The sequence below is a fragment of the Solanum lycopersicum genome, chromosome 2 (genome assembly GCF_036512215.1).
Source record: "Solanum lycopersicum chromosome 2, SLM_r2.1".
Taxonomy (NCBI): domain Eukaryota; kingdom Viridiplantae; phylum Streptophyta; class Magnoliopsida; order Solanales; family Solanaceae; genus Solanum; species Solanum lycopersicum.
Genome location: NC_090801.1, coordinates 71,474,246 through 71,602,031, shown reverse-complemented (window position 1 = coordinate 71,602,031; position 127,786 = coordinate 71,474,246). Strand labels below are relative to the sequence as shown.

Genomic DNA, 127,786 nt, shown 5'->3' with positions numbered 1-127,786 from the left:
TATATGCATTATATTGTATGCAGGTTAAATTGACTAATCTTAGTAGAGAAGTCAATTATAACCAACAAAATTTAGAAGGTAAGGTTTATGTCCCCCTTCATGTAAATTTGATTTTATAAATGTTAAGGCCTGGGGGTGATGCTAAGCCCCTGACCCACTTCAAGGGCCGTTCAAACTAAAAAAATCCTAAACCCTAAACCCTAAACCCTAAACCCTAAACCCTAAACCCTAGGGTTTAGGGTTTAGGGTTTAGGGTTTAGGGGTTTAAGGTTTAGGGTTTAGGGTTTAGGGCTTAAGGTTCAGGGTTTAGGATTTAGGGTTTAGGGTTTTTTTTTTAGTTGAACGACCCTTGAGGTGGGTCAGGGGCTTAGCATCACCTCAGGCCTTAACATTGATAAAGCAAAAATTACAAGAAGGGGGGCAGAAACCTTACCTTCTACTAATTGGGAGGTGTGTAATTGACTTATCTACTAAGATTAGTCAATTCAACCTTTTACAATAAGATGCACATCTATGGGAATAAAATACTTAGAGAGGACTTCTCTCATAATACACATTCCTAAGAAAGCATAAACTAGGGAGACTCTCCCTTTACAATGATGAATTTGAAAGTAAACCTATTCTACTAACTAAGAGAAGTCACAGAATAAGCTTAATGACATTTGGATTACAAAACCATTATAAAATTGAAGTATAACTAAGGAGGATTTTTTTTCTCTTGAGCTTCCTTCTTCTAAAGTTTTGTGTACCCATCTTCTCCAATAAGTAACTCCCTCTAGTGGCTCCTTGAAGTTGTCTTGTAGTATAAAAGTTTTGAGGTATGTCCATCTTGTGACTCCATTTGGATAACAGATCTACAGTACAGTTTGCTTCTCTATATATGTGACAGCATTGAAAGTAATCCATTTTCCTAGTTATGTGTTGAATTTGTTGGATAATATCTACACATCTCCAAGGTATGTTGATTGTATTGTTGATCCATTTGCACAACAACTCTGAATCAACTTCCAGTTCAATACTTTTGTACCCATGTTGTTCACACCACTCCAAACCATATAATGCTACCTTTATCTCTTCAATATTGTTAGTACCAAAACCAAAAGGTAAAGAGAAAGCATATACCATTTTACCTTGATGATCCCTAAGGATTCCACCTCCTCCAATTCTACCTGAATCTTGTAAAGAACTCCCATCTGTGTTGAGTTTATAATTGCCTAGACTAGGTTTGTTCCAGCTTACCATAAATATTTTATATTGTTGATGACACTGATTTACTATGTTGATCAAGTTGCCCCAACTCGACTGCCATGGTATGCTAGGGAACACTAACTTGATAACTTGCATAATCTTGTGGTCTTAAACATGCAACGTGAAAAGTTAAAGTTAAAGTGTTGCCAAAAAAAGAAAAGGGTCATTCTTTTTTAAACAGACTAAAAAGAAAATGGGGTAATTCTTTGAAATGGAAGGAGTATATATTTGTATAACATTTCTATAGCTAGTGAGGAGGAAGATATTGTTAGACGAAAATAAAAATAAGATATATTGGCGTTTTTTCGTTTAACTATTTAAGCTTATAAGGAACCAATCAGCTCCTATTGCATTGGAGGTTTAACCGGAGAACTATAAACATCCTTAAAATAATAACAACAAAAAGACATAAAATTATAGTTAACTAATCAAGCAAAAATATTTAATATATTTAGTTATATATAATTTGAAGAGGAAAGAAGTATCGTGTTCTCAACATAACATAATTTAATTCTTCAAAATTTAAAAAGTGAATAAAAACAATCAGTGTCTTTAGAAACTACAAAAATAAGAAAAATAATCTCAAAAAACTACAAAAAGAAGCAAAAGAGAAAATGAACAAATTATTTTTTTTATAAAGAAAAGCGTAACTTACATAAATAGCTATAATTTTTGGGTTATTAGATTGAAATAACTATAAGTATCAAATTTAAAAATAATAGCTACACTTTGTGTTATAAAATGGCTATATCCATATATGTGCTGTTTTTTATAATACAAAAATATATTCTAATTAATTTTCCACTAAGTAAGGTAAATTAGTTAAAGTAACTGACAAGGCTTTTTTACATACCTTAAACCCACTAATTTGGCACTTTAAGTATATAATGACCACTACGTGTTAGGATTTTTATCAGTTTAAAAATAATAATTATGTACGTTCTTTCTTATTCAATTGACGCCTATGAAAAATACAATTCAATGGTTACCATCACAGTTTTGATCCAGCATTTCAGAAAATGGAGTAAAGATTGGCATGTAGAATATAGCATTGACAGAATAGTGTTGAAGGAATACGCTTTGTATTTTTATTTATGACGGTATGTACATTAATGAAGCTTATTTTTTTGTGAGAAAAATAATATTTCTCGTATTCAATTGATTATGTATTCATTCATTTAAGTATTTGATGTATGCATACTTTCGTATAGAATGTATAAATGAAATAAAATTTTGACTCTAGGTTGTCCCGCCAAGTGATTATAGTTATTTCGTAAGCGATGAAGGAAAGTCCTATATCATATGTTTGGGAAAGAAGACTTGCAGTTGCAACAGGTTTCAAGTTGACGGAATATTGTGCGCACATGCGTTAGGAGGGTGTTGAACAAAAAAAAACATTCTTCCACATGAATATTGTTCAGACTTCTACAAGCCAGAAATAATATTATAAACATATGAAGTGTCTGTATATCCTCTTTCAAAGTGAATGAAATATATATACCTGAACAGATTGCTACTGAAGTTGTGTTGCCATCAAAATATAAGCGACCTCCGGGAAGGCAAAAGAAGCAACGGAGAAGTCATTTCGTCAATTAAGTTAAAGGAAGAGTATGAGTTCTTGTGGTACATGTGGACAACGTGGTCACAATAGGCAGTTCATATCAAACTCCAACACGGAATACATAGAACCTGATACATCTCACTATTAAAGCGTTCTTTTACTTAATTATCATTATGCCGAATAAATGAATAAAAATTTCTTATTTGCCTTTTAAAATATGTGTTTCTCTGTTTTCTTGCTTAAATTATAAATTAACTTGAATGTTATCTACTCAATTTAATACTATTAATATGTATTGACACACTAAAACTAGTAATAATATGTGAATATAGTTATACTTGATAATATGTAGAGGAATATATAAAACATGTACTTTGATTAATATAACACACAACCTATAAAAATACGTATACACTTACATATTACTTTGGTGTATAATAAAGACCACTTTAAAAACAAATAATAATATAATTACTATCAACATTTACCGTATGTTTATCATTATTAAAAATGTAAGTATTCAAATTTCTTTAAGTAATAATTGACAACATATGAATATGATAATACTTTCGTATATTTTGATATGAAAAAAACTCTAGCATACATTCATACTATTGAATATGTTGATAAGAAAATACATACAGCTAAACAAATTAATTACCAAAAATAGATATCCAAGTGTATATGTTCTCATATTAACTGTACATTTATACATACATGCATCCATCTCTTCCTACCATTATATGCAATATTCCCAACAAAAAATTTAACAAAGTAGCTATCAAAACAGTAAAGCAAACATGATCATATATAAATAGAACATAGCACTTGTTTTCTTATTGATTCACGGGGTGGTGGCATTCTTGAATGAAGTCTATCCAAACCGAATTAGCACTTCTCAGATCAGTCTAGGCCTCTCCAGCTGAGCTGATAAAATTTGACAAAAAAATAATAATATTAGTTTTAACCATAAGATAAAAGTTCAAAACTAAATAGGTCAAGAAACTAATCGATCCTAACAAGTTGACTATTATCGATTCTTGTGGGTGGCCTGATTATTGTGGTGTCTCATTCTTGCTAACAACCCTTTTTTTCATCCTCTTCGTTGCATATTCTCATAATAGTGTGTCGTATCTGATGTAGTGTAACTTAGAATCAAGGTATTGAGCTGGAATACCTTCACCCTAACTTAGGTACTCTACAAATGCTAGCAAATATATCCCACAATCCCTGATAGGAAAATACATTACTTAGTAAATAGGATACTATTTTTTTAAAAAGTATATTAAGAGAACGACAACATTTGCACCAGTCATCTTCAGAAAACAAAGTGACAACATAACTCTAAATACATTAGAAAGTATTCAAAAATGTAAAGATATTCAGATACAGTAAAAGGTATTCAAAGTGTAACGGTATGTCACGCTGTAAATATTCAGTGGTTATTCATATGCCACGTTATATTAATTTTGAAGGTACATCCTCCACAGTCCACATAAACTTACTTGTTTAACTTACACTACATTCATATGACTACACCTTACTACAATCATCTTCAGAAAATAGAATGACAATATAACTCTAAATATACTAGAAGGTATTTAGTGGTTACACATATGCCACGTTATATTAATTTTGAAGGTATATCCTCCACATAAACTTACTTGTTCAACTTACACTACATTCATATGACTACACCTTACTACAATCATCTTCAGAAAACAAAATGACAACATAACTCCAAATACACTAGAAAGTATTCAAAAATGTAAAGGTATTCAAATGCAATAGAAGTTATTCAAAGTGTAATTGTACGCCACACTATAAATATTCAATGGTTATATGTATGACACAATATACTAATTTGGAAGGTATATCCTTCACATTCTAATTTGGAAAGTGTAAAGGTATTCAAATACAATAGAAGGTATTGATTCCGACATAGCAATATTGAATACAACCTCCAACTTCAACCTTATTACCTTTAAGAGAAATGAAGGCAAAATTAGAAGAGAGGGAAAAAAATAATATGTCATACCGTAAAATTATTTAAAACCTTCAAAGAAAAAAATGAAAAAAATGGGGATTAGAAGATACTTGTTAAAACTCAACAATAATTAATCATCGAAAATTGAGCAAATTCATTGATTGTGAGGATTTGATAGGTAAAAAATCTGTGATTTTGTGGACCATACTAAGAGATGAAATTGATTTACGAGTATCAGAATTGATTTGAAGATAAAGATTTGAATTAGAGATAATGAAAGAAGGTCGAAATAGTGGAAATAGTAAGAGAACGCGTGAAAAGTGGGAAACAGAAAATTTTATGGGTGTGAATTGTATTTTGCTATTTATTAATTAAATACACCCATAAAATATAAATAAAGTATAGTGTAGCTATATTATTTTAATATAATATGTAAATTGACATTTTTGGTACTATTTCCTAAAAAAAATCATGATTTGTATCATCAACAATCCAAACTAATAATATCAAATGTATAATTACAATAGAAGAAAAGTGATAATGATAATTAGACATGTCAAATTATTAAACTATGCAACATATCTAAAAAAATTCATTATACATTCCTCTCCTACAAAAATCATATCAAAAAAGACCCAAAAAAAATAACAAATCAAAGAAACAAAAAATGAAGAATAAGGAATATCGTATTTAAAGGATCAAAATAAACCTAATTTCATTTTTTTTTAAAAAGATAATTCTTAACCCAAAACTCTTACATCTGTGTACACATTTTTCTCCGTGTACAAAAGGTACTACATTTGTAGTTTACCCTTTTTATCTGTGGACTCCTTCCAACTTTCAATTTACACATAATTGGCAACATACCAAGGCATATAACAACCTTCGATGTTATCATGATCATGTGGGCTCCATAGGAATCTACGTGCCCAACTCTTTGTTATCAAATATTTGAAACTGACTAAAAAGAAAAATTAAGCAAATACATACGTTAAAATGAAGGAAGTAATTTTTTATCTAGATTCTAGAGCTCTAATGAAAATAAATAATCTTTCAAAGAAAGTGATGAGAAGTGGCACAAGTAAACCAAAATTACATTGAAAAGAAAATTCACATCTTGATTTTTTATTTCTTGATTTTAAATGTAACCTGATCTTCAAAAGTGTGTTAACCATAAGTTGTTTCAAATTTGGAGGAAAAAGGTACTCACAGTAAAACAGAAACAAAATACCAATCTCTACCAGCACAGTCAGCTTAACCTCTAACTTCACTATATTTAGAAGTTGTTACTTTAGCAATCAGCAAGTGCAATAAGCTGATCAACCACAGTTGGGTCTGCAAGTGTACTAGTGTCCCCAAGCTCATCTAACTGCCTGGAAGCAATTTTCCTCAGAATTCTTCTCATTATTTTCCCACTTCTCGTCTTTGGAAGACCTGGTGCCCAATGTATCTTGTCTGGCGCTGCAAAAGCCCCAATCTGACATGTAAAATGGGAAACTTCAAGCAGTGGTAACAACTTCATGCAGTCTCAAAAATATAAGGAGAATGCTAGTGTAGATTATGCAGTAAAAAATTGTATATTCATAATTATTAGATTAAAAAATTGACCATCTAGCTTAGTTGGCAAAGCGTAAGGCTCTTAACCTTGTGGTCGTGGGTAGGGTCGGGGACGGGTATGGGTTAGGGTTAGGGTTTTTTTCTTCTTCCATATGTGGAGTTGGATGGAAATATATGTTCATAATCATTTTTGGTCTTGTCTGTGCATATAATTAGTGCAGAATTTGTTTTTTTTGTTACAAATATAACAGTTAACAATGTTAGTTAAAAGATGTTAGTGCTTTTAATGATTTTTTAGTCAATTTGGTGATATTTTAATCTTCCAAGTGCCGGCATTAAATAGTTCATGTTATTCAAATAGGTACAAAAGAACATTAAAGCTATGCGGGATGGGACAGGTTTATGTGGAGCGGGAGGGGGTGGGGCAAGAAAAAATAATCTATGCAAGGCTGAGCGGGCTAAGACTTTACGGGTTTAACCCATACCCGCCCCTCCCATTTGCCATCCCTAGTCATGGGTTGAAGCCTCATGGTGGTCATGATAGGTTTACCCTTTGTCTTTCGAAAACCAGGACTCATTAGTAGTGCTCTCTTTTTCTCTTTTTTTTCTACCTTGGTGTTTGTACAAGTGCATGTATGTTTAAATAAGGTAACTCCCCAAAGGAACAAAACTAATAATTCCTTTGGTTTTCATTTTATCTTCTCCAAAAATCCAACGTAACCCTTTTTTCAAATATCCTATCCAATACCACGGGTTTTAGTGTCAGACCCGTCAAGGAGATGATTACTTATGCCAACTACTCTTTCGGTACTGAAACTCCAGAAGAGAAAAGCAACACAAAAAAAACTCGTCTTTCCATTGCATGGTCCCAACAACATTGCAATGGAAAGACGGAACTCTTAAAGCTTGAAGATTGGCACAAACACTCTTTGTAAAAGTCATAGCTTCAGTCCCATGGCTAGATTTTCTCTTCTTATTGTTTTCATTTTCAATTAAGTTTGGAGGGTTTATTAGCAATTTTTGCCCCGTTAGTAGATAGTATTCAAGTAGCTTATGCATAAAAAAAGGGAAACACACACAATAAGCACATGTTGAATTGCCAGAGAGAATGGAATAAATATACCTGATTCCTAACAACCATCACAAGACTTTTTCGCAGGTCATCGCTGTATGGAACACCTTCGACTATAGTAACAAATGCATATATTCCCTGTCCTTTAACCTTTTATGCAAACTCCAAAAGAACAGATTAGAGCAGAAAAGGGAAAATTCCATTTGAACTCGGAAGAGAACTAGACCATGAAAGTACCTCATGCTCCACACCAACCACAGCAGCTTCAGCACACTGAGGATGTGAAACTAGAGCAGATTCCACTTCGGCTGTGCCAATACGATGTCCACTGCATGTGTTAAAAATACTTCATAAAAAAAACAAGTACAACTACCAGTTAAACTAGCTATAAGAAATAGTACCTGCAAACTACTCACTTCCAATTGAATTAGCACTATTAAAGATTACTTCCAGCATAAATGACATTTCAAATTTTCAAAATTGAAAGTTATCCATGCAGTTTCCCAAAGGAATTTCCTTTGTTCCTCTTATTCTTTCGAACTCTAATTAGGCTCTGAGAATACGAAAATTCATATGCAAACTATACCTCACATTAATCACATCATCTACTCTTCCAGTGAGCCAGTAGTAACCATCTTTGTCCCTGAAACAAAAGTTTGAACATGAAAAAGGAAAAATCAGTCAGAAAAGCTTCAAGTAATCAGAAGGAAAACCAATTATGCTTATACGTCCCTTATGACAACATATATAGACAACAAGGAGTGTACTTCAGTAGAAAATACCTGCTGCAGCCATCACCACTGAAATAATATCCAGGGAAGGTACTAAAATATGTGGTTTCATATCTCTCATGATCCCCATGAAGTGTTCGGAATGCCCCAGGCCACGAGCTTTTCACACACAGATACCCACTGCACTCACCTTCAATCTCAACACCTTTCTCATCCACTATTACTGGCTGCATGATTTTAGACATCCTGATCAAATGTTGCATGACTCCAGTTTTACACATAACAACCCCACCCTAAGCTTGGCAGCACAACTTACTTTAGCACTTGAACTATACGGGCGTTTAAATACCTCCTAACATCTTTCAACTGATTTAAACACACCCTTAAGGGATGACTGGAAGAGAGAGCGAGTGTACTCTACTAAAAGCGCGCGAAAATGAAAAGGCTGAATTTTGTAAGCTCCCACGCAGGCCTTTTTTATTGGTCAATATATAACAAATAGTTTAAATAGTTTTTCTTGATATATTAACTCTTTAAAAAATAGGTAAGTTTTGTTATTTAGAGGTAAATGAAATTTGTGGGTTCCCTTTTTACTTTCTTTGAAAAAAAGTTCTTTTTATTTTGTTGTCTTCCTCAATACACATCTTTCTCCATTGAAACACCTCCTCCTCCATCTTCATCCCCACCTCTGTCCACAATTTTCATTTCACTAGTCCTTAATAATTTGTAAAATTCAATACCAATGTCAATTTATTGACGTCAATTTCAGTCTATATTAGTGATGTCGATTTTGCAAATGTAAACTTCCTTGAATTTTGAGTGAACCATTTTGATCCATTTAAATATTTCTCATAGTTCGATGAAGATAATGTGAATATTATAGTGAATTTTCTTCTTTAAAGTTATTTTTAAAAAATGTTGAATAGTGAAGAAGAAAAGAAAGTATTGAAGGTTGTGAACAACAAAAAAGAAGAAAGAGAGGAGGGGTATGTATTTATAAATTAATTAATTAGTGTAATTAATTTTAAAAAGTGTTTGAGAAATCATCGTGAATAAGTAAAAAAGAAAAAAAATTTAATGTCGTGGTGTCTACATGGTTATGATGCGACGCTTACGTGGCTATGATGTGGCTGGTGAGAGCGGTGTTATGATCTCAGGGTGGAAAAAATCACTTCAAAGTTGTTAAGGGGGTATTTTTAACTGCTAAAGTAAGTTAAATGAAAATTACCATTAACAAACAAAAAACTACAAACTAAGAGCATCCCGACCTCACTGCTTAGAGGAGTGATCTCATCAACTCAAACTATTTACATAATTTCTGCCAAAAACTCCTACATCTATATGCTCTTTTAGTATTCTTATACATGTCTATCCTCACTGTAATATCTCGAATTATTCCCTCCACTGTCTCAAAATACTGTATTTGTACTCCTTTGAAATGCTTCCAGTTCCTTGCCTTCCAAATGAGATACACTATTGCTCCCCAAATAGCAGTCACCACCTCTTACTTATACTTCTTCCAATGCTTCAACTTTATCATCTCCAATGAAGGTTTTAACTCTCTTGCAGGGATATAGATATTGGCCCATTGTAATAATTCAGCGCTAACCTTTGCAACATAATCACACTCCACAAATAGGTGTTTATGTGACTCTATCATTCCATTTTGACACAGGCAGCATCTACTGTATTCTATAGCTACTCCCATATTTATCAGCCTATCCTTTGTGAGCAATCTATTTTGCATTGCTAGCCACAAAAAAAGTCTCTGCTTATGTAGTACTATAGAGTTCCAAACTAATTTAGCCACCTCAAGTTTCTCTTGTTTGCCTATCAGAGCATTATATCCACTTGTTATTGAATACTTCCCGTTTGCTGTAAGGTTGAACTGCCCTTGCGTATACCAGTATTGCATCATATTTTTCAGGGAGTTGATTTTCCTCCAGTACCAACTACTATCAACTGGTGTTTTGTGAGTCCAGATTGTATCAGTTTTTATATAAATCTCATGCACCCATTTCACCCATAATGATTCTTACTCATAACCAATTGCCGTATAAGCTCTCCATCAGAGGCTACATTCCATTTACCACATCCTTTTATATTAAGTCCACCCTGATTCTTTGGATAACATATTTTCTCCCAGGAAACCAACGACACTTCCCTTTTTTCTTGTTACCTCCCCATAAATACTCTCTGCATTTCTTATCCACCTCCTTCACTACACTCTGAGGTAGGATAAACACTGATCCCCAAAAATTGTATATGGAGAACAAGACTGCCAAGATTACTTGAAGTCTGCCTGCATAGGAAAGTTGTTTTGCATAGGTGTATTTGATCCTGCTCGTTATTTTATCAACTAGCTGATGGCATTCCATTTTCCCCCACCTTTTTGATGTGAGAGGGAGTCCCAAACATCTAATGGGAAAAACTCCTTGTGTGAATCTAGTAATTTCCAGGAGCTGCTCTTTCACATTGTCATTCGCACCTGCTAAGAATAGACTAGACTTCTCCATATTGGCCACAAGCCCAGTGGTAGCACTAAAATGTAGCAAAGCTTCCATGACTCTTGTAGATTTAGTATTTCCTTTACAGAATATCATTAAGTCGCCTTGCAAACACCAAGTGGTTTAACCTGATATCTTTGCACATAGGATGAAATCTAAAATCTGGCAGATATAACATACTCTTCAGCAGCCTTGAGAGGTACTCCATAACTAGTACAAATAGTAAAGGAGATACAGGGTCCCCTTGTCTCAGTCCTCTTTTCCCCTCAAAATATCCATAGCCTTCCCCATTAATCTTGACAGTTATTTGGGAGTTGACACACATATCATGATCCATCTGATGAATTTTTTGAGGAAATCCATACCCTTCCAATGCTTCCTCTAGGAATTCCCAGCTCATCATATCATATGCCTTTTTTAGATCAATCTTCATCAAACATCTAGGAGTAGTCTTCCTGTTATAATGTCTTAACAAGTCATGACAAATCAATATATTATGGATCATTGATCTTCCTTGCACAAAGGCTGGTTGATTATCAGCTACTAAATGATTTAAGGCTCCTTTCAGTCTTGTACAAATCGTTTTTGAGATGCATTTGTAGATTACATTACAACATGCAATTGTTCTAAACTGACTTGCCTGCTCTGGTGCCTCCACTTTTGGAATGAGTATAATGTTAGTGGCATTCACTTGTTTCAGTAGGTGTCCAGTCTGGAAGAACTCCAAGACTGCTGTTGTTATATCTCCTCCTACTATTCCCCATGCCTCTTTAAAGAAGCCACTACCATAGCCATCAGGACCAGGGCTTTTTGTATTGTCTATCTTAAACATGACTTGCTTGACATCATCTTCAGTGAATGGCTCAATTAGCTGCATTTGATGATTTATTCTAAGGACAAGTCCACCCACTCTCATCTTTCAATTGAGTAGTTGCCAGTTTTAATCTTCTACGCTTTAACACTAAGAGGAAATATCCCGTGTTGTCATCCCCTAACTTCAACCATGTAGCTTTACTTTGTTGCTGCAAATACACCTCTTCTAGGTATGAGATATGTTTAAATTGTGCATAACTGTCCCTTTCCATTTTCTGAAACTCCTGATTAAGAGGTTTCTCATTAACAACTTTTGAGCCTTCTTTACATCTCCCTATCCTGGTCTACTCTCTTTATTATGCCATTAAATTGGAGATTCAACTTCTTTAGACTTTTTTTCAATAGTTTCAATTTCCTCACTACCTGGAACAATTTACACCCTTGAATAGTCACTCCCCAACCATCTTTCACCAGACTTTGGAATTGTGGTGCTTGCCCCCATGCATTACAATATAAAAAGATCTTTGCATCCTTAACCTTTCCTCAATTAGAGTTATCTTTATTAGGCAGTGGTCACTAATGCCTTCAGGCAAGTAAGACGCCATACTTGAGGGCACACTTATCAACCATTCATCATTTATTAGAACCCAATCTATTTTTGAATATATTCTTCCCTCACTACCCTTATCACTCCAAGAATATTGATTACCTTGATGAGGCAATTCTAAAGTAAGTTGTGCTGCCAAGTTTAGAGGTTTTTCTTATGTGTTTTCTCTTCCTACAATACAAAATAAAAGATTGGATGCTAATCATACTTGGTGATCTATTTATTACTTTATTGTCTCAAGTAGGTACCTGGACTCCAAAGAAAGGAAGAGTAGCAGAACCAGGTTTCTGCGGCCACGCTCCTGGTAAAGGAGTAATCTAGAAGGAAATAATTAAGATTGAAGTAAGATATTAATTCTTCAGTGAGTGATAACAATGATGAAATAAGCAGTAACTGAGATACCATGAAACCACCGGTTTCTGTTTGCCACCATGTATCAGATATGGGGCACCTTGCATCACCTATCACATTGAAAAACCACCTGCTCAAAGACAAACAGAAACTTGAAGAAGGCAACTCGTGGATGTCTTATTTTTGAGGAAAAAGAACACACAAAAGATATATATGTATAGTTGACACCTCCATGCACTTGGATTGATAGGCTCACCCACACTTCCAAGCACCCGTAAAGATTTGCGTGAATATCGAGAGACATGCTGAAAAGTCAAATAAACAAATATATATATATATATATATAATATATATAAAAGCTATGACACTTGTATTTGTTGATATTAAGTTATAATCAATGATTTCAAAAGCAAAAGCATGGATTTTTTTTCTATTTGATAAAGTAAGTATATTATTATATGAACGGAACACCTCACAGACAAGGTGCATGTATAAAGCATAAAATTTTCATACCAAAGCATGAATTAATATGAATAACACCCAATCATCTGTAGTCTATGTTGCTCGAACTCTTCAAAAATACAAACGGATGCATGTTGGACCCTTTAGTACATTTTCAGAGGATCCAACGCAGGACATACAATTAAACGAGGGATACACAAGGATTAATAAGGTAAATTATCTTTCCACTCTTATAGAAACATTACATTGACATTTCCTTGTTTTGTTCATTTCCAAGTATCTTTCTTAATAGATGAAATCTTTTACCTTTTCTTTTTAGATAAAGTCATAAATTTCATTAAAAGAAGGACAAAACATGCCCATATACAAGTATACCAAAAAGATAACCTTTAGAAAAGATATGGTTCAAAAAAGACACCCAATATTCTATACATCCTCATGGGAGCACCATGAAGAAATAAGGGATAAGGGGCTATTCCTCAAGTGTACGAAATCCTTACTCCCACAAAGCTCTCCAACTTCTCTCTCCGCATAGTCCATATAAGTTCCAGCGGAGCAACATCCCATGTCAAACATTGTTTCTTTCACAGTGTTCTCATCACTCGCTCGAGTTCGAACTATCTCAGAATTTCCCACCATAAACGAGATGTTATCCAATATAAAGAGGAGGTGATTCACATCTTTAGTTGATTCTTCACACATGATGCACCAACATAAGTAACCTTCCTCTTCCTCAAGTTGTCTACTATCAAGATCACTCCTTGCACAACTAACCAAGTTAGAAAACAGGCTTTCACGGTGCCCTAAGGATCCATATCAAGATATGTCAAAAAGTTGAATCCTTAATCAAAAGCTTCTCGTACTTGACAAAAAATTCTTCACTTCCACGCCCCTAACTCCATACATCTTGAATATCCAATGAATTTCTTTGTTGGTGAAGCAAATCGACAAAAATATGAAACTCTTCAACATCCCAATTTTGCAAGTTTCTCCTAAACCTCAAAAATCTTAAATCACTTCTATCCATTGTGGACTCAATAATTGTACGATTAATGTGTTTCTTGTGCATGAAATTCTTAGATGTTTGGAATTGTAATTCTCAAAATGTTGTTCCACCACCATCCATGTCTTCAAAAACTCATCCTATTCCCATCACTTATCTTCAATGAAATATTCGCATAGAACTCATTTCTCATGTAAGAGTTAAAGTAGTTTGTTAAGATCTCTATTACCCAATATTGCAAATTTCTCGTGAACTCGTACGAAAGCACAAAAGTGCCACAGATACAAGAAACTGTATGTCATGGACAAATATAAAATACCTTTCCAACAAATCAATTCTTCAAGTATATAGATAATCATGAATGCCAAGCCAATCAATCTTTTCTTTTTCTAAATTTAATTATAAAAAGAACACCCGATAAATAGATTTATCCATTTCCTTGAGATATATTTTCAGGCTTTTCATGCATGCTACAGCCTACATGATACCTCAATAGGACTTAAGCTCTTGTACAAAGCCAATGAGTGCTTGTTGTTTGCGGAACCACTAGACCAGCTCTATAATTGCCCTTTAAACGATGGTAATTCTAACTACATACAACGAAAAAAGTACATTCGCAGTACCGAAAACAACTATCTAGATATCAATGAAAATAAGTAGACATATACTTGCCTCATCTCCCTCACGCATCAGAGATCTCACCAGTGTTGGAGCTGTATAAAATATTGAAACCTTATACTTATCAACAATATCCCAACAACGCCCGACATCAGGATAGTTTGGGGCCTACAAATAAAAATAACCAAATGTTAGAAAGAAGATGCTAGGCAAGCGGAAGCCTGCCTTCACAAGGTTACACATTTTTATCAAACCGTATGTCGTTCCCAATTTGTATTAAAGATTGTGAGTATTTCATGGAAAATCATATTATGTATTAGAATTTCTACCATTTGGCGATCTGCTCGCATACGAGATATTTCTCATTATTAATAAAATTATTTAATTTATAGAAAAAATGGAAATACAAGAGAAAGAAAACTGAAATTAAATTATTCAAACTTGTTTTTTATTTAAACTACTCTTGCTAAATGCTTTCACTTAATCAAGATATATTGGGACAAACGGGTTATGTTTGGTAATAATAAAATAAATACCCCTTCAAAAACAACAACGGTTGCTCCATTTAGCAAAGGTCCATAGGTTACATAACTATGCCCAGTAATCCAACCACAGTCAGCTGTACACCTACAAATATTGAAAATATCCAAGGAAAATGCATTTCAAGAATTCTGACCTAGTTTTAGAATAATGAACTAAAGTATAGAAGAAAGAGTAGTTCTTGGAATTACCAATATATGTCTGTCGGCTTGTAGTCAAATGCATACTTGAATGTAGTAGCAGTGTACACCATATATCCTCCCGTTGTATGCAAGACACCCTTTAAATAAAATGAAAAATATAAGACATTAAACATGTGAAAACAAAGAGTGCAACTCCAAGAAGCATAAAACCTTAGGCTTTCCGGTACTCCCACTAGTGTAGAGCAGAAAAAGGGGATCTTCCGCATCAACCCACTCCACATCACATGTTACTGGATATTTCAAAATAACATCCTGGAATTACGCAAGAAAATTGGACTCAACTGATCAATTAGAAGTGAAATCCAGAAGGAATAAAAGAGATCAGCAGCCTAATATCGACTGTATGGTCCAGATATACAATTGTTATGTACATTGGACTATAAAAATAAGGTCAAGACACATGGAAGGAAAAGAGTTGTCATCCAAAAAAATAAGGAGAGACAGCAATGAAAAACATAAAAAATGTTTGCAGTTGTGACACCCAACATAACTATGTGCTCATTAACAGAATCCACAATTACTTAATATATCTGCCAGACAACCATGCTCATTAAAAAAATTTGTACATATATCTTGCAAGCAGTAACTCTGCTGAACATCTACAGAAATCGACATTACAATTAGAAAATGAAAAATATTTACATGAATCCTAACTATGAGGAACAACAGAATATAAGAAAGGTATGTCTGAGAGAGATCTCTGCAACTACAGAAGCTTCAAAATTAAAGGGGTATCAATTCTCTAATTAAGCTAGGTATTGCTAACCTGCCACCAAATGTCTCGCCCCTTGGTCCATTTAGTCATTTCCTTTTTCATTGCTGATTCATTTTCATATGTCAAACACACATCTGCAAGGTGAAATAAGAAATGGAGATGGAAACCTATAAACCCTTGTAATGTAAACATTGTTTTAAAAATAGATTTCCACTTAATGAAAAAGAGAAAATATTGGGTGCATAGTACAGAGTTTCAAACTGTGCTCTAGCTGGCCCTCGGTGATTTCTTAGTTATACAACCAAAAAAAAAAAGATGTATAATCAGCTAAGTTTCTACACCGGCCTCCTTCACCCTCAACGATATCAATTACTATTGTGGACAAAAAACCTATCTCTAAAGTGGAGCCTAGTTTAAGCTGCCAAACAAGTGATGATTGAATGATAGAGAAATCACTAGTAGGGATATGGATGGAATCTCTCTCAGTAAAGAGAGTTGTAGGCCAGAAGCAATTCCCTATCTTGGCCGCGGGCAAGCTTCCTTAGAAGACTCTGAAGCTTTGTCCTTTTTTGGAGGGTTGGTCTGTTTTTCAATAAAGTGAATGCTCAAATAAATAATCCTACACACATACATGGTTTTCTACAAAAAAAAAAAGGAATCCATTAATAGCATGCACGCAATCAGGCAAGTAAGCAACACATTGTTAACATTCTCTCCCGTTTTCTAGTATATGACGTACCAACTAATGCAAATTGTCCTTGTCACTTTGTTCTCCACTCTTCTCACCTCTTGGGAAAGACAAGCTACCTTTAGCTAGGAGCCTCTTTTCCTTCTGCCCAGCTCCCCGAAAACAACAATCGATTTGCATGTGTTAAGCATATAGCTAGTGTTCCTTCTGAGCCAGGATCAAACTCTCCTTTTGAGTATGATTGGGTTTCTATGCTTTTCTTAGATAATGCGGGTTAAGAGTGAAGCTATCGCACCTAAGGCGAAAGGCTCTGTTTGGCTCGATAGGTGGCAGGCTCAGAACAAGAGGATAAAGACAATGGGGAAGTTTAGTTATTAAGTTCCTTTATTAAGATAAGGATAAGATAAAGAGAGGAAGTGTATATATATATAACTATTATTTAGTTAGACGAAAGTGAAAGAAGTAGAATCAAGCCATTCATCTGAAAAAAGCTTTTTGCCTTATTTGCCCAATGGGCTGAATGGAGGAAGGAATGTGTTTTTGAGTTTGATTGGTGGAGATGGATCCAGCGACTGCTGAAAGACTCAAAAGAAATGAAACACATCGAAGAAAGTAGCCGACTATCATCAACCAGAAGATACTCTCAGGGGAACTCACTATGGACTACTTATTCCGATTGAGTGTTATATACTCCTCTATGTCTTGTATATTCAGGAGCACTTTAGCATATTCAAAGTCAACATTCCTTTTGTTTATCCATAGTTTTTCAATAGGCTTCTGTACTTTCTAGAAGCAGCAGATGATCAGGCAGCCTTCAAAGTAGATAGCATCACCCAGTGATTCCAAAGAGATTCATGAGCATATATTCCAGAGTTTGTTACCGCATAAGAGATGTTTATATTCTGCTTCATGCTTATTAAAGCAGTTTAAACCACTTGTGATGCTCTCTTTATTTGTATGTTGATGTTCAATAATTTGGTCTCAATTCATTCATGAGACTTAACCTAAAGCAAAATATGTATACCTCTTAATGAAGAATCATTTACTGCCATTGCCAGTTATTAGCTCTCCGTTCTTCTTTATTAAGTCTTCCCATCCAATATTTGCATCATCCCCAATGATAAACCAAGAGAAATGAGCAACGTCAGGCCAAATGGGTAATGTCACATCTTGGACAGGGGCTAATATTGTTTGCTACTCTAAATTACCATCAGTGTGTCAGATATGACCAAGTATCTGTGCAAATAACATTCTAATTGGTCTTCAACTTGAAGAGTAAATGTTGTCCAACCAATCAACATAAGTTCAATTAGGCTGAAATATCATAACTCCTTGGACTTATGTTGTGAATGTAGACTCTACACATCTCCCTTTTGTTGATGGTGTAAAGCACAACTAGTAAATTACAAACAATATATGACATTATTATGACCTGTACAAGTATGACGATCAGACTGATCAAGTTGGACAGTCCAAGATCCTATCTTGTTCTCTTAAACCCTCCACTTTGCGAAATGATATTTTACATGGATTAATATTTTTGAAATTGATAACATGATTTTTTACATGGATTAATTTGCCCGTTTAATCAGGAAATGGAAATCACAATGCATCGCTTGACATCCAATAAATAATCTACTAAGATGCCACTGTCCCAAAACTTCACCACTGTATGAAAAACTATGATACTTATTTGTAATGAGGTAGATGATTTTATTGTTAATTTGAAAATCTCCTCTATACAAGTAACAAAAACATACCCAGTGAATCCTACAGGCCAGAAGTGAGGGGAGGGTAGAATATACACAGACCTTTCCAGCAGCTCGTAGAGGTAAAGAAACTGTTTCCAAAAAACCATCAGCTCAGATGTTCTCTATACGAGCAGTATATGAAAAAATAGAGAATCTACCATAATATGGATCTCCACAAGCAACACCCAATCTTCTGTACACATTGCAATTTAGTGGGTGCACCAAAAAGAAATTAGGAATGAAAGGTTATTCCTGAAATGTGCATAGTCATTATTTACCCATCAAAATCTCTCCTATTTCTTTACATCCACAAAACCCACGTAAGTGCTAGTAGGAAATACTCCACTTTTTGGTACGACAATTTGATTTACGAGTAGACACTAACCAATATACAAGAAATTTGACTGGTGCAAATTACTTCCTGCACCATGAAAGTTCACTTTTTCATTTGTGAAATAAATTTTGGAAAGATATGGTTTATGGTAAGCAATCATATTCTAGTTAATTTGTTAGCGATAATCCCAATTGACAGCAACGAAAATTGAAGTTGTCAACAAAAGATAATGACAATGAACATATAATGATGGGTTTGACAAGCGCACAAAAATTGGCTCATCAAATTATAATAAGTATTTGCTACAAATTGCAATATAAAAATATGGAGAAAATTAAATGAATCGAATAGAGATTCGATTATCTTCTCACCTGTAACGATGCCCTTTTGAGCAGATTCTAGAAGGGCACTATCAACAATTTCTTTGAGATAAATAATCTTGGACCCCCTCCTAACAGCATTGCATGTTATGACAACCTTTGGTCTGCAATCTATGATCCTTTGAGCAAGAGATTCAGCTGAGAAACCAGCAAACACAACCTGAAGCATAAAACAGCTGGATTATGATGTTTCCTACCCTATGTATCTAGTGATTAAAAGGAGGAAGATATGAAATGTTGTTTGTTCTAATTAAAGGTCATTGTTCACTTAGTAAGAATCAATTTGACAATTTTATGGAGTGAAATTGGACGATAACTTATGTGTGTTTTTAAAGACAAATATAGGCATTGGAATGCAATGCTAAGAAGAAAGCTTTAAAAAAATCCAAATTTAAATGAAAAAACAAGTCCAAAGATGATGAAGATTTAATCAAAAAGGGGAGCGAACATTCAATTTGAAACAAAAGAGAATATAAATTAGACTAGCTATTACCGAGTGAATGGCACCAATACGAGCACAAGCAAGCATTGCAATTGGTAGCTCCATAAGCATGGGTAAGTAGATGACAACTGCATCACCCTTGTGAACTCCAACATCTTTCAAATAATTTGCTAGCTGGTAAAAAATAATATTAGAAACTTCTACTATATTTTTGCACATTGTTTTACAAGAGGAAAAATAAAAATATATAAGTTTGTATGTGGAACATGACGTAGAATGCAAAAGAAAACCTGGCAAACTCTAGCCAAGAGTTGATTGTACGTCATAGAACTATCAAGACCAGGTTCGTTTCCTTCCCAGTAAATTGCTGTTTTGTCACCCTTTCCAGACTCGATGTTTCTATCCAAGCAGTTGTAGCAGATATTTGTCATTCCACCCTTGAACCACTGTTAAGAAACAATGACAGACACTAAGAAAAACAAAAGTTGGTAACAAGTTTATGAGAAATAAAATGGATAGGTCACTGACCTCGATCTTGATTTTCCCCTTTCGAACATCAAAATTCTCACAGTAAACCTGCTGGCCCCATTTCTCTCTCCAGTAAAATTCTGATGCAATATCAGACCAGAATCCTGAGGGATCGTGGACCGACCTTTGATACATCTCCAAATACTGAACAGAAGATTGAAGGGTCTAATTGGAAGCAAGTATTAAATAGATAGATTGAAGAAAAGATGATGAGTATGGAAGGAACCTTCTGAGAAGAAGAAACATGAGCCTGGCTAGAGAAAACTTCGCTGGGAAAGATGAGATCATCCTCCTCGGAAGCAAGTGCATCACCTAAGATAAGAGCATTCAATCTGGTTATCCTGTCGGCTCCGGAAGGCAAGTGGGCCATGGATTCCACATGGCGCAAGTGATTGCATGTCGTCAAGTTCTTCCTTGGACTAACAGACGACAAGGAAGCAGTGAACGGGTCTTCCATCCTCACCAAGGGACTGCCCCCGAATTCAGACGGCAAGCGAGTAAGGAACGTGAAGGAAGGCCTCTTGAAACTGATTGACGGTCTGCTCAGCGGGGACTTCGCAGTGGGAGAGATAGGAAACAGAGATTTTGAAGTGTAAATACAGCTAGTGCTGTTAATAATAGTGGTATTGTTGCTATGATGGGTCATCCTTCCTTCCATAACTATTTTTATGGTGCTTCCCTATTTAGCAGGGAATACTAGTTTTCTACTGGAAAAAATGATGAAGCTGAAAAAATGGATAAGGAGAGGATAATAAATTGAAAGAAAAAGATAAAAAATAATAATAATAATAATAATAATAACAACAATAAAAATGGAATAAGGAAAAGAGGTAGAATACGTGAATAAGAAAAGAAAGAAAAGTAGTGAAGAAGGAATGTTCGAATTAGAAAAAGAATAATAATAATAATAATATATATATATATATATATATATGATAAAAAGAATGTAAAAATGTACACGAAACAGTAAAAAAAATACTTTAAAAATGAAAAATACAAAAAGTATAGTGTTTAAAATATTTAAGATATTTTATTATTATCATTAAAAAACAAAACTATTAAAAAGGGTAAGAAAAGAAAAAGAAGAAAATCAATGTAAAAAAAAATAAAAAAAAGGAAAGTTAAACAATAAAAAAAAACAAATAAAAATAAATAAAATAAAATAAAAGAGAGAATTAAGAAGCATGCAAATGTTGAAAGCAAAAAAAAATTAATAAAAATGTGTAAAAACTTCACATGTCTACAAAATAGTGCAGTTTTAATTATGTTAATACAAATCAAAGAATGAGGGTAAATACATTTGTCTTAATAATACAATATTCATAAATTAGTTTAAGTCATAAATGTCCATAAAGCGACCGTGCTAGAACCACGGGACTCGAGGGATGCCTAATACCTTCCCCTTGGTCAATAGAATTCCTTACCCGAACTCGTTCGCAGACCAAACAAAGAGTCATTTCTTTTTTATTAGGGATTAAACAAAAAAGGTGACTTGGAACATCGTAACTCAATTCCAAGTGGCGACTCTGAAAAAATCAAAATAATCCCCTAATTAATTACGTCACTTAAATTGGAAAAACCCTTACGCCGCCGCGCGAAAAAGGGGTGTGACACATTTTTACCCTTGGTCGTCCTCTCACTTCACTCTTCTATATAATAAGATAATAGAAATAATATGTGAAGAGGTTTATTTTCTATCAAATATTTTCACGTAGTTTATATGAATCTATTTATCTTTATATTTCATATAAAAGATATAGATCAAATATAATAAACGAGTTAATAATTTTAAAAAAACATACTCATTTGAGATTGAATATATTGAAACTTAATAATCAGTAGCGTAACATTTCGGATAACTTTATGGAAAAACATATTTGACGAGTGATAACAATTATCTTTTGATATAAATGCAACTAAAGAATCTAAATACCGATGTGATTCATGCAAAAATCACACAAATTTAAATTGTATAACTGAAAAAGAAACAAGAACGATTGATAAACGAAATATTTAAAGGAGTTTTATCATATCAATATGAAAAAGAATAATAAGTCGTGTAGATGTATTTCATTAGTATTTTTCAGTTACTTTATAGTGAAATTCTTAAATACTCAAGGAAAAAAGGTACACCGGAGTATATGTTGTACTATAAAAATTCAAACTCATTGATATTCCAATAAAATGTACAAAGTGACATCAAATACCTGTCCAAACAAAAAAATTACTAAGAAAATATATCTTGACATATTGATTAATAATGTACTATCCCTCATTTAGTAGATTATATATGTTAAATTTGTTAAGTTTCATTTCAATCGTCATCTCAAAACGATCTTCATAATTAATATATAATAAAAAAAAATAAAGTGATAATATTATGTTTGGAAATAAATATAACTATATAATTGATTGAAAAAAAAGTAATCCTTTAATATTTATTTTAATGACCACGCGAAGCGCGGCCAAGATCTCTAGTTATCTAGTATAAAAGGAGAAGTAAAAACGCCTATTTGTCAGCACCACGAAAAAGAGAATTTAAGAATTATTAAATTAATTTAAATATAAAATTAAAAAATTAAAAATTGTAAACAATACAAAAATAACTAAAAATTCAAAAATCAGTTTTTACAATTTTTTAAAAAAAATTCAAAAATTTAAAGTTATCTTAACTTTTTACGTTTTTTAAAAATATTTTTTATTCTTTTGATTTTGAGTAAAAAATGTGAGAAATAAAATAATATTATAATAATTAGTATCATCTTTACTAAAATTTTAAAGAATTAAATTAAATTTATAATTAATTAACTAAATCTTCTATATATAATAGGAGAAGCAAAAAGTAAAAAGGAAAAAGATAAAATCTATAAACTTCATGTTTATCTAACTTTCTATTCAAATTTGAAAATTTACTTAAAGAATAATCAAATACGGTTTAATTTAAATCTGAAAAATAAATAAATATGTAAAATACGATTTGTTTCAAATATGTAACCATTTTTTATTTTTGAATTCCTATAATAAAGGCAATCACCACCCATTATCCATTTGCTTCATTCATTCTATATGTCTTCTTTTTTAGAAAACTTTTATTCATTTTTGTTACTATTATCCTTTAGAACAATCATTTTTCAGAGTGAGAAATTCATCTTTAGTGCACAGATATATTGCTTCAACCAGTGAATTATCATATGCATTAATTTAAAATTAGATATGAAAAACTATTCAAGAATTGTTTAAATCACATATTAAAAGATGATTAACTTATTTAAGAGTCGTTTGATAGGATGTATTATTTGAAATAGTCCTTGGATTAAAATTTAATTCACCTAATACAATGTTTGGTGACACAATTCATCTCAATCACACCTAATACATGGATAACATAATACACCATATGTGGTCTTATCTAATACTAAGAATATCTTGAGATTGCTAATCCCATAGTAATACTTGGATAAGGAAACAAAATGCCTGAATTGCCCTTCAATTTCATTATACAAATTTTACAATTGGTAGAGAAATTCACGTTCTGCTCTTCGGATACTTCACTGGTTTTATTAAAGTGATAAAATTTCTTTTGGACAAGAAAAAAATGTATGGATTTTTCAGTTACAAAATCTGATCTTCTAAAGCTTTTTCTTGCTTGATGGGAAAACCGTACAATCCACTAGCCATTTTCTCGTCCTCAGTACTCCCTCTCATCAATACCAGAGCACAACATTTTGTAACTGTGAAACAAACTAAAAATATTTTTCTCCTCTCTCGTCTTATAACACTACTACCTGATCTGTTATTTCCTCACACATTGAGTCAATAAAATCAATAAAGTTTTGATTTTTGTGAAAATTCTTTAATTGTATTTTATTTAACGGAAAAGGACCTAAAATACCCTTGAAGTATTAAAAACCTCTGGACCTTCATCAGGCTTGACCGAGACCTGCTCTGGTTAAGCCCACCCTGCCCATTGGATGCCCCTGAAGTTAGGCTGGTAATAGCCTAGCTCCAACCTTATGGTGTCCAGTGCTTTCCCCATTGGGTGAGCAGCAGCATATAAATAACAGGTACTGTATTCAGAGGCGAATCAAGAATTTAAAGTCAAAGACGGCGTGCAAAAGTTTTTTCATATATACACATACTTTGAGCTCTAAAACCGGTTCGTTTTGCATTTTCAAGTCAGTACAGCAGATCACATGATAGAAAAGAAGAAGTCATTTAAAGTTACAAACTTTTTACTAACCTTGAAACTGGTTTCCAATATCAGCTGCAATCTTTTTAGCAAGCCAAGAAGCTTCATCCAGTGAAGCTCGCGCTAATGGATGGATGAGAATGTCATCCACAAAAATGGGTGGATTTAGTTAAAACGGGTGGTAATGGATGGGTTTAAAATTATTTTAAATAATTAAATTACAACCAATGGTTGAGTGCCACGTCATTAAAAATTATTATTTAATTATTTTTAATTTTAGTCTGTTAATGAAGGGGTAAATTTGGACCCAAAGGTGGATGTGAAGGGTATTTGGAGGCCAATAGGTGGATGGATGGTAATTGTGTACCATTTTCAATACTTCAACGGTATTTTAGGCCATTTTCCGTTTATTTAATATAAGTAGGCATATAAATATGGTAATTACGTGAAATAGAAAACATAATAATTCAAGGATAAAATTGGAAAAGAATTTTTATAAAATTTTAAACCAAACATAAGATTATTTGAGAAACGATAAACCAAACATTTTATTAATAATAATCTCTACATTGTTAATTTCTGCATTGCTAATCTCTTCATTACTAATTCTTGTGTTACTGCTTTTTGTACCAAACAACCGCTTATAGTCTATTTTTCTTCTTTCTAATAAAGATATAATTTAAAGGAAAAATTATTATTTAATAAAATATGGATAGTCGTTGATTATTTATATTATAATGAATATAATTCTTTATTATACATGCACTAATATTATTTTATATCTTGCAGTTTGAGTTGACGTGATCCCACAATATGAAAACATAAAGTTGAAAATGGTATTTAGTTTCTATATATAACTTAAAATAAGAGTATAGATTTAAATAATAGTAAATAATAATAGAACTAAAAAGAGAAATAATAATAACAATAGTACTAATAATAACAATACAATATAATCTATATATAATATAAAGCTGAATAAAATCACGCTGATATGGCATGCTTCATTGATCAGTATACTATTTCATTTTAATTTTTAGAATTTTAATTTTTTCTCTCATTTTCTGTTCAATAACCTTTAAAAACAATTATTCACTTTCCTTATTATTAGCCTTTAGTACATTTAACTCTTTCTTCCAAAAGGAAATATGTAACATCTAAATACATAATAGTGTAATTAATGTGCATTATCACACATTTTTTCCAACAACCCATGTATTGTCAGCTTTTTTTTTTAAATTCTTAATCACATGTAATCAATTAGACAATTCATTTCCCTATTTATTCATACCTTCTTAGACATTTTCCTTGGAGTTTCATGTAAGTTTTTTTTTTTCATATCTTCTTATACCTTTTTGGAGGGTTTCATGTAATTTTTTCTCTCTCTCTTTCATCTTCTTCCTATTATTTTATCCATCCATGATCTTTATTTTTGATATATATATGTTAGCATCCTTTTAAACATGATAATTATTATGAAGCTATTTATATGAAGAGCAAAAAAGGTAAGCTAAGAGTTTATTTTATCCATTCTTGATTAATTTTTAACGTATGTATATATGTTAAGGATATTACCATGAAGCTTTTTGATATAAGCCAATAGAATTTTTTTATTATTATAATAATAATAATAATAATTATTATTATTATTTTATTATTATCAATGTTATTTAATTTTTTAAAAGATTTTATTTTTGTTTTAGTAAGTTAAGTTCTAATTCTATTCAATATGTCTCTCCCTAAATCTAAATCTGTATAGTATAATATTAAGGTGGGTTATATATATATATTATAAAGGAGGTTCTTCATCATGTTAATGTAAGGCATGCCTCATGATCACAAAAGGTATTTGTCTATTTACTTGAGATTTATGCATTTTTTTCTATTTTTACACAATTGTATTATTAATAATTATTAATTAATGATCAATTATATCTTGCTATATATAAAAAATTTCAAAGACTATCATTTTGGCATTTTAAAATTATACTCATTTCATTCTTCTTAATCAATATTTACTTTCCCATAATTAGTGTGCTTAATTATGGAAAAAATGGTTATGGTTACAAAATTTCAATAAAAAAAATGCATCCACTTAATTGCAACTCTTTGATGAAAAAGATAATGTAACGTTTCGGAATTTTACTATATAATGAACTATTTCAAAATTCTAACACAATTTCTCTATTTTTCTTTCTGCGCTATTTTATTTTTACCCTTATTTGTTCATTTTATATCTCTTCCTTTATTCTCTCTCAATTTAGTATTACAATATCTTAATTTTTGTCTTTATTTTTATTTACCTCAATAAATTTTAATTTGTATATCTTATGAAGATAATACTCTAATTAGACGTTAATTGTTTGCAAGTTATATAGATATTATCTCTTTATTGTTTACCATTCTTTTGGTTGGTGTACAAATTTTACCAAAAAAATTAATACTTTAACTTTTCAACACAAATATTTCTAAAAGTTATATAGTGAGTTTTCATTATTGATTGTACATAATGTTTATAAATTGTAATTACGTAATAATTAGTTCTCTGTGAATAAAGGAAATGTGATTGTCATTTAAATTTCTTATTGTAGATCACATAAGTATATGATGTTACTAAGAATACGAAGTTACTGACTTTTCGTTATTGATTGAAATTATTACTCATTTAACTGGTTTATTATAAATTAAAATTTTCTTCTAATGGTCAATTTATTCTTTTCACTACAAATTATATAAAAATGTAATATTGTCTCGACAACATATTTAAAAACAGAAGATTTATCAACTAAGCAAGATAAGCTTCATTCAGGTGTGATTTTCTTTTTGCAAATCAGTATATACACTCATGCTCATCTCTTTTTGTATTTTATTTTTTATAAAACACAATAGTGAAAAAATAATATGAGAGATGGAGCAATATCGTGGTGGAAGACTAAAAATTCTATTCTGAAATTGCTTACGAAAATATTTGTGAAATTTTCTTATTTACTTGTATTTATTTATGCATTGAAGCAACAAATGGATACTAGGTTGTTATAATTATAGAGAAATATAATAATTAAACAAGCAACTATATAAAATTAAGTAAATTTGAAATTTTATTTGATACAACTAAAAATAAAATGTCCATTTATTCTTTTTGTTTATATCACAAAAACTTATAAAAATTATATTTTTTTAATATTTGACATTCACCTTTTCTATGTTTGCGGATGAAATATTCATGACCTTTTAAAATAGAAAAAATTATAAAAAATAAAAATAAGAAAAGTTATGTATGTGAATATGTATATACTGAGAAAATTTTATAGTTATAATTCAAATAATAAGTGCATGAGAGATAACAATATGGTCAAATATTTAAAAGATAAAACAAAAGTTACCAAGATTATCTAAAGCTAGAAAAATAAAAGAAATAATGGTTTGTAAATTTGTAGAAATAAAAAAATAGTTGTAATGATAAATTTTGCTAAATAAAGTAAAATTTTATCAAAAATATTAAACCCGCGCGTAGCGCGGTCAAATTCACTAGTATAATAATAATGTGGATAACAATGAATTTAAATTGCTAATCAGTTTTTCACGAAAACTCTTTTTTTATTTGAATTTTAAAATTTAGTATTTTGGGATAAATTTAAAACTATAAATCAAATTGTTAAAAAATAATAAAAATAATAATAATCTATATATCTATATATAAAATAGGAGAAGTAAAACGTGTCAAAATCAAAACACAAATTATTTCTTAAATTAACATGTATAAACTTACGAGAATTGAAAAAGAGAAAAAAACACTGCCATTTTGATAGGCCTCTAAAGGATTTTTCAAAAAAATAATAGTATTTCTTTATAACTTAAACAGGTAAAAAAAATGGGCAACTTTCACATATAACAAATAAAAAATTCATATTTGTATGCTATAACAAAGTTTGCATGATTGCGCTCCATAGCAAATATAGAAACTGTATAATTCGCTATACATTTACAATTGTATAATTTACTGGCCTAAATTGTATAATTCGTTGGCCTATTTCGCTACAATTGTATAATTCACTATCCTATTTCAATGCAATTGTATAATTCACAATTGTATAATTCACTGCCTATTTCACTGCATATTTGTATAAAATTTGCTTTGCATATAATTGAAACGAAGTAAAATGTATGTATATTGCATAATTATAAGTGTATAGGAAGAAAATATATGTTTTTCTCTCGCTTTAAACAAAAACAAAAACACAATTTATATACTTCTGTTGTATAAAGTGAGAGAAAATTGTATTTCATTGCAATTGTATAATTCGCAATTGTATAATTTGTTGGCCTTTTTCGCTGCAATATTTGTATAAAATTTGCATTTGTCTACAATTGAATTGAAGTAAAATGTCTGTAAATTGTATAATTAAGTGTATAACACGAAGATATATGTTTTTGCTGTGCATATACAATTTTCTTTCGCTTTATACAAAACAGAAATACAATTTATACACTTCTGTGTATAAAGCGAGAGAAGCGAGCAGAGGGAGAGTGACGAACAAAAATGGGAGAGTGGCGAGCGAGATTTTTAGGAGAGAGGCGATTGACAAACTTTGGCTAACGTTTGCTATGGAGCACAATTAAATCAAACCGTAACTACTCCAGTTTGCTATTATATATAATTATTTCAAAAAAAATATAAGCCTTGTGCATCAAACATTTTAAATAAATGGGCAAACTACCTACACATTAAAGAAAAATTATTAAATGACTATATATTTTTAGTTTTAGAAAGTAAAATGATTTTAAATGTGATTTTTTAAAAATTAATTAACCAACCACGTAATGATATTTTAAAGAATAACAAACTAGTTACTTTTTGAATTTGAATTTAAAGCGTTATCTAAAACTGCTCTACCCATTATCTTTATTCTCTATACATACATAAATAAAGTTAACTAAAAAATAATAATTAATTTATTCTTCTTCAAATGTATAATGTTATTGTTGAGTTACTTTTATTTTCTTATAATCATATTTTAGAGGGAAATAGATAAATTATTTGATGACTAACCGAAGAAAAGTTGATTATATTTATAAATAAAAAAGTGAAAGTTCAAGAAGAAAAAGAATAACGTTTATTAAAGTGAAAATCTTCGGCAAATGTGATTCTTAGATCAATGATATCATATTCTGATTTTTTAGTTTATTTTATGTACTTATAATCTTATATTCATTGGATCAAATGAGTTTTCTATGTGCTTTTTTTTTCTAAATGGTTTTGCTATCATTTTCTGTTAATTTTTGCAATATATATAATACTTATTTGTATTATTATAAATTATATTATATTCACTCTATTTTAAATCATTTTTTAATTATGTTTTACATGAATTTAAGAATATTAAGAATAAATTGAACTTTTTGAATTCGAAACTACCTAACATTAATTACTATTTTGTTTTAATGTAAATAAAAAGATTAAATTTTTTATAATAATTTTAAATCAGTTTTTATAATTAGACATTAATTATTTGCCTTTCTAAAATATACTAAAATTATCAATTATATATAATAGATATAAATAATTATTTACATTCTATTTTATTTTTAAAAATGATTGTAAAGTGATTTCTATAATTAATAAGAAATAATGTTAAAACAGTTCTAAAAGATAGGGTAATATAAATGTAAATATGTACTTTTACATAAATTTGAATTAAATTAACGTGAACTCAAAACAAGCCATTATATATATAACTTTTTTCAAAAAAATATATTTACTAAGCATGTTTTTCTTTTTTAAAAGTGGTTACCACTTCCCTTAAAATAATTGAATTGTGATCTTTTACAATTAAATTTCTTTTGCACCTTAAAATCAGTTTTCTATCATATTGTTGTAAAAATTTAATACAGGAATTTTTTTTTTGTAAAATCTTCTGATTTTAAATAAAATATATATAAAAAATGCATTAACATATCATCTAATCTTATGATATTAAATATTTCTTATAGAATGTTAAAATTAATAGATTACTAACATAATTTTTTATTCAAATGATATGAAAAAAATAAAGTACTCACAGTAAAAATATTTAAATTATTTGATATTTAATCAAAGATAAGATGATCACAAAATTAATACTATCCTTAGAAAAAATAAATAAATTTATCATTTGTATTATATTATTATTGTATAACAACTTAAATATATTATTAATTGCTAATATATTTTATAAATTATTTTTAATAATAAAATTGTTATATTTTATTCATCGTATAACAATGAACACTAAAACTAAAGCACAGAAATAACAATTGTAGGAAGTAGGTGGGGTGGGCTACAGGGACATCCGAATAGCGTAATACTTTTTCCACTTAAGGGCTTTGGGCTTCCGCCTGTCAGGTATCGCTCTCTCGCCGTTGGTTTTTGATGATCGAGTCATGTCCGTTGCTTTCTTAGAGTTGAAGACGAAAAAAAATGGAGCTGCAAACGAAGGTCGCGCAAGCTGTTCACGTGCTAAATCACGATAGCCAATCGTGCAACCGTGTTGCTGCTAATCAATGGTTAGTACAGTTTCAACAGACAGATGTTGCTTGGGAAGTAGCCACGTCCATCCTGACATCCAATTATCACCAGCAATTTGCTTGTGACTTTGAAGTCGAATTTTTTGCCGCTCAGATTCTCAAGCGAAAGGTCAGAGCCCAATAAATCATCTTTCACCCCGTTCACTTTTTTTTTTCATATGAAAGGTCCCAACCCTTCTCTTCAGTTACATGTTTGGGGCTCGTCAAATCCTCAGCCTGATGGGGTAAAGAAACATCTAAAAGGGGGCACAACTAATTGTTTAAAATGCTGTAATAGGGTGGCTACCCAGCACACTCGATAGTAATCACTGGTCCTTAAATTTGATGACAGCAAAGAGGAATGTAATGGTACTGAACTGATTGCATCATCATTTTGGATAAATTGGGACGGACTGAGTTACCAATTTTTCCTTGTTTTTCTTCCTTTTATTTGTGGAGAGAAAATGAGTTCACAATTATCTCAAACTTGCAGATTATTGGTGTCTCTCATAGTGTTATTGGATGCGTTTTGATTATTGTCTTTGAATTCTATGCGAACTATACTGAAAGACTTGGGTTTATCCATCATTTTTCCGTACATTGTGAGGTCATGATGTGAGACTATATTAGTTTATTGAGATTATTCCATGATTTACAGTACTTAGGTTTGATTTAGTTTTATTCAATTAATATATTTTACCGATCAGATCTAAAATTGCCTAGAGTCAGTAGTTTACCAAAGTTATACCACTTGCAATAAATATTTCCAACCAAGCTTAAGAGAATAATCAAGCTTATGATTATTCACCTATTCTCTTCAAGTACTCAGTATTTGTAGACTCTGGCATCCTTCACCTAAGTTTCAATTTTTTTGATGAATTTATGAGAAGTTTTGCAGCTAAGCTGCTTCTACCAATCCATCGGAAAATAACCCCTGTTGATATCCATTTTGATTTCTCCTAGTACTATCAATGTAAAATTACAGGTAGTAATCATTATATATCACTGATCCGCTTCAGGTGAACTATGGTTTGACGCCCAGGGTTCTCTTAGTTAAGAATGTAAGTTATTGCTGAGAGGTTAGTCAAAGAATAATTGATGCTCAATATTCTTAAGGAAGTAAACTGTATGTAATTTTTGACATAATCTTTGTGCTTCATTTATACAACCTTCCCATTCTTTTTTTAATAAGGTAATAATTTCAGTAAAAAGTGGAAAAATCCGTATACAAGAGGTATCTGATGGGTACACCAAAAGTAAACTAGAAACAACAAACTAGTTTGCAACTTTACAAAATCTATTTCAACCCTTTCAAATGCTCTCCTATTTCTCTGTTCCCAAATAATCCACATAATTGCTGAACTGGCAACATTCCATGCCCTTGGACTGCTCTTCCCGCTCCTATAAGTTCATTATGCAGCGCCTCAGCACCTGATTATACTTCCATTAAATTGTATTGTGCTGTATTTAGGGAAGGAGAAATCATATCTCTTATTTCTACTTTTTGAGGTTGCTTATATCTTATTGATAGTGTGAGGTTATTGTCTAATTTGCAGATACAAAATGAAGGAAGCTACTTGCAAATGGGAGCAAAAGATGCTCTGCTAAATGCTCTTCTGTTGGCTGCTAAGAGATTTAGTTTAGGCCCTCCACTGGTGATTCAACATTCTGCTTGCAAATTTTTTTATGATTGTTAAAAATGTTATTTATATTTGCTGAGATCTTATTTTGTTGGAAACAGCTGTTGACTCAAATTTGTCTTGCTCTCTCTGCACTCATGCTTCATGCTGTAGAGCATGGAAAACCAATTGAGAAGCTCTTTTGCAGTCTCCAAAGTTTGGAAAACCATGATGAAGGCAACATCGCTGTCTTGGAAATGCTCACAGTCCTTCCAGAAGTTGTGGAGGATGAGAATACTGAGTACAGAGCTAGTTCGGCTCAGCGACGCGAGTATGGTCGAGAGGTTTAGAACTCCTTTTTGATTGTTTTAAAAGCTGCAGTTTTTTTTTTCTTTTGGATAAGTTGATGCTTTATAATGCATGGCTTCCCTTTATCCAGCTTCTATATCTTACATGTATATTTTCCTGCAAGGAACAGCTTCTCTCACATACTTCAGTGGTTCTTGAGTTCCTTCATCGTCAGAGTGATATGAGTTTTAACAGTAGCATTCAACTCCAGGGCAGGCACAGAAAAATTTTGCGTTGTTTGTTAAGTTGGGTAAGTTCATCTTGACTAAATACATTAACCCAGATCTTTTGAGGGTCAATCGAAAACTAGAAGAAAATAAGCAGATTCCCCTGATTCATTTCTGAACTTTGCCAGCTCCCTGACTCTTAACTAACAATGTAAAGGAGAGCCAACTTTTTGCTGCTTTGCTTTTGTAACTATTATGCATCTATTTGATGCCTGCAATAGAACTAATTACTTCAATTAGAAATAAAGGAAAAAATAAGCAGAGACTGTTTCAAAGGAAAAAATTAAGATATGAGGACTGATATAATGCTAATATTATGATGATAAACACTGGTATGTGGCTCTATTAATCAATAATTGTCATCAACTCTTTGCTGGCAACTAGATTCTGCAAATCTTATTTGTTCTCGAGTATTCCTTTTTTTCCCACTTTAAAAGGAATTGGAGTCTCATATATCTGATAAGAGACAGAAAAAGAATCTAATCATCGATCCTCCCCCTCTCTATTTGCACTGACCAAGATTTAGGTGTAGTCTAACTTCCTTGGGTGCAGAGAAACCCAATATTCTAACTTCCTAGCAAAAAGGAACTCTCACAACTATATATAACCCGATCTTCACCCTAGGTGTGTATACCTGGTGCAGAAAATCCTAGCCCTAGCTGGGTCTTTCAGTTCATTGAATTACTGGATCACCAAGAGAGTTATCAGATTCTGAATGAATCACAGTACTGGTTTTCCATCTTTGGTTTGATGGTCATGCTTACTCATGCCTGTTCTGAGTTATTTTGGTCTCATAAGAAGATTTTTTATGCTTTTGACATAAATATTTTTTCTTGTAAAATAATGGGGAATCTTCTGGAGTAATAAAATTTGTGGGTGTCCAATATTAGCCTTATGCATTGGAATGTCTGTGACTGAGGCCACTCAGAGTCTATATGGTATGAGCTAAAGGATTTTATTTGTTGATTGCTGCCTTCTGATATGCAAAGTGAATATAAGAGGACTTCTTTTTGATAAGAGGGTGGCATCTTGTCTTACTTCTATTTTGTTGGAAACACAATTTTTGTTGATAGTAAAATAGGAAAGACCAGAGAAGTTGGAGGAAATCACTTTGAGCAGTAGTCCTGCAAAAAGTCCAGGAGAAGCAAATTGTAACATTCTGTGTACCAGCAACAAACGGCTGTTTGAAATGAAAAGTTAATTGAATATTCATGAAAAAGTATTCCCCGGTTAATGGATTTTCATTTCTTTATGTAAAAGAGAGTTGGATCAAAGGCCTCATGTCTGTACCCTTCCGGAGAACTACTCTTGAAACAAAGAATTAAGTATTATTGTTGCTAAGCTGTTATTAATCCAACTCTGATGGGTCTGTTAACATTTAAGAATGTTTTGCATCACACAAGTGGGAGTATAATATTTTGCAGCCCATTGAAGGCCCTAAATTCTTTAATTTCTTTTAAATCTCAACCATCCATGATTAAAGTATGTACACGCTTCAACTATTTTTGACTAGTTTTTATTTATATTTGTAATCTCTGAAAAAAACTAGATTATTTAACGAAAACCCAACTTTGTCCTGAATGAAAACTGTTATTGGAAAATATGCTTTATTTAATTATTATATGCATCTTGTCGTTGAGTGGGAGTGGTGCCAGAATTAGGTACATGGGTCATTTCTTGTTTTTGTCTTAAATGTCTAGGTTCGAGCTGGTTGTTTCTCGGAGATTCCACCTAACTCTTTGGCTGGACATCCACTTCTGAGTTTCGTTTTTAACTCGTTGCAGGTAATATGTATTGCAAAATATTCTTAAAACCTAACATGCATTGGTAATATTCTAATGATGTCTTCAAGTTGCTTCAAGTTCTGAAGTTGTTAATACCCAGTTACCTACTGAAATGGTTAACAGGTTTCGTCTTCCTTTGATCTAGCCATTGAAGTTCTCACTGAACTTGTGAGTCGACATGAGGTATAATATTCATTTCTTGTAAGTGACTTATGTGAACTGGTTTCTTTATTTATATTAAGGAAAAACAGAGAAAAAGGATGGAAAAGTAAGTATACTATCCCCACAAATTGGACATTTGGAGCGTGAAGTAACATAACATGGGTGGTCCTACATTGGATAGACCAATTTTGAAGATGAGTCTGGCTCTGACCATGTTAAATATCTGAGCATCCAACCCAAAACCTTAAGGGGTCTCGTTTGGTTGGAAACAAGTTATCCCAGGATAAGTTATCCTGGGATAACTTATCCCACCATGTATATGGGATTACTTATTCCATCACTATGATATAAATGGTGGGATAAGTTATCCCAAACATGGCAACCAAACAAGATAACTTTTTTTATCCCATCAATATTATTTTAAATCCCTCACACTAAACGAGCCCTAAGTCCTTAGAAGCTTTATAACTCATCTCAGACGTATATAAGCTAGCACTCTCACATTGTGATCCAATTTTTAGGTTCCACACATATGTAGTTGCAAGTTTACTATTTTGAGAATAGGACAGTGTTAACAAAAACATAAAGCACGAAAAAGCTTTGAGGTTCTTTGGGGCTTTTTGCGCAAAGAAAGCATGAGCTTCAATGTAAAAAGACACAAAGGGATAAAAAAATACAAATATATATGTTTAGTCCAAGATTAATAATTATAAGCATGGATGACAAATATATGAAGGAAGAAATTAAGAACAAAATTCACGATAAAATGAAATTTCAATTGTTTAGTGTAGCCTCTTTATAGAGGCTCCATTGATGAGAAAAAATATGCTTTAAAACCTTGATGACGATACCAAACCGCACATTAAGGGTGTGCTTGATATGTTTTCTTTTTCATGTTTGGTGGCTTATTAAATGTTTGGGAAGTGTTTTCCAAAACTCTACTTCATCCTTTAATTGTTGCATCTTACCCTACCCATACTCCATACATGACCTCCTCGCACCCCCCATTCAAAAAAAATAATTAATATTTTTTTAAAATTTTTAAATTTCAAATATATTTTTATCCTTTACCAAATAAAAAATCTAGAAGTTATTTTTGAAAAATATTTCAAATTTTAAGAATTTTTAACCTCACCATACCCCTACTTCTTACCCCCCTCACAAAAATTGCTTTTTAAGAATATTTTATTTTTTTTAAAAAAACTTTTATGCCGCTCCCCCCTCCACCCCCATCAAATTTTTTTCTAATTTTTCTTTTGGGAAATATTTCAAGTTTTAAATTTTTTTAACGCGAATCCCGCCCTGGCCGTCCCCACCAAATTGTTTTTGGAAACTATTTCAATTTTTTTATTTTTATTTTTATGCCCCTCCCTCACCCAGGCGATTCCCGTCAAATTTGTAGGTATTATATTGATGTAAAATTACTGAAGTTAAAGTACTTATATCCAAAGAAAATCAAACTTAACAGGTAGTTTAAAGAGATAAGAAAATTTATCAACGTGATTGGCTCTAAAACATTGCCCGTGGACAAGTTGCATCAAAGAAAAAGATTACATTAGTGTTTGAGAAAAATGATGTTTGCTCCTCTTGCCTCCAAAGTTTCTTGTATTTCTCACCCTCCAAATGATCCACCAAATAACTGGAAATATGGTATTACAAACTTTTTGTAGAGGTTTTAGGTGCTATCCTCTATTGCCAAGCAAAAGAAAGATAAGGATCGTCTCAGGAGAGAACCAATTGCATTAATGTTTCGGTTGGATGCTCATACTTCATAACACTGTTTCAAAGGTAGACACATCGTGATATCCATGTTATCTTATATCACCTTCCAGATGTCTTAACTCTTAGGAGTCGTTTGATTTGAATATAAATTATGATAGGATAAATTATGATGGAATAAGTTATGATGAGATTAGTTATGATGTGATAAGTTAAACTGAGATTATTTTATATTTAGTGTTTGGTTTGTTGTACTAAAAATAATATGTTTTTAATAATTTTAAGAACTTATTTGTTTACAAAAATACCCTTCATGAATGTGAAAAGTGTTGTATGAAAAGAATTTAAAGGGTTATCTTTGTCATTTATGTATTTTATCTTGGATATCTTATCCCGAAATTACTATACACCTAAAGGGAGGGATAACTTATCGTGATACTATTTATTAATTTCGGGATTAGCTATCCCAGACTTGCCTACCAAACAAAAAATTAAGTGTCACTATGATTTAATGCTACTACTATTGGGTGTTATCCTTCACACCAAACGACCACTTAGGGGTCATTTGGTAGAGTGTATTAGGAAAAATGATGCATGTATTACTAGTACCTTGTTTGGTACTCTTTTTCAACCTATGTATAACTAATGCTTGCGCATTAGTTATACTACTAATACATGCATTACTAATGCATTCTATTTATTATTATTCCTATAGACTCTACCAAACGACCCCATAGTGTTTGGGGGTACTAAAATTTTTTAAGTGTATTAGCTTTGGTCTCCTTATATAACTTGGGGCTTAGCCCAAAATTTTTACCTCAAGTAGTAACTATTTTTTAAGGTTGTGTAAGGATACTCTTAACTCATACACTTATTGATCTTGGATTCTAGCATTTTCTTCTCTCCTACTTGCCCAAAGTTGAACATTAGGAGTGTGAATACATGACACATGTGGCTAAGCATTTGGTAGTACAACATTGAAGATGAGTTTGACTCTAATACTTTGTTGTGAAAATTGACCTTGACCTTGACCTTACGCAACTTTGAAAAGTTAGCCAATTCTTGAAAAATCCAATATCCATTTTATCAACATAGTTGCGGAGCCAACTTTTGGTATTGCTGAGATGGTTTGGTATTGAGTGAGTAATGCTGAGAACTATGAAAGAAACTTTGCATAGCTGGGCTCATAGAAGACGGACGGGGAGATGCAGGGCATGTGAAGTTGCCCCTTTAGCATTGTCATGGACCGTAGAGAGAGGAATAGAAGAGCTTATGATGGAATAGAGAAAGATTTTGTACACTTGAGGAAAAGCCTCTTTCCCCTTATTTCTTTTTGGTGCAGCCATGAGGTTATTGTGTATGGATTGATTAGGTGGCATTCATAGAAATCATATATTTGTGTGAGATTTTCAACATTTTGTATATGGGCTAGTTAGTGCCCTCTCATTAATGATATTCTTACTTCATTAAAAAAGAAGTGTAGATCGTGACAAGAACATGCATATGAAGAGAAGTCACAACCGAGAAATATACAACCCATTTGGATTAGCTGATAAGAAGTACGTTATGATAAGCCTTTTAAGTGTTGTCATCAATTTTTTTTTTTATAAATAAACATTTACATGTTTGGATAGAAGTGTTGAAATTGATGATAAAGAGTTGCCATGTTTGGTAAAAATGTGCAGTAAGTTGTTCTTTTTGTAAAATGACTAAAGTACAGTTAATTATATTTACGAAGGATCGTAAATTTAAGAGGATCTTTGCAATGAAAATGATGAATGCAGATGTGGGACAGAGAGGAAGTTAGAGCTATTGTTTTGAAAATGTATTTTAAGTATTAACTCGAGGGTGCGACCTAGTGGTCAATGAAGTGGGGTGAAAAGCTAGTGGGAGGTGATAACTAATAGGTATCACGTGGAATTAGTCGAGGTGTGGGAAAGCTTGTTCGGACACCATGATTATAAAAAAAGATTATTTTTAAAGAATAAACATTTGGGCCAAACTAAAAGTGCGTATAAATTGAAAAAAACATATGTTCGGGGTGACCAACTTGCAACTTTTGGCTTATAAGCCAGTTTGACTTCGCTTAAAAGTCTGGCTAAACACCCTCACAGTGTGCGGCCAGGGAAATTGAGGGCATAACAATGCCACAGGGAATTCCCTATGGGAACATACAACAAAGGGCAGAGAAGATATCTAGAAAGATATCCAGATTGATTCTGGAAATGTTGCAAGGTATCAACTTTTGAGAGAAAGACGGTGTGGATACTTTGTTTTATTTGAGGCTTTCCCGACAATTTTGAACATTTCGTGTCCCCACTATTTTTTTCTGTATTTACTGGTTCAAGGAGACGAACATTGTGAGACCTAAGATTTAGAAGAATTTGCAAGATTGGGAGATGATTACTCAAACTTTATACAAACAAAGAATTTCACATGTGCAAAGAGACACTTGGAGATGGAGTGGACTGAGAAAGGGTAAATTTAGAGTGAAATTGTGTTACCATATGCTGCTGAAGATGGATAAAGTGAAACTTAGTTGTATGAACTTTAATTAAAAAAATAGATAAGTTGGTAAAATATGTGTATGGATGCAGAGAAGATGTGAATCATTTGCTACGCCATTGCTCAGTAGCCTACTCGTTGTGGTGTACCATATGAGACATGTTTGCGGTGGGACATATAATACCAAAAACTATTAGATAAATGTTAGCAGGACGGAAGTCTTGAGAGATGGAGCAACGAAAAGAGCACGGGAGTTTGTTCTGTTGGCAATCATGTGAACTAGATGAAAGGAAAGAGAAGCACAATTGAAAGAATTGGAAATATATTCGTATTAGTATGATGATTGGGTGCTATTACAGGCGAATCATACTTAAAATGCTTCGACTCCAAAGAATTTGAAGTGCAATTTGTGTTCTTAAAAGCTAACATAAATACAATGAAAGAATCCACCACTCCCAAATTTGTATCACCGGAATCCGAGTACCACCACTGTGGCAACTAATGAGCAATAACAACATTTGCTTCCAGGATCCAAACAAAGAGTAGTATTGTTTTTCATTATTGAAAATTCATGAGATGATGACGATGTAAATATTAGATAAATTTCCAGTTTAGAGAGTAAAAGAGAGTTGTTTGTGAGATATTAAGGAAGTTACGATGTAAAAAGGAGTTTTCTAAAGAAAAATAACAAAAAAAAATGATTTTGAAGGTAATTTAATCATTTAGGAGTTGGAGTCTAGTGGCTGGGGTGGCTAACTAATCATCTTATTTCATCTTTTATGATGTCAAATTACCGAAAATAGAAGAAAAATCTACACCCACTTAAGCATATTTGAGAAATTTAGACGAGGAGGCTAGGGTTTTGAAGGAGGAAATTAATCTGAGAGAAAAATGGGGTTGGTATCAGATGAAGAGACGGGGCGGACAAATTAATACTGAAATTAGTGTTTAAGTATTTTCTGTTTGCTTTCGTTTCATTTAATTTTTGGTCCATTTCACTGACTACAAGGGCATAAATGGAAAAGTATAAACAAAGGACATTTTTGATCATTTCACATAAGGGCATTTTTTATCCTTCCCCGAAAAATAATTAATATGAGATCCATCTGGAAGATTTACACCAAAGAAAATTGGCCCAAATTAATTCTCTTTGGATTTTAAACCAACCTTTTCTACTTTTCCTTTTGCAGTGTATACCACAAGTTTTGCTATGCAAGGTTGGATTTCTTAGGGATGTACTTCTTCTCCCAGCTCTTAATAGTGGAGACGAGACTGTGATAAGTGGTCTTGCTTGTTTTTTGTCAGAAATTGGTCATGCTGTAAGTATTTTAAACTCCGAGCTAGAATTGATTTTTGCAGTTAAATAGAGTAGATGGGTCGTATGCTATTGTTTTCTTGTATCAAGGATCTCTGAAACTAATTAACTATTGTTTTCTTGTATAATAGGCTCCGTCTTTGATTACTGAAGCAAGTCCTGAAGCATTTGTACTGACAGATGCACTCTTGAGGTCAGATGCCATTTCTTATATTTCTTTTTATGCGTTGCAAGAATTTCTTTTATTTGATATGGTAAATAATTTTATTAACAATATGGGGGAAACCCCATATACAAGCCGTATACCATCAAGATATGGTTGTCAACAAAGAAACCAAATGCCAACCCCTTCAAATGCTCTCCCATTGCTCTCTTTCCAAATAATCCATGTAATTGCTAAGAGGCAACATTCCATGCCCTTGAATTTCTCTTTCCCCTTCTGCAAAACCAACTGGGCATTACCTTCATCATTGTGCTCAACATCATCAGCCATTGCAACAAAACGGTCAAAGCCAATAAAGAACCACCTTCCCAGCCGGTTAGTCACTTGACAATGCAATATAACTTATCTTCACCCAAACAATTTACACATGAAACACCAACTAAAATAGGCGATTTCCCTTTCTCAGGTTTCCCGTTGTCAAGATTATTCCCCTTGCTGCTAACTACGTAAAGAAACATACCTTCCTCGGTACTGTGAGTTTCTATATAAGCAATGACGGAAGATACATTCCCCTTTCCTAATAATCTTTCGTTAACAAATTAATAGTTACAAAACAATTTCTACCCTCTCGCCATTCCATCCATCCGATCTATCAATGTATCTTCTGCCCATACAATAACTCAACCATAATATGAAACTCTTTCATCTTCCAACCTGTAGGTTCCTTCTAAATCTCAAATCCCAATGAACTTCCCTCATGCGACCTACAAATTTGATGACTATGATATCTTTTTGGCAAGAAACTTAAATGTTTGGAAATACTTCCTTCAACTCGTTCTCTCCGCACCACTTATATGCCCAAAAACTTATCCTGCTTTTATTCTCCACCATAACAGTGATATGTCCACTAAACTCTTCCCACCTCTATAAATACTCTTCCATAAGCCAAATCTAAACGATATTCCATCGTTTCTAGTCATCGATCCTCCTTCGATGATACCATATTTCTGTTGCGCCCCTCTCAAAAATGCCTTCTCTCCACCTCAAATCTCCATATCCAATTCCTTAACAACGCTTTGTTGAATACCATGTGATATTTCACACGAGTCCTCCCAATTCCTTTAGAGATGTGACGTCTCTCCCATTCACTAAATGTAACTTTTTTTAATAGAAACATAAAATCCTTGGTTCTAACTTCTATCATCATTTTGTTGGCTCCATCGTAAGCATAGTTTTTTGTAATCTGAAGCTTTCTTTATACTGCCCCTACTTCTTTCCTCTTTTACAAATAGATGCACTTGTATTGACTAGGGGGAATTACCCGTACCAGCACGGGCGCAATATAATATAATATTAAAAGTATTAATCTTGGTGAAAGCAACAAATATCAAGATAACTATGCATAGTTTATTTTTGAATCAAATAAATGCATAGTCTCTTAATGTTCTAATTAAATTCTAAGCACTTAATTATATTAGGTATAACATTGATAAACTACTGATTGATGGAATAGAAGCTGAGTATCCAGATACAATAAAAGGGAAAATCTTGAATTATTACAAAAATATGCGCCATGAAGCAGAAAGTTGGAGCCTAGATTGGATGGACAAGTTTAGGGAAAACTTTCAGAATCAGACAGGGAATGGTTGCAGAGATGCTTTATAGACGAAGAAGTTCTCCTGACTTTAAAAAAGTGCAGGAGATTAAGTTTGTGCGATCTGGTGGCGACTTTTGATATTTACACATGGAGGTGGTTTTTTCCTCAGAGTCTAGATGCAACCTTCATTGCATTAACTCCAAAAAGAAAGAGGCAACCTAGCTTAAGGATCTTAGACGATATGCCTTTTAGGCAGTGTCTACAAGATCATAGCTAGAGTCCTCATTTAGAGGCTGAAAAGTACAGATTGATCTCAGGCACATAGAACACATTCATCCATGGAAAAAAAATTACGGATGCAATTTTAGTTGCCAATGAGAGTTTGGACTCAAGAATGGGGTTAGGAGAAGTTAGAAACAGTTTACTGTAATCTGAAGCTTTCTTTATACTGTCCCTGCTTCTTTTCTCTTTTGCTAAGATAGACACTTGTATTAAGGGGAATTACCCGTACCACCATGGGCCCAATATAATATAAGGAATTATTAATCTTTGTGAAACACAACAAACATCAAGATAACTATGCATGTTTACTTTTTTTTTGAGAGTGATAACTTTTTTTTCCCTATTTGTCCACAGGTATACTACATCAAAGTAGCCTCCCTTCCAAAAGTATTATAAACTAGACTGACTCCATCTGTGCTTTTTGTCACAAATAGTCTATAACGTCAAAAAGTTCTTCTGCCTGTACTAAAACTTTCTGTTTACACCAAAAATAATAAAGAGCTGTACAATTCATCTTGAAATTCTGCAAATTGTTCTTCTTGCCCTTAAAACATATTTGATTCCTTTCTTTCCACACTGTCCACCATATACTAGCTGGGATAATCCTCCTTCTCTCCTCCTTAATTGTAGTATTGCCTATATTGATCCAACAATTTAGGAGTTGTGCTATGTTTTTTTGTTTCACCCGAGTGATCTTCCTAAGGCTGCTGAATATTCTCTATAATTGATCTGTCCATTTGCAATGCAAAAATAGATGGTTGACTGTCTCTGCCTGTTCCTCACACAAATAGCATCTTGAGCACAGTTGGAACTTCTGCTTCTTTATATTTTTTTGTGTCAGCACTGCTTCCTTTGCTAGTAACCATGTGAAACAGTTTACCTTGTATGAGATTTTAGGTTTCCATATCATCTGCCATGGCCAGAGCTCCATCCTGTCATTTGAATTTGAATGATTGAGATCTTTGTTAGCTGACTTGACACTGAAAACCCCTTTGCTGCCGATCTTCCACAACCTTGTCTTCTTCCCTAGTCATATTACTAAATTGTGTCATTGTATCATGGAAGGCCATTATGTTCCCCATCTCCCAATCATTTAGATTCCTCCTAAGATGTAAGTTCCACCCCTGTCCTTTCCACATTTGAGCCACAGTTGCATTTTGTTGAAAGCTTAGTGTATATAAGTCTGGGAATAATCGTTTCAGGGTTCTTTGGGCTATCCATCTGTCCTCCCAAAATGACACCTTCATTCCATTACCCACCTGGAATCTGATTCTAGAACGAAACAGAGGCCAAAGATTTCTTACTGATCTCCAGATACCATCTTTTCATCCACCTATTCTCCATTTCATATTTTGCCCTGATCACCTCTCTCCATAGCATATTCTCTCCTGTCATAAACTTCCAAAGCCATTTCAACATTAGGCTTGTTTTTTTCTTCATGTTTCTTATCCCCAGTCCCCCCTCTTTCTTGTTTTTTATGACCTCTTCCCACTTGACTAGATGAAACTTCTTTTTATCTTCATTTCCCTGCCAAAAGAATATTTCTTCTCAAAGCATCTATCCTCTGTATGACCTTGTCTGGTGGTGCTGGGAACACAAACATCATATAAGCAGGTATTGCATCTAGCACACTATTTACCATGGTTAATCTACCTCCTCTAGACAGATATTGGCTCTTCCAGTTGGTTAGCTTTTTTTCACATTTTTCCATTACTCCATTCCAGGTCTTTATTGATTTTCTCTTTACCCCCAATCGCATACCTAGGTATACTGTTGGTAGTTCTCCTACCCTACCACCCAAAACCCCTGCCAGACTCTCCACTTGAGCCACTTCATTTATGGGATAAATGAAACTCTTCCCCCAATTGATATGTAATCTAGAGACTGCTTCAAAGATGATGAATATTACTCTTAGGATCAACATTTAACCAGTCATTGCTTCAAAAAAAAAAAGAGAGTATCATCTGCATATTGCAGATGGGTAATCTCCAAGTCATTTTGTGCACTGCTGTCCACCCTAAAGCCCCTTACCCAACGCTTTATCTTCGCTGTGTGAATTAGGCCTTCTGTATATCAAGCTTGCATATAATTATTTGTCTAGACTCAACACATTCATTTGCTATCAACACTGCATCAATTATTTGTCTACCTTTTATGAATGCCATTTGTTGGTTGTCTACAAGCCTGTGTAGCACTTTCTTTAACCTTTCTGCCAGCAGTTTGGCAATGATCTTGTAAACTCCACCTATTAGACTAATAGGTCTAAAATGTGTCAGTTCCTCAGCTCCCACTTTCTTAGGAATCAAAGCCACAAAGGTGGCATTAATACTCTACTCAAACCTCTCTGCCTTATGGAATTGCTGCACTGTAGCCACCAGATCAGGTTTAATGATGTCCCAGCATTGGCTGAAGAAGGCCATGGAATAACCATCTGGCCCTGGTGCTTTGTCCCCTGCACATGCTTTTATGCTCTCTAGAATTTCCTGCTCCTCAAAAGGTGGCAAGAGTAATTTGTTTTCTTCTTCATGAATCATAGGACAGTTTCTCATCTCCAGGTATGGTCTCCATTCTTCTGGCTCAGAGTATAGTTCCTCATAGTAAGTTACTATCTCCTTCTGTATCTCCTATGGTTCAGTCAAATATTCTCCTCACTTTCAGCTTTGAGATTGTATTCATTCTCCTGTGAGCATTTGCAGTTCTGTGGAAGAAATTAGTGTTTCTATCCCCCTGCTCCAGCCACGCTGCCCTAGATCCTTGCCTCCAAGTTATTTCCTCCCTTTTTGCTATGTGTTCAAACTCACTGATTAATGTTGTTTTAGAGATTGTGTCTTCTGGCCTCGGGGTTCTGTTCTCCTGTATCTTCTCTAACTCAGCTGGCTGTTTCAAGACATTTTGTTTTTGTGTTCTCAAGTTTTCTTGTGCAGTTTTGCTCCATTCTTTCAGCTTTTCTTTTAGTGTTTTGAGCTTTTCAACCAAGACATAGTCAGGTTTCCTGTGAAACTGAAGGAGTTCCACCATCCTTTAATTTTGTCATTGAAACCCTCTATGTCCAATCACCAGTTCTCAAATTTAAAGTATGACTTTGTGTTTTCCCAAGCGCCGCATTGTAACATAATGGGAGAGTGATTTGATGTCACTCTGTGAAGTATGTGTTGCCTTATATTTCTAAAATCTGCTTCCCACTCTTCCGAGAATAAAATTCTGTCAAGTCTGGCTGCTGTTGTATGCCTGTCTTCTTTCTTCCAGGTGTACCCCAGATAATTCAGGATCAACTAACTCCATGTCTTCTATGAAATCTGAGAAATCTGTCGTTCCTTTGTTGATTCTGTTGCAATTTTCTTCTCTGATGGGTACCTCAGAGTGTTGAAATCCCCACATAGGACCGAAGGTCCTGCAATCAAGCCACTGGCACCACCAATCTCCCACCAAGTCTCTAACCTTTCTACTCTATATGGATAGTTTAGTTTTGATTCAAATAAATGCATGGTCATACTTAATTATATAAGGTATAACAACATTGATAAACTACTAATTGATGGAATAGAGACTGAGTATCCAGATACTTCAATAAAAGGGAAAATCTTGAACTATTACGAAAAATTGCGCCATGAAGCAGAAAATTGGAGCTCAGATTTGGTAAAACTTTCAGAATCAGACTGGGTATGGCTGCAGAGATGCTTTACAGAGGAAGAAGTTCTCATGACCTTAAGAAAGTGTAGGAGATGAAGCTTGTGCGATCTGATGGTAACTTTTGAATATTTACACATGGAGGTTTTTTTCCCCTTGAGTCTAGATGCAACCTTCATCACATTTAACTCCAAAAAGAAAGAGGCAATATAGCTTAAGGATCTTAGACAATATGCCTTTTAGGCAGTGTCTACAAGATCATAGCTAGAGTCCTCACCAAGAGGCGGAAAAGTATTATGGGCAGATTGATCTCAGGCACATAGAACACGTTCATCAATGGATAAAAATTATGGATACAATTTTAGTTGCCGTTTTTTTTAATAAAGAAATTAATAAAATAACTGGGAAAAACTTTGAAAGAAAAAATATTGCAGTATTATCAAAGGGAATTATTTTATTAATAATTGGAGACATACATTCATAGATATAATTTCTAACTAAAAATAGAAAAATATGCTTCTCACTTATCAGCAAAATTTAAATAACAAATAAAAGAACTAACTCCTAAATTCAACTCACACAGGACTCCAATAAAATAATTTAAAAATCCTAAAATAGCTAATTGATATATTTTTGCAATATCCTGAGACATATTCTCTTGATTTGGGCCACAGTGAGATTATTTGGCAGCGGATTGATTTCATAATCCTCTTCCACGGCTTCCCAAAGATTAAGAACCTCTAAGTAAGTTTCCATTCTCACATCCCATAGTTGATAATTCTCACCATCAAAAATAGGAGGAACCATTAGCGAAAAACTATTTTCGGAATCTATTTTTCTACTCAAAGAAAAAATACTGCCGTATTATCAAAGGGAATTATTTTATTAATAATTCAGAGACATACCTGTCTCAAAAAAAAAATAAAAAAAATTCAGAGACATACATTTATAATAGATATAATTTCTAACTAGATATAGAAAAATATGTTACTAACGTATCAGTAAAATTTAAATAACAAATAAAAGAACTAACTCTTAAATTCAAGTCACACAGGACTTTAATAAAATAATTTTAAAATTCTAAAAATATCTAACTGATTTATTTATGATTTATCTATGCAATATCCAGGGACATTCTCAACAGCCAATGAGAATTTGGACTCAAGAAGGTAAGGAGAAGTTAGAAACAGTTTGTAAACTGAACTTTGGAAAAGCCTATGACCGTGTAAACAAGTCTTTTCTGTCAAAATTGTTGGTACACATGGAATTTTTTGACAAATGGGTGAATTGGTGAAAGATTACATTGCCTCTCTGAAGTTCTCTATCCTCATTAATGGTACAGCAGTGGGCTACTGCTGGTATTGGGAGCTTTGAGCAAGATTTTAGAAGTCGCAGGGATAGAGGGTTGGATCAAAGGGTTTAGAGTGGAAAATGGGGGTAATAATCAGCTGGAGCTTTTTTCCTGTTGAGAACCATCGGGAGCTTTCATATTTGCTGTATGCTGATGATACCTTGATATTGGCAGTTCATGTAAATCTGTCCAAGGGCTGCCGGTTTCCAGTGAACATAGTTAGCAACATTCAATCTTTGGCTGCAATACTAGTATGTAAGTGGAACATTTTCCTGTTACTTACCTTGGTCTACCACTAGCTCAACATAGACAAGGAGTAATCTTGGAAGGTGTGCTGGGGAAGACTTACCCTCACAGATAGTGTCTTAGTCGGATGCCAACATATTGCTTTTATCTACATTTATTGTCCTCAAAAATACCAAATCAGCTTGACAAGCCAAGGAGGGATTTCCTATCGTCAGGGAATTTGGAGAGCCGTAAATTTAATTTATTGGCCAGTTACAGTCACGACTCCAAAACAATGGGGTGAAATAGGGGTGAGGGACTTGAAACTACATCAGAAAAGGTCTACTTTTGAATGATTTTGGAGGTTTAGTTGCGATCAAGGTGTTTTATAGGGCAAAGTTGTCACTGCAAAATATGGAACAGTAAAATGTTGGTGTATCAAACAAGTGATATTCCTATGGGTTTGCTCTATGGAAACAATAAGAAACTTGTGGGGAGACCTTAAAAATTTGTTTGTGATATCAGTTGGCGATGGGAGGAAGACAAAAATGTGGGAGGATCCTTGCCTAGAAGAGTCCCCTTGATAATTACCGTCCCAGATTTGTACAGCTTAGTTCTGTAACTACATGCCCCACTGGCAGAATGCAGATGTATGGAATTTAATGGTCAGAAGAAATTGTTTCAACTGGGAAACAGATCAAAAAGCTGGCTCAACTTTTTCTACAACTTGGCAGCTTCCATTATTAGCAACAGAGCAGGACAGATTATTTTGGGAAGACGATAGCAAAGGAAACTATACCGTCAAATCTTGCTAAAATTTGTGCAAACCAGCAGGAGTAGATTATAGATTACAAGACATGCAAGAAAAATGTTTCATTTTCTTTAATAGGTGATCTTGAGCAGGAGTTTGAATCTATTAATCATAATCTCCTTCACTGTACATACATGTGGGAGGTATTCAGTGAGTGATGCCTCAATCTATTAAAGAAGCTCTGTTGGCATGGCAAGGATAGAATGTTAGGAAGCTACTCCGGCAGATGTGGAACACGATGTCCATTTGCATTTCTGGGATAATTTGGAGAACAAGAAACAACAAATGCTTTGAATACAATACTCAACAATTTTGTCTTAGGTCTAGATTTAACATATATCGAACACCTGGTGCGAGCTGAACCTATTAAGACAAAGTTGATGTCTTTTAAATTTATTAGAATCCCAAGTTACTGATTTCAATTTTTTTTCTCAGAATCCTTTCAATCATAGTGGATAAGAAAGTTTCTATTTTGATGTACATAATTTTTGGGACCTTTACATCTAATGAAACATCTTTTACTTATAAATATAAGTACCTGACATGCAATGTATGATGGCAGTTGTGTTTCATTTCCAAGTGAAGATTGGGAGATCGCAGACTCGACTTTGCAGTTCTGGTGCTTTTACCTTTTCATAATGAAGTTACTTTTATTCAAATTGGGGTCTAGAGCAGATTTATGAAACGAAATGTGTAGTTCAAATGGTTCCCTCAATCCAAGAACACTCTCACTTTGCAGGTGCAGTCTTGCCGGCTACATCCTAGGCCTGGATGCAGATCGTGGAGAAAATGTTAAGAGCGTCAAGATCTTATTTTTTCCTGTTTTCTCGGCGTTGTTGGATGCCCTTCTGTTGCGTTCTCAGGTCAGCTTCTGTTTTGCATGCATTTTGACTGCAGATTGTTTCTTTATTCTGCTTCTATGTATTCCCATCCACAAATTGCTCTATTGACTTACCTTTCCATTAAATAGCATGTGCATATGTTGGATTTTACAATATTGTTATATGATAAAAATTTTATGTTGCACAGAGAGTATAAGTGATAATTGAAAGAAAATTCTGTCTATGCACTTAACAAGGTTTTCTGACTCATCACATGTATACAAAATTATTGTTTCTCCTGGTTGTATCTTAAATTCGGGTGTTCTTTCACTTTGATCATCAGGAAATTGGAGGAAAAGTATGCCCCTTGGCTCTTTGTTCTGGAATTTGATGAGATATCAATAATTAATTCTAGTTGATCAAAGTTGTGTTTATATTGAGACAATCCTTTTGATATGACATCTCATCTTTTTGCAGCCACTACTCTATTTAATAAACATTGTCAATACTATTTAATAAAAAATTTAAGTACATAATTATAAATGGAATAATAAAGTATAAGTTCCTATGAATAGTGAATGTAAACTTTCTTATGATTACTACTAACATTTTCAAATCAATATCCGAAAAACACCTATAACAATTTATAATATAAAGCTAGATATAGATAAGGTGATGTCATACCTCTCTATTGCCTCCAATTAGATTCATATTTTTTCTTCTTTTTATTTTTGACTTTTTTTCTAATTTGAAAATTAATTGTGAAAGGTAAAAATAAAAATATCACTCTTATAATCTCTAATTACATCTCTTAAACATACTTTCTCCCCCTTCCCTAATAGTACATTTCTTGTTGTATTGTTGGAGTTCCTGCTTTTAACATAATATAAATAAATAAATATTGATATAAAATATAAAAGATATACGACATTGGATGTTTTTAGTTGGAGTATTATATTAATTTAACATTCAAGTTATGGAGTGTTCAAATGTCAATGAATATTGAGATTCTAAACATCTATAAATTACACTTGACTTTTTTAGAAGAGAAGAACAGTAAACTTAAAAAAACTCGTAATTTAGAAATGTGAGGATACCCCTCCATGTATAGTCAACAAATGGTAGTATGAACATGTGCTTATTGTGTTTTATGAGAAGTCACTACCCTCGGAGAAGTTTCAATCCTTTTAAAAGGTCATAACTCATCGAAAAAGTCATTAACTCTTTGGAAAAGTTTCAACCATTCAATGAAAGAAGGTGTGTGGTATATCATAGATATACTAAATTGGATGTTTTAAGAAGAAGAAGAACAATAGGGAACTAAAAGATTTGAAAAATGTGAGGTAACTCCTCTTTTTAAATAGCCAACAAAGGGTAGTATGAAAAATATTTATTGTGTCTTATAAAAACGTCACAACCCTTCAAAAAGGTCACAAATCATCAGTCAAGGCACAACTTTTTGGAAAAGTCACAACCCTTCGGAAATAGTCACAACCCATTAGAAAAGTCAAAACCTTTTCTAAAAGGTCATAACTCTTAGGAAAATCAAAACTTTTCTTGGAAAATTCAAAACCTTTCTGATAGACTAAGAGGCTCAAGTATAGCACATCAAATCATGTATGAAAAGAAAATACAATAGTAAAAATTGCCACAACTAATGGCGGACCTACAGTGTAGCTAGGCGATGCTTGAGTACCTATTCAAAATTGTTAGTAACACAAAAATATTGGCTGAGCACCCATTCTCAAAGTATTGAGATTTAAAGCAGTTGAGCACCTAACATGTAATAATTCTGAGTCCGCCACTTGCCTCATCATGACATTGTTAATAAATATAGACAGATGAAAAACGTTTTATTTGGAAGCAATTCTGAATGCCTTATAAGAATGGCATACAAAAATAAGAGGTTCCAGCAGTAGCACCGTCCATCTCAAGTGAAATCTTTGAAATTGAACTCCTTTCTCCATCCAAATTGAGATGGTGAATTTGATTCTGTTTCTTTGTATTAAGATCTCGTTAGGATAATCTGCTCCGTCCCTTGCAATCTATATTCACGCCCATTTTAGATGATTGCCAGTCAGGTCATTGTGTGTCGATTTCCGATGACTTTCTAGGACTGTTTTGTGTCAACCTCATATCCATTAGTATTTGTGTAGCATCGTGCTTCTTTCTAGTGACTACTTATTTCATGTTCAATTTGTGTATCGCCGTGCCATCATTCTGGTGATTACTTTGTTATATCTACTTTGTGTTGCACCGTGCCATCATTTCTATGACTATTTTTTCATATTTAATTTGTGTAGCACTGTGTCATCCTTTCGGTGACTACCTTTTTTTTTATATTTGATTTGCGTAGCACCGTGGATTTTTCCGAACTACCTTCTCATATCTGAGTTGCATAACACCGTGTGTTTTTTGGGGGACTTCTCAGATTTGATTTGCATAGTTCCATTCTTCTTTCCGGTTACTTCTCAAATCTGATTTGCGTAGGGTTGTGCCATCATTCTAAACCTATCAATGTAATTTTTTCTTTTTCAGTGGGATCGTGCCATCATTCCGACTCTACCCATATTATTTCTCTTTTTCAATAGGGTCGTGCCATCAATTTGACCTTCCCTATATAATTTCTATTTTCTACTTGGGTCGTGCCATCATTCCGACCCTACCTATATAATTTTAGTTCCTAGATTGTGACCACTTTTAGGCTTCAGCCATCAATTCTATTACTCTGACATATGAGCATGTTTCGGCCAGTTTGTCGGTGACTTTCTTGTTTAATATTGATTCGTCTATTGATTCCAATGCGATCCATACACTTTATACTAGATTTTGAGCACTTCCGACAACCGCTGAATTGTGAATGTCTATATGGAGCAACCACCTAATTGTATTGTTCGGGGCGGGGGAGGAGTTGAGTAGTCTTGTATGTAAATTGTGTTAGTCACTCTATGGTCTGAAATAGCCTGTGCAAGCTTGGTTTGGGAAGCTCAAGACTGTGATTTATCGGCATTATGCATCAAATCCGATGTTTCATGGAAAGACTAAGCACATTGAGATTGAATGTCAGTTTTGTGAAGTCGAGTGATCAATTTGCATATATCTCACCAATCTCCTCATCAATCCTTGTATTAATTATATTTGTAACAAGCTAGATACATATAATTTGTATGCACTAGCTTGAGGGGGGTGTTAGAATAGTAATCGGTATATACAATCCTACTTAGAATAGAATTAGGAATAGTAATAGTAATAGTAATAGGAATAATATATAGTGTCCTACTTAGAAAAAGGATTGGAAACGGGGTCTATTGTAGTGCTTAATAATGTACACAACAACAATTCAATAATATTATTTTCCTATATTTCTTACAATATTCAAAAAGTAACCTATTGTTAGCGATCTTATAGACACTGATCCCAAAAATCGAATTCCATGTGACTACGACAAGAGATTTATTTCTATGGTCATCAAATATGAAATACTACAACAAGAATACAAAAGTAATTTAAAGTGATAACCAACACTAATTCAAACAATCGATGTTCAATGATTACCCATAGCCACAACCCCATAACAAGGGTCTTTAGCTACTAATGTCTAAGAAGAAAAAAAGAAAAGAACCCGTAAAAAGTATTGACAACTTTATACTTGATGTCCTCTAATTTATCTCCTCTATAATTATTTCTATGGACTATTTATAGAAGTTGAAAATCCTAAATAAAATAATTGAGTCCAAAACAAATTAGGAACCCAAAACCTTAACGGAATCGGATTCCTTTTCTTTCCACGTGAAGCTGTGCTGCCTTCAACTTTTGCCCGTGGTCTTCAATGGTTGCCACGTGTTATGCATCTTTCCTATTTGAATGTAAATTATATTAATATTATATTAAGTTATTCTCATTAAACTGTCTGCTTAATTTCCTTCTTCAACCTTTCATCTATAATTCGTTTTAGCTCTAAACTTTTTCAACTTTACATCAATTTACTCCTACAAATAAAATATACTATTTAGCACGATCCATAAAATTCATGTTCAAAAAGGGCAAATATATAATAATTGTGAGCCAAATAATAAGAAAATATACTTTTAGGCTCACATCAGACACCACGGTCATAAAAATAAAAAAATAATAAAATAATAATAAGAACCTCAACTTTGATTTAAAATAAAAATAAGAACCTCAACTTAGCATGCTTAACTGAAGGAATTACCAGCAATAATGTCATAGCTTAGCTGTCAGATAATCTTGAAGACTCTTACCTTCTTTGTCCTTCACTAAGGGATTGTCAGTTACATTTTTCTTCTCAATTTTTTATCTCTCCCTTTCTCTCAAGTCTGTGTCTACATAATTTGGTTGTTAGAGGTTGCCTCTAAAATTTGATTAGTGGACAGGTCAAATTTTTGCTCATGCTTTGATGTCATCAATATAAACATATTGTACTATAATGGTAGACTAACTTCTTTATAGTAAGCTGTAAATCATTTTGATAAACTAGTTTTAAAATGATTTCCTTGGCTAGCTATCAATGAACATCCTTGTACTTATTGTTTTGCTAGTGCATAAAAGTAAGCTCAAATTAATGCCATCTTTTCCTTACTCTTTATTTTAGGTTTTATTTATTTTGTGTTATGGATTTCGACTTAAACAGGTTGATGATTCTACATTTTATGGCGAGGGTGCAATGGTTGACCTGCCTGACACCCTTGAACAATTCAGGATGAGCCTGACGGAGCTTTTGGTGGATGTTTGTCAGCTTTTAGGTTCTGCAGCATTTATCCAGAAGGTGTCACTGGGTTGGCTAATTACTTTGTGCTGTTTTAAATAAAGATAAAGTTGATTTCATATTAGTTGCACTCGAAATTTCTAAGCCTGTTTCTCATCTGAAATAACTGAAGTTTCTTTTTTGGAAACTGGTAAGGTTGAATTCTTCAGCATTAAAGGTATGCTGGCTACCTCCAAAAAAGGAATAGTTACAGATTTCCTTTCAAATCTATAATCTGGTCTATATCATTATAAGAAGCTGTTTAAACCATAAAAGCAGAGATATTATACAATTCCATTTAACTTTGTGGATGGAATTGGATCTATCTTCAAAACATCTTCCATTTCTTTCTTTCCAGACTGACCACCATACACATGATCTGATGACTCTTACTGCCTCCCCTCCTAATCCTTCAGCTCAACGGATCTGATGTATGTGAGAAACATAAGTGGAGAATATTATTGAATTGTTGTTGTGTCTACATTATTACATTGAGACCCTATTTGTAGACCCTATAATATAATCCTTTACCAAATAAGATACTATTTAATAGTCCTATTCCTAAATTACTAGGATTGTATAAACCTATTCCTGTTCTACACTTCCCCTCAAGCTAGTGCGTACAATTAATGTACCTAGCTTGTTACAAATGTAATTAACACGGTGACTGATGAGGGGCTTGGTGAGATATTTGCGGACTTCACAAAATTGAAGGTCAATCTCAATGTGCTTGTCTTCTCATTAAATATTTGATTTGATGCATAATGCAGTAAACACAGATAAAATTCAGTGTTGAACTTCCCAAACTAAACCTGCAAAGACCAAATCCAGCTGCTGTTTGGGCTAGAACAGGTTCTTTCTGACCTTCGAATCCGATCTCCACCGTTCAAATCAACCACCAAGATGTCAGGTACATACAATCCAAATTTCAGCCCAATCCAACGGTTAGTTAATCGGGAAACACGATATGAAAGATGCTGGTCAGAGAAAAAGACTGCAGCAAAAGAACCATTTTTCTTCTCTCTTCTCTCTTGTTGAAAGCTCTCTCAGAAAGCCTCTCATATGTCTTAATGCCTTTCAAAGACAAGAACGAAAAGACTGCTTCAAACCATAGAGTGACTCACATAATCGACATACAAGGCTACTAAACTCCCCCGACCAACAAAGTGCTCAAAGCTAGTATAAAGTATATGGATCATGTTGGATTCAATAAATGAGTTGATATTAAACAAGCTACTGAAAAACTAATTGGAACATGCTCATATGCTGGAGTATTAGATTTGATGGCTAAAAGTGGTCAGAATCTAAGAAATAAAATTATATCGGTATGGTCGGAATGATGTCATGACCCAACAAGTAAATAGAAATTATATAGGATAGTACGAATTTGATGGAACGATCCCATCGAAAAAGAAATAATATGGGTAGGGTTGGAATGATGGCATAACCCTATGCAAATCAAATTTGAGGAGTCAACTGAAAGACGAATGGAACTATGCAAATCAAATTTGGGTCACTGAAAAGACACATGAAGTTATGCAACTCAGATATAAGAAAATAGTTTGGAAAAATCCACTGTACTACACAAATTAATTATGAAAAGTAGTCCGAGGAGATGCACGGTGCTACGTATATCAATTATGCAAAAAAAGGTAGTCCACAAGAAAGTTGGCACGGTACTACACAAATTATATATGAAAAAGTAGCCACTGGAATGATGGCACAGTGGTACACAAATTAAATATGAAAAAGTAGTCACCGGAATGATAGCACGGTGCTACACAAATCAAATATGAAAAAGTAGTCACTGGATTGATGACACGGTGCTACACAAATTAAATATGAAAAATTAGTCACCAGAATGATGGCGCGGTGCTACACAAATTAGATATGACAAAATAGTCACCAGAAAGATACAGAGTGACTCAACTTTTGCTAACATAATCATCGGCCAGGCGGGCAACATATATGAGTGATAGTCGCCCGTCAACAGCGGAAGCTGTTTGATTTTCTACCAAGATCGTAGAGGCTCTGATACCATGTGAGAAATATGAGGGGAGAATATTATTGAATTGTTGTTGTGTCTACATTATTACATTGAGACCCTATTTATAGAGCCGATAATACAATCCTTTACCAAATAGGGTACTATTTAGTTGTCCTATTCCTATTCTAATAGGATTGTATAAATCTATTCCTATTCTACTAGGATTATATAAACCTATTCCTATTCTACTAGGATTGTATAAACCTATTTCTATTTTACCAAATATAAATTATATTCTTGATAATAAAAAAGCAACTAAAAATATAATTAAATACTTAATTTAAGGGCTTCCAACGCATCCACAACAGCCCCTCTCCATCAAAGATACTTATGCTAGCTGGATATGTCGGAAAGTTGACAACACTATCAAAAGTACCTGGAGGATGATCCCAACAGTAATTTTTTGGGCATTTGGAAAGAGAGGAACTGTAGATGCTTTGATGGAATATCAATGCCCATGAGCACCATTAAGACTATGTTTAGTTAGTCTTCATATTTGGCACCTTCTCTCCCCTATTAATAGTATGGATAATTTTCTGGATTTTGTGAGCTCCCTAAGTCTAGCACAGTAGGATTTAAGGGGGTTTCTATTTTTGGCTGTTTTATAGGTTCTTGCACAACTTTATTTTTAGTTGTAACCATTCCATCTCCTTGATGCCTTTCTAATACAATTTAACTACTTCACCAAAAAAATTACTTGTAAAAACTACCAATGAGACTGATAAGTCTAAGTCTTTGAGTTCAATTGCACCTTTTCTTTTGGTAATAAGTGCAATATAATAAGTATTGAAAGACTTTACCATGTGACAATATCTGTGAATGTGACTGACTGAAGTTTCCCATAACATCCCTTTTGGTAATCCCCCAGGCCCCAACATCTTTGATAAGAAGTCTCTGAGAATCCGTTAGGACTGGGGCTTTATCAGGAGCACAAGAATTAATAGCATTCAAGACTTCCTCCTCATTAAAAGCATGTTCAAGGCTAAGTTGTGTAGACTCTTCATTTTCGCTGCCGCAACCGTGTCGACTAGAGACGGGTGCGGGATATGTGTGGGATTCTGTCAACCCACTTTGGATACTTTGACTACAGTACATGGACAAATTTTGGGGAAAATTGAGATTTTGATAAAAGATAATGTAGATTTAAGACATGAGAAAAGGCATACCTTAAATATTATAGTCCCTTCGTCTCTTATTTTTTAGCTTTTCCTTTTGGTCAATATTCGTTGTTTCATGTTTCAAGCCAAACGAAGAGAAACTAAGAATTCAAGTGTTCTGACTTTTGGTAGACAGTAGCAACAATGTAAGGAGAGTTGGTGGAAAGCCTTGAATGACTTTATTTTTCTTTTTTGAGGGGAACAACCAGAGAGCGTGAAAGAAAAAGTTGTGGGCCTTGGAAATGACGACGTAGAAGATCTTTCAAAATTTAAAATAACTTTATAGCTCTATTTTATAATTTTGGATTTTTAGCCGAGTTCCAACACCCGTATCCATACTAGGAACCGTACCCCCAAATCTAAAAATTTAGATTTTGCCAGATTCACCCCTTGGATTTACATCTGCGTCGGTTATCCGCACCTGAGTCCAAGCATATTAGGTTCAAAGGTCTCGTTCTCTTTAGCATTCAAGCTTCCCAAACCATCAAAAGTTGCAGAAGGCCTCCAGTTCTCATTTCAGTGTACAAATCTTGATAGAAATCAAAAACCATCTCTTTCACCTACTCTTTTGTCTTCAATGATTACATTCCCCACTTGCAACCTATCAATGTGATTGTACCCTCTGTGAGAATTAACCATTTTTTTAAAAAATATTTACTGCTTCTATCCCCTCCTTTCAGCCACAAGCACCTTGATTTTTGTCACCAAGAAGTTTCTTCATCCTTAGCTAACTTCTGGATCTCTAATTCCAGCTGCCTTATATTGTTCTTATCCTCTTGAGTGTTCACCTTGTTTGAGATTTTTCTATCGACTATTTATCTTTGTTCAAGTTGGTAAATAACAGTTTCTGATTTCACAAGTTCTTTTGAGTAGCAGCCACAGTATAATCCTGGAAATTCCTGCTCAATTTTTCCATAGTTTCCATTCTTGACTCAAAAAACTAGACCAGATAATTCCAGAAATATATACGCTGACTGTAATTTGAACCTAACCAGAGATACAACGATCTTTTTTATTGGACTGTTTTTGTTTTGTTTTGCACTTTGTATTTTCTTAGTTGCTCAAGTATGTCACCTCTCTTCCTTCTCATCCTATCAATTCCTGGCACCATCCTTTTTACCCTCTCGTCTCAAACTTCAACAGAAATATGCAAGAATTATCCATATCTAGTTTTCTACCTGGTATCTCCTTATCATATTTTGCATTTACTGCTAAATAATGATCTGATTTGGTTGTTTCCCTTGCAATTATTTTCCCTTTTCACCTCTGGAACTTATTTTCAAGTTAGCAACTTTATATATTTTTCTTCTATTAGTGAAATGACTTTTGCTTTTTATGTTTATACCAGATCTTCCTTGGAGGTTGGACCAGTAACAATGTACATATTCCTTGGAAGGAGGTGGAAGCTAAAATGTTTGCACTTAATGCGGTTAGTACTGTGAACCAAAACCTTGGCAGTAACATATGCATTGTTTTGCTCTCATCTCCTAATTTCTGCTTTCATTATACTCAATTCTTTGTGATTTTGCTAATTAGCGTTGGGACAAGGTTAATATCTGCAGCAGAAAATGAGAAGAAAAAGCATAAAGGACAAATAGAAGAGAAAATAAACCATAAATTCTTTTCTAGAAATCGCAGGAACAGCAGTATATTTTACATTTGTAACTGTCACTGCAGCAATCAACCTTGGATAGTTTAACCCATCAATTGCTTGGTAGAGTTGGAAGCATGATTTTAATGAGACGATACATGCTGGATGATTGTCTATACTCGTGTTAGTGGTATGTGTAGCATTGTGAGGTAGAAGTGTATCACAACAGTGAGAACGTTAGTACTTAAAAGCATAGAACATTGACACTGTTAGCTGCTGTATGAACTCATGCAGCTTTGTGAGAAGCAAAGTCTCAATCGTTGTAGTTAACACCTACTTTTAACTGCATCTATGCCATAGGTGAAAGCAGATCCCACTTATTTCTGGTTATAAAGCTCTTATACTCAAAACTGTCGTTGATCGAAATTATGAATCGCTTATTTTATGTGTTTGGAAGTGCTAAAATCATGCTCTTAGAATCCAAGTTCTTATAGTCCAAAGCTGAACTACGTGATAATTAGAAATTGAATACCTGGTGACATTTTTATTAAGGTATCCTCAAAGACAGATAAAAGGTCATGATCTTTGTTATGACATTTTCGACAATAAAATCCCACACACTGAATTCTCTGTCAAAACATTAACTTCATGTTAGGTTAGGTGTTTGCCTTTTTCCCTTAATAAACCCCCAAGTAAATGTGCCCCCAAGGCCTACCTCGAGAGGCAAAAGGTGGTAAAACTGAAAAATAAGTTGTTGATATGTTTCGTAAATGGTGTTAATAAGCACTTTTCTGTTAAAATGATGGAAATGTCCTTAAAGCTGTTAACAGTAAAATTTCAAACTTCCATATTGTCTTTCACCTGATATTTTGTTTCTTCCTGCTAGACCTACATAATACATCTGTACAGAAAATGTGATATCCCTTAGTACCTCAATGTCATTCTATCTGTCATCCACAATTGTGATATACCTATGTATCTTCTGTACATGCACTAGTTATCATGATCATGTCAGTTTGTGTAAACACATATTCACATCTAGTTTATAGAATATGCAATTAAAGGTGATTTTATTTCACACATTTGGTAAAATGGAAGATTATGTGTAAGCCTCTTCCTAATATATCTCTTAACTAATACGAGACCAGTCCCTGGAATCTCCAGCAATTCAAGTACCTACAATTATGCTAACTATATCAGCACTACAAAATACATATTGATTGACTCTCCACTAGAGTGTTAGGTTGGACCTTAGATGTTAATCATGTCCAACTTGTTATATACATAGTTCACTAGAGCTCCATCCAGGACTTTGTGAAGACATCACCTGACTGTTCTCCTGTCATGATATGTCTCATCGAGATAATCTTCTGTTATATCTTTTGGTAAACACCAACAACGTACCTAGTGAAATCCAACAAGTGGGGTGTGGGGAGGGTGGTGTGTATGCAGCCTTACTCCTACCTTGTGAACGGCCAAATTAGAGCAATATAGGGAGCATCACGATTATCACACTACAACTTAGCAGGTTGAGTTGTCTCAATACTAACCTCATCTATCAACTGCATATCTATATTACCTTTCAAATGGGCTATGACATAGTTCATTACTTTGATTCAACACTAGATCAGGGGACTACCACTAATTCTTACTTTCTATACTACACCGAATTATCTCCAACAAGGTCTGTATCCTCTTGTTCCCTGGAAAACTTTAGATCCCCTCTGATTTGCATCTAGAACAACACCCAAGTGGTTTCTATATAACAGATTGCGGCAGGTGTTCCTTCGAAGTGACACACGATTTGGCCCAAAGTCTCCTAATGATTACTAGTTGGAGTAGACATGAATATTCAGACCACACTGCTCTAGTAAGCAGTGTCAAATCACATTCTTTAAGATGGTTTTAACTTCTCAGCTAATCATCTATGCATCTCAAGATCTTTAAACAATGAACTTCCTCTGCCATAAGTTGTAAGTTGGTCGTCACTAGTGCATTGCGAGGCTTTCCCCTGCTTTTTCTATAGGTAAGTTTCTTGAGCCTTGTGTCTTCAATTCCCGAAGATACTTAAACAAACCTTCTTTCTTAATTATGAAACTAATTTTGTGTTCAGTACTTTGTCATAATAGGAATCACTTCAAAATGTTATTTATACTTTCTTTCATTTTGTGAAACTGATACAAAGCACACCTGGTGTGCGCAAGCTGGCTAGGACACCACCATCATGAAAATAAATTAAATATATATTTATAATTTTTTCGCAAAATGTTTCTAACTTATTAGAGATACAAAATCCATACTCTCTTCGCTCCTGCCTTGCATCAGATCTTTGTCTGCGCCAGGCTGCCAGCCATTAAATTCCCTGTTATCAACAATCTTACGATGTAATAGTAAGTGACTGTAGTCACTCCTTCCTTTGTATGCTCTTTTGTGATCACAATGCTTCCTTGAGATATCTCTGAGCAAATTCTTCTTTACATTCTTTTGTTCTGTTGGAGTACATGCATGATTTTCAGCTGTAGTTTGTGATCATGAACTTATATTTTCTGTAGAGATCATTTTCATTTTTCGAGGTCTAGCTGTTTTCAGCAATCCTTTTTAATGTGCTGCATGATTTGATTATACAAGAGCAGGTAATTTGACATTGTTGTGTCATGCTTTCTGCGCTCTTCATTGGCTTCACTTGTGATTTGCATGCTCAAATCATGTTGTTTCTCTTTTAACGGAAAAGGGTCAAAAATACCCCTGTACTATTAGAAAAGGTTTTAAAATACCCCTCATCCATCTATTGGGCCAAAAATACCCCTCAATCGATCTTTTTGATTCATTATTATCCTTTAAACTAACAACCTTGTATTCTTTCAATTGTTATTATTATTAATTATTACGTGGCGTATTTCTATTGGATGAAGTTAAATTTCAACCCACCAAACTTTCTCCACCCATATTGACATCCCTCAACCCAAATCAAATCAAAAGATCCATTAGAAATAAAAAAAGATTGGAACTTAATTAAGGTGACATTTATTATCTTGGCAAAACCTGCCAATAAGATTATTGTCCACGCCACTGAAGAAGGTTGAGGCTTGATTCATTAGTTGTTATGTGCTCTGTTGTGTTGCTCTAGTAGTTCTCTTCTCCGATACGGTAGTATTTTAAAATTTATTTTCTGTTTCTGAGGCATTAGACTTGCAAAACATAATGTTCCTTGTTTTGGTTTGGTTTCAACAATATATATGAAGTTTCTTAATTGAAAAAAAAGGAATTGGAGAGATGAAATCAGTCCATATGTCAAGGATTTGCTATCTGATTACAAAGATATAGCACACGGGTGTGAAATTCATTTTAATGGAGACTTTGGATCTGAAGTGCATGAAGGTGAAGACAAGCATAGGATATTGGGTTTAGGGGAGAAGAGATGATTCATTTTTTTAAATTTTTGATGGATCTTTAATTGGGTTTGGGTCAAAAGATGTCAATATGGGTCTGGTGGGTAAGCGAAAGTTTGGTGGGTTGAAATTTAATTTTATCCTATAAAAAGATGTCACGTAATAATTAGTGATAAATAATAATTAAAAAATATAAGGTTGTTATTTTGAAGGGTAATAGTGAACCAAAAAGGTTGACTGAGGGCTATTTTTAGTCCAATAGGTGGATGAAGGGTATTTTTAAACCTTTTCGAATAGTACAAGAGTATTTTTGACCCTTTTCTGCTCTTTTAATGATCATATTTCAGTTTTCATTTATGAAAAGGACACGAACTTGATCATGCTAGGAAGTTCACTGTGTGATTTCTTTTCTTTTTCAGATAGCTGAAGTTATTATCATGGAGACCCAAGACATTGATTTCTCATTTGTCATGCAGTTGGTCACAATTTTATCTAGTACGCCACAGGATGATGCTAAGGGCTTCATGAAACTTGTATGTGCCATCTTACTCGATTTTTCTTGTTTCGCTTATCCTTGTTGCCAAAGGGGGATGCTGGAATAGATGAAGTTGTTTGGAAGAAAGAGAAACATACTGAATTTTTTTTTGACATGATTCTGGACTAACTATTTGCTTCATTAGGTTTGAGTTATGACAATGTGTAGTACTTTTTGGTTGACCCTCTTCTCTTTAATTATGTTCCGTTTCTATTGTTGATATTCCAGGTATACAAATCAGCTGCAGAGGTTGTTGCTTCCTATTCAAAGTGGATATCTTGTCAAACTAATACCAGATCTTTGCTGTAAGAATTCTCTTTCCATATTCTTTCAAATAAAATAGAAACCGAAAATACAGTACTGAAGCAGGTCATGTCTTATCAGTTTAGGCTCTGCTTTAGTTTCTGATGTATTTTTTAAGCTGTAGGCGTTGGTTTCAAACTTTTTTGTATTGCTCTCCTGCATAGATAGACACCTTAATTTGGTCTCAATTTGACCTCAACTGTCAAGTATACACCCCAACTTTGAGAATGCACATCTAGACACCTCAACTTGCTTTAAGTTGGCCCCCGTAAACACGCGTGAAATGCCTTGTTATGGAGCCAACTTAAACCAAGTTGAGGTGTATACATTGTTTTGTTATTCTACTTTGATACTCATTTTGATTAAACTTGAGATGGTTTAGTAGAAAAATAAAAATATATCAAGCCGTCTTAGCAATTTCAAAAAGAAAAATCAATTCTAAAAAAAGTAGAAAAATAAAATCTAGGAGGTTATTCTACCTTAAATCTTGCTTAAGCCTATTACATGGGACACCTATTCCCTTGAAGATGACATCTCAAATATCCCATTAACTGATCCTTGGATATTCAGAAAGAGATCAAGACTTCAAATACAGTCTTTCTCAAAATTTACCCCTTGATCAAATATATCTTGTCCAAATCAACCTACATTTGAGAAATATGCTATTAATGGTCCTCAAATAACAGAAAAAATTTAGAGAGAAAATAATTAAGGAATTAACAGAGTTATATTCACAATATTGATGAGTAAAATTACTTTTTGTTATTTTTTGATTACATTTTATTTTGTTACTTGCTAAATATGTATTCAGTAAAATATGAATAGTATTCAAAAGTAATAATAATGAACCAAGATGATAGAATGAAAAATCAAGTCCACTAAATTCACGATGTGTCCTTCAAGGAAATTATTCCCCTCAAGTACCCGAAGTTATAGAATATGTCCTCCCAATTCCCAGGATGATTATAATAATGACACCTTTAATTCCACTGAGCTTTGAAATAACTCAACAAATGCAAATCACAATTGAGTTATATAAGAAGAGTAGAGAACTTAGAAAATTGATTGTTTGAAAATGAAAGAAAATCTTTCTATTTATAGCCAACAAATGGTAGTATTAATTAGTGTGTATGGGGCCTTATTAGAAAATCCGCAACCCTTTAGAAGTGTTAAAAGGTGTATGCTTTTAATGTAATATAAATAAATATAAATATAAAATATCAAAGATATACTAAATTGGGTGTTTTGGAATATTATGGTAATTTAACATTCAAGTTAGAAAATTCTTGTTTTTAAGGTAGTATGTTTAGTAATGAGAGAAACCCCTTTATTTATAGTTAACAAAGGATAATATGAACATGTGCTTATTGTCTTTCTTAGAGAAGTCGCAATGCTTTGTAAGAGACACAACTCATCAAAAAAAGTCACAACCCTTCAATGTGTGAAGTTGTTTGCTTTGAATATAATATAATATAAGTAAATAAATAAATATAAACATAAAGTATAGATGATATACTACATTGGATGCTTGTAGTTGGGGTATTATAATAATTTTATATTCAAGTTAGGGAGTAAATATTTTCAAGGTAGTATAGAGAGATAGGTAGATAATAGATAATAATTTTGCGATGATGCATAATGTTGATAAAACAATGAAGGATCAGTTCCTACACGAGTCATGGCAAACTTCATAATTACTGTGCTAAACCTATCAAATCCAGCTCGAGAAGATTGTTTTACACCACAAAGTGACCTACAAAATTGGCATACAAGGCTACTAAATTTCCCCTAAGCAACAAAAGTAGGTGGTTGCTTTATGGTCCTTATGTCTTAATAGTGCATGGTATGGTATAAAATATATGGATCTTGTTAGAATTAAGAGACAAGTCGAATTGGAACAGGAAAGTTGCCAAAAAACTGTTTGGACAGGTTCACGTATTTGTGTGTGATACTAACATTGTCAGTGGAACCTTAGATTTAGTCGCGCATAAGGGATCTGCGAGAGAGGTTGAGTCATAATGATGATGGTTGCAGTTTGGTTGCACGGAGACAGGAGACAGTGTACCTCTTGGTGGTATTGGTTTTCGCACTACTAACAAAAAGTGAAACTGTGTAAGTTAGATATGAGGAGTCATCCAAGTGACGCATGGAAAAACATAAATTAGATCTTAGGAGTCACTAAAATGTCACGAACCAGGGGTATCCTCTATATGTAATATGACATATAAGAACCTGAGAGGCCTCATACAAGCCGCTTAGCTTTTATAGTCAAGATAATAGGAATAGACAAGATTTTTAAAACATTTCAACACAATCAAAGTTTGCATTTCTAAAGCGGAAGTCTAATACACTTGTCTCAAAAATCATCTAATACAATCGAGTCTTAAGACACAACCCATACAACAGTGTTCACAGACTAAAATAAAAAAAATATAATAGAAATAATGGCCAAATCCTCGAAAGCTATGAAGACTCACCAATCTTCAACCTTTCCTCTACTATAGATCCTAGCCATGAGGATGAGAGTCGAGATAGCCGGACCTTACATTTGGATAAGAAATGTAGGCTAGAGCGCGTTAGTACGAACATGTACTAAATATGATAGCTTGAATAAACAACATAAACATAAGCATTAGACAACATAAGTCATAAATCATAATCAATGTACATAATAAATCATCATAACACTTCAACTTATCCTTCATCATTGGGTAATCCACCTCTAGTCTTATATATCATGGAAGACAACTCAAGCACCAATCCAAGCTAATTATTCATCTTAGCATTTCACATATTATTTTGCTTGCTTTTAAAGTCATGGGGATTCACCTTTTTGCCTAACTATAAAAGCTCATGGGTACTGGCCTCTTACCTTTCTACAAAGGATCATGGATAGTCGCCTCTTATCCTTCTTACTTTGGGATCATGGGTAGTCAACTCTAATCCATTTACTTAGGATCATGGGAATTCGCCTCTAGTCCAACATTCATGTGACATGGGCACTTGCCTCTCGTATTTTACATCATAGGAACGTGGGTAGTCACCACTTGTTCAACTTCAAGGAATAAGGGTAGTCACCTGTTATTCTATTCTAAAGGAATATGGGTAATCACCCCTCATCCTACTTTAGGGAATTGGGTAATCGCCCTCTTATCCTTCACATATGGTGGTCAAGGTTAATCACTTCTTTGCCTCGATTTTATAGCCTTTTTAACTTAGATCCATTTAGGTGAACAATCAACCTATAATCATTCAATGTGAGAAATCCTTTCACATTCATACATACATAAAAAAAATCATGTGGGAATTTCCCTTCCTTTTCCTTAATCAATCACAACAACAATTCATAATAAATGCATAGACTTCACTCTCAAAGCCCTTCGTATCATAAATCATCATATATGCTTCAATCTCAAGAATTCTAATCATAAATCATCATATATGCTTCAATCTCAAGCAATTCTAATCATAAATCGTCATATATGCTTCAATCTCAAAGCAATTCTAATGTATCTTATTAATCCTATGAGAATGCATCTAAACCCATAATTTCTCCTTATGGCGTAACACCCATCTACATCAACTTCTACTTAAAATCATGGGTTAGGCATGGGTACATGAAAATTCATCATAAAAACATGTAATCCTCTCAATTCATGCATAAACAATCCTAATTCCATCAATTTAATCAACATTCACAAAGACCCATTACTTAGAAGAAAACCCCAAGTCAAATTTGGGAATTTCTACTTTTCAATTTGGAGAACCTAGGGGCTCCATGGATGAAAAACTATCATACCTTGCTATAAAAGCCCACAAATGCTTGAGGAATGGAGACTTGACCTTGACATTGGCTTCAACCTTTTCCTCTTCTTCAAGTTTCAGAGAAAAATATTTTGGAGAGGAAGAACCCATTTCTTTTGGTGATTTTCAGAGAATGACTTGAATGGGTGAGTTTTGGGGTTAAAATCACTTATATAGGGGTCCTAGGCTTGGGTAAAACGATATGGCTTTGATTTAATTAAATTTGGAAAAGATTCATGTGCCCCTTATTAAAAAGCTGCTGACCCACCTTCACGAGTCTCTTCATGAGCCGTGGAGGCTCTCACGAGCCCTGGTCCTAGACTAGTGGCTTGGCTTGCCACCCTTAAAACTCATTTTCTCCACACGCCCACCTCCACGAGCCGTCAAGTGGCTCGTGGGAGGAGGCTGCCTAAACATGTTTACTGCCTAGCTAATGTTACTAGTATAAAAAAACCATGCTTACTACCTAGCCTTTCATGGATATCACCATGACCCGTCATGGTGGTCGTGAGAGGTGAGGCTTCCTTGGCTAGCTATTGTGAGCCACCACGAGCTACACCATGACTCGTGGTACTCTTCACGACCCGTATGGGTCCTCGTGAAGGGTGCTCATGCTCAAATCTTTGGCTTGTGACTTGACACTTAGCCCCTAGCTTAGACTACTAGATTGTGAGTTTTACATTATCTCCCTATTGGGATATTCATCCTCGAATGGAATTCTAGACACATCTTAAAGGAAAAGACTCAAAACTAGCAGCCCATCATGCATGCAACTTCATCTAAATGCACACAACCAAGGAGGAACTATCATCTCCAAGCTAAGACACTCATGTCATCATATCATAAAATTCATATGCAATTCATACTCAAATTGCATTTATCCCAGGAGGAAAATCTCAACTCCAAGCTAAACATTTTCAACACATCTCATGAAGTCTATAGGCAAGTCATACTCAATGCGCAACAATCTTGAGGAATATCAATCATGTAAACTCATTTTCTTTCAAAATAAAAATTTTCATGGACATGCATAACAAGGAAATCATGGGAATATCTAAAACACATGACATCACAACAAGGAATAAACCATGAGGAATTCTTTACCTCAAGCTAGAGTAGAAGTAGAAGAAAATGGTGAGGATATCGAGACATCATAACAACTTGGCCTCCAAGTAGCATCCTCAACTAAATGATTCGTCCACCCTTTTACGAAGCAACTTCGTTGTTTCTCAATTTCTTGTCGATCTAAAATCTCAACCAGAACTTCTTCATAAGAAAGATTCTCTTTTACTCCCAAACCTTCTATGGTGACTATAGATGTCGTCAGATCTCCAATACATTTCTTTAAAATAGAGACATGGAAAACCGGATGCACCGATGCCAACACATTTCAAAATCTGATATGGGCCTTACATAACGGGGAGTAAGTTTTCCTTTCTTACCAAATCTCATTACACCCTTCATGGATGAAATTTTCAACTAAACCCAATCACGAAGATCAAACTCAAGATCTCTTCTCCTAAGATCGGCATATGATTTTTGTTGACTTTGGGCTGTTCTCAACCTTTCTGTAATAAGTCAGACTTTCTCCATAGCCTCATGAACTAACTCGGGTCCTATCAAGGCGACTTCACCCACCTCAAACTAACCTATAGGAGATTTACACCTCCTACCATGGAGAGACTCAAATGGAACCATACTAATACTTGCGTGATAACTATTAGTATGGGCAAACTCAATCAAAGGCAAGTGGTCATCCAAATTATCCTTGAAATCAATCAAGCTCTCAACATATCCTCTAAAGTTTGGATGGTACGCTTAGCTCATCAATTTGTGGTTGAAAGGTCGTGCTAAGCTTAACATGTATACCTAGACCCTTTTGGAAAGATTTTCAAAACTGAGAAGTGAATTGAGTACCTCGATCGGAGATAATGGACAAGGGCACTCCAAGCAACCTCACTATTTCCCTCAAATACAACTTAGCATAATCCTCCGCCGAATAAGAAACTTTGACGGGAAGGAAACGTAATTCAGCCTATTATAACCCAAATCGTGTCGTGTAGTCGCCGAGTGCGAGGCAAACCAACTATAAAGTTCATATTTGAATTTTCCCGATACTAATGTCTTGAGACAAATGCTCAACTCACTTGTTGACAATTAGGGCACTTAAGCCACAAATCCCGCAATATCCTTCTTCATCCCATTCCACTAATAGACCTCTTGCAAATCACGGTACATCTTTATGTTGATCCTAAGTACGTTACTTTTTGTTGATTTTCAACAGAACTTATGAGTCGAATTCTCTAACGGAAAAGCCCCTTCTTTCTTTGTTACAATGGTAATACAAAAAGATATTGTTACTCTATCAACTTTTCAAGGAATATAAAATGAATGGAGTGAGTACTATGTAAATTTTGGTTACTCTGCTCCAACACTGTTAGGAGAAAGCTTCACCGAATGGATCTGGGAAATTATCTTCACAGCATATGTCTAGCCTGCTTCCAAACTTCCTCTTTTGATAACTCCCGTGTTCCACTTCCTCATTCCATGGCTCCTATTTGATTAAAGTTAATTCCCAACATCCTTTTTTCGCGACAGACTTTTTCTACATTTGTTTGTATAATATCATGAATTGCCCTCTTCTCTTCGTACTCTTCCTCTGACAGTCCTCGTGACCCATTTCTTCTGCGAAGTTTTTCTTTCTAGTTGTGTGGTGAAAGCATAAAAAAAGACTATCAGTATCAACCATATACCTCTCTTTTCCCCTTGTTTTTGGGTGGAATTTGTTGTACCTTGTCCATGAGCATTCTTGTTGATGTTGTAGTGATATCTTATATGTTATTTTCAGATTATTTCTTGCAAAGGGAATCTCAGAACCCTTTTGTTCAGCAGCTTGTGCTAGTGCTCTGCTCAAGTTATGTGAAGATGCCGCTACCCCTATGTATGAACATTCAAGTTTGGAGATCTTACTTTGGGTTGGAGAGGTTTGTCCTATAAACTGTATGGTGTATCAAAATATTTATACTTGAAGGTCCTTGGTCTTTGTTCAAGTAATTTTGTATTGCAGTATCATTTTCAAGTAAAAATAGTTTTTAGTTATTAAGGCATTTGTTTGAAATGAAGTTCCAATAATATTGACTAAATGTCACGCACTTGTACACGTTCATAGCTTATTGAAATTTAATGAAAATTAAAATTGGAAAGAAAAAAGCATATGATAGTTGATTTAGAGAGTGAGAGGAGTTGAAAGTATAGCTATCCATTTCAATATTATGACCTTATCGACTTTTTCTTTGTTTTGATAGTTGGGGTGATTGGAGGGGTATTTTAACTAAAAAATTGATAAACAAAATTGTTTACCTGGTAATAATTCGCATAGGTATTCTCATTTCTTGGATCTGTAAGTTTGGTTTATCATTTATTGGAGTGATAACTAAAGTGTAATTGCTATTGTTTCTCTTGTTCGTTGTGTTTGACATATTTTTTTAGAGTTTGGATGGAAGGCATTTGCCTCTAGAGGATGAAGAAAAAGTAGTCAGTGCGATTACATTGGTACTTGGTTCCCTTCCTAACAAGGAGCTGAAGAATAATTTGTTAGCTAGGTTGGTCTCACCTTGCTACGAAGCCATTGGCAAACTAGTAAGTTCATCTTCTTCTTTTCTTGTATCTCTTTCATGTCATGAACTTCTAACAGTATATAACTATATGGTGGTTCTATAAAGAGTATTGTATCTCTTTTTTCCCCATACTACTTTGAAATTCTTTCAACATTTCGTATTAAATAATCTTGTTTGAGTTGTTTCACCTAGTCTCCTTCTATGTAGCTCTGATTCTTCAAAAATATCAATGGGTGTGTGTCACATACTTCAAATAGTGTATTCAACTCAGGTGCGACAACATTATTAGAGAGTCCAAGTAACATAGGTCTCCTTGTTGGGATACCGCCTAAAGTTATGTCTTATTGTTGTTAGTGTTGTGCATGGACCAATTATCAACTTTAATATTTTTATAAAATGAAATTCATATTTTTATAAAGTACAACAAAAAACAAGATACCTAGTGTAATCCGACAAGTGGGGCTGGGGAAGGTAGTGTGTACGCCGAACCTTACCCCTATCTTGGGAGGGAGAGAGGTTGTTTTCGATAGACCCTCGTTTCATGAAAATAACAAGAGTGAAGAAACCAAGGAAAGATACTAAACACGACAAGACAAAGCAAGCTCAAAAGGAGCAGTAACTATAATAAAATAATACGATAATCGAAGTATAAAGAACAATAAATAGTAACAAAAATTAAAGAAACAAGAAACTATCACCACTCTGTAGAACTTGAAGTTTTGGTGACCCCTTGTCACACAAGACTCCGGATTTGAGCCTCTATTTTTGATCGACCATGCACCAATACAGTGTGTGACGTTATTGTGAGTGTTCTGATTACTTAGTATTATGACCTATGATACTTAAAACTTCCTTTTTTCTGGATGACCTGGGTATTAAGCCGCACTTTCACGCCAACCTCATGAGTTATGTCGCTGAACTTGAATTCCAAGCAATTTGTCTTGGTCGTGCTCAACTTGACCCCTTTAGTGGGTGTTTGGAGTTTGGACATGAAAACAAATATTTCACTTTATTTTGAATTTCTTAAGTTAGTGTTGGAGTTGTGGTTGGCCATACTTTTGCAAAGAATATTTAGAATTTGAATGTACTTTTTCTAAATATGGTTTATATTCTTGATTTCTAAGAACTAACAAAATCACCTAACTTTTCTCATTTACCGGAAACATACCATCAAATGTGCTCTAAAAGAGCTATATCTCAAAATAGATAGTAACATAATGTCATAATTTAGATCTCATATAAAATCTACTACATACTATCACAATTTCTTTTACTTAATTTGAAGTTTTTGAAGTTAGAGAAACAGTTACAATTTTTGCAAATAATATTTGGTTGTTTGAATGTACTTTACCTCAAAATATGAAATATAATTTAAAAGAGGTAATTTTATAAAAATAAAATAAGTCATGGTAAAATTGGAAAAAGAAAAATATTGTCAAAGTGAAAACAAAGTTTTTGGTGTTTTCCAAATTCCAAATACAACTTCAATTTGGAATTTTCATGGCCAAATTTGGATTTTCATATAAAGTAAAAAAACAAATCCAAAAGAATGTTAAAAGTCCTCATGGCCAAACAGGTTAGACTCTTGTGTTTGTCTCCAAATATCCAACTTAGCATATTTTTATTAAGGGAAAGGGAAAGGGAAATAATCCCTGCATAAACAAAAAGCACACAAGATCTTAGAATAACAGAAAAAAACATGATTCTACCTGAAAAACCACACTTTTATTTACTTGTATTTCATAGGTGCTTCCAATATTTGTGCCAAATAACATGAATATGATCCGCTTCTACCAAATTGTTTTTTATTGGTTCAGAATCTTTCTTTTCGAGTAGTCCTTCGTTTGTACCTTTGGTGTTATGTCTCATGCTCTTTGCTTTGTTCTCTACTTCAATATTTCTATACCCTTTTCCTCTGAATTTTCACTGCATCAGCATTCACCGGCAAACACTTAGTCGCTTAAAGTGCAAAATGAAGCGAAGCGACATGCTGTCGTTTTTATTCCTTGAAGCAATGCTATGGTGAAAAAGTGAGGGCTTCTGGGACTGAAGTGAGAAGCTCGCTTAAGCGAGGTTAGCTTTAACAAGGTTTTTTTAAAAAAATCTGTAAAGATACTTAAAGACTTCTTTCCAAACATTTCCCTCTTTTGTGCGACTGCTGCAACTTTCTTTCAACGACTTGCAAGGTGAGTTTTTCATCTCTTCTTCTTTTCTGTGCTGCAGGCCTACTGCTAGGGTTTTCTTTTTTCAACTTACTGAGTTCTTGGTTGTTTATCTATGCATACTTAATATTTTCTTATTTTTATACTAAACAACACTTTTATTTGATAAAAGTGGGTGCTTCGCTTTATGCTTTTCGCTTTGGTGAAGCGAGCCCTCGTTACTTTTTTCCGCTTCTTGCTTTCCGAAACACTGTTGAGAAGAAGAAAGAGACAATCTAGGGCATGGGATGTTACTCCGTAAGCATCATGCAGATTCTTTGGAAGGACTAAAACATGAAAGCGTTTGAAGGGATTGATAGTGATACTGTGAAATTGCAAAACAATCTGATGTTTCTAGTTTTTTTTTTTAATTTACCCATGAGACCCCAATGCGCATAGATGATTGAGTTTCTTTCCTAGAGAACCATATATATATTTATATGTATATATATATATACACACACACACAGACAACGTGATGTGACACCTCTCTATGATCTCCATTGGCATTTATCATTTTTTTCTCCTTTTTTTGGGTCTTTTCAGGTTTGTCCCATTTTTATAAAATTATTCACCTTAATCAAAAAAAAAAGTTGGATCAGTTTGAAAGCACGTGATGCAGAGTACTGTAAATTGTTTATTAACTGTCCTCTAAGCTCTTACCTTAACTGAAAATGAATTTCTCTGTTTCAGATTGATGAAAATCAAAACCACTCTTTAAGGCATAATCCTGCTTCTTATTCTCAGTTGACTAATGCTGCAAGAAGAGGTTTACATAGGTTTGAACCTATTGCTACACTATTATTTTTTGCATCTGCATTAGTTCAGATATTTTTCTTATCAAGGTTTGCATGCCATAGACACGGAGAGCAATTAAAGTGTAACATTCACAAAGACCATGTTCTATGTTATTCTGCTCTCTAGTTTGCAGTGCAAGGCTATCATTGGCACAGAAGCATACCAATTTTGAAATGTTCTGCCATCTTTCGAGCAATACACCATCTGAACATTTCCTGGTAGCATCCTATTTTTAAAAGGACTCTGATAGAATTTTACCTTCTTTTTCTTCCCAAAAGTGTGAAACCTGGTATGAGACATTTCATACAAAATTGAGTCCTTACAGAGCATTTACTTGAGAAGTGAACCAATTTCCTCCACATGACTGATGCAAAATTCTATTATTTTTTGTTAGAACTTTATCTGCAGTATGTGTATGATCACGTGTATTATTCGCTGCTATACTTTCTATCACTTTGTTCTCTAAGTCTGTCTTAATTATCAGAAAGAGTCTAAAACAAGGTATTGGACGTAGATTCTGCAAAAACACTAGTTCTATAAAGGTTGGGAAGAATCTAAACTTTTTTTCCCCATTCTGTAAAGGACTTATATGAATTACTTGCTGGTCTTTGCTTTCCATCCCTATACCTTTCTATGTAGTAAAGCCTTGGCCAATTGGTCAGGTTGGGAACTGTATTCAGCCATCTGTCAACAGAGTCTTCTGCTGGTTCGGATGTGGATGATCCTCTTGTAGCGCTGCTAGGAGTATTCTGGCAAATGTTAGAAAAACTTTTTCAGTCGATGCACATTGGAAATGCTGTTCTATCTATGGCAGCATGCAGAGCTCTTTCCCAAGCAATTCAGTCATCGGGTACTTCTTTTGTGATTTATTTTTGAAAAATCTCTAAAACCAGCTTTCAACTAATTTGATGAAGGTGAAATTTTCCCCAAGATTGACAGGCTTACCAATTACTACTTTTCCTTTTCCATATTATACAAGTAAATTCTGTCACCTTGAGGACATGCATTAAAATTGGTACCTAAAATTGTCACCTAGTAGGCCGAATTCGATAATAAACTCAAGTATATCTCAGATATAATACTAGAAGCAACTGACTATCCAAATATTTGTTATCCAACAGATGTCGCGAGATGACATGTCAAAGCCAATTGGCAATTATCAATTCAATAGTAACCCAATTCAACGTCTGTAAAATGTAAGAAGAGGGTGAGCCACATCAACAAAGTGTATTAGTAAAAAAGGCTTACTTAAGCTTATCAATGTGTACTCCTAAGCTGTGAAAGAGAGGACGGACCAGGAATAGTGAATGGTTACTCTATCCAAGGTGGGCAAGCAATATGCAAGTTCGGAATACAAAAGTACATAGTTCCACATATAAGCTAATATATTTTTGACTATGGTACTTTCAGTACACATTGCACATAACATAGCAATTGGGGATTCATTGAATGTCTTTCAACTAGTCGTTGCTCTCCTAATCCCTTGAAGCCAGGGACCCTATATGCTACCAGCCCAACATCTGGAATGGCTGGATATGGTAAGCTCCACCATATAGAGGGGCTTATGTAAGATTTCTCATAAGCGGTGTCAATATATAAGGTGTAAGTTTTGGTACCGAAATTGTACAATTTTATTCATCCATAGAGATACAAATTTATAATCTAGAAAAAGAAACTAGCTAGCAATCAGATCTTTAATTCTAGGAGATTTGAGAATTATGGGATGATTCTAATATCGTAACTTATTAAAAAATATAGCAAACATGTAATATCATAACTTATTACAAATCAGCACGCGCCCTCAAGTTGGCATGTAAATATCTTTCATGCCTAACTTGCTTATGAGATTTTAAGCTTTGGTTTAAACAAGTGTTTTGTAAAAATATCTGCAATTTGCTGATTTGTTGGGGCGAAAGGCATGCACATGTTTCCTTCTTCAATCTTACAACATGCTTTGTTATGTCATGTTGAACTGGATTGTGATTAATACTTAATGGCAGCTTTGTTGTCACAGTTCAACTTCATTAGTAACAGAAACAATTTTTTTAGTTTTCCTTCATCTTCTTGAGCCAAATCATTTCATAGATCGATATTCAGCTTCAGCACTGCTACGGGCTACAACATTCTGTTTTTTACTCCTCGAAGTCACAAGATTTCCCTAGATAAAAGTACAGTATCTTGATGTAGTCCTCTTATCAATAACAGAACCTACCCAATCTGCATTTGTTAAGCTTTCAATGCCTCTATCTTGACCTTTTCTGAAAAATAATCTTTTCCCGGTGAACTTTTCATATATATATATATTAGAATCTTGTAGACCGCTTCTTCGTGCTCTTCCTTTGGAGAGTGCATAAAAACAAATAAATGAACAATTCACTATAATTACATCATAATATACAAAAGGACTTTACCTAGGACCTGTGCTGGTGGGAGGTAGCAGGTATCCCGTGGAAGTAGTTAAGGTGTGTGATAGTTGGACTTTGTAGTGTATGAGCCTCGAAAATAACTAATACAACTTCTGAGGTGCGAAGCCTGGTATTGCTCATAATTTTCAGAAAGATGCACACAAGTAGCTCTAAGAATCGATCCCATGAGACTTCCATTGTAACAAGGGGTGCCATTTATTCCTTTTATCTAATTTTTTTTTATCTTGCTTGTTAATCATATATATATACATATGTATAGCAAAACTATCCAATGAAGCAGTGACGGATGACATCACATAAGCTAAGGTGGCTCTACCCCTAACCTATGAGCATCTAATTTGCCTGTGTATTAGTTCAAGTATATAGGTAGCCTCACTGTTTTGTGAGTACAAGCAATCCATTGCTTTTGTTTATATATATGAAGTATTAAAATTATCTAATAGAATGACGTGGCAACACCCATTTACAAGGACTACAAAAGTAGAAAACCTTACAAAAACATATGGTTTTCTACAAACAACAATTCTATATTGTAAAAACCTCATGGGTATAAGAAGTGACTTCTCAAGTTTACTAAATCCTTCTCTTCTCTATCAAAAGCTTTCCATTTTTCTCTCTCCATGTGATTCACTTAAGTGCTAGTAGAGCAAAATTTATGCTCTACGTCGTCTCTTCATCTAAAGATTAAATATTTCCTCTTTAACCGCATCTAGCACCACCCACTAAAGACCAAACCATGACAATATTTGCAACCGCAAGCGAGATGCTCTTCAGCAATGTAAAAGGAGGTGATTCATGTCTTCTTGCAAGCTTCTTACACTTCAAGCACCAACCGCCACATGTAATCTTCCTGTTCGTCAAATTCTTATTCTTAGTTGTCAGAGAAGTGGTCGGGACGTAGCCCGTACACCATGTATTCTAGTCAAGTGAAAGCCCACCTTTCTCGGTGCCCTTGGAATTCACACTGGAAGATGAAAAAATTGATATCTTACTGCCCCAAAGCTTTTCATAATTGGATTTAATAGAAAAAACTCCATTATCCCCGCCATCCCATAGCCTTATTCAATACAAGATACAAGATACTTACTGATACATTTAGGTCACGTATAGGAATGTCTTTGTTCATGTATAGAGTTTATCAAGTGCAAGTACACCATGTTTCACAATAAATAAGTGGTGATACAGTTACCACACATGTGTAGTCTCTTGTACATTTAAGACTAGTCAAATGCATATACAAGCTTGTCCAAACACAACAAATATGAACATGTTTACATGCAACACAATTAAGCCCTGAAAGCAACCATAAGAGAGGCTCCTACTCACCTTAAACCTCATTTATAGCAGCCAAGCCTCAACTATGGTCACCACGGTAATATCTTGTCAGTTTAATATCAGTATGAATAACCAATCAAATTCTAGTCAAAAAAGATAAGTTCCAACCACCAAAATCTCAAAAATCCCTTGCCCCCACTCTTCCAGACATATTCACACATATTAACAAGTATACATATAAACCATTTACAAGTCCAAGGTAGTATAGGTTTCCAAACCAATACAAGAACAGGTTATTTACTGAAAGTCTCTTGTACATAGTATCTTCCTAGAGAAAGTTGAGACCTTGATCACATAAATTACTTACTGCTTGAGTGCATTACATTTGCAGGTCAGCACTTCACGACCATTTTGCCAGGAGTGCTAAATTGTTTATCGACTAACTTTGTATCATTCCAAAGCCATGACTGCTACATAAGAACAGGTAGAGTGTTATAGATTGCTTCAAAGCTTTGATGTGTACAATTCTTCGTTCTTAGATGTGTTTTACTTCCCCTATGACCTTTTGCAAAACCAGTATCATTATTTCTCTGAACTTTTCTTAGAACAAGTCTCAGTTTAGTGCTGAAGCAAAGGCTTTAACTTTTTTTTTTTTGGCTGTGGAAATTTATACCAGAAACAGCTTTAGGTCTTTGTGTCTTTTCCTGCTTGAATCTGATCTTCTTTTGATAGTCGTAAGAGTTGGTAACTGTCAACTAAGCTGAGTTGCTTATATTTCCAGTACAACTACCTTTCTCTCAGCTAATCAGTAACTTTGCAGCTTCTGTTCTCATTGAGGAATTTGGCAGTAGAGAAGAATATGGACATCTTTTTGTCAGTATCTTTGAAAGATTTTCCAAGTCAGCATCTATTATGGCTCTTACTTCCTCATATATATGTGATCAAGAGCCTGATCTGGTGGAGGCCTTTGCTAATTTCGCATCTATTTTCATCCGCTGCTCTCCGAAGGTTTTTGGTTACCTTTTTCCTATGTTTATATAGATGTGATAAAAAAATTAATTAAAATCATAGTTGCAAGTTTTAACTTATTTTTTGTACAATAATGAATCTTAGGAAAACTGATTAAATCTGCAAGGTAATCCAAACCAGATAGGGTCTCTGAGAAGTATAGGTTTAGTTAAAAAATTTATTCTTACATGTAATAATCAAACACTGATTTTGATTATGGAACTTGAAATATGAGGAAAATAATTCCTTCAGGTGAAAAGATTCTAACCAAAATGCCAAATGCATGTTTTATTACGTATTAATATCTGATGATTTAACATTTTATGTTATAGTTTTTTATTCTTATATCACCTTATAGTTTTATCAATGCATAAAGAGTAAAATATTCCCCCAAACTATGTGAAACGGAACAAGTTTTCCCACTGTTAACTGCCCTACCCAAAGTCGTCGATTTTTCCGTTATGGGCTAACATGAGCAGCTAAAGTGCAAATTTAAACCATTTGCGAAGTTCAAGGGCAAATTCAACCAGCTTAAGCTCCTTTGCCCGTCATCTTTTCCAAACAAGTGTATTAGACCTAATTGTAGCTCTGTTTCTTGTTCTGTGCTTTGTGTTTCTCACCTCCCAAAAATGTCTTTCTTTCATCATCATTGTTTATATTTATTTTTGCTCTTTGTCTATCTTATCTGTTTTTCTTCTCATCTCATTCATGAAAATATGGCAGTGATATTTATGGTTTTTCCATTATTGTTTACCTATATGCAGATGCTTATTTTTTTTAAAAAATAGAGCATGTACGTCGTTATTATGTTTTCATAATTAGAGAAACAACTTTTAACTTTGACACCTTTTATTCTGGATGTGTCTCAGGAAGTGTTAGTAGTTTCTGGTTCCATCCTTGAATTATCATTTCAAAAGGCAGCTATATGTTGCACTGCTATGCACCGTGGCGCAGCATTGGCAGCAATGTCATTTATGTCATGTAAGTCGGGAAAATGAGTTAAAGTCCCCACACCCATCAAATATCCTGCATAAACTTTTGCTAACATTTTATTTTACTGTTTTCATTTTGTGGCACCTAATTTTCTACGGACTATTGATCTTTGTTAGAATATATAGAGAATATGTGCTTATGTTCATACATATCTAGTTTTGTTGTACTTGAATGTAGAATATTCTCTACAATTTTAGAATTATAGAATATTTGGTCGTCAAAAAGAAAATTGTAGGTTGTTTTATAGGAATTCTTGGGCAGTATTATTAAAAACATAGTATGTGAAGCAAGAGATTATTGCTTCATGGGTAAAGACATGTGATATAGAGAAGTTTGCACCTCAAACAATGGTGCACAAAGTAAGTCTAATAAGAATGACGCTTCTTTGAATCTCAACTTTGAGGGGTTGGATTAATATTGGGATTATTATGTGTCGGATGCTCCAATGGATTATTTAATTACAATTTCATTTTAATTCTGCTAAATTCATTTATGTTTAACATTTTTTAATTTCGTTATATTGTGTGCTTCACTTCTTGCCTTTTGTTTTAAGCCCTGTGTACATTGTCACCTTTTTGCACTTTTTGCTTTTCAAACACTAATCTTAGTAGCCCCTAGGGCTTTGGTCTTGTAGTAAGAGTGCAGCTTGTGATGTGGGGGTTAGGCACAACTTACAGGTTCGAATTGGTTTTTAGTGAACAAATTAGAGAGCAGACTAGTATCTGGAGTTTCGGACCGTGAACCACCGGCCCTTGAGGAATTTTATCTTAAAAAAGATTTATCTTCAAATACTTGTATTTAATTATAGCTTGGTTACTAGCGTAATATATGTTTCCATATTGCATCACAATCTTTAGGACCTGTTTGGTAGACAATATTAATTAGGATAGTCCATGGATTAAAATTTAGTCCAGCAAAAACTTTGTTTGGTTACTTTATTTATGACTTCTATTTTAACCCTACAAAAGAGAGGGAAAACTAATCTAAAGTTTTGAGAATCCTTGGATATGACTCCTAAATGACTAAACTATCCCTTTATCCCTTTGTCACGCCTAGGGTGTACAAAATCGAATCGAAAATCGAAACCTAACGGATAATTGAGAAAAATGCCCGACTAGTGGTTGGTTTGACTTGGTTTGGTATTAAAAAAAACCCGACTATATTTGGATTGGTTTGGTTTTAACTAAAAAGAACCAACCCGAGACCAAACCACCCCGACATTATACATATAATTTTGTAATTTTATTTTATACGTAAACATATTTACTTTGATATAATTTTTAAATATTTCTTATACTTTTTATAGTTTTTATCATTTAATATATTATTTCATGTTTGAAACTTAGAATTATGAATGGTTCAATAAAGATTATAGTCCACTGATGTTGGTAAGTATAATAAAGCTAAAATCAAAATCAAATTAATATTAATGCAAAAAGAAAATCAATTCAACAATAAGAATGACAATAATGTTGAATATTTGTTCTTTGGTTTTACAGCAGTTCAGGCAATTCAAATGCATAATATAATTTTGATTTTCTTTAATATTTAGTCACGTAACTAATACTTATTGAACTTATTTTAGCATAAATTTAGTACTTTTAATTTATGATCATTTTCATTATGAGTTGTTAATTTGCAATATTTGTTTTACGCGATTTCATTATTATTATTTTTTTCTTGGATATTTTAGTGTTATTACTCATATCATATTTTGTGTTATTTTCTTATGAAACACATTCGATGGTTGTATTTTTGTAGGACTTAAAGAAATATTTGAAGTTCAAGTAAATTATATGGTTGTATTAATACTTTACCGGAAAAACCCAAATAATTTGAAAATTCGAAAAACGCGAGGTTAAAAAATGCGAGTTTTATTGGTTTGGTTTGGTTTATAGATTTAAAAATCTTATACAAATGATTTGGTTTGATATTTAAAAAACTTGAATTAACCCGACCATGTACACCCCTAGTCATGCCCCAAGCTAACCTCTGCGACGTGGACACTGGACCTAGGACCACAAGTGATCCTAAGCTAACCTTGTTGGCATGACATGAGCATACTATGATAACAAATTGATGCGGAAACTTATTATAAACTGTGCGGAAGCTAGATATCATAAAAGTGAAAATGATGGGGAAATACCCATATACTAAAATGAATATATGATAAACTGAGAGTTTAATACAAGAAAACATCAAACTCAAATACTAAGTTGAACTAACTATGTCTGACATAAATCTCTAAACTAACGATTCAAGAACTAAAGAAATACATAGTTAGGGATATGAATTCATGCAATAAACTGAGTATAATATAATAATATGATTTGGATCATTCTAACACTCAAGAAACCCTAGGTCTAGATGGTATTAAGGGAATCAAGATTCTGAGGAAAAACTAGGGACCTAAAGGGCGAAAGGAACCGACTAGTGAAATTCCACATGTTTGGTAATGAATTCCACGAAAAAATATTTTGATTCGGGCTGAAATTGATGAAAACTTGTTGCTTTCTTGGAGCCAGGGTTGGTCGACTCCTCCCTTCTTGCTTCTAATTTTCTAGGTTTTGATTAATGATTTGACTTAGATAAGTTCTAGTTATGTTTCTAGGCTAAAACTAACCAAAATCACGAAATTTAGGGTTAAAACGATGAAGTTTAAAAGTCTTATGATGAAGGCACGGCTTGTGTGAAGTACCATGGACCGTTAAGTTGTCTGTGGTCTGGAGGGCCTAGATTTAGGGGTCCACTGTCTAGGCTTCCACGGACGCTCCCACGGTTCGTATGAAAGACCATGGACAGGGAAGGTCCTCGTGGTCCTCACTTAGGATTGGGGGTATGAGGGCTAAGCTTGTGGGGTTTACTGGGTAATTTTCTGCATTTTTTCTGGGTCTGATTTTCGAGGTGTTACATTATCTTTCCCTCGTGAATATTCGTCCTCGAATGAAGACTAAACTAGCTAAATTGGAGGAAAAGAGTTGCAAACCCTACAACTAAACACTAAAGGCTGAATTTCTGACTGAACTGAGTTCCAAAACACAATACTAAGACTGAGTTTACGCATAAATGACTGAAATACCCTAGAGGAACTACTACCTCAAGCTGGAATGGAATCGAAAGGAAAAAGGTGAGGATACTTGGCCTTCATGGCTGCTTCTGCTTCCCAAGTAGCTCCCTCTACGGACTCCTCCATTACCTCACTTTCTAAAGGCACAATAGATGTTGGATCACCCACACACTTCTTCAGCAATGAAATGTGGAAAACCGGATACACTGCTGCTAATTTTGTTGGCAACTCTAACTCATAAGCCACTTTACTAATTTTTTTCAAGATCTTGTAAGGGCCTACATATCTAGGATTGAGCTTCCCTTTCTTGCCAAATCTCATCACTCCTTTCATGGGTGACACTTTTAGGAAAACCCAATCATCATCTTGGAACTCTGGTTCCCTTCCCCTTACATCTGAGTTGTCTTAAATCTATCTCTAATGAGTTGCACTTTTTTCATAGCTTCATGCACTAAATCTGGTCCTATCAGGCTGCTTCTCCTACTTCAGATCAACCAACAAGAAATTTGCATCTATGCCCATACAATGCCTTATAAGGGAACATCTAAATGCTGGAAAGATAGTTATTATTGTAGGCGAACTCTATAAGAGGAAGGTGATCATCTCAACTACTTTGAAGTCTATCACACAAGCTCTCAACATGTCCTCTAAGGTCTGAATGGTACACTTTGTCTGCCCATCCGTCTACGAAATAATGTTGTGCTAAGATTAACCTGCGTACCAAGACCTTATGGAAACAACTTCTAGAAATGAGAGGTAAACTATGGACCTCCATCTGATGCAAACTCACAATCTCATTAATGTAAAGCTTGACATAGTCCTCTGCCGGATCTGTACTCTTGACTACCAAAAAGCGTGAAGATTTAATAACTCTATCAACAATCACCCAAATGGAGTCATGTTTTCTGCGAGTATGAGGCAAGCCTATGACGAAGTCCATGTTGATCACTTCCCGTTTTCAAGTAGGAATGTCAATTTTTTGTGTCATACCTTCAGGTTTCTGATGTTCTACATTGACCTGCGGTCAATTGAGGCACTTAGCCACAAAATCCTCTCTATCTCTTTTCATACCATAATACTAATAGACTTCTTGCAGATTGTGATACATCTTAGTGGCGCCTGGATCTGGAATTATGGGCTAAGAATATGTTGTGTCAACTCACCACCTTAGGAACACATAATCGAACCTAATAGCGAAGCACACTATGTCCCCATTGGGAGAAAACCTCCACCCTCTGCTGGTGGATTGCACCCTTTAGCTCAAGCAATATCGGATCACTGTCTTGTTTGTCCTTTACTTCCACTACCAATGAGGATTCTGCCCTATTATGAATCGTTAGACTACCATATGATATGCTCATAAGATGAACTCCTAACCGAGCAAGTTTGTGAATATCTTGTACTAGTTCCTTTCTTTCTTCTTTAACATGTGCTACACTACCCATATATAGTCTTCTAAGAGCGTCTACTACTACATTGGCTCTTTCAGGATGGTAATGCACACTCATATCATAATCCTTGAGGAACTCAAGCCACCTTGTCTGACAAAGATTCAATTTTCTAGGTGAACGCATACTAAAGGCTCTTATGGTCTATGAAAACATCCACGTGAACACCATCCAAGTAATGTCTCCAAATCATAAGTTCAAACACCACTCCTGCTAGCTCGAGGTCATGAGTTAGATAGTTCTTCTCATGAACCTTACGTTGTCTAGAAGCATAAGCTATAACCTGCATCAATACACAACCTAGGCCGACTCTGGAAGCATGACACTAGATCACATAATCGTAGTCAACCTAGTTGTCAATTCTGCAAATTTTTTCTCACAATCATTTGACCACTCATACTTGGCCTTATCTGAGTCAACTTAGTCAACGGAGAGGCTATGGATGAGAATCCTTCCACGAACCTTCTATATAACCCGCTAGACCTAAGAAACTTCTAATATTTGTAGGAGAGATAGGTCTAGTCCATTGTTTCACTGTTTCTATTTTTTGAGAATCCACTTGAATCCCTTCACTAGACACTATATGCTCGAGAAAAGCAATTGATTGCAACCAAAATTCACACTTACTGAACTTAGCAAATAGTTGGTGATCTTTGAGAGTTTGCAAGACAATCCTTAAATGACTCGTATGTTCTTCCTCACTACTTGAGTAAATGAGGATATCATCAATGAAGACGATAATGAACAAGTCCAAGTACTACGATGAACACTTTGTTCATCAAATCCATGAAAGCTGCAAGAGCATTGGTTAGTCCAAATGACTACAAATTCGTAATGACCATAGCGAGTTTTGAAGGTCGTCTTTGGAATGTTACTATCTCTGACTCTGAGCTGATGATAACTCAATCTGAGGTCTATCTTTGAGAAATGACTAGTACCTTGAAGTTGGTCAAACAAGTCATCAATCCTCGGAATGGGATACTTATTCTTGATTGTGACCTTCTTCAACTGCCTATAATCAATGCACATTCTGTTCAAACCATCTTTCTTCTTTACGAACAATACTGGTGCATCTAATGGTGAAATACTAGGTCTGATGAAGCCCTTATCTAGAAAGTCTTTCAATTGCTCTTTCAATTCCTAAAGCTCAGGTGAAGCCATTATGTATGGAGGAATGAGAATAGGCTAGGTGTCTGGAAGGAGATCAATTTCAAAGTCAATTTCCTTTTCGATAGGAACTTCGGAAAGATCTTCACTTCTGGAAACTGATTGACTACTGAAAATTGACTCAAGAAATGGGGTTTGAGAGCTTGAATTCTTAACCCGTAGATGATAGAGGTAACCCTTAGAGATAATCTTTCTGGCCTTAAGGTAAGAAATGAAACGACCCACAGGCGCTAAGCTACTACCCTTCCACTCTAAGATTGGTTTGTCTCAAAACTAAAAACGAACAACCCTAGTTCTACTATTGACTGAGGCATAACATGAATGTAAGCAATTCATGCTTAGAATGATATCAAAGTCTTCTATTTCAAACTCCACAAGATCTACTAAGGTGACTTTCAATTTTTGTATACCCGTCTAGCTATAATTGGGTCAGCGACTGGAGTAGAGATCGAGAATGGTTTTGAGAGAGTTTCTGGACTAACATTGGATTTGACCGTCATAAAAGGAGTTACCAATGACAAAGTAGCTCCTGGATCTATCACTGCATAATATTAAGATCAAAGACTTGTCACGTATTAGGAGAATCTTCTTGATCTTGGCAAGCCTGAAGAGCATACAACTTGTTCTGGCTTTGTCCGCCACCTGTACCAGATGAGTTACCCTGTTTAGTCGGGGGGGACCTGCTGGCGCTACTGAACTTGTAGACTGAGCTCTACAATTGTTACCTCCTTGACCCCGTCTAGAAGGACAATCTTTCAATCTATGACTAGATTAACCACACCCAAAACATCCTTCCTTTCCTGCAAGACACTCACCCGGATGGTTCTTACTGCATTTCGGGCAAGTTTGGTATGTTTTGGTACCTTAAACACTTAATCGAGGCTTGGAGCCCGACACCCTACCTTTCTAATCGCTATGGAACTTGGAGGATGGAACACTAGTTGATGAAAGGGCTGGAGTCAAAGACTTCTGCTGAAACTGCGAGCGATTCCACCACCTGATTTCTGTTAGGAATATTCATAGTTTCTTGTTCTTGCTTCCTTACTCTTCTTAGCCTGTTCCCTAATCTTGTCACCCTTAACATGCTGAGCTTGAGTCATGAGCCTAGTTCATATCTCCAAACAACATTCATTCCTACATTCCGTTTTCACCAAGTATGACACTCCATAAAGAAATTTGTTCATTTGGGCCCTGGAATCAGCCACCATATGAGGAGCATACCTGGAGAGTTCGGTAAACTTGAGCCCATACTCTTGGACAATCATGCTAGCCTTAAGTTCATGAACTCCTCATCTTTTGCTTCTATCAACTCCCTTGGGAAAAACCTAATCCAAAAAGGCCTCACTGAAGCATTCCCAAGAGATAGGGGTTGCATCAGTACTTCTGTTCTCCTTCCATTAAGTATACCCGATATGAGCTACATCCTTGAATTGGTAAGATGCTAACTCAACCCGATCGTTTCCAGGTACTTGCATCGCCTCAAAGATTTTCTTGACCTCATCAATAAAGTTTTGGCGGATTCACCCCAACAAAGTCTCGCACTCTGGCTGCAGCTTATCCAACACTAGCGTTTATTGAAATTGGAGCCCGCGGGTTATTCTGGTTGGCCACACTCTAAGCCAACATGTGAATGGCGTTCCTAAACTCTGACTGTAGACAGACTGATCACGACCCTCTTTGCGGATCCTAAAAGGGACCACGGACCGTGAAGTCGGTCGTGATCAACCACTTAGATGGAAATCTAGGGGATCTGATTCACGGACTGTATGAAGTACCACGGACCGTGAATTCGTCCGTGGTCTTCACTTGGATTATGGTATGGAGGATCGCGATTTAGGGGTCCACAGTCTAGGCTTCCACGGACGCTCCCACGGCCCGTATGAAGGACCGTGGATTGTGAAGTCATCTGTGATCTTCATTTGGGCGTGGGGGTCTAAGGGACTGGTAGGGGGGGTTACTGGTCCAACTCTCATGGGCACTACTACGGCCCGAGTGGAGGACCACAAGTCGTGAAGGTAGTTGTGGTCCTCATTAGGATTGGGGGTCTACAGGGTAACCACCATAGGGTAGGTCTATGGACCGTGAACCCTGCTGTAGTCCACTTCACCATGTAATCTGCATTTTTTGGGGGTCTGAATTCCTAGGTGTTGCACCCTTTACCTAAATTTCTTTTGTAATTTTATGTCCTTTTTTATTTATATTGGAATGGTTATAAATTTTCTTTGAATTCATCAAATTCGTTCAATGTTATTTTGATGATTTCACAAACTAATATTTTTTTTCTCCATATTTGACTTCCTATATTGGGTTGATTTTATTTTCTGGTTTTTCTTAAATGTAATTCGTCAATTGACCACTTGAACTATTTGTTTTCTTTTTTTTTTAAATAAGCTTTAGGTATTTGATCATATTTTTGTGATAAAATATCAAGGGATAACACAACTTTTTAAGCCCCATCCCCTTAAGATGATGAACCTTTTCCAGATGAAATAATAATTTTGTTATTGTTGTCAAAATATCTCAGTATGAAGTATTATAAAAAGTAGAGATCTTAGAGAAGATATGTCTTTTTCTAATAAAATAATAATATTGTTAGTATAGTGGGAAAATCTCAGTATACATATATCATAAAAAGTAGAGAACTTGCATGAAAATGGATCTCATGGATGGACAAAAAATTAATAACTAATATTAGTGCAGTGTCATGCATCTAAGTTGTACAATCTTTTAGAACTCTCAAGTTCTTTTCCCTCTATATACAACATAAGAGTGTGCAGAGGTACATTAAATGTTCTACACCTTTTTTTCCTCCTATAGGTCTAACTTACAACACATCTTTTACAGTTGCCGACATTGGCCACTGTACTCCAAACAGATTTAGCATTGTCCACCACCACAAGCTCTTATGGACAACACATTAGTAAATGCTACATCTTCACTTGAAAGTTTGCACATGAATCGCTAGCTTACACATTTTAATATTTGGCAAAAGGGTCTGGTGGACCCTTGTACTTGTATGAGTTTGTAATACTAAACTCTTTTACTTAATCATTTGTCAACTGAACCCTTGAACTCCTCGAAACACTACATTTTAAACACGTTTTTTGACTTGGCGTCTGTGGCAGACAAAACCAAGGGGCGTGTGATATACACACCTGAGGAGCGTCCCATTTGCATTTAACACCATTATTAGAAAAAATTGAGCTTTTTCTTGTCTCTTTTTTCGATCTTCTTTCTCCAAATTTCTTCTCCTTTTTTTCCATCATTATACTCTTTTATTTCTATGCATTTCCAGTTAATTCTTTGCTTCATTTTGTGGTTGATCCTATGGTAGTTTTCTACATCATCATGAAAGTTGCTTTTATTAGAATCCTATTATCTAATAAAAATCATGAAACATGTAACTGAAAGCATAACATATAGAATCCCCAAAAAAATTTAAAAAATAGTATAATTGACTAAAAAACTAAAAAATTAAATAAAGACATAAATAGAAGATGAAATCTAGATTAAACAACATACAATTACAAAAATAAGTTACAAAATTTACATAGATAAATTAAGAATCGAACAAAACCAACAAAAATAATCAAACAATTTTGTGGGAATGAAGAAAAAAATGAGAATGAAAAAATGTGGGTATATATAGCCATACACAGATACTAGTCTAGAACGACGTTGACACACTGTACACTCAAGTGGTGAACCTCTCTTCTTCGATTTGGATGAAAACAAAGACGAATTGCCTTGATTGCTGCTGGTGTTTTTTCTTCAATGAGAAGAGTAGAAGAGGTTGAAAAAAAAGTGCAAGGAAGATGAAAAAGAAATGAAATGAGATTGTGGGGGAAAGTGGTGGGTTTGGTGGCAAAAGGCAAATAAAAATCAGAAATATATTAATTAAATATAATAAAAATGTCAAGATGACATGAAGTGGTATATATATACACGTGTTATTTTATAATTATTTTTAAAATTACGTGTCAGGCGTTTGTGGTACACGCATAACTAAAGGATAAAAAACACATACAAGTACAAGAGTATACAAGTCAAGAGAATTTCGATCAGGAATGGGAAAATCTAGAAAAATAAATGGTTCACTATGAAAGACACTCAATTGTCCATACAAATAGGGACCTCATGGGTGTATCAAAAATACATTAAAGATAAAAGGCTATTCTTCAATGTGCAAAATCATTTTGATTTCTTTGAAACCCCTTTGTTCCTCTCTCCATACAACTTATATAAGATCTAACACGTATGCCTAACATATACCCTTGATCACCTTACTAATTAATCATCCTTTTCTGGCATCGGGCATGGTCCACTATATTCCAAGACATCTCAATATCTTCCAGCATATTCGTGAACTACCTGGAAATGCTATAAGAGGTGGTCCACATCCTCCCCGAATTTCGCAAATGAAGCACCAACTAACATAGGTGATCGTCTTTTCTCAGATATTTGGTTGCTTCCTCTTCTGCAATTGATTCCTATCAGCATCAAAAAGAACTAACGTGTCATCCGTAAATAATAGGTGAGTTACTCTAATGATGCCTTGACTTCTGAACATTGCTGAGAAGTCGCTCAAATGTCCCTATACAACTACTGTATCCATCATTCTGCTTGTTGCTCTTCCACAACTAATGTAAACATGTTAGGATCCTCATGTCTGGATCCCCTTGAGCTACCAAAATATCTACATGGATGGTCATTCACAAATACCGAGTATCTGACGATAGATGTGCAAATTTTGATCCATAAATCCTCTTGTACTCAAAGCTCATATTCACCGGAATGAAATCCAGTAATTCCGGTTGACATAGACATATGCTTTCTCAACGTCTAGCTTTCACAATAAACACAGTTCTCCTAGCTTACTTCCGAAGTCTACTAGTTCATTTGTGCCACGAAAGTTGTATCTACAGTATGCTACCTTTCTCAAAGCATTTTATAAAGTAGAGACTATCTTGTTCGAGACCTTTTTTATTCTATTGGAAAGAACCTTGAAATGATCTGATAAAATCTTCTTACCAAACTAATAGGTCTATTGCCATGATACTCGTGTTCCCTCTCTTCTTGGATGATGGCTGTGAAAGATTCATTAAGACTTCTCTCAAAATCTCCCACCTATTAGAATGGCACCAGTCTCTAACACCTTCCCCTTTGCCCTGCTACAGAATTGTTATAAGAAAGCAAATGAAACTAATTCTGAGAACATGCCTTGCACGTTTGATCTTTATTAACATATGAAATTTATACAGGCCTAACTTATCAACAGAAATATGTGTAATATCAACTCAATTTACTTTTAAAAAAAACAATAAAATATGCATGCAAAATGAAAAAGGGTTAGACAAAGCAATATATTAATATGAATAAGAAAGAATAATCAATAAATTAAAAGTTTTATAAAAAAGTCTAGTGGACTAACATTTTATGTTCAATTTATAAAGGAAGAAACTATGTATGCCGTGATAGAATTATTAGCAGTCTAAGAATAATTCATAATCAAGTATAAATAATAACTTAATAGATGGTTAGGAGAACCGACATACGAGAAATATCATTGGAACCACACCAATCACATTGAAGATGAATTTAGAAGAAGAGGAGGAGGGAGAGAATATCAATGGATTTAGTCTAGCATGATAAAATCTAGGTATTTATAAACTCCTGAAAGCTTACTATCAGAAATTGAGAAGAACTTTAAAACATTGAATTTGTTTGGGAAAATGATAAGTCATTCTAGAGTATTGAAATAAATGACAGTACCAAGAAAATTCCATCCGTATACTTAAATACATATTAATTACATTATTGCAAAATTTAATATGATATTCTTGATTAATGATAGAATATTTAATAAGTTAGATATTTTATAACATTTTAATTTAATATAGGGAAAAACAACAATTTAATTTTTTCCTAAATTTCTTCTCACTTCTAATAATAAAAATAATAATCTCACTTCTAATAATAATAATAATAATAATTATGTATTATTATTATTATTATTATTATTATTATGTTTTTAATAAAAAAAACTAAAATTTTAAATTCTTAGGCATTTTACTATTTCATAAAAAAAGAAGAAGTAGATTTCTAGCATCCCATAATATTTGCATTTAATATAAGAAATCCTAATTGACTCTTGTTCTTCCACCTTCTCTTCCTAATAAATAACTTACAATTCAAAAAATAATTAAAATAATATTATTTAATTAATTAGATGTTTAATTTAGTCTACGGGTAAAATGGTAATCCAACTTTTTATCTTGGAGCTTCCCACTTATAATAGTATATGATGATGATTATATCACTACTATTATATGAATTTTTAGCACCTAAAATAGTCAAAAGAATTCACTGCATCTTGTAACTGATGACGTTGAAACAAATTTATTCAGCCCATTATCCAGAGTAAAAAAGAAAACCTCTCTTTCTATTTGGGGAGTTTGAAAATGTTTGACATCATTCCACCAATTATATATATTCTGTAATTTACGACAACATATCTAATGTAATCCCACAAGTTAGGTTTGGAGAGGGTGGTGCGTACGTAACCTTACCCCTACCATGTGAAAGTAGAGAGGTTGTTTTTAATTGAACCTTGGCTGAAATATGCATATCAAAATCAGTAAGAAAAGGAACTACAATAGTAAAGAAGCCATGTAGAAAATAATGGAGACACGAACAATAGCAACAACACATAATACGACAACTGAAGTTCAAGAAGCAACAAGTAATTAAAACAAATAATAAGATAGTTGGAGAGTAATAATCATAATACTAATTAAAGAGAACTAGATAACACTCGACTACCTACTAATCATCTACCCTAATCTTAGACCTCCATACCCTCCTATGCAGGGTAAATCCTTGGTAAGCTGCAATTGTGTCATTTATTATCTGATCACCTCTCCCTTATACTTTTTCAACCTACTTCGACCTCATCATAACCACCATAGCCAACCTCTCACACCGGCTCACTGGGGCATTTCTGCATATCCTATTCACATGCCTGATCCATCTCAGACTCGCCGCCCACTTCTTGTCCACCATCGAGGTCACTCTCACCTTGTATATAATATCTTTGTTCCTATCTCTCCTAGTATGCGCACACATTCATCTTCACATCCTTATTTTCATTCTTTCTTCTTTTGGACGTGCAAATCCTTGAATAGCTATCACACTGCCCCATACAAGTCTAAGAACCACTTAATAAAACTTACCGTTATGTTTTGGTGGAACGTCTTTATAACACAAGACATTAGATGCAAACCTCCATTTCATCTTTTCTGCTACAATGTGATGTGTACATTATCTTCAATCTCCGCATTCCTTGGTTTATTGATCCAAGGTACTTGAAACTTTTTTCTCTTGGAGGTGACTTGTGTCTGAATACTCACTTCCACGCCTGCCTCATGAATTACGTCATTGAACTTGACTCCAAGTACTGTCTTTGTCCTGCTCAACCTAAACCTTTATAGACTTCAAGGTCTGTTTCTGAACCTCCAGCCTAGCATTAACTCCTTCATGTATCTCGTCAATTAATACAATGTCATTTGCAAATAACATACACCATGGCACCTCCACTTGGATATGCCGCACCAGTTCACCTATCATCAAGGCAAATAAAAATTGGCCAAGGGTTAATAACTGGTGAAACCCTATCGCGATTGTCCTCACTCGGGTCTTGACTCCAACGTACATGTCCTTGATCACCCTAATGTAAGCTTGAGGTATACCTCTAGCCTCCAAAAATCTCCATACAACTTTCCTGTGGACTTTGTCATGATTTTTCTTAGTCAATCTACACCATATGTAAGTTCTTCCTCTCACTATACTGCTCCATCAATCTCTTACGAGATGAATGGCTTATGTAATTGAATGCCTCTGCATGAATCCAAATTAGTTCTCGGTAATAACACATATCTCCTCAACCTCTATCACTTTTTCCCAAACTTTCCTAGTGTGACTTATCAACTTGATACTCTTACTCCACCTCCATTCTTCAGTCATTTTTGACATCCTAAAAATAACGTTAGATAACACAGTTAGCCACTCCATGACTGCTATTCTCTTCAAATTTTAATTTTATTGGATATTTTTAATCGCCAACTTCTTGTCCATTATTTATTGTTTTTTCCATTACCACTTATATGATTCACAAGGCACACTAACTGCTTAAGTTTTGTGTCCGGTCAAATACCAAAAAATAGGATCCGAGCCTGTGTAACTCTCTACCACCTCCCACACCTCCTCCACCCAATTGCTCTCTCCATCCACTCCCTCTTCTTATCCCAATTTGCTTAAATTGCACCCCTCATGAGTTTTTTCTCCAATCTACCTCTTCCATAAATAAACTTGGTAGAACCCTACTATAGCCTACTATACAGTCTCTCATGTACACACCACCCAATCTACCTATATCATCTCTATAATGTTTCTCCTATTTTTCACCTCTATCCTTTGAAAGAAAATAGTTTATAGTTCCCCAACTCCAACCATAATTTAATGGGAAACTTACAAAAATAGCAAACATTAAGCCTTATTGAAACTATAGGCAAGGGAGAGAGAGGGCAAGAGAAAGGGAGGATAAGCAAGGGAGAGAGAGAGAGAGAGGAGAGGGCAAGAGAGAGGGAGGAGAGGCAAGGGAGAGAAGGGAAGTGTTTTTTGTAAAAAGAACATATTGCTCTTTTTTATAATATTTTGACTATAGCTATTTTCCTTAAATAAGTTGCTAGGTTTGACTAGTTTGATAATTTTCCAAATTTAATGCCCTCAATTTTCATTTCCAACTAGTTTCTTAGAGTGGCCAAACTAGCTAACACCTTTCTCAATTCCTTTTTTCTCTTCCTCTCTTACCTCCCAAGTCATTCTGCTGACCAACCATCATCGGCTTCCCTAATTCATTCAGTATCCCCTTCATTTTCACCTCAACCCTCCGAAACACCTTATTCCACACACTTATCTCCCCTTGCAACATTTCAATTTCTTGGCATTATGACTTGTCAGTAACCAGATGACCATTCCACCATCCCATCATCTATCTCCAAAGTTTGTCATTTAAACACATTTTCTCGGATCTGTAGGGAGAATTTGTGTGGCTTCCTCTGCTTCATCCAGCAAAATTGGAAGATGGTGCACGGTCAATCTAGGCAAAGGGGTTTATTTGGAACCGTCTCTTCCCATGCAGTGGATAACAAAAACCTGTCAAGTCTATAACTTGATGTTGAATCCTCTGTTTGACCTATATTGACACATGTTTATTAATCTTTTCTTAAAAAGTTTCCTGCTATTGAATAAACCCATTGCTGCAAAGCATGTGAGTAAACATGCTTTTTCTCGATGTTCTGAGAATCCAAACTGGTAGGTGTGGGTAACTAGTGTCCTCACATTTTTAGTCGCCTGTGTAAGAAGAATTTTGTTGAAATAAATTTGTTTTCATCTCTTTGCATTTCCAACTATTCCTTTGGACAATATGATATTCTTGTTATAGAATTATTATTTTATAAGGTTCTAGAATTCCTCTTATCTCCCAATGTAGTAGATTTCTTCTGAATGTCAAATTCCATAAGGTTTCTCTATCTTGAAACTTGTGAACTTGATGAATTGTCGTGCCCATCTCACTTGAGCTGCTGAAGGTGGTTGGAACATAAATGCTTAGGCTGTCGTCACTGAACCATCTCTGCTTCCCTATCCAGCAATATGTTAAATGTCGAAACATGCTACATTAAATATTTCCAATACGATCTGCTATTAATGAGAACCACAAGTCATAGTAAAACATGAAATATCTTGATCAGATCCTTATCCATAATCTAAATCTTGTGAAGTCTATTTGATAGTGCACCATGATGAATTTTTACATTTTTTTACATGATTTGTTATGTCTGTTGAGTGTGACCTATTCATCATATCGAAATTTTCTTCTGATTCTGACCTTTAGTAAAAATGCGGTTCTATACATCTAATGATATGTTGTTCTAGTCTAAATGAGAAACTCTGAACTTGATACTGTGCTTCAGGTTTCCTGGAGACTGGCTTAAATGCTTTGGTTGAATCCCTTGCTCATTGTCCTGAGCTGGAAGGCATAGTTGGTATTTCTGATAGTTCAATTGATGCTATGGCAATTCAAGTCATATCTCACAGCGGCGATGGCCTAGTGTCAAACCTAATGTATGCTTTACTTGGTGTTTCTGCAATGTCAAGGGTAAATTGAACCAGCTCATGTCTATTCCTTGAGATACTATTGAAAGAACTGGTAGCAATCAAGTTTGATGCAGGTTGTTTTGTATCAAAAGCATTTATTTTGCAAGTATGCCGTAGGTTGCTAGAGTCTCATCTTTGAATTACAATTCAATTGTCATATATGCAAGATCTGTAGAACCAATTTTGCCAGAATGGGATCCTTTTTTACTAGGAAATATTATCATGAGGATCAAGTGGCTCGCTATTATTTGTGGAACATCCTAAGCCATTTGGAACAAAAGCAGGAGTCTTTGAACACTACAGTTGGATGATTTCAATCTTTATGGTCTTTTTGACAATGTTGTCGTTTCAGCTAACACTGTTCCCTTAACAGGTTCACAAGTCTGCAACACTTTTGCAGCAATTGGCTGCTGTGTGCAGTTTAAGTGAAAGAACCACCTGGAAGGCTCATCTTTGTTGGGATTCCTTACATGGATGGCTCCATTCTGCAGTCAGTCCTCTCTCTCTCTCTATCACTATTTATCTCTCTCTCCTAAGTGCCTTTCTCATTTATTTTATCAAAACTGATCCTGCTGCTCATGCACAGCAAACTTCCTTGAAGGAAAACAGCACTTATATGTGCCTTATGAAATGGTCATCATTTGTTACTTCTATAAAAAAATGTTTTTCTTACGCATTAGCTTTATTCAGTGTGCTAGTCTGTCACTTATTTCAACCCCATCAGCAGGTTGATTCTCTTCCTTCTCCAGATGTGGTATTATTTCCAGCTAATATGATAGATTGAGAGAAGTGCATTGAGACAATGTTTTTGTGGGGAGAGTTGTATCAAAACATTCTTTTCTGTGACCAATAACCGTTTTCCAGGTACACAATTTACCAGCTGAGTACCTAAAACATGGTGAAGTAGAGTCTTTGGTCCCTCTCTGGATTAAAGCACTTGCTGCTGCTGCTTCGGATTGTATTCAGAGCAGGCGAAACGTTGGAGGAACAAGTGATTATGGGCATATGCAAGGTAAAGGGGGGAGAATTCTGAAGCGTTTAGTGAGAGAATTTGCTGATGGGCATCGCAATTCTCCAAATTTTACTTGAAATTTGAGCAATTGCTGCCATAGGTTCAATAATATTGGAACTGCGGCATCTTCATTCTATTTAAGTTGAGTTTTGTCCTGGAATGCAGAATCATTCTTCTCAAGGAGTCTCAACTTCTTAGAGAATTTGTGCATTTTTTGTACCAATGTACATTGTACAGTATCCCCAATTTTGTAATATAGAAATCAGTCTTGAAATACACAACATATCAACGAGGCACTGATGGCCCATTTATGCCAATTGGTTAGTAGGGCAAAAGAATCATCAAAAGAGAAATAAAACGGAGGATATTGATTATTCTAACAAATCTTACTTTCCAAAGTGGCCTTTTTGGTTGTTGGAAGACTTTCTTATCTAAAGTCTGAATGTGCATTGGACGATCCTCCTTTTTAAGGGTATATGGATGGGAGGGAAGGGTGGCTTAGGGTAGAGAAGACTATTGTCCGGTTCATTTTTACCGTCTACCACAACTGATATGCGTTTAGTTTTTTTCTTTTTTGGTTTGGAGGTAGGGGGTTTATGTTGCAGAACTTTTTGGCACAATCGTAGTTGGTAATAATATAATTAAGGCCTAAGTCATTTTCAGCCTCTAAGTTGTCCGCATAATTTATTTAGACATTTCAACTAATTCTTGTGTCAATTGAATATTTTATTTGTTCAAAAGTCATTCTTATTAGACACAAAATGTTGACATGGCAAAAAACGTGCAATTCACTTTCCTTGAGCGCTTTAATTTATTAAAAATAATATTTTTCTTTTTTTTCTTAATTTATACCCCCAAGTTAATTTTTTTTAAAAAAATTAACAAAAAAGAAGAAGAACAGTTGTCTTCTTCTTCCCTATTGCTATCAACCCCACCCCAACCCCCATACCCATACACCAATGGTTATGGTTATCTTCTTCACCCACCATTCTAATAATTTCAAAATTCTTAGTATCAGTGGTTATCTTCTTCCCTCACCATTCTAATGGTTTCAAAATTCTTAGCATTTTGTTTCATTTATAAATTTTTCGAAGAGATTTTTTTGCCCATCTTTCTCTACCTAAAAAACGAGATGAAGTAAAAAGTTATAATTAATAAAAAAGCTGATGAAAAAAAAATTGTCGGGTTAAAGATGGAACTGTACAGGGAAAGGAAGGAAGGGTCGCCATTAATGGAGTTAGAGGAAATGTGTGTTTTGTTTCCAGTTGAAGGCAGGGAAGTGGGTGTTTAAGTTTTACTCTTTTTTTTTTTTTTTTACTTTAAAATAATTTTTTATTTTTTTTCTTTATAATATAATGTTTAAATAATTTTTTGGATTAAAAAATAAAGCATGTCATTATTTAATTGGTCAAATTGACATGTCAGCGCGAGTGTATTTCACACATCCTCTAATTTTTGTTTATTCTCGAAAAAATGTTCAAATGGTTCAAATTCAGAATGGTTGAAGTGTTCAATAGGTAGTACGTCTAGTTGAGGTGTCTAAATAAATAATCGGGACAAGTTTGAGTGGCCGCATATGACTTTGGCCTATAATTAAATATTAGAAAGTAGGACTATACTGATAAACCAAAAAGATAAAAGGTCGAAAATATCTAAATATCCCATTTTCTTAAGTTTTATTCCTAGATTAATGAGATTGTGTGTTTCATGTATAAACTATCACTTATTAATTTGATAAACATACTTCTCTTTTTTTATAACAATCTTACCATAGTGTGCTAATAAACTCTCTTTAATTTAAAAAAATTGTCACATCACATTCTACATAAACAAACCATTTCACCTTGACAAAACTAAATAAATTATGTACAAGGTTAAATCAAAGATCAAAATTATTAATGTCGAAAAAAATATTTTTTCTATAAAATGAAATGTAAAATATTTTCTTACCCCATTCCATCAACCCCCCCCCCCTCCCCCCCCCCCCCCCACACACATCCCAATCCCCATCATGACCCAATATTTTTATTATCTTATTTTTAAAAAATAATAATTCTATCGACTCCACCTAATCTTTTGCTTTCAATTTTTTTCTCGTTTTGTGTTAGATAATATGTATAAAAAAATATATTTTATTTGCTGCCGCAAGACTTTTTTTAAAAAAAATTATTTATGTTATATTCGGTACACAAGTAGAAAAAAAAAATTCTAAAAAATATGACATATCTAAGGGTGGCAGCAGGATCAAAATTAGGACTGTCGAACCGATATTAATCGGAACCGGCACGGAATCGGGAATCGCCACCCGAAATCGGCATGGACTGGTACTGATAGTTCCGGTCAAATATACTTGTACCCGTTTCGGTCCGCTAGTGAACGGTACGGAACCGGATTGGATCGAGTTCGGGCACTGGGCGGGATTAATTTTTTAAAAAAAAAAATTATTCAAATCAATTATATGTTAAAACTTTTATTATTTTAAAGTTAAAAAATTGTACTTTTCAAACTTTTAAAGCTAATTATTTATACTTTTTAAACTTCCAAGTTTGAAAGTTTGTAAAACTTTAAAGTTTAAAGTTTGAAAGTTTGTAAAATTCAAACTTTCAAATTATAAATATACAATTTAAATATTACCCCTCATCTTTGTCATTTAGAGTTGATATACCCCTTGTTATGAAAATGACTCATATATACCCCTACTTGTAATCAAATGACTCATATATACCTTTTTTCTCTAATGGAAATGGAAAAAAAATAATTTTAATCTAAATTTTTATTATTTTTTTCTAAAAAATATAATCCTGTATGAGTAATTTAATCCTCGTCGAACATATTTTTTTTACTTTATTTTATTTCAATGACTAATTTATAATTAATATTTTGATAATCAAATTTATTTATGTTTCACTAATATTCTTGTAAAACTTATTGTAGATGACCAAAAATTTTCTTCAAATACGAAATTAAATTACAATACACACAAAAAATAATAATTTAATTTTTTTTCTTCAAACTAAGAAATGAAAGGAAAAAACAAATAAGAATAAGAAACTCAAATAATTATAATAAAAAAAGTCAAAAAATAATATATGTATGAATAATTAAAATATACCTTGAACTTTGATAGAAGAATCGTATAAACCCCTAAATAATTTTTTAAAAAAAATTAGAAGTAATAAATTTAAATTTAAAACTAATTTTTTAACTTTCGTTAAATGAAAGGTATATGTGAGTCATTTTGTAACGTCGGGGTATATGTGAGCCGTTTGTATGACGATAAGGGCATATATGAGCTACTTTTATAACGAGGGTATATTAGCTCCATATGACAAAGTTGAAGGGTATATCAGACCATTTTCCCTATAAGTTAAATTTCAAACTTTAACAGTTTGAAAATTTAAAATTCAAACTTTGAGGTTATAAAAGTTTAAATTTCAAACTTTAAAAACTATGAAAGTTTAAATTCACAATAATAAAAATTAAATTTAAGACAATAATAAATAAATTAAGGCGAATAGCCTAGACTTTTATTAATATTAATTTGATAGTACAATTTGATCTGCAAAAATATTAGTAGAGTATTAAAAGATTTAATTTACACAACCACCTTCGTGGAAGGATTCTATTTGAATTAGTTCTCGAATTATCATATCATATACTAATGGACAATTAAACATTTAAATTTAATAGTTTATCCTTTTTGGATGGATTGTAATTGTAAGTACCTTATTGATACGACATAAACTATAATTTTTGGTCTTTCTTCTTGGGACATTTTGGTCTACAACAACAGAAACAACAATGTCAATCTGTATTTTTTTCTTCATACTATTGCATTTCTCAAGGCTAACTTTATTCATCAGTCTCAACTTTTTCTCCGAATGTAGATTGCTGCCAGATACGGTGATCAATCTGAGGATCACTTAAGAATATAATTTGACGCTTCATTTCATCTTCTTCACTTTTGGATTAATGATTGCTTCAGGGTAAGCTACTTATCGGCTGCATCACCCTTTATTAGGGAGAGGCGACTCGCTCCTTCACTAACTTGCAGGTAAATAAGAGATAACATTACTTCATTCAATTAAAGTAAATCCTTATCTATCAGGACCAACAAATAAAAGCTGTAGTTTCAACTTTGTGCCTTATGAAGAAAAAAACTAACATTATCAATACTGTATAGCTGACAGAACGATAAGAAATACTTGTGTTTTTTAATCTAACACTCCGTAGTTGTAGTTTGATTGAGAAGAAAAATGTTTGTTTTTTTTAAAAATAAAATAAAATAAATTAAAGACGTTTGAAATAGATAATAGGATTATTGCGCTGCTCACTGATTGTACCTTTTCGTCTTCTGCAGACCACCACACCTTTTTGTGCACCTCAAGCAACAAGCCGAGCGATAGGATAAAATCATAGCATTTTGCGTAAATTAATTTTGATGACAATAGATTTTGGCATAATCTTAATTAAGCATGTGAAGACTTGCATTTCATTGTTGATTTTTGGACATTGGCTCTTATATTCTACCAAAGCTTAGAGAAGAGAGAAATCTTACAAAGAATTCAGACGGTACTTTAAATTCGAGAATGTAGTAGCAAATACTCGAAGTAGATATTTTATTATCTATTAAATATTTGGTAGAGTTTTGTTTCTCAATACATGAAACTAGTATCAAGCGTCATATGCTTGAAATGAGTATGGAAATATTTTCTTTTGTTGAAACTTCTTAGTGATCTCACAATAGTTTTGCCGTAAGCTAGGATTCATTTCGATTGACATTCTGTGGACTAGACCAAATCCATGTAAGTAATTCACAATAACTTTTTTATTTTTTGTATTGTCCATAACTAATGTATTTCTTTTTGGTCTCAAATGAATTATCAGTGATCTTTAGCTAATAAGAAGCATCAATAAAATTTAGGATGAATTATGCATAATATCAGCCCATAAACTTCATTTACCACTTTTTAAACCCAATTTTAACTTATTGGCCATTACGCTATTCTAATTTTTTTTTAAATGGACGTCGACTTCTGATCTTCTTTTGTTGCTAATTCGTTCCTTATTCTTTCTTCCCATGTTTCTTGGTTGTTCTTCATCATCTTCTTCTTTTGTTGCAATTCATTCTTCATCTCTTCCATTGTTTTTTCTTTTGTAAATTCAACGTATCACAGAAAAACGTAAATCGATTCAAGCAAATTATATATTAAAATACTTGGAGTATTGAGAGAGGTCATATTAATTTTTTTAAACTGCTTAAAGGTGACTTTCAGTTGATCAATATTAGATAGTTAGGGGTGTTTGGTTACTGGTTAGAGTTATGCAAGTATTAGCTATGCAAAGTTTAGTTATGTAGATATAGTTATGCAGGTATTAGCTATAGAGGGTTTAGTTATATAAGTATTAACTATGCAGAGTTCAATTATGTAGGTATTAGTTATGCAGGGTTTAATAAAACAGGTATTAGTTATGCAGCGTTTAATTATGCGGGTATTAGCTATGTGGATATTAGTTATGTAGATATTATTTAGTTACGTAGAGATTACAATACATGAATTATTAACTATTGAATATTAAACTTGTTGTAAATTATTATTATTATATATTATTTACAAAATAATAATACATGCTAATAAAATGTGAAATATATCAAGTAATATATAATGTAAATATTTATTAAGCATATGTACCGTTAAAAAATATACAATCAATTTCTAATATTAAAAAAATATTTATATTTGCATAAATCAATCAAAATGGCAAGTATATAAAAGAAATGAAAATAATCTATATAACAAGAAATAAAAACAACACATAGGAAACAATAAAGATTCTAATTAAAAAAATAAATTAAATTAAAAAAGAAATAAAAATGATCTAAATTAAAAAAATTAACAAGCCTATATATAGGAAAATAATAAAGTTTCCAATTAAAAACAATAAAAAAATTAATATGGTAAATATGTAATTTATCACTTTAATACATGTATAACTAATACCTACATAACTTATTCCACTTTCTACCCTGCATAACTTTATATATAGATTCTCTCATAAGTTATGTTGGTATTAATTACGTAGGACTACAAAAATGCAACCAAACATAGTACACATCATGTTGACTTTTCAACTTAATAAAAAACTTTTATCAAATATTGTAAAACTAATATAATATTTTATACATGAATAACATGTCCTCTTATACCTTAACCAAACGGTCCATTAGTGTACTCTTCATGTATAATCAATGTATACTTCATATATAGTTAGGACATATTCAGTTTCTTGAGTATATCATAATGTACACTCCGTGTATACCACATTTATATGTAGCTTTCTATAACTTTTAGTAAGCTAAATTGTATAGTCAGTATATACTTCTTATAATTTTTGGTTATTTCTTAAGTAAATAAAATATGACTATCTTTGTTGTGAACAAATTACTTTATTATATATATTTTGAAATTAGTTCTTAAATTTATAATCACATTTGTCCCAAACCTAGTCTAGTACATAGAGGCGGAGCCAAGATTTAATGTTTGTGAGTTCTAAATTTTAAAACAGAACAACATACTAATCAAATATAACAATATATAATAATAATATATTATTATAAGTGGAAACCAAAAAAGTTAGAAAGTTGAATTATGGTTTTATCCTTACTATAAATAAAAAAAATATTAAAAAAAATTAAATTATCGTTTTATCCCTACATTTAATTAAAATGTTATAAATTATTAATAAATTAAATATTAAATAATAACTATATCATATTGTTTCATCCGGTTTTTGGCTTTTGATTTTCTTCCTAATCTAAATTACTCTCTCATTACTTATAGTTGTTCACTTCTATTATTAAAGAGGGTGAATGAAGAGTTGCACGGTATAATTATGACTTTATGAGAGAAATGCATGACTATTAAACAAATCTTTCATTTCACTCTAAATACATTAGGGAACAATAATCACTTTCATTATATTTTTTTATTTTTTTTACCGGAGAAAAACGCATGTGTACATTCTAAAACTTCATACGAAACTTGCAATGTGATGGAAATGGATGTTGAATATCTTTCCGGAGGTTAAAATTCATCTTTTCACAAAGTTGACCTTCTAACAAACATAGTAAGTAACTAATACATGTTCATATTTTGATAAATTCTCTTTTGATATTTAATTTGTAGGCAATTATTGAATGAATTCAACGTGTTTTAACTGATTTACGTACTTAGGGTAAGTGAGATGAAAACTCTCTTCTTTCTTTCTTTGTCATTTCACTTAATTATGTTACGTGAGTTATTAATCGATAAGGTGCTACATTTATCTTTCTGTCATTAAATTTATTCCGTTTACTTTATAAGAGCTCAGTTTTTCCTGTTTCATATCATACCTAGCTAGCTACAATCTTTGAAAGAAAATTATTTTAGATAATAATGATGGTCATATCTAAATATTATGTGGCATACCTATTCTTTATTGCGTTCACCTAAGTACTAGCTCAAAGTGTACTAAAAAAAAGTATCCACTTTAGTGATGTTTACGTGCACTTTTTAAATTTGGAGCAAGAGTTCCTTGATATACCACATATCATCAGATGCTATATTATCTTAATTAATTTTACATAACTCTACATATCTTATTTCCAAACAAATAACCGAAAGTTAAATGAAAAGAATTAGTTGTCACCCTTGTATTTGTATAGAAAAACATATATTTAGATATTTTAGTCTAGACGACTATATTTGAAATCCTTGTTTTCAATTACTTTTGGATGCTAAAATAAGTTTTATACGAAAACATATTAAATACAAGATTTAGCGTATTTATAAAAATATATTGTGATAAATATTTATATAGACATGAGATCAGATTTACATAAATTTTAGATTGTAATAAAAGATAAACGTGCAACGCACATTTTCAGAACTGGTATATATATATATATATATATATATAAGCCAACAAGAAAAGAACTAACACTGCATTATTTAGTTGTACAACCTGTTGTCTGAGTTATACTTGAGTAAAAGAATGAACACTGCATATTGTCCTTGTACAACAAGCATGTCATATTGTACTGGAGAGGTTTTCTTATTTTTGGCCCTTTTAGGCTCAATTTAATTGGCACTTCAACACGTGAAAGTACAACACAAATTGCATCTGCATATACTTCAAATGTCTCATTTGAAGCAACTCCGAATCTCCATCTTTGTCTCCTGCAACTTAGCTCAAAAATGAAACTGGTGAATTTCTTCATCTTCTTATTGTATTTCTGTTTATTTCAAATTCTTTCTCCATCCCTTCTTTGTCCGTTTCACAGTTTTATTGGTGATGAAAATTTGGTGATTGGGTAGTGAAATTGGGTCAATCAGCAATGGAAAATGTGCAAAAAACATACTTTCTTACGGTGGATGGCTTTGGTGATAAAGTTAGTTTAAAATTTTGTGCATTTATATTTATGTAGTAATTTTGGAAAAAATGGCACAGTATGACAACCCGTAGAGTTTATGGGCAATAAATAGCCTACTTTAAATTTTTAGCAAAAAAAGATTTTTTATTATTTATTTGACATTAAATAGCCACATCTTTTTTATTTGAAAATAAATTCTAAATTTCTCACTCTATTTCTGAATAGTTATCATGTCTACTTTTATTGTTCCTTTTTTCTCTCCTTGTAATTTGTCAACAATTCTTTTTTATTGTAATCTTCCTTATATTTTCAATTCTCTCTTTCTTCCTTTTTTCTTCCTTTTTCAAGTTAAGAATTTCTATCTTTTTCTCTAAAATATTTTCATTAAAGATCAATCAGAACATTAACTCTTCACGATAAATAATAACTCAAATCATATGAATTTTATTTATATTGATTGTTTGGGTTATTTTTAAAAAAAATTGAAATTTTCTACATTTTTTATCTTGTAGTTGAATTAAATAAAAAATATTGATTAACTATTGCTTAGTTAGACTCGTACCCCCATCCAAATTATACATAATTGCGTACTTACCACTGCGCCATCCACCTCAATATGATATGGACTCGCACGCAAATTTTAAAGATATTTGTACATGATTTTTCAATACGTTTATAGAGTCTGTAAAAGCTAGTAAGTTCGTCCGAACCCTCATTTAACACTGTAGCTTCGCCCCTGCTAGTATATATATATAAGAGAACCTTAGATCCGTCTACGTGGCTCCACCACAAACCAGAATTCTCTTTTAATTTATTTATTTACAAAATTATCCTTCTCCTTTCATGAAAAGTTATGACTTATGTGAAAAATTGTAATTTTATAAAAAGTTGCGACTTTTATAAAAAGTTGTGTCTAATTTGAAGGATTGCAACTTTTTCAAATAGTTGTAACCTTTCCGATAAGATATAATAAACATTTGTTCGCACTACCATTTGTTGTCTATAAATAAAGGGATTTCCTCACATTTTAAAACAACGAAAATTTTGAACCCTTCTTCTTCTTCACAATTAAATATTTGTGTTCTCTGCCTCTTATTGAGTGGCTCACTGACGGTCATTAATTTATGCTTATGTTATTATGGATAAATGATAAGATGTAGTAATAATTATCATTATCCTTTACATTATTAATGACTGACAAATTTTAAGTATTATTTATAAATTTTATGATATTAAATTCTAGCGCTTCACGCGGATAATTTTACTAGTTTTTTTGAATAAATAAATATGTAACACAAATTCCTTGAAGCGTCATAATTCAGAAGAAAGAAAATGTCACGAAGAGTACATCTATCTAATAACATAAAGAGAAAGGAGCCAATGGGTCCAGGGAACATGAAAGACAAAATATGATCTGTGCTCTTCCCCTATTCAGGATCCTAACTTTTTTTTGTCCATCAATATATCCTATATCCTATATGTAAACAACTCTGTTAATCCTGCACAGTGAAAAGCAAACCAGGTCTGACGATTAGGAGACAATGTAAAAATAGAAAATGAAAAGATAAAAAGAGAACAGACCAAAGATAAACCTCATTGAATTCAAAAGTTAAGTACCTCATCTCAGAAGGCAATGCACTCATCGTGGCTTTTACTTCTGATATAGATTGACTGCCCGCGAGGAATGGAAAGTGCCAGTTGGTTAACACAATCAGCTTGAATATATGATACAGATCTATCTCAAGTTTTCATACTGTACATGTGGGGACAGCTGCTGATGAGAGACAAGCTTCTAACGCTCTTAATTAAAGCACTCCCCAGTACCCTATTATAGCGATGGGCAATGGACCGTGGGGCTGCCTACTAGATGATGTAAGAATCACAGTTCATTGAAAGGACTAATATTTTATCAAGGTCGGCAATGAAGAATATAATTCTGCGAGGCATTGGAAGATCCAATTCAGCAACTGTTCTTTAGGTAGCTCCAAGAGCAGTTCAGCCTGAACAAGACACATCATTACACAGCCACTTAAATATGGAAAAACATGTCTTACACATTATTTTTTCCCCTTTCTTTCAAATGAAGATTATGCAACCTTAGTGCATTAGTATAGGTATAGAGAAGGTAGTAAAATCAACAAAACGACACCTTTATTTGGCCATCTTCAAATATCAGAGAATTTTGATGAATATCTGAAGTTGCTGAATCCGTTATCAACTTGAAAACCTTTTTTGACATGTTTGTTTTCATGCCAACCATCTTTCCTGAAGCATAAATGCTGGTAATTCCTAAATCTGCTGCCATTCTTCTGACATAAAGCTTTTTCAATAGGATTTCCATAGAGTAAGGTTCTTTGCCATACTGACGCCTCAGATTTTCCGTAAATTGCATCAGGTTGAAAATGTCCTTTTCAGCTGCTTTTTCAGCGCTATTGATGATTTGCATGGGGTTCTCCAAATGGTTTATGTACTCAGAAGGAAGATGAGGGTTTATATTGATATCAAGCTGAAGAGGAAGTGAGAGAATTTTGAAAGGTTATACCCCCATTATGTGCAATTGTCAATGGAATTAGTTCTGCAGATAAATTATAAGCTATATCTTTCACTGGTATTTGCAATTGCCAATGGAATTAGTTCAGCAGATAAACTATAAGCTATATCTTTCACAATGGTATTTGCAATTGCCAATGGAATTAGTTCAGCAGATAAACTATAAGCTATATCTATCACAATGGTATTTGCAATTGCCAATGGAATTAGTTCAGCAGATAAACTATAAGCTATATCTTTCACAATGGTATATGTAATTGCCAATGAAATTAGTTCAGCAGATAAACTATAAGCTATATCATTCACATTGGATGTGAAAGCAGAATAACTTTAACAGGAGACACAAATTCTAACAAGCTATTTGTAGAACCACCAGTCTATAGTTTCCTATACGAAGCCGTTTCCACATGTCACATGCCTAGCGGACAAGTGAGGTCATGCTCAACATTTAGATAACTAACCCAGCTTAATTCCCTGATCATGCATCCCAATTCCAAGCATTTTGTCTTTATTTTTCTACCTAGTACTCTTATTACATGTTCCGAAGCAAGAGACGATGATAAGGCAGTAAATTAGAGACTCAACTGAAGAAACTAGATAATGCGTGACTTCCAGTCTTCCAATCGATAATTTATTACTGTATAGTTTCTTATCTTCGTCGTTGTTTCCTTGCATTCTTTCTTGTGCCTTTTTAACAATTATTTAAACTTCATGCAATGAAGTAGTGATTTATACCTTTAATGTTTCATATAAGACGTATAATTGCCCAGTTACTTAAAAACCCTCTAGATTATTAGCTATTTTTTCACTTCTAATTAGTCCTCCATATAACCAAAAAACTTGACGTACTTTTCTTTTTTGGAGCGACATAAAATAGTTGACAACTTTCACAATCTTGAAAATCCTCTCCTCCAACAAAATGAAATAGTATAATTGATGCTATCCTAGATAATTCAAACTTGACACCACATCGTTTAAACTAACAACTTCACTTTTCCATACTTCTTTTTTTAACCGAGGTGTTCGAGGTCAGCTTTCATGTACATAGACTAATTTGAAGAGGTACCTGCTACCTCCCACTAGCACAGGTATCGGGTAACTCTGTCCATCAAGACTTAACAAGATTAGAAAAAATCACGTAGTGTTAAAACTATTTTTTTCAACACTCTTTTATCAAAACCCAAAGTACTAATTGATCAAATACTCAACTCCTAACAGTCGACATACATCAAGTCAGGTCATATATACTTTTTTTGAAACTGGTAACAAAGTCAGGTCATATATATTGAGATGGAATGAATTTTTTTGAGAAATTTCATCCCACTCTGAAAATCGAATACTTTCGTAACTACACTTTAAGAACTTTTCACATATTTAATAGCTAATCTCAAGAAGACTCCCTTTAATTTTGAAATAATAGTGAGAGAACTTGTTTATATGTTCTTTATAACTGCAACTTATACATAATTACCGAAAGAACAAAGAAAAAAAAACATGATCGTGCATATGCATCTCGATTGTCAAGTCTAGTTTGTGATTCTTGTCTGTAGAAGACTAGTATATCTTTCAATGATAATCAAAGCATAATCAAAGCTTAATTGGGTGTGCTAATGAAAAGCTCATAATTCACTATAGTAGGTAGATAGGCAAATTCTGGTCGTACATGACTCAACATTTACTAATTCAAAATAGTGTCCCAAAATTTTTCCTATTTAAGATCCGAATTTCTCTAGTTGACATTCTAACCAATCATCTAAAAAATCAATTAATGATAGTTCCTTAAAAAAGCAGCACGGATTAGGTATTAGAGAATGGGACACAAGCACAGACGTAAAATGGATTTTGTACTAGATTAATGTATCAACTTATAGAAAATATAGAGAGCACTAAATACCTCCATTGCAGGGTAAGGAACTGATATTACACGATGCTCATCAACCTGGAATAACACAAGATAACAGATCTCATTACCTTTTATTTTGAAAGGTACATAATCGATGCATACAAATATCATAATCTCAACTAAGGGAGGATAGCATGCAGAAACCAATCCTATCTTAGGCACATACCAGTGAATTTTATCTTTGTAACCAGTAATAATGAAATAAAAGGATGATGCAAACAGACCTTAGACAAGCTTTCAAACAACATCTCAAAGAATAGATCAATGCCCACATTGCCGACATCCCCCGTCTGTTGCTCACCAAAAATATTGCCAAATCCTCTAATAGCCATGTCTCTTTCTGCAAGCTGAAAACCTTGACCAAGTTCACAGCACTCTTCAAGAGCAGCAAGTCTCTCCTAAATTGTCAAATGAATGCTATATTAGAGACATAATAAAGATCAATCTTCTGCAAATAACTTCACACAACATGCATATAATGAAATTCATCCTTGATAAATTAGAACCTCTATTCTGTTGGAAAATACCACAACATTACCAGAATAAAGGCAAGAAGACAGAATATATGAACCATCTCCTACATATCCTGTCATTAGAAAAATATAGAGGAAAAAGAGCATACTAGTGCATGGTCTGAAAGAAGTGATTTGTCAGGATAGAATAAATGTGCATGAGCTTCCTTATCCGCCCGTCCGACCCTTCCACGCAACTACAATAATCAAAGAGGGAGTAGGAATTAGAAAGAGTATAGAAGTCACAGCAATTGAAATTATAACAATCAATAACAACAATAGAGAAGAATCTGAAAAGTAAAGATATGGAACTGTCAGAAACACATCATCATGTCCAGATTAGCCAATGGTCATAATACGAGTCTCATAAAATCTGCTAAAAGATATCTAACTGCAAAATCTACAGTGTTGACCATAAGCTATTAAGAGACAAGTTAATGATTTAGCTAACAGCGGCAGGGGCCAAGTTTAGAAATTAAGGGCTGAAAATCTTTGACCAATCAACTTTAGTAGTCAATACAGTGAAAAAAAAAACTGGGAAAGATAGAAAAGATGCTTCTTCATAGGAGTTTGAAATCACTACATTAAGTAGAAGACAATTGATTGACTTCATTACCACAGCTGCATAGCAGGTCAGTGTTTTCCCATGGTTAACATCACAAGAGAACCAAACCCCAGAAACTCCTTATGAAAGAAACAAGGGAAGACTTCACAAATATCACAGAAAGGCTGGTTCAACGACATTTGTTCTCTCTGTAACAATTCCTTGTCTCATAAAAATCTGAGCTTGACTGTAATGCCACTAAAAGGAAAATAATACTATAAATGCTATTGAACTTCAAGTAATCCCAAGACTACAATGAGTTTTTGAATGTAACAAATACTTGCTACACTAAACCCCCGCTACCTAAGTTATCCCAAGAGGTAAATTTTCTCCTTTAGCACCATTAACCGTCTCGTGTGATTAATCAGGTATTTTTTTTTTTTGATGAAGTAAGTAGATTCATTTCAAGGCATCAAGAAGATGCAAGCTTTAGAAGGATAGATCATTTAAGCTCACAAAAAAGGATTTGTAGCCTCTTCCTGAGCTATAGAGCTAACAAAATCCAAGAAGAGTTCTAAATTATTTACAGGGGTCAGTTTGGACCAACTAAAAAGGCTAACTAGACATCTTCCTCGCCAGAGATCTCTAGAAGTTGAAATTCCATCGAAACATTTTTTGTTCCTCTCTGTCCATAAACACCAGAAGATAACACCAGGGATCATCATCGACATACTCTTGGTGGCTTTGTCAACATCCCGTGAATTCCAACTTTCAAGAGTATCCGTAACAGAGAAAAACATGACCCAAGAAAGGCCAGAAAAACAACAAAACATATTCCATAGGTGTGAGGCAGCTGGGCAGTGTAGTAGCAAGTGGTTGACACTTTCTGTGTGCTTGTGGCATAAATAGCATCGGTTAGCAAGCTGGAATTTCCTTTTGGAGAGATTATCATGTGTGAGGCATGAGTTATGTAGTGCAGTCCAACTGAAACAGATCACTTTGGTAGGTAATTTTGTCTTCCATATATGCTTCCATGGCCATTTGTCAATCATTGAGTTCCTTGAGCATAAGCTGTGATATCCTTCCTTGACTGTGTAGTGACCTTTTCTTGAGTTACCCCATTTCAATCTATCAGGCTCTTGGGGTGAAAAGGAGCAGGGCTGCAATTTGGCAAAGAGGCAAATATGTCATTAAGTTCCCAGTCATTTAGGTTTCTCCTGAACCTTAGGTCCCAACTGTCGTCTGATCTGTTGGATGCAATGGTAGATTTGGTTCAATTGCAATGAGGTGCAAACTTGGAAATTCCTCACCCAAAGTTGTCTCCCAACCATATGTCCTTCCAAAATTTGATGTGAGATCCATCGCCAACTCTAAATGTGACGTTCCCAGCAAACTCTGGCCAAAGTTTACTGATGCTTTTCCATAGACCAACTCCATATGCATCTGTTGAGACATTTGTGGACCAGTGAGTAAGCTCACCATGTTTAGCTTTGATCACCTCTTTCCACAAACCAATGTCTTCAGTTCCGTACCTCCATAACCATTTCATCATCATGCCTTTGTTGTTAGCTACACGATCTTTGATGCCCAAACCCCCTTGAGATTTAGGTTGTCACTTTTTCCCATTTAACCAAGTGAAACTTGTGATCCTTGTTGTTTCCTTCCCATAGAAAATTCCTTCTCATTCTATCGAGCTTCTTGAGAACTTTTGATGGTATAGGGAAAAGAAACATGTGATATGTTGGGATGTTGTCCATTACACTATTAATCAATGTAACTCTTCCTCCAAAAGAAAGATACTGCATTTGCCATGTTGCTAGTCTTTTTTCTAACTTCTCAATTATTCCCAACCATATCTCGTTAGCATTGAAATTTGCACCTAAGGGCAACCCAAGATAAGTTGTTGGGAAGGACCCTATGTTGCAGGACATGATTCCAGCTAGCTCTACCAAATTCTGCACTGAGTTTACTGGATAGATAATGCTTTTTGACATATGTGTGTAGTCCAGAGACAGCTTCAAAGATGTGCAAAATCAAGTTTAGCTTAATAACTTGTGATCTATCTGCCCCACAAAATAGCAGAGTATCATCCGCATACAGCAAATGTGAAACTGTGACATTGTTTCCCGTGGGGCTGCCTACGTTGAAGCCTTCAATCCATTGTAGTTGACATGCTTTTTGGAGCATCTTACTAAGGCCTTCCATAGCGAGGATGAAGAGAAGGGAGAGAGGGGATCTCCTTGCCTCAACCCTTTTTGAGGAGAGAAAAAACCTACAGGCTCTCTGTTAATGAGCAGAGTATTTTACCGTTGTCAAGCTGTATTTGATCCACCTACTCCCGAATCCTATCCTTCTCAAAATTGTGAACAGATAAGCCCAATTAAGCTTGTCAAAAGCTTTCTCTATGTCAAGTTTAAACAACAACCCTGCGTCTCCTGATTTCTGCTTCCAATCCAGCACCTCATTTGCTATCAATACAGCATCTGAGATGTGTCTACCCTTAACAAATGCATTTTGGTAGCCTGATACCAACTTCCCAATTACAGATTTAAGTCTCTCCGCAAGAATCTTTGATGTTAACTTGTACACACTCCCAATAAGACTGATGGGTCTGTAATCTTTTAATTCTATTGCCCCTTTCTTTTTAGGAATAAGGGCAATAAAGGAAGCATTATAGGACTTGACCATATGACAGTTATGGTGAAAGTGGTTTAGGGCCCCGATTACTTCATATTTAATGACATCCCATGCCTTCTGGGAAAAGGCCATTCTGAATCCGTCCGGTCATGGGGCTTTGGCAGGTGCACAAGTCTTGATGGTAGCATGAATTTCCTCCTCGAAATTTCTTTCCAGCCAGTCTCTTTCATCCAGGGAGATGGATGTCATACTTTCAAAGCTAACAGTGGGCCTCCAAGGTTCATTTTCAGTGTATAGTTGCTGGTAAAAACTCAAAATTTCTTCTTTGATTACAGCTTTATCATCCACTATGACTTCACCTACTTTGAGTTTATCGATGGTATTGTTCCTCCTACGGCCATTGGAAACTTTCTGAAAATATTTTGTGTTCCTATCACCCTCCTTAAGCCATAAGCATCTTGATTTTTGCCTCCAAGATACTTCTTCAATTCCAACTTGAGACATAGAACTTTGGATTCTCTTCTGGAGTCTGCGCTCTATTCTCTGAAGCATATTCGATAGCAGTTAATTCTTCCAGTGCCCTGTTTCTGTTAGTGTCAATTTTGCCAAATACCTCTCTATTCCAATTTGAGATATCTTTCTTCAGGTATCTGACTTCTAGTATAAAATAAAATCTGGTGTCCCATTCACAGAGTAACTTTGCAACCATGTTTTGACCTTCTCCAAGAAGCCTTCTTCCTCTAGCCACATATTTTCGAACTTGAATTAAGATGAACTAGACTCCCAACCCCACATTTCAAGAGTATAGGCCTGTGATCGGAGACTACACTAGGGAGTGCTAATTGATTGATTGCGTTAAAACAATCATTCCATTCTGGGGATATCAAGAACCGATCAATTCTTGATGCTTGAATTGGATCATCTCCTCTAGTCCAGGTATAGAATGCCCCCTGCAAAGGCAAATCCATGAGGCCAAGGTCCGAGATGGTGTCATTGAAGCTACTCATAGCCTTGGACCTTCTTATGCAATTGTATCTCTCACTTTCAACGCGACAAACATTGAAGTCGCCTCCTATGACCCAACTGTCATCCCACAATCCTCTTATTGCTGCAAGCTCATACCAAAGATCTTCTCTTTCAATGTTAGTATGAGGCCCATAAACTCCAGTGAAACACCATCGAAAATTAACCTGCACACTTTCCAGCATACATAAGACTGTGTAGATCCCCTGATGTGTGCTAATATTTACCCAGTTCCGCTTGTCCCATAGAACGATGATGCCTCCCCTTGTACCATTTTCTTTTAGTTCTGCCCAGCTGGCCCATCTGTTTCCTCATAACTGCCCACTGATCAAGCTCGACAATTCATCTAGTTTGGTTTCCTGCAAACATATTACATCGGGATTCCACTGTCTGATTAAGGACTTTATTGTGCTCCTTTTATTGATCTCGTTGAGCCCCCTGACATTCCAACTCAAGATTTTAACTTTCATCCAGAGAAGGCTTTGTATTTCCTACCCCTAACCGCCATTATGTTGTATCAGGTCACAAAGAAGCTTCTTTAGTTCATTCTCTCCCTTCTTCTTCCTTTTTGGGTTGTCCTGCCCCTGAATTACTTGTTTTTGTTGTAACTGCAGTTGTTTTTGTTGTTCCAATCTATACACCATATTTAGGAGTTCGTGTTCAAATCCAGCAACGTTTACCCCGAAAGCCTTGCAAGCTTTCACCATCACAAGCTTGGTCCATTTGGAGGTTTCAATGACTGTTGAGGTGAGGTTGACTTCATCGTTGCATGATAGAGATGAAGAGTCACAGAAATTCTGGGAAGAGTATTATGAATCTGATGCACTTGCCAAGATTGATTGATTATTCTGAGGAGTGATTCGTGGTGCCTTGGGGATTCGGATCTTTTCACTCTCATCATCTGCATCGAGTTGTTCTGACATGTACCCAGCCAATGCTTCACTAATTTCAGCCTCCTGGTTGAGACTTGAAATTTCTGTGTCCTTCGTTAAAGGGTCAAAAGTGTTAGACACGATGAGGCTGGGAGGTGCAGTGCCAACATATTTATTTTGGGCTAACCCTTTTGATTTCCAGAATGTTTTAGTATGTTGTCTTCTTTTTGGCCCATGTTTGTGATACTCCAGCGGCCATTAAACATTGTTGAGCTTTGCAATTTTACCTTTATATGCTGAGGGTCCCACTCCATCGCAGAATTTTGAAATTTCTGGACAAATCACGTGCTGCCCCACCTGCCTGTCAGCAAACTTTAGCGGTGCGAGACTCGATGCTTCCCTTTTGCCATCGTTTGTCGCGTTGCTATCTCCGGCACTGCTTTTACTATTTCCGGCCACCCAAAATTTTGCATGGGTGTCAATTATAATCGTGATTTCAATGTTTCGGTCTCCTACTTCCAGCTTAATCTTGTTTGGAAGGACTGTTCCCGACTTCTTGACACAGATCAGAGCCCAATACAGATGATTCCTCCTTTTTGTATCTTCATCTGTATCCACAAAATCCCCCACACATATCACCAATAACCTTAAAAGTGCTTTCTGACCAAGCATGTAGGGGAATGCCCAAGGCCTTAACCCATTGAAATTCTGAGATTGGTGTGTCAATTTCAGTTCCGACCACTGGCGACCACCACTTGAGAGTCAATTTTCGACCATTCCAAAACCATTCTCCTGCCATAATCCGCGCTGCCTCCTGTCGTGAAGGCATTTCGAATAGAAACTGATTGTGTGAGAGAGGAGTGATTTTCAGGCCCGCCGTGATTTTCCACCTGTTTAAGAACCACTTCTGGATGATGTCGGTGTTGGGATTTGAGTGGAAAGGATCGTTGAATATTCCAATCAAGTATAGTGAGAGGAATTTGGAACTATCCAACTCTGCTGCGTGGCTGATTTTGATGGAGTTTTGAACTTCAATGGCTGCGGTTTTAGTATGAACTGGCTAGTCAGAAGGAGAAGCCGCCTCCCTGAATGTTCTTGCCAGCGGAACCCTAGGAGGCTTTGAAGTGCTACGCAGCTGACCTAGAATTTTTTCTGCTATTTCAGCCCATCCGCCATTGCAGATTATTTCTGGGATAATCACTGAAGATTTTCGGTCACCAAGCACTGCTTCGATCCTGACAAAACGACCATACATGTTGAAATTTTGTACAACTCTGTAGAGGTATGCCTCAACTTTCCTCCGCCATCTCCTACATAGACAGCCTGTTCCCCTTGATGCTTGTTTCATCGCTTCGCAGACCCATATTAAGTTATTTTCGTCTATTTTAATTCTTCTTGTAAATCTTCTGTTCCGCTTGATCCACAGAAACCATCGTGAATGGTCTTCGCTAATGTCTACTACCTCAAAAGATTTTTTCCCAGCAGTGAAATAAATGTTTCTGACCATGATTATCACCGGAAAGAGCCTCGGAATTAACCGGAAAAGGTGGGAAGACTTCTAGGCACATTCTTCAAGAGAGAGAAAAAGTAGAGAACATTTTTTTTGTCAAAAGCTGGTTGCTAATCAGGTATATTAAGGAAGCAGAGAGATTCTATATAACTCAGAGCTGGGAAAACAGCAAATGCTGTCAAGGAACATCAAATTCATGTAAAATTGAACAAAAGGCTGCGTCAAAATAAACTATGTTTCTATCACTTATGCCGAAGAAAATTCAACAGATAAAAAGAAATGATTTGCTTCCTGCTTTAATGTAACTGAAACAGTGGAGGAAAAAACTACCAATAGGGATGGAAAAAAACATGACACCAAAATCTTGCTGTTCGTTTAGGCAAGAGAATGTAAAAACCTGATACAATTGTGCAAGTCCAAATTGCTGAACATCTTGAATGATGATTGTGTTTGCGTTTTGAATATCAAGGCCACTTTCTACTATATTTGTACATATAAGAATTCTAATGTCTCCCCGTGCAAATCTTTCCATAGTTTCCTCAAGCTGTTTTGAGTATTGCTGCCAAAAAAGATGAAATGGCATGTGAGACCACTAGAACTGAATAATGCAGTGTAGATGCTATGTAAATATGTGTTCATATCTTAGATTATGTCTAAAGACTGAATGAACATAAGTATTCTATCAAAGTTTAATGCTCTGAAAAAGCATAAACTTTTTAGAGCAATAGCAAGAACAAATGCACCAATAACTTAAATTCTACTTTAGTACCAGTAATACTGAATATGTAATATCAGCCACCATTGCTGTTGCAACAAGGCGACATGACTCTTTAAAGAAATTTGCTCTCATTATTGTGTTGTTTTTTTTTTAAAATATGGTGCAAAAAAAAAGGGTTGAAAACATCTATCCATAATTTTATCAAGCATAGAAGGGATTCAACTAACCAACTTGATTACATAATCTACAAGAACGTTGCATAACAAAAATTCAAAGAGGCTAAGTAATATTAACCACTACAACAATGTAATAGACATCAGACAACTTACTATGCTAAAAATTACTACAGTAACTGAAAGCAATTTTCAACAATCCTCCTTGGCTTTAGTTACTGCAATTTTAAAAAATTGCTCCTCCTCAATTTCTGTTTGGCAATTGGTGCTGAATTCTTTTGATTATTTTAAACTTGCACAATTTTTATATTGATCTTCCTCTTCTTCTTTCTTTTTCTTCTTTTGGTTTTGTCCTTAAAAAACACCCTCAATAATCTTATCTTGTCTGAGAACTCTTTTGAAAGTGCTTTCATCTGGACAGTGATAGGATTTGCAAGGAGAGTTTGTAAGGATCTTTCTTCCATTACAACATATAATAAATCATAGGTTTCAAAATATGAGTTCATTCTCACAGACCAAATTTGATAATATTTGTTGGTGAAAATTTCTGGGGTATTGAAAAAGAGATTGTTGCTTGTCATGGTTGAAAATAGGTTAAAAATTGGTATAGGTTGAAAATAGTCGACGCGTAGAAAATAAGCACGGGTTGAAATTAGCCTTGAAGGGTTAAAACTAGACCTAACGGGTGAAAAATAGTTCTTTAAAATAAACTCATAGATCACGGAAGATCAATGAGGCTCTTGATATCACTGTTGGTTTTTTTTTTTTTTAAGTTGAAAATGTCTCTCCATAATTTTACAAGGGCTTTTGAACAGTCAACTTGAAAACATAATCCGTAGAAAATCTTCATAACAAAAATTCAAAAAAGCTAAATAAACTCAACAACCTAATAGAAATTTAAATTTCAAATTTATCCTAAACCTAACAACTTATTATGCTAAAAATTATTACAGTAACTGAAAGTAATTTTCAACATATAGTCCCACCAGAATAATTAATCTATCAATCAACCCCGTTTCAGTTCCAAGTCAATTGGAGTTGGATACATGAATCATTTATTCTTCTCTATTCAGTCCCATTTCACTCCAATACTAAATAATTTGCAGTGACTAGTTTAATCTCAATAAGTTGTAAGGAGAAGGGCCTGGATTATCTCAAAAGGTCTAATATACCCTTCATCCAACTGTACCACTAAACATAAGACCTATGAACAATAAGCGTTTGATTTTCATACCCGAAAAATTTTACTCCCATATGATAAATCAATTCTCAATTCCTCTCTTATGGTGCTCTGCCTCATAAAGTTTCCTAGATTCATGTATGCTTGGTCAAAAGGCATCAGACAGTCCAGAAGAGAACTCCAATGAAGAACAAGGATTAGTAAATGCAGAAGCTATAGAAGAAAGCTTAAAGAGTCCCATAACAGCTTAAGTCACAGGGTATCACACAGTTGATTGATCAAATGATTGATTGATTGACGTTCAATAGCAGAACTTAAAGCCAACTCATTAAATCCCATAATTACCTTTCCATGAGCAATAGCTATTTCAACATGTGGAAATGCCAGTTCTAAGAATTCCATAACATCCTCAAGACCTGCAAGTAAAAGACAAACCCATGTAACTACAACGAGTACAATGGATGAACTTCAGCAAACTCCTCTACAGCCTGGCCACCAAATTACATAATGCTACTCACAATTAATGTAAATAAAAGGCACAGAATGCATTACCTTTAATGCGGGGCAAGACATAAAAAACTCGACCACCACGGTCCAATTCATGCTTGATAGCTGATATTACTTTGTCCTTACTGTAAGCTGAAAGATGTGTTCTTATTGGAACTCTCTCAGGAGGCGGTGTTGAGATCAAACTGTTAGAGTGGAAAAGAAAATGAAGGCAGACAAAAAGCAAAACAGACAAAAAGATTGAGCAGGCAAAACATTGACTTGTTGAAGGTAACTTCACAATTAGTCAAATCTAGCCAACATTGACACAGCTGAATGAATGATGCACAATTCAGCTGTTGGACTGCCCAACAGTACAGTGGATACTTCATCACAGCCATCCAGGGCTTGGATAAATTGAAACAAACTCGGTGGTATTACCTAGCGTCACGAAATCCAGTTAATGCTAAATATAGAGTTCTCGGAATAGGCGTTGCTGAAAGTGTGAGTACATCCACTGAAGTTTTAAATGAAGCAATCCTCTCCTTCTGTTTTACACCAAACCTCTGAAAGGACAAAGAGTAATTCAGAGGGAGATCAAATATGATGAATCGGGCTATAGGTATGAAGGATGTCCAAAAGAGACACACACAAACTCTCTCTCTCTCTCTCTCTCTCTCACACACACACACACTAACAGGGGAAGGTTAAGGGTTGACTATCTTCTTCTTCTTTTTTGAAACTGAGGTTGACTATCTTCTTCAATAAATTCAATTTACTATTCATTTAAGTGATAACGAGAAAACTTAGTACCATGAATAAATGAACACCAGCTAGGCCGTAAGTCTCCATTTCATCATGGACCCTATCAAAAGAAAAAAGAAACAGTACCCTACGCTTGCCCCATCTAATAAGCTAATACACCTTTCCCTGGATTCTTCATGGTTTTATTCGAGCTAATATACCTTTTTTCATTTTTGGGTTTTGGATGAAGTTTCTTTTGAGCTTTTTATAAACACGGGATAATAAGAAAAAATAGTCATAGTTGGGCTTATTATAGATCAAACCAAGAATGCATTATCAGGTTTAGATCAATGAGTTTACGCATACTTTTTCCTCCTTATAAGGTCTTACTCACTCAAGTAACCAACCTATTTCATCCATGACTAAATTCCAAACATTACTTCCTTTCGATGCAAATGACAAGAAAATAATCAAAAAATACGATGGCACCCAGGTGTGTGGCCTAGTGGTCAATGTACTGGGTTAAGAATGATGAGTTTAAGTTCAAATCCCAACAGAGACCGGAACACTAGGTCTTCCCATTTGTCCAAGCCTGGGTGGATAAAGTTACCTGGTATATGGTTCTTGTTGCTAGTGGGAGGTGGCATCTCATGGGATTACCTGGTATATAGTTCTTGTTGCTGGTGGGAGGTGGCATCTCGTGGGATTAGTCAAGGTGCACGCAAGTTGGTCACGATACCATGGTTGTATAAAGAAAATCCAAAATATAATGGCATTTAGATATCTGTAAATACCTGTTCCTCATCAACCACAAGTAGACCCAGATTATTATATTCAACCCGATTGCCAAGTAGTGAATGAGTCCCAACAATAATGTCCACATGGCCGTCTTTAATCATACTCAAGTACTCCTCTTTCTCTGACTTGGTCTTGAGTGAGCAAAAGTCGGTGGCAAAGAAAACTAAAATTAGGACTTCGAATAAAAATATGGTGTTTACTTAGACAAGGTGAACAACAGTGCCAACACCAAAGAACTAAAACTAAAATAACATATTTAAGAAGTTCATATTGGGAACCATAATCACTCAGATTTTGGAAGGAAAATACTAAAAAGAAAGAGAAGAAGATATCATTTCTAGTTTGGTGCACTTCCTTGCATATTTAAATGGTCTTCTTAATAATCAAAGAGGTAGACAATATTTAAGAGAAGTATATATAAATATATTAAATAATATTAAACCATTTCAACAAGGTGACTTTTTTTTAATTTATGTGAGTTCGAAATAAATAACAATCAACAAAGAACCTGTTTGAAGTCTTTTTTTAATATGAATACAAGTTACCCTTATAGAAAAAAAGAATCAATTAAGCATGACTTGTGAAACAATCTCAAACTGCATAAAATCCTCAATGGACATAAGATTTAACGTGTCTATGTCAGCTTAAGTTTCATGGAAGTACATCAACAGAATCCCTTATTATAAGGCACTCCGATGAACTTAAGATATGTTTTCTTGCCATGGACCTATTGTCAAGAAAGCTAATCTTAAGAAATCATGAGATGTGAGAAGTTAGGTTTTGCAAGAAAACACTATGAGCAAATATTTAACATTGAAGGTCAGAAGCAACCACATTCTTTTACAAAACCACCTAAAATTTAAATGATAAAGAGTAGAATTCAAGTAGAAAGTGCTTCTTAGGCATCAGCAGCATATTGATAAAAATCAAGTTATGCACCTGAAACCTGCTAAGAAGTCCAACTCTTATGTTAGGATATCTTGAAAATCTCTCTGAGATAACATCAAAATGTTGCTTAGCTAAAACTATTGTTGGCGCTAGAACCATAGCTTGCTTCCCTGCAGAGACTACACAGAAGATGGCACGCAGTGCAACCTCAGTTTTACCAAAACCAACATCTCCGCAAATTAATCTGTCCATTGGATTTTCACTCTCTGTCAAGTCCCTTTCTACATCTGAGAATGCCTGTCATTGGAATTCAATACTGTAAGAAACAGAAAAGTTTTCCATTATAGGTTAAGTAGTAAAAATGATTGAACTTTTCAGGCAATAGGTTACTCTGACTAAAATGTGCCAAGATAACTACACTTTACGCACAATGAGAAGCAATAAGTTATTCTTAATAGAATGTGGCAAGACAACAACACTGTTACTTTTTTGGTTGTTAAAATTTTCATACATGTCTTGCTGAACCAACTGGATGAAAAACAACAATTGCAGCTAAACTATACACATGGAAGGAACCAACAACAGCTGATATTTTGCGGAAAAAGCCATGCAGGTGGACATCAGAATTTAAATGATACAGAATAGACAATTAAAAACCTGTTTCTGATCCGGTGTGGGTTCAAAAGGAAACTGAGATGCAAATTCAGCCATAGCTGGAGTCTTGGGGTATGGAGGCCTTTTTTGTTTTAACCTGTGTAGGTATAGCTCCATTAGATCCACAACCATTTTCTGAACTGCAACTTTTCCCTTCATCCTTCTCCTCTCCCATGCACTAGTATCGCTTAACTTGCTCAAAGTCCGTGGCCTTTTGGTTTCATTAGGGCTGAATAATTAAAAAGGCATTAATCAAATAGTAATCTAGACTATCTCTCTGGCACACGAATTGTTAATAAATGACATTTCCAGGTTTCCCTTGGCTCCACAGTCAATAACTCAAGAGAATCTTTCCAACGGTGGTGATAAAGGATAATAAAAGGCAAAGCCTGTATCCCTCTATCAATAATTTTATTTCTTTCAAAACGAGAATCAGATCCCTATCTCACCGCTAGATGCCTACTTCCTTGGCACGAAGAAGCATGCTGGACTAACAAGGGATGGAAAGCAGGTAGCTCGTGACTAAGGAAAAGAGGCTAACTTGAATGGGAAATGCATTTTAAGTGATCTGAGGAAGTGTCATCCTAACCAGAAAAAATGTTAATTCAAGAAATTGTTTAGATCGAGAGGTGCAACGCAAGTTTATAATTGAAAAATTAAAATTCCTTTAGTATTAAGGAAATTTGCCTATTGTGTGTTTGTTTTTTGGGGGGGAGGATTTGTCTATTGCTGGGAATTCATGACAAGAGAACTGGACAGGACATGATTCTTTGTCAGAGCTATGCCCTCTATTAGGAACTGAAAAGAAGGCCCTTCGAGTTGTATTGGAGATTGAAGCAGTATTTGTATTGGTGAGTATGTAAAGATCTTCTCCACTTCTGCATAATTTTTAATTTTTAAATACCAAAAGGGGGAATTGACCAGCAGTGTAATAAGTTGTGGCTCAATAAGCTCAGGAGCTTGGGACAGTGAACCCAACCGGTAATTAAGAGTAGTTTTGCAATGAATTACAAGTATTGCAGTCTGCATACAAATCTACAACAAGGTGGTAAATAAAGGAGTGTTGCACTTACAGGTTGTAACGGTAGAGCAAACGAGATGCCTGCTTGACGGGTAATTTAGCCATACCGTCAGCGTACTCAATAAAGACGTATTCAATAGGCTCTTTGGAATCCTTTGGAACGTCAAATTTGATGCCAACGAATCGACCAATTCCAACTTTCCTGTGGACCACGTAATCGCCGGAACGGAGAGTGTAAGGGTCCACCTTGTAACTAAAGGTAGGTTGAGCTGCATCATGTGGAGCACCTTGTCTGGCTCTGTCGCTTTTGAGCTTCTGAAGGCCCCTTTGCTGCTGCTCTTTCACGAGCTGAATGTACTTATCAGCCTCCTCGGAATCCATGGCCGGTCTAAGAGGGGAGTGATCTCTCTTAGCATGCTCCCGGCGAATTCGCTCGTTGAGTAGAGAAATGGCGTCTCGCTCTTGCTCCTGTCTTGCATTCCGTAGTCGGGGAGGCAATTTGGTATGTACAGCATCGGCATTGAGGACATTGGTTAAGGTAATAGAAGAGGAGGAGGGAGAGGGAAAAGAGGGTTTTTGAGTAGTGGAGAAGAGTTTGCAGAGACGAGTTGTGAGAAAGCACTCCGAGGGAGAGAAGAAGAGGGAGGCCTTTGCAGCGGCCATGGATGGATAAACTTGTAAGAGCAAACTTGTTCTAATTTCTCAAAGCAGAGCTTCAATGGAACGTCGGGTTTGCCACATTATCTATTCCCTCGAAACCTGATAGTACGCCCACGCCGCTTTTTTTTTCTTTCTTTTTTTTTAAAAAAAAATGTCCCACGTTGAGCTAAATAAATAAAATAATAATTTCTTAAAAGATTACCAACTTCATTCAAAACTCAGATTTTTCCCACATTTGTCTACTATTAGGAAAATTTTGGTGCATACATTTTAAATACCAATCAACACACTAATTAAAAATTAAATAGTACATGTTTAATGTGTATCTTACAAACATGTCTGATTTCTACACTACTAAGCAACTCCCAATATATATCAAGTACCAACTAAAAGAGGAAAGAAACTCTAGCAAGTAAATGAATTGGTATATTTGCTACTCAGAAAAAACTACATGGATAGTTGAAGATGTCATGATCAAATAGAAAGAGTTCCTCTTCCTTTACATACAATAAAAATACAGTTTACGGAGGCTATTACATTAGTGTACGCAATGCATGGAGGTTGAAAATCCAATCCAAGTATATACAAATATTAGTCTAGTTTTTGTCGAAAGACAGAAGAATACATCTACACGTAGCACAATACACAACAGCACAAGTGAGTCATATGTGTCTAACTCATGATCCTTTAACCCGAATACATTTGTTGCTATGGATAAAGAATTGGTCAAAGATTCATTATACGTAACAAGCACAACACTAAAATATACACTTCCAAGAATAATGGTCTTTGTCTATTCCCTAGCGTACAGTTCAATGTACATAAACGGAGTCATGACCACCAAGACCCCACCAAACTCTAGTTCCAAGCAACCGCACTCAAAATGCATGTAAAAAAAATTTTTAGCATGTCACCACCAACCAATTATTTGTTAGAAACTATGGACCACTTCTCTCTGTTTCCTGAGTTCTTAAGCATTCTCCAGCTCCTTGAATGCAATCAAAAGACGCTCAGTTTTTTTCTTCTTTTTCCTGATATGTTCCAAGTTGCACCAAGGAGCTGAGTTCTCTGCCTCACAATGGGCTAGTTCAGCCTCGATTTGAGAAAACCTAGTTGTAACCGTAGAAGCTTCGATTTTAAGGTTTAGATGGTGTTGCTTAGCAAGAGTAGTAACATTTATTGCCTCAAAATGAACATGAAATAGCTCATCCAATTTTAATTTCTCAGACAACCAGTGATTAATAAGGTTTTCAAATTGATCACACGATATAAAGCATTCAATTTTAGATGATACAGAAAAAATAAAAGCCTCCACTCATCCACCAAAATGTTGGCGATCAATACCTAAGTGGTCAAGAGCAACAAAAGTAGCATCTGCCTCTTAGATATGGTCATGTGATATTTGATACCCATAGACTCAAAAAGGGTAAGAAGATACTTCTGAAGACGATCAGCAACCTACAAAAACACTTTTAAGATAAAACACCTCATAATGTTGTTTTGTACACCTCCCTAGAAACTATTTCCATTATTCTTCTTTTTTAGAGTCTAAGAGCTTCACATCTTCATCAACAGTCATTATACATATGCTATTTTCAGTTGGTAAAAGATTTCTCGGCTGAGTGGTTGGATAAACATCATCTTCTTCACCCATATCTTGAAGGATAAAAATGGGCTCAGGAGAAAAAACATCTACAAATAGATTAAAAATGAAGTAAAATGGGTCATTTGTTAGGGTTAGGGTGACTGAGGCTAGATTATAATATATGTAACCACCCATTTTGGTTCATGGTTCATTTTGTGGAGAGAGTAGGGGGTAGAGAGGGCATAAATTATTATGCAGTTGTTAAAAAAGAAACTCACAGAAAGTAAAATGCTCTGGTAGGGTACCATCAACTACCGAGGAGGAGGGAACACAAGTCTGTCATTCAAACTCTAGAGTGTAAGATTTTGATTAATAGTATTCAATATCAGTCCATTATTACCACTAAATGCATCCATGAGACAGAAGAATGAGCTACAGAAGAACCAAATTAACCAAATAAGGAAACATAAATACCTATCATGGACTCATGTCTACTAAATACAAACCTGAAACCTCTACAAGAATTTGTTTGTGAACTTTAGTCTGTATTGGATAAATCTCCCCTCAAATTCCAGAGGAGACAACTGAATAGAGAAGAGAAGTATCACCAATTTTAAGTCTACATATTGCAATCTTTTCGATGCTTTCTTGAAGGTTCATCCAACACTTCGTCCTCTTCAAATAAAATCCTCTAAAATTATTGTGTGACTCCTCACTAATCCAGTTGTTGTAGGAAAACTGTTGAGGTTATTATAGATCTCTTCAGGGGATGTGTCTGTATGACCGACTCCAGATTGTACATTTGCATTCCTTAACCAAGTCATCAGATACAGGACTGACATTAATGCTAGCCAATGTCGATAGAGATGAACTAGTGTTTTCATTTAATTTGGTGCTTCGTCCTAGTGCTTCCTCGTAATCTAGCCATAGTTTGAAGTCACAAGCTCCATGTTCCTGAAAAGGGTTTGGTCAACATTAGATGCATTTTAAAAGAGCTAAAATGTAACAATATTCATTTTTAAATTACTATGAGAAGATCTAAAACAAGTAAGAGTGGTATTCTGACACAATGACTAGATCCCAACAACACAACTTCAAGGACAGGATATTACCACAAATATGTGTCATAGTGTCCAAGCAAACAAACATTTTTCAAAGTCAAGCAAGTATATACTATAATGCACTTCTTAGTCGTACTGGTGGTAGATCATAGACTAAAAAGCAATATGACAAATGAAGAAAACATTTCTCCTATATATGTATTTCCTACTTCCTTACTTTGAAGCCAACTCAATACCTTTTTCGAAATGATTAAATCTCTCAATTTGACGATGCAATATGTCGAAAATGAGTTATGTTGCATGACAATAGTATTCACTGTTTTACTTTCTCTTTGTTTCGCAGTATGTATATCCATACATAATGGTATTTACATTTAATTTTCTAATAATCTACAAAAGAATAATGCTGATGCTCATGCAAATTCTTTGTTTCACCAAGACTGAAAAACCTAGTTATTTTTTAGTTAAGACATTTCCATTAAGAATGATCTATTTGAACTTACCATTTCTCCTCTCCCCATTCGAGCATGAAAAATCAGTTGTTTTTTAGCTATAGACGTTCTTCCCTTCATTTCTAAATGTCAGCTACTAACCGATGATCATACAAAGTCATTGTCTACTTTACTCTTGAATTTACCAATCTCCAACCTTTTTAAAGTAAATTCTTTTGCATTAAGATAATTTTTCTTTCTGTTTTCATCTTCTCTTTTCGATGAGCTTATATTTTCAAATTAGATGATCGAGAAGGTGAAGCGTTATTGTTACTCTGATCAAAATTTTCGTCATTTTCATCAACAATCATATCATCATTTTCATATTCACTAAATACTGCTTTGGTGTTAATGTAAAAGTACACTGAGTTCGAACTTTCATTGTCAAACTTATCTCAATTTCCAATTTTCTCAAAGAACTCATTCCTAACTTCTACCTATTGTGGACCACTGATGGCATAACCTTTAAATCCAAACTTCCTTGCATCATCATACATGACACTTATAAGGATTGATATTTCTTCATCGGTCCATTTATCAGCAGTTGAACCACGTGATTTATTTTTTTTGAGTTTATACAAAAAACATCAATATGACAACACATCATATGCGAAACTTAAAATTTTTTTTAGAGTGCACAAAATTTGAAAGCATATCTTTAACTAAAAATGAAAGACGTACGAATACGATTGAAAGTATATTACCCTGTTAACCGAAAAAGGTGAAGTCACAGAGTTTTTGTCGGAAGTCTCAAAACCAGCTTCATAAATAATGGATATTATAAAACTTAAAAAACAAGCACAAAAAATTAGTTGCACCAGTCAAGTGATAAAATAAAAAACAAGGAGAAAAAATTCTTATCTCTCATAACTCTTTAAACTAGACAAGAGAACACATTCATACAAATCAATTCAAGCATCAATCTAAAGAAAATTCATACATATATTCTCTTTATAATGGAAAGGCTTATTAATTGAGTTAGTTGGCAGATGAAGAGTTAATTGATTTGGTTGGTGTTAATAAATAGAATGTTTTGTAAAAGATAAAAGTTTGGTATTAAGTTTAAATTTAATTTTTTTTTCAAATATTGAGATTTGATCCAAATACTCGAAAAAGCTAATATTTAAAAATTTGTGTTATTTGTCAAATAATAAAAAAG

The 127,786-nt window shown here is 34.2% G+C and overlaps 3 protein-coding genes and 1 long non-coding RNA gene across 11 annotated transcripts; 2 read left to right on the top strand and 2 right to left on the bottom strand.

The window, feature by feature from the left end:
* Positions 1–5,888: 5,888 nt before the first annotated feature.
* On the bottom strand, positions 5,889–24,464 carry LOC101256234 (acetyl-coenzyme A synthetase, chloroplastic/glyoxysomal-like). 2 transcript variants are annotated; one of them, XM_004231690.5, is made up of 19 exons: positions 24,339–24,464; positions 20,325–20,823; positions 20,099–20,242; positions 19,861–20,016; positions 19,622–19,744; positions 19,120–19,288; positions 16,027–16,109; positions 15,411–15,512; positions 15,249–15,337; positions 15,054–15,144; positions 14,572–14,685; positions 12,663–12,739; positions 12,486–12,564; positions 12,332–12,400; positions 8,208–8,383; positions 8,012–8,068; positions 7,663–7,753; positions 7,477–7,575; positions 5,889–6,273 (listed from the first exon to the last, which is right to left on the bottom strand). In XM_004231690.5, the coding sequence occupies exons 2-19, from the start codon at positions 20,754–20,756 to the stop codon at positions 6,088–6,090; spliced, it is 2,337 nt and encodes a 778-aa protein (XP_004231738.1). In that variant the 5' UTR covers positions 20,757–20,823; positions 24,339–24,464; the 3' UTR covers positions 5,889–6,087. The 2 variants fall into 2 exon arrangements, with proteins under 2 accessions (XP_004231738.1, XP_010315888.1); XM_010317586.4 differs by having other exon boundaries at positions 5,889–6,257; positions 24,339–24,463.
* A 6,093-nt stretch (positions 24,465–30,557) lies between these two features.
* On the top strand, positions 30,558–96,588 carry LOC101256535 (transportin MOS14). Of its 6 annotated transcripts, none has more exons than XM_010317588.4 (24): positions 30,558–30,960; positions 32,387–32,485; positions 32,572–32,793; positions 32,928–33,047; positions 34,725–34,808; positions 34,932–34,991; positions 40,385–40,513; positions 40,641–40,702; positions 49,128–49,184; positions 49,305–49,428; positions 54,038–54,172; positions 58,704–58,784; positions 62,755–62,868; positions 63,099–63,175; positions 69,826–69,961; positions 70,467–70,616; positions 73,489–73,574; positions 74,256–74,443; positions 77,686–77,778; positions 78,115–78,302; positions 79,172–79,283; positions 95,009–95,193; positions 95,566–95,682; positions 96,057–96,588. In XM_010317588.4, exons 1-24 carry the CDS (start codon positions 30,745–30,747, stop codon positions 96,279–96,281), a joined length of 3,060 nt encoding a protein of 1,019 aa, XP_010315890.1. In that variant the 5' UTR covers positions 30,558–30,744; the 3' UTR covers positions 96,282–96,588. The 6 variants fall into 6 exon arrangements, with proteins under 6 accessions (XP_010315890.1, XP_010315891.1, XP_025885521.1 ...); XM_010317589.4 differs by having other exon boundaries at positions 30,564–30,960; positions 49,128–49,178; XM_026029736.2 differs by having other exon boundaries at positions 30,564–30,960; positions 95,920–96,588.
* A 2,803-nt stretch (positions 96,589–99,391) lies between these two features.
* On the top strand, positions 99,392–100,872 carry LOC138341911 (uncharacterized). Its single transcript, XR_011215017.1, has 2 exons — positions 99,392–100,258; positions 100,565–100,872. It is a non-coding gene; the product is annotated as an uncharacterized lncRNA (long non-coding RNA).
* A 4,991-nt stretch (positions 100,873–105,863) lies between these two features.
* On the bottom strand, positions 105,864–123,707 carry LOC101256820 (putative ATP-dependent DNA helicase). Of its 2 annotated transcripts, none has more exons than XM_010317591.4 (14): positions 122,883–123,707; positions 121,813–122,038; positions 121,207–121,452; positions 120,264–120,398; positions 119,167–119,291; positions 118,792–118,931; positions 118,585–118,655; positions 116,566–116,727; positions 109,693–109,779; positions 109,295–109,468; positions 109,062–109,106; positions 106,767–107,192; positions 106,235–106,617; positions 105,864–106,116 (listed from the first exon to the last, which is right to left on the bottom strand). In XM_010317591.4, the coding sequence occupies exons 1-12, from the start codon at positions 123,491–123,493 to the stop codon at positions 107,187–107,189; spliced, it is 2,028 nt and encodes a 675-aa protein (XP_010315893.1). In that variant the 5' UTR covers positions 123,494–123,707; the 3' UTR covers positions 105,864–106,116; positions 106,235–106,617; positions 106,767–107,186. The 2 variants fall into 2 exon arrangements, with proteins under 2 accessions (XP_010315893.1, XP_004231740.1); XM_004231692.4 differs by having other exon boundaries at positions 106,767–107,123.
* Between the last annotated feature and the right edge of the window lie 4,079 nt (positions 123,708–127,786).

Excerpts from the sequence above, each read along its gene's own strand:
- LOC101256234 (XM_004231690.5), bottom strand. The coding sequence starts at position 20,756 with ATGGAAGGAAGGATGACCCATCATAGCAACAATACCACTATTATTAAC. Across the intron at positions 20,017-20,098 it reads AGGGGAAAATCAAGATCGAG|TGGTTCAAGGGTGGAATGAC; the intron begins GTCAGTGACCTA and ends GTTTCTTAACAG. Across the intron at positions 16,110-19,119 it reads TCAAAAGGGCATCGTTACAG|ATGTGTGTTTGACATATGAA; the intron begins GTGAGAAGATAA and ends TTCACCTTGCAG.
- LOC101256535 (XM_010317588.4), top strand. The coding sequence starts at position 30,745 with ATGGAGCTGCAAACGAAGGTCGCGCAAGCTGTTCACGTGCTAAATCAC. Across the intron at positions 58,785-62,754 it reads AAATGTTTGCACTTAATGCG|ATAGCTGAAGTTATTATCAT; the intron begins GTTAGTACTGTG and ends TTTCTTTTTCAG. Across the intron at positions 63,176-69,825 it reads ACTAATACCAGATCTTTGCT|ATTATTTCTTGCAAAGGGAA; the intron begins GTAAGAATTCTC and ends TGTTATTTTCAG.
- LOC101256820 (XM_004231692.4), bottom strand. The coding sequence starts at position 123,493 with ATGGCCGCTGCAAAGGCCTCCCTCTTCTTCTCTCCCTCGGAGTGCTTT. Across the intron at positions 121,453-121,812 it reads CCACACCGGATCAGAAACAG|GCATTCTCAGATGTAGAAAG; the intron begins GTTTTTAATTGT and ends TTCCAATGACAG. Across the intron at positions 109,780-116,565 it reads GACTTGCACAATTGTATCAG|TTGCGTGGAAGGGTCGGACG; the intron begins GTTTTTACATTC and ends TGATTATTGTAG.